Raw genomic sequence first — 144,179 nt, forward strand, 5'->3', positions numbered from 1 at the left:
TCAATGCCTAAATCCTGATTTCCTTGTACTTGCACTCTAGAAGGCAATCCTGAAACACTCCTATACCCTGGATTTGGCACAGCATTGATAGCACTTATAATCAGTAAATTCTTGATACCCATCTCCATACATATTCTTCTGCAATCTGTTTGATGCTGGAGAAACTCTATAAGCTGAAGGTGGCACTTCTCCTGTGGTACCAAATGTCACCTAGCCATAGGTGGGATGTGATTGCTTTTCAGTGTGAGTCAATCCACCTATATTTGAAGTCGACGCTACTTCTTTTCCAACAGGCTTCTCTTGATGCTTTGGAACATTGAAAAGTGTCGATCCACTGAGTGGGCCAACATTTTCTTCAAAGTATTTATCAACCATTGGACCAAAAGTACTGATCATGATTGCCCGAAAGGTATTCAGAAAAGCTGTGTGATGGTTTGTCATGGTTTCTCCCATAGCTTTATAAACCAGGGCTGCCATCTTCTGAGCATCCTCCTCTTCAGTGTAATCAGTTTGATGTGGAAGTAGAACCCTTGGCATTGACTGCTTTTGAAACACTTTATTACTCTTGTTTTTGGAAAAAGACATCAAACACTTCCATTGGTATTGCTCACATGCTTGTAGCACTAAATCCCTGTAATTATCTGGCAATTCTGCCATGCTCACATCCAGAACATGATCATTGTTGATCTCAGACGCCATCTTGAACTAACAGATTGTCCCACCGGGCGTGCCAAAAAGTGTGTTGACACAAAATGTGACACACTGTGCCTCACACACAGCAAGCCAGAAAGCGTGGCTTCAATCGGGTCCCTGGGTGCTTTGTGATCCGAAAACGTGCCAGTCAGTTTGACCTGAAAAAACTAACAAGGGATAAAACAGTTAAATGCCAAACCGGAACATGTCGGGTGAGACCAGACAGTTCCATATATATGGCCCTGAAGCCATTTACAATGACATACAGCTATAGGAAGCTGTCTGCCAATAAGTTTATAAACCATTCAACTAATCGTAAGATGAACACACGTAAAGATCCGATTGCCAAATGCATGTGCTTGGGAAGACATGTTTGAACAAGTGAAATTAATTATGAGTTAATGCATAACCAAGCTCAGCAGTCCAGCCGAGTTGGGGTCCATGAAGAAGGAACGTGCAAATAAACACGATTAAACTAATCTAAAACCTGCATCTGCCGCACGACACCTAGTTTCGTTAAAGCTTAAACATAATTAACATGCATGAACCCACGACATGTGACAATCTAGATTAAAATAATTCAGCCATTATGAGCATGTTATCTATTTGCAAAGGTAATATAAAAAGCAATGACCATTGAAGCGCGAATAAAACCATAAGAGAGGGCCGAACAATATCAATCTAGATTGGGTAGAAGTGTGTTACAAATATATAAAATATTTAAAACATGCAACATAGGATAACTTAATGAATCTATTTAGATTTTGCCGTATCTAATAGAGCCGATAACTGTCTTGCTTTCACTAAGCATATTGAGTAAACGCCTGCCGCACGGTATCTACGCATAAACAAAGCATAAGCAAAGACTTCTTGATTGTCAAGCAAAGATCTGCCGCACGACCATTGAAAACAAACAAGACTACTTGCATCACGTCTAAATCCACCGCATGATACTAAACATGATAACAAGGTTGTCGGAACTTACGGAGGTCGACGGATCGATGACTCCTCTCAAAGAACTCGATGACACGACAAAAGGACTCAAAAGTTGGCACGGGGCCGGTTGTATTGATTTGGTTGTGAACCCCTATTACAATAGTCGAGGGTCAATATTTATACCCTAGACAAAACCCGAGTCCTAAAAGACTATGATTTACAAAGGAATTCTTAAATAAACTTGGAAACTATGATTCCTTGCCCTAAACTCTCAGAGTCCTTTATTATTACAACTTTCATCTTTTCGATCGGCTTTGCCTGCCATCTTCTGCCTTCCCGAATGGAGTCACCACCTTCTGAAGTAACCGATTGCACAAGCATTTAGCCGACCGCTCGTTTTGTTTGCCGAATATCCTTCTTCCCGCATGCGGGTCCACCTGTCATCCTCCAGAGTCGACCAAAATCTAGTGTTAACACATGCCCCCTCAATTTTGGGATAAAAGTTGTTTTATTCTGAAATTGACCACAAGCTCCTTCTTCCTCCTAGGTCAGCACCGTTCAACACCGCAGCCGCTGTCCAAAAATTCAAGCTTTCAGCGCAACCTCGGACCCACTTCGAATCTTCAATGGCGACCCAGGATGAAATTCCAGAGGTAAACTTCACTTATATTCGGCAATTTCCACTTGATCTTCCCGTTCTTCTTTTGGCTTATTCCTCTTTGATTTCAATCACCCTTTAAAGGAATACAAGAATCAGATTTTGATCCCCTATGCTACCAACCCCGATTCCTATTTCCTCGGTCCAATGGGAAATCCTGACCCTTTTGAAATTATCGAGAAGGAAACCCAAAGAATCCCTTTCAAATCTGGGATCACCCTGCCAAACCGATGGCCAAACACATTCAAGAATTGGCCATTTCCCCCAATCGCTGGATGGCGGAATTGGTACAGGAGAATGCTGGAGAAAAGCAGCAGCCACTGGGAAAGTTAAGACATCAGTCATTGTCTGGAATTATCCTTAGCAGAAACACCCAGAAACGATTCCCTTTTGATAGCAGCATCCCATTTTTGGTCTGACACCATTAACGCCTTCATTTTTGGCCATGGTATGATGACCATCACTCTAGCCGACGTGTTCATGATGACTGGCTTGAACGTGTCACTACCAGTATACCCTTATAAGTATAAGAGCAAAAGTAATCAAAGAGCCGTCAGCTCTGGATGTGGATGGGTCAAATACATCCAGAACTACATGAATGCATCTGGCACCATCTCTGACAAAGAGTTGAAAGCCTTCATGAATATGTGGCTATGCAGATTCATCTTCTGTGGAAAATCCAATGAACCAACCCTGAATCACATGGTGATGGCTGAAGACTTAGCTGCAGGCACTCAGATCCCACTAGGCAAATATCTCTTAGGGTCTGTTTATCATATGATGCATCAGATTACTCTTCAGATGTGCCAAGGTGGAGAAATCTCTTGTGTGAATGGTCCCTAGTGGCTAATTCAAATGTGGCTCCAGCTATACATGCATCAGATAACCTTTGTGAGCCTCTTCAATCTAAGTTTTCCTTCAGTTAACTATGCTGAAGGCAGTACAGCAAAGGTTAAGGCTTGTCAGACTTATGGGGAAGCAGCATCATCTATCAGCATTGACATAGACATTGGTCATTTCTTCAAGCTGTTTTTCAAAGGATTTGGCAATGTGCTCTGGTTTCCTTACAGAGAAAATGAAAATTTGACTTTGCCCTACAAATTTAGCTATGAAATTGGTTGTTTAGGTCAAGAATCCATGGAGATCTTCAACTCCTTTATCAAACCTTGCACTCTGCCAGCCGAATTTCATCATGGGAGGTTAGTGCAGTCCACCTATGAATTCTACTATCCAAATATGGTGGCCAGACAATTAGGATGTGGCCAGCTGCCCCCAAGATTCCTCTTCTCAACAATCATAAAGTCAAGGGAAGCAATAACAGAAAGAATGGAAGCCAAGAAAATCTTTGAATTAGGATGGGAATTGCCAACATACAAACCATCTCCATTTGGGCTAATAGATGTTGCTCATCCCTTCTTTGTCTCTTGGTGGCAAGAATGGCATGCTCATATCTTCAATATATCAGTTCATCCTTTATGCAAAAACTTGCAGCCCAATTTTACTTCTGATAGTGAGGTAATTTCATTATGCTCATCATTTCTTGCTCTTGAATTCACTTCTTATTTTAACATCTGGTTATGCACAGGATCTTGAGTCTACTCCCCTAGCCAAAGCAATCCAGTACTATTCGGCTGGTCCCAAGCCTGCTCTGGGGTTTGATGCTCCAAAATTAAAGGAATTCATGAAAACTCCTGCAACTTTGGATTCAGTACCTTTAAAGGCACTCATGAGAACTCCTGCTACTTCAGCTGCTGCATCTTCAAGAGGAAAAAGCAAAAGGAAAACACCTAAAAAATTTCTCTTACCCAAGAAACCAAGGACCAAGAAAGCCAAATTATCTCTTAAGGTATGAACCTTTTATTCTCTATCAGGTTAACAACCCCACTTAGCAGTAAACCTGACCACCTCTACATTCATTACTTCCATTGCAGCCACAAGTCGAAATTCCCAGACTAGGCAATACCTCAGCACCCATAAAACCAACCCCTGAAGTTTCTACCGAAAATGAAGAAATCCATGACAGTGAAGCCTCAGAGACTCATGAAGCTGAAGGTTCAAAGGCTCATAAATCTGATGAGACTATAGGTAACATCGTTCAACCAATTCTCTTTTTTCTCCCCTTTCTTTTTTTTAAATAACATCTATCCCTTATGCTCATTATCATTTACTTTATTGAGAATAGATGAAATCTTAGATGAACTGGTAAGGGAAACTTCTCCTGATCAAGCTCCAAACCCGTCCCTTCTGAACCTTCAGCCAAGTCCTCTAGCAAGCCAGGGTATAACCCATCCTGATGATCAATCAGTTCAGCAGGTAATGCCTTGTCTTACACTATATTTTAGCAAATTCACCCAATCGGCTAACACCTCCTTTCTTCTCTTTCCTTTAGAAGAACATCACTAAACCGACCACCAGCTACTCCTTCTCTATTGAGGACTATATCATTGAGAAAGGTGAAGAGATTACTTCTCAACAAACCTTATCGCTGGAAAATCAGGCTCGGCTAAAAGAGGTGATCATTCTGCTGAACAAGGATACCATTAGTCTGGTTCAGGATGCAGACCAGATAAGAGACCTCCTTGAACTCATTGATCAAGATATCCCTTCTGCTCTCAAGGCCCCCCTAGAATCTGCAACCCATCTTGATGACCACTTTGCCATGGTGAGAAGGGCAACCAAGAACATATCTTCGAGGGCTGCTTTGCAGAAGGATAGATCTTTGAAGAAGCTGGAGATTAAAGATCTTCACTCTCATATCCAGACTACAAGAAATTCCTTGACAACCTTGGAGCCTGAACTGAAAGCCATGGAGGATGAAAAAAGTAGACTAGAAGCTCAACTAGCCGAACTGAATGCCACAATTCAGTCTCACAGGGCCCATATAGCTAATTTGCTGAAGAACATAGAAGCAGCTTCACTAAAGATAACTTCGACCATCAAAGAAGATCAACAAATCAAAACTAAGTTATCCAGCATCCAGAGTTCTGAAGATGAGGATCAGAAAGTGCTAGATAATGTTAGCCGAATCAGGACTGAAGCCATAGAGGCAATCAATCAGCTTCTGAACAAGTAGACATTGGGCTTGTAATAAACTTAAGTGTGATGTCCTCTGTCCCTTGATCAATCAACTTTATGTTTACATATTTTATTCGTTTGAAAAAGCAATCGGCCATTTACACTTTATTACTCTTGTTTTTGGAAAAAGACATCAAACACTTCCATTGGTATTGCTCACATGCTTGTAGCACTAAATCCCTATAATTATCTGGCAATTCTGCCATGCTCACATCCAGAACATGATCATTGTTGATCTCAGACGCCATCTTGAACTAACAGATTGTCCCACCGGGCGTGCCAAAAAGTGTGTTGACACAAAATGTGACACACTGTGCCTCACACACAGCAAGCCGGAAAGCGTGGCTTCAATCGGGTCCCCGGGTGCTTTGTGATCCGAAAACGTGCCAGTCAGTTTGACCTGAAAAAACTAACAAGGGATAAAACAGTTAAATGCCAAACCAGAACATGTCGGGTGAGACCAGACAGTTCCATATATACGGCCCTGAAGCCATTTACAATGACATACAGCTATAGGAAGCTGTCTGCCAACAAGTTTATAAACCATTCAACTAATCGTAAGATGAACACACGTAAAGATCCGATTGCCAAATGCATGTGCTTGGGAAGACATGTTTGAACAAGTGAAATTAATTATGAGTTAATGCATAACCAAGCTCAGCAGTCCAGCCGAGTTGGGGTCCATGAAGAAGGAATGTGCAAATAAACACGATTAAACTAATCTAAAACCTGCATCTGCCGCACGACACCTAGTTTCGTTAAAGCTTAAACGTAATTAACATGCATGAACCCACAACATGTGACAATCTAGATTAAAATAATTCAGCCATTATGAGCATGTTATCTATTTGCAAAGGTAATATGAAAAGCAATGACCATTGAAGCGCGAATAAAACCATAAGAGAGGGCTGAACAATATCAATCTAGATTGGGCAGAAGCATGTTACAAATATATAAAATATTTAAAACATGCAACACAGGATAACTTAATGAATCTATTTAGATTTTGCCGTATCTAATAGAGCCGATAACTGTCTTGCTTTCACTAAGCATATTGAGTAAACGCCTGCCGCACGGTATCTACTCATAAACAAAACATAAGCAAAGACTTCTTGATTGTCAAGCAAAGATCCGCCGCACGACCATTGAAAACAAACAAGACTACTTGCATCACGTCTAAATCCACCGCATGATACTAAACATGATAACAAGGTTGTCGGAACTTACGGAGGTCGACGGATCGATGACTCCTCTCGAAGAACTCGATGACACGACAAAAGGACTCAAAGTTGGCACGGGGCCGGTTGTATTGATTTAGTTGTGAACCCCTATTACAATAGTCGAGGGTCAATATTTATACCCTAGACAAAACCCGAGTCCTAAAAGACTACGATTTACAAAGGAATTCTTAAATAAACTTGGAAACTATGATTCCTTGCCCTAAACTCTCAGAGTCCTTTATTATTACAACTTTCATCTTTTCGATCGGCTTTGCCTGCCATCTTCTGCCTTCCCGAATGGAGTCACCACCTTCTGAAGTAACCGATTGCACAAGCATTTAGCCGACCGCTCGTTTTGTTTACCGAATATCCTTCTTCCCGCATGCGGGTCCACCTGTCATCCTCCAGAGTCGACCAAAATCCAGTGTTAACACATCATCAGAGCTGTCACTTGGGTCACTCTCGACCACATCCTCCTACTGAGCATCAAGCTCCTCCTCCTCCTCTGTCGCTACAATGCCCCTGATGATCTCATCCTACTGGGCTATTGTCTCTGGGATCTTTGGTCAATGGCTCGGCTGGCAAGGTGTCCTCACACTACTATGATGTAGCATCTGAGTCATGTTATATGGAGGAAATTCAGTAGTAGCACCTGTGTACTCTGCCATCATCTCTAGGGACTTCTGTGTAACTATCTTTCTGATTAGGAACATGATCTAGTGAGCATAAGGCAGCTGACGGTGACCTCTGAAGCCCTCTGCTAGTGTGTCCTACATCTCTGAGAGTATCACATCCCAGATATCAAAGACTAACTAAGATACCAAGTGATACACTAGCCACAACTAAATGCGAGTCAAACCCTCACGGTAACCCGTCCTTAAGAGCAGAGTCCTCCTCATAATAGCATCAAGAAGCCGAGCTATATGAGTAAGATCACATGGTGTCCTACTCAACCCCTCACCAAATGGCTCTGTGAAGCAAGGTCTGACAATATCTGTAGGTGGCACAAATCCACCGTGAGGGCATCTCGGAGGCTCTGTTTGACCATAGCAAACCTCGTGAAGGCGAATGGGTGACTCTAGAATCCTGAGAATATCTCTAACCCTCGAGCTCTAGAGCCTGTAGTCACGGCCTCTGAATGCAAAGTGAATGAACCTATGCCTTGGGTCAATCCAAAGAGAGGAGTAGAACTCACAGACCCAAGACAGAACAAAGTGGCTAGTCCATCCAAGAAGATCTATCAAGCCTGGTAGATAGGAAAGGTGAGGATGGATCTGCTCGCCTATAGCTACAACTAGAGACTCTATGAAGTAGACTCTGAGATCTAAAGGCAACTCCACTATTAAGATAAGCATTATAGAAATCCTCATGCAGTACTGTATAGAAGTGCTCTAAAGCACGCTCATCCCACCTCGGTGGAAACCAGTCCTCAAACTACACAAAACGGAGCTGCTACACTTGTCTGGCTATGGCTGACCTCATATCAAGGTGAACCATCGAAGGTGGACCCTATGGTCTGGTAGGTGGACGAGAGCCCCTCCTCTGTGTCTTAGGCCTTGGTGACACCTGAGTACGTGTACGACCAGAGCATCGAAGCTATGGCTGTGCTGCCTGCTATGTCTCCTCAATCTGCTCTGCCTACTAAGTACCCTCTATCTACTCTGCTAGCTATCTCTGCTACTCAGTCTCCCCCTAAGGCTGACTCTCCTCCAAAGAGACACATTGTCCACCAAGCATGACAGTCTTAGGTGGACTACCAAGACTAGCCTCTATCCTCTCGACGATGGCCCTCTAAGCAGGTGACAACTAGTCACCTATGCAAACCCCACTACCAGCTCCACCTCTCTGTACACTCTGTGATGGCTACCACTGCTACTACTCTCTCTGTCTCCACATTAGCAAACTTGCGCTTCTTCTTTGTAATCATCTTTTTCGCCTTTCCTTTTTCCTAAGTAGTCAGGCGAGGCGGATGTAACACCTCGGGTGTTAGCCTTGCATAACATGAGCATGAGCATCAAGCATTCATAAACAAGCATTCACAATTGAAACATTGGATTGAAACATCTGCAACACTTGCTTGTTATCGCATGTTTCCTAGAACATATGCAACTTGTCTCATTATTTCATGTCTCCATGTGTCTATGCATATGATCATGAGTGTATACATGTAGATGGTTTATTTGAGTCACAAAAATATATTGGCAATACTTAGGTTAGCAAATGGAACATGGTTCATGAATGTCATTTCCCCTGATCAAGCCTTAAGTCATGTTTCATGTGATTACACTAAATAGCTCTATGAGTGACTAATACATGAAATGATTGTATGACCTTGCAATTAGCCTAAACATGTTTAGAGTATCATTATGAACAACTTTGATATTCATGGTTAGGGGTAATTAGGTCATTAAGCCATGATTTGAAGTGTATCATCATTTAAATGTGACATGTTTGACCAAGTTTGAACTAGGTGTTAGAGACCTTGCATGGAGGTGGTCACTAAAGCAAAGTTGTAGTATTTGACATAAGGAACAACTTTTATTTTTGGGTCATTGAATGATTCAGCTCCTAACATGGTTGAAATTGGATCACAAGAATCATCAAAACAAACATTTCAGAAATTTTTCTAAGTCCTTGTTCGTTGACAGACTGACAGGCTGACATTGGGGATGACATTACTCAGTGTTGGTTGCGAATTAGAGCATGATCCCTTAACGAAAGTTGTAGCTGGTACATAGGGCTATGATTGTTGTTAAGATAGTTTGTGCTTTGGAGCCACGGTTTGGTAGTTACATCAACATGAAAACCGGCTGTCAGGCGTCCCTTTCAGTTTCTGAATCGACTGAATCAGGCTTGGTGGCCAACCGGCGTCAGTCGTCGCGCGCCGCGTGGTGGCTGGCAGCGGTCGCGCATCACCGGCGCCTCGCCGCGTGTGGCCAGGGTAGGCCAGCGCGCGCCTTAACATCGCTCGCACCTGCCCGCACTGCCAGAGCACACCATTCACCTCGCCTCGGCCTCCTTCCTCGCCGCAGCGGCAGCCGAGCCCATCCCGCATCCGCCGTCACCATAGCCAGCGCAAACTTGCGCCGTGCAGCCCATTCGTCACCACAACAGCACCACTAGCTCCCCAGCAACCCACTGCGTTCACCTGTGCCCGCTGTTGGCACCCGGTAAGCCGCCGTGCCACGTACGACCTCACCGGAGCATCACCGTGAGCCCCATCACCATGGCCGGAGTGCCACCGTCCACCTCTCCATGCATTAGCTAGCGCATTGAGTTCATCTTGGGTAGTATATGCTCGTCCGAGCTTGAGCTTGCTTCACCGTGGCCTCCTCCGATGTGCCACCGTCGTTCCGCCCTGCCGTACCGCCATAGTCGCCGCCGTAGCCGCTAGCTCCAACGAGAAGGCCACCCACGTAGCTCAATCGATGCGCCAGGTCACGTAGGTCATGCCATGATGATGTCACCACTGGCGAGTTCGCCGTCGGTGAGCTTTGGCCGCACCACTATCGCATAGCGTAGCTGCTCTGTTTTTGCGTCGCTGACGTGTGGGTCCAACTGGCGAATGGGGCCCGGCTGTCAGCGACAGTAGGATATAGGATAGGTCATTTGATTCCAGATTTTGCATTGTTTTGTGATTTTTATATCTCCAGTTTGGTAGCTTCACAAATTGTCAAATAAATTGTGTAGTGTTCCTTAGGAAGTGAAGTATTTAAGAAAATAATATTCTTGACATTTACAGTAGAAATTTTGGGAGATTTAAATGGAGATTTGAAATGTGTTTTTGAATGTATGCAAACTTGTTTATTTTATATCTAGAGTTCCTGTGCTCCAAAAATTATGAAATTTTTGTGGTAAGCTATTCTTAACATATATGAGCTCTGGTAAAAATTTAAGGATCAGTGCATGTGTAGATTTGTAGTTATAGATTTTTCTTTTATAAATAGTGAATCCTTGTATGAATTTTTATAAATTATTTATGAATCCATTATTCATGAAATTTGTTGGGGGATATCCTAGTACCATAAGGATGATAAGAAAAATAGGAAATCTATTGCTTGACAGTTTTCACTAGGGTTTTCTATTTATGCTACTTTAAGCCTTTCTATCTTGTCATTTTTGTATAGAATGTTTTACTATATAAAATGGCATGAAACTTTTACAGTAATCTTTTAGTAACCTTAGAAAAGCACTGTAAATTTTTAAGAATTTATGAAGTACATCTGGTATATGTTTATTATTTAACCTATGTATCCGAGTAAAATAATAAAGGCATATAAAGAAATAGTTTGGGCTTCACCATTTTATTTTCTTGGATGTATTTGGTATGCTTAAACTGTTGGTAGGCTTTATGTTGTCAAACTTTGAGTGATTACATGAAGTAGAAGGATTGTTGCTTTAAAATGCAAATTTAAAAGGATTCCGGACCGATTCTATAGTTTGATAAGTTGCATGATAGGGAAGATGTTTGCTGTAAAAATGGTTAATAACAAAGTTGTAGATAATTTGATAAGCTTTCAAGAAACTCAAGGATCACTACATTTGGATTAGCAGAACTCCAGTTATGAGTAAAACAAGTAGCTGCTGTTTTGTGATATAGTAGATGCATTGTGGAAGTAGTTAATTAAATAATCGAGAAGAGATATGCACCTACTCAGTAGAACATGATGCACTTATTAACAAATATGCATTTGCAATATCTTATGCCATATTCATGCATCTAGGATCGTAGAAAGAAATAACATTGCTGGAATTCGACGAGGTAGAGGAAGGGGACCAACCGGAGAATCCTCAAGTCGCAGCTCCCAAAGGCGTGGAGCAGAATCCTGAAGAGCTTCTGGAGTGTCCTAACCACTGCCCTACTTCTTTTCTGAAAGGCAAGCCCTGGAGCATTCTAAGTCTCCCAGTATTTTACAAATGATTACTTAAGTACTTCTGATTGATGCATTAGGTTATAAGAGTTGAATGGAACCACTTGATGCATATACATTCCTTGTCCAGATATTACACCTTTAATCAGTATAGGTCCAGGATCGAATATATTCTTAGCCATGCTTAGACTGGTAGAAGTCAGGTGATGTCCTATCACCTGCGAGATATAGGTGGATACCGGAGCACGGTTGGCTCTATTTGCTATCGTGGAACAGAACCATGGGGTAAAAGAAAATCGAGACCGAGCGGGATGTCGATAGAGAAGCAACAAGACATGGAGGTCTTGGGTGTGGATCTATCCCCATCTGTGTCGATTAAGGATCGTACCATTGTTGGCACTTCTGACAAGATTGAACGCATGCCTCTCACTTAGCTGGCCGGATAACTCATTCCGACCGTGAAGCTGAGTAGCTCAACTCAGGTCGGGACCCGTTCTGTTGTGCGCTCCTTTCGGGGAACGATCAGACTAAGCCCAAGGGCAGGCTAGGCCTGAACATCTTAGCATCTGGTGTTCCCGATTGTGCGGCGCGGTATAGACCCGCGAAATGTGGACCTGAGTTGTACCAAAGGTGACCTAAGGCTGCCTTCGCGTGGTATGCCTAGGTTTGTGTTAGGAATAAATTCCCAGCTGGTTGAAATCGATTCGAATCGCCGTCTCTCCCGGATAGTGAGAAACTTGGCTAGTCCCAACATCGTAGTAATTGTGTTATGGAACATGATGGTTCGGATGAATATGGAATTACAATACCTGCTATGGTTACTATTGTATGCTTTTAAATTGATATACCACATGTTTGGCATAGGATAGTTGCTAATCTAGAAATGGATAGTTATAATTAACTTGATAAAGGAATCCTAATTGTACAATTAAGTCAATTGCCTTTATGCAAAACGTTGTCAAGCTATCTCCACTTATACAGCCTTGCATAATCCTTGGAGTCATTTTATTTTGGGTTTATGACGGGTAAGTCTAGCTGAGTACCTTCTCGTACTCAGGGTTTTATTTTCCCATTGTTGCAGATGGCACTATGTATCATGGTTATTGCAAGAGTTGCTTCTATCCCACCATGGATGAGGAGTAAGCCTTGGGCAGGTGTCTTTATTAATCCCTATCTTTGCTTTTGTGGACCGTGATCCTACTTGGCACTATATCAAACTATGTTGGAAACTTTATTTTCAAACTTAATTGCTTCCGCTTTATCTATCAAACTCGGTTTGTAATAACTTTTATTCATACTCTGATGATGAAATGTATCTGTGAACTTTATGTAATATGTGGCATGTATATTGAATCATGTACGATCTTGGTTGTTGTAATCGTTTATCGAGACCCATCGTGGTACTCGACGGACTACCAGGTTTATATGGGTTCAAGTATGAAAGTGTGACCGCTTGTGGGCTGCCATTGTACTTGTACTCTTATAAATTTGTCGGTTCTGCGACAGCTGGTATCGGAGCAAGATTCAACGTTAATTGTCACATGTGTATTTAAAACAAAAGTTTTTGTTTTCCAAACACCCTTCTCTAGCAACTAATAGTTATATTGATAGGTATTTGAAATCTAAAGTATGCCAATGATCACTTTCCTTATGCCTAAATTAAGGACTATTAGGTGGCTATTTAAGTACTAACATGGGGGTTTTTACTTCGTCGTCCATACGGCGTGCTATTATATGGATGTCATTCCCTTGAGTGGTAATGTATGGATCAAATGCCTCTACGCCAAGGTAAGATGATAAGTGTCTTGACCGCAAGAGGTGAGCGTGCGGTCGGGGAGAGTTAGCTTTGGTACGGCTATGTATGCATGCTTTCATGTGTATATCGTACGTATTTAATTGTGGGTTTAAATTGTATCGGGTAGCTTGATATGGAAGTATATGTATGGGTATACATATATGAAAGTATTTAAATTACGTTCTGCATGTTTCATTATGGGTTTGGGTTGAAATGATATTTTATGCAGGTACACTAACAACAAAATGTGTAGCTCGACTAGTTACGCTATATATGAGAGAACGTATGTATGCCACCGTGTCTACCGTCAGAAACAAATTTTTCCTAAGTTTGTGAGGACATACGGAACAAGCATGCATCATGATAATTACCATTCACATAATTAAATTGTTCCTCCCCTTATAAAATTCTTACTCGGTTATGTAACTCTTATCCATTATGGCCTTGTCTCACCAAGTATACATGTTGATGGTACAGATGGCAGCAACCGTTGGGAGTGAGAATTTCCTGAATGTTTTTGGAACACCTACCCTCTTGTGGAGAGTTCTGCATTTTGTGGGGTACCATGAACTACCCTAGTATCATTGGATTGAAGAGTACGTGGAAGGACAACCATGGTACGAGGTGCGGCTCACTATTCTAGCCCGCACACAACCACCCTTTTGGTAGGAGTGGAAGGCAGAATCAGAAGGGAAGACTCCTTGGGAGGCTACCCAAGTTGTGGCCTTTGAGATTCTCAGGCAAATTTGTTAGCAACATGGAGATGCACTTACTGGCAGTGCAGCAAGTGTGTTTCCTTGGGTGGATCCGTCCACCACAAATTGGGAACAACGTAGCCAAAATGCTTTGATCAGAGATTGGGATGAGCGTGTGAATAGCTTTAGTCCCTCCATGAGTGCAATGTTTGCCGTGATGAAGATGTTTTGTGCACGCTAGGACACTAGGGATTTCTGGCAGGAATCATGTGCCACCTGCATGGACAAACTCATGAGAGCTGAAGCCGCGCAAAACAAGCTCAAGAAGTGTGTGCGCAAGCAAAAGAAAGCCGCAAGTAAAGCCCGAAGGGAATCTGATCAAGCTTATGAAGCTTTGGGCGCTCTTTATGCCCAAATGGAACAAGAGGATCAGTAGAGAGCAGCAGCTCAAGAAGCTAGAGCTAATGATCAAGCTGTACTTGCAGGACTACGGGAGCAGTTGGAAACCGCCCGTACGGAGGTGTCCACAGCTAGATGTCAGCGTGATGCCATAGAAAACCGTGTCGCTAACCTAAGGATAGAGCGAGACAGGCACCACGACATGAGCCACGCACAGGATCATGCTGAAAGGAGCCTACATCAACAACTTGCACAAGCTCAACTGCAAGTAATGAATCTTCAGCATGAAATGCACTATTTGAACAACCAGCTGAACCCTATCCTTGATGGGGAAGAGGATGGTCCAGATATGGAAGAAGATGATGATGAGGAGCCTGAGGAAGGAGATGATCCTATCTCTGACCTCGATAGTGATCATGACCAGGATTAGATCGCGCAGTACTTAGTATAAGTACTTAATGTATCATCATTGGTTATGTAATGGACCTATAGTTTGGATTTAGTGTTGGTGATTTGAACTATCATGTAATATGGTTATTTGCATGACTATCGCATGTTCGGTTAAAACTCTACCTCCAGTTGATCTATCTGAGCTCCTAATTTGGAAATTAACGTGCTATGAGTCCGATGAGCGATCAAATTGGTGATGTCATGTTGCGAGAATGATTTGTTATGCCTCTGTTTTTATTGTGAATTTGAGAATTTTTTCCAGTAATTTTAGTTGGCATGATTATGATTCATCTGCAATCTTGTGGCATCAACCAATAATCGCTTATTGTTGCAACTTCGCAGATGATGCGCACCCATGCTGGAGCTGGTGGCAGCCAGGATGGCAATAATGATGACTTACTGTAACACCTCGGGTGTTAGCCTTGCATAACTTGACTTGCATAACATGAGCATGATCATCAAGCATTCATAAACAAGCATTTACAATTGAAACATTGAATCGAAACATATGCAACGTTGCTTGTTATTGCATGTTTCTTTGTACTTATGCAACTGATCATGAAGGTAAACATGTACTTGGTAGATTTGAGTCACCAAAAATATTTGGCAATGCTTAGGTTCACAAATGGAACATGGATCATGAATGTCATTTTTCATGGTCAAGTCTTTAAGGCATATTTCGTGTGATTACTTTCAATAGCTCTATGAGTGACTACTACATGAAATGCTTGGATGGCCTTGCAAATTGCTTAAACATGCTTAGGATATCATTAGGAACAACTTTGGTATTTAGTGCTAGGGCTAGTTTGGTCATTAAGCCATGCTTTGATGTGTTTCCTCTTTTAAATGTGACATGTTTGACCAATTTGGAACTAGGTGTTAGAGACCTTGCATGGAGGAGTTCACTAAAGCAATGTTGTAGTGTTTGACATAAGGAACAACTTTGATTTTTGGGCCTTTGACTGATTCAGCTCCTAACATGTGTGAAATTGGATTTCAAAAATCATCAAATCACTGATTTCCACACTTAGCAAATTTCACCAAGTCTTTTTCACTGACCGACTGACAGGCTCACTTTGGGGATGATTTTATTCAGTTTACGTTGAGAATTGGAACACGATCATTGAACAACATTTGTAACTGGTACTTAGGTCTGCAAAGTTAGTTTAGTAACCTAGCGCTAATTCGTCACGGATTGGAAGATCAATCATCACCAAAACTCATCGTCAGGCCGGCTTTGCTTAACTGATTAAGCTGAATCGGCCATTCGATTCAGTCATCAGTGGCCAACACCGGTAGGACAGAGCCACCGTGTGTCCACGGCGACGGCCGCGCGTCGCCAACGCCCTGACCGCACAGGCCACGATGCGCCTGGGCGCGCCTTCATCACGCCAGTGCCCGCCCACACTCAGCCGCGCTCCATTTTCGCTTCGCCATGGCCTTTCTTCCTCGCAGCAGCAGCCGCCGAGCTCTCGCAGCTCTGCCGTTGCCATAGCCGCGCACAGCTCGCGCCTAGCCACTCCAGCACCACCGCCATAGCTCCACCATCTCCCCAGCACCCCATTGCTTCTTCCCGTGCCCGCCATTCGAGTTCGGTAAGCGTCAGCGCCGTGCAAATGCTCACCGGAGCTCCGCCGCCGACTCCGTCGTTGTGGCCACGCCGCCACAGTCCTCCTCCCGCTCTGTTAGCTAGTGCGCTAGGTCCCCCAGCATTCATAGATGCTTGTCCGCACCTTAGGTCGAGCCACCATAGCCCACACAGGCGTACCGCCGTGGTCCAGCCCCGCCGTTTCGCCATGGCCGCCGCCGTTAGCTCTAGGGTCGGCAATAGGTCCGGCCAAGTGGCTCAGTAGGTTCGCCAGGTCACGTAGGTCATACCATGATGATGTCACCGCCGGCGGATTCGCCGTCGATGAGCTGTGGCCGCGCGAGCTTGCTCTGCGCCGCCGGCTCTGTTTTGGTCTCGCTGACCGGTGGGTCCAACCGACGCGTGGGTCCCTGCTGTCAGCGACTCTAGGTTTTAAGGATAGTTCAAAAATTCCAGATTCAAGTGTGTTTTGTTATTTTCATATCTTCAGTTTGGTAGCTCCTAAATCTATGAAATAAATATGGTTGTGTTCCTTAGAAAGTGTAGTATTTAGGAAAAATATGTTCTTAGCTTCAAAAGTAGAAATTTCTAGAGATTTAAATAGGGATTTGAAAGGTGCTTTTGAATGCATTTAAATTTGTTTATTTTATATCTAGAGTTCCTGTGCTCCAAAAATTTTGAAATTTCTGTGGTAGGCTAGTCTTAGCATATATGAGCTTTGGTAAAAATTTGAGGACCAGTGCATGGGTAGATTTATAGTTATAGATTTTTCTTTTATGGATAGTCAATCCTTGCATGAATTTTCATAAATTAATTATGAGTCCAAAATTCATGAAATTTGTTGGAGGTAATCCTAGTACCTTATGGATGTTAAGAAAAATAGGAAATCTGTTGCTTGACACTTTTCAATGGGATTTTCCATTTATGCTATTTCAAGCCTTGCTGCCTTATCATTTTTGTACAGAATGTTCTACTTAGTAAATTACATGAAATTTTTATAGTAGTCCGTTGATAGCATTAGTAAGGCACTGTAAATTTTTGGGAATTTATGAAGTACATCTGATATATGTTTATTATTTAACCTAGATATCTAAATAAAATAATAAAGGCAATTAAATAAATAGTTTGGGCTCCACCATTATATTATATTAAATGTAATTAGTATGCTTAAACTGTTGGTAGATTATATGTTGTCAAATTTTGAATGATTACCTGAAGTAGAAGTATTATTACTTTATATTGCATGTTAAATAGTTTCCGGACTGATTCTAGAGTGTGATGAGTTGCATGTTGAAACTGATGTGTACTGTAAAAATGGTTAATAACAAAGTTGTAGAGAATTTGATAAGCTTTCCAGAAAGTCTAGGATCACTGTTTTTGGATTTGTAGAACTCCAGTTATGAGTGAAACAAGTAGCTACTGTTTGTGGCATAGTCGATGCATTGTAGAAGTAGTTAAGTAATAATCGAGAAGAGATATGCACCTACTCAAACAACGTGATGCACTTGTTAACATATATGCATTCGTAATACTTATACCATACTCATGCATCTAGGATCGGAGGAAGAGATCACGTTGCTGGAATTCAAAGAAGCAGAGGAAGGGAACCCGCAGGAGGATCCGCAAGCCGCAGCTCCCGAAGGCGTGGAGCAGAACCCTGAAGAGCTTCCGGAGTGTCCTGACCATCGCCCTACTTCCTTTCTACGAGGCAAGCCCCGGAGCATTATAAGTCTCCCAGTAATTTACAAATGTTTACTTACGTATTTATGATTGATGCATTAGGTTATAAGAGTTGAATGAAACCACTTGATGCATGTACATTCCTTGTCCAGATATTACACCTTTAACCGGTATAGGTCCAGGATCAAATATATATGCTTAGCCATGCTTAGACCGATAGAAGTCGGGTGATGTCCTGTCACCTACGAGATGTAGGTGGATACCAGAGCACGGTTGGCTATATCTGCTATCGTGGAACAGAACCCTGAGGTAAAAGTAAATTGAGACCGGACGAGAAGTCGATAGAGAAGCAACAAGACATGGAGGTCTTGGGTGTGAACTTATCCCCGTCTGTGTCGATTAAGGACCGTACCGTTGTTGGCGCTTCTGACAAGATTGAACGCATGCCTCTCACTTAGCTGGCCGGATAACTCGTTCCGACCACGAAGCCGAGTAATTCAACTCAGGCCAGGAACCGTTCTGTTGTGCGCTCCTTCCAGGGAACGATCAGACTGAGCCCAAGGGCAGGTTTGGCCTGAGCATCCTGGCATCTGGTGTTCCAGATTGTGTGGCGCGGTACGGACCCGTGAAATGTGTACCTGAGTTGTACCAAAGGTGACCTAAGACTATCGTGGCTAGTAGATCTGGGTTTGTGTTAGGAATAAATTCCCAGCTGGTTGAAATCGATTTGAATCGCCGTCTCTCCCGGATAGTGAGAAACTTGGCTAGTCCTAACATCGTAGCAACTATATTATGAAACATGATGGTTCGGATGAATATGGAATTACAATACCTGCTATGGTTACTATTGTATGCTTCTAAATGATATACCACATGTTTGGCATAGGATAGTTGCTAACCTAGAAATGGATAGTCATAATTAACTTGGTAAAGAATTTGTAACTGTACCATGACTCAATTGCTTTTATGCAAAATGTTGGCAAGTTACGTCCACCTATACAGCCTTGCATAATCCTTGGAGTCATTTTATTTCTGGTTCATGACGGGTAAGTTTAGCTGAGTACCTTCTCGTACTCAGGGTTTATTTTCCCATTGTTGCAGATGGCACTGTGTATCATGGTTATTGCAAGAGTTGCTTCTATCCTGCTATGGATGAGGAGTAAGCCTTGGGCAGGCTTCTTTAGTAATTCCTATCTTTGCTTTTGTGGACCGTGATCTGGTCTGGCACTGTATCAAACTATGTTGGAAACTTTATCTTCAAACTTATTTGCTTCCGCTTTATTTACCAAACTCGGTTTGTAATAACTTTTATTCGTACTCTGATGATGAAAAGTATCTGTGAACTTTATGTAACATGTGGCATGTATGTTGAATCCTATACGATCTTGGTTGTTGTAAATCGTTTATCGAGACCCGTCGTGGTATTCGACGGACTACCGGGTTTATATGGGTTCAAGTATGACAGTGCGACCGCTTGCGGATTGCCATTGTACTTGTATTCTTATAAATTGGTCGGTTCTACGACAGTTGGTATCAGAGCAAGATTCAACGTTAATTGTCACAAGTGTATTTAAAACAAAAGTTTTGTTTTCCAAAAACCCTTCTCTGGCAACTAATAGTTATTTAATAGGTATTTGAAATCTAAAGTGTGCTAATGATCACTTTCCTTATGCCCAAATTAAGGACTATTAGGTGGCTATTTAAGTACTAACATGGGGGTTTTTACTTTGTCGTCCATACGGCGTGCTATAGTATGGATGCCATTCACTTGAGTGGTAATGTATGGATCAAATGCCTCTATGCCAAGGTAAGATGAGTATATGACCGCAAGATGTGAGCGTGCGGTCGGGAAGAGTTAGCTTTGGTACGGCTATGTATGCATGCTTGCATGTGTATATGGTACGTATTTAATTGTGGGTTTAAATTCTTGTTGGGTAGATTGATACGGAAGTATATGTATGGGTATACATATATAAAAGTATTTACAATTACATTCTGCATATTTCATTATGGGTTTAGGGCTGAAATGAAATTTTATGCAGGTACACAAACAACGAAACATGTAGCTCGACTAGTTACGCTATTTATGAGAGAACGTATGTATGCCACCGTGTCTACCGTTAGAAACAAATTTTTCCTAAGTTGTGAGGACGTACGGAATGAGCATGCATCATGTTAAATTACCATTCACATAACTACATTGATCCTCCCCTTATAAAATTCTTACTCGGTTATGTAACTCTTATCCATCATGGCATTGTCTCACCAAAGGGTACATGTTGATGGTGCAGATGGTACGCACCAAGCAGACTGCTCGCAAGTCCACCGGAGGCAGAGCTCCTAGCCGTCAGCTTGCTCCACGTACCCGACAACGTCACATGTTCCTTGGAGAGTTTGGGATGCCTACACTCTTATGGAGAGTGCTCAGCTATGTAGGTTATCCTGATGGAATGGAACCCCGCTACTTCTGGGCGAATGAGCGGTTGGGAGAAGGTCTCTTAGTTACTGTGGAGGCCGTTGTTCATCCCCGAGGTGACGATTCTGAGTGGACAGGCTGGTGTTATGAGTCAACTGGTAGGACTGCTGAAGAAGCAGCTGGCAGGGCAGCCTTTGGGATCCTGAGGGATATCATGGATTGTTTTCCTCAGGAGCTGGCAGCCGCTTTGGTTGGAGTCTTTCCAAGAGGTAATCCCTCCACTGACTCATGGCAGCAGGCAAGAGGAGGGTCTTTGGAGATTGGTGCAGCAGAAGGGCAGAACAGTGATAACCCTGCCATGAGCACCATGTTCGCAGTGATGAGAGTGTTAGATGGAGTAGAAGGTAGCCTCAGACGTGTGTCTGGTGCTCTTGGTCATGCCCGCGAGGACCGACGTCAGCTTCAGAGGGAGCATGATGCCGAGATTGAAAGGCTCACTGAAGAAATGACTCGGTTAACTCACCAACGGAATGCAGCCTAGTCTAGGGAAGATGTCCTAAGAGCTCGACAGTTTGAGCTGGGACAGTAGCTGGCTAATGCGGAAGAATACAACGATAATCTGCATGAAGATGTTCATCTACTGAACAATCAGCTCCACCCTTATGTCCCACCTAGAGCCGCAGAAATGGATCTAGAAGGGTACGAGGAAGGAGAAGAAGAAGTGGAGCCTGAAGAAGAAGTAGAACCTGAGGAAGGAGATGATTCTACATCTGACCTCGATAGTGATCATGATGAGGATTAGATCACTTAGCACTTAGTGGAAGGACTAATGTATCACCTTTATTCATGTAATGGACCTATAGTTTGAAGTTGGCATTAGTAACCAGACTATCATGTAATGTTATTGCACATTGGGATGAACATCAGTGCAATTCCAGTCCTTTGTCGGTAATCACGATTTAAATTTGCATGCGTCATGAGCACGATAAGTGGTCAAATTGGTGATGTCATGTTGCGAGAATGAATTGTTATGCCTCTGTTTTTATTGTGCTTTTGAGAACTTTCATCAGTAATTTCAGTTTGGCATGAGTCCTAATTCATCTGCAATCTCTTGGCATCAAACAATAATCGCTTATTGTTGCAACTTCACAGATGACGCGCACCCGTGCTGGAGCTGGTGGCAGCCAGGATGGCAACCAGGATGACTTGCCACCCCCACCATCGCCGTCTGCTCAAGAATTCTTTACCCAGTTCATGGGTAGCCAGAGGACAATGGAAGAAGCTTTGCGCCTTATCGCGCAAAACACTGCTCGTGGCCACCCACAGCAACCAGGGGCCGAGCCAAATCAGCACAGTTCATTCAAGGAGTTTCTGGACACGAAGCCGCCGATCTTCAAGGTGGCTAAGGAACCACTATAGGCCGATGAGTGGCTGAATACCATCGAGCAGAAATTTCATCTGCTAAGGGTCACAGAGCACTTGAAAGCAGAATATGCTTCTCATCAATTGCAAGGACCAGCAGGAATCTGGTGGACGCACTTCCTGTCGTCTCTGCCTGCTAATGTGAGAGTGACCTGGGATCAATTCAAGCTAGCTTTTAGGGGACACCATATTCCCCCGGGCCTGATGTGCATGAAAGCAGCAGATTTATGAGGCTCACTCAGGGAACAAAGTCACTCATAGAATATATGCACGCATTCAACAACTTGTCAAGATATGCTCCAAGTTTCGTGGATACTGAAGAGAAAAAGATTGAGAGTTTCAAGCGAGGTTTGGGCACCAAACTAATGAAGACTATGGCAAATTCTCGATGTGCCACGTACAATGAGTTTATTAGTGATGCCTTGACCCAAGAAAACCATAACAACATGCATGCAGTTGCTAAAGGTCGCAAGAGGGCATATGAGGCCGGTGCATCCAGATCTTTCCAGTCGAAAGCGCCTATCATAGCTAGGCCACAATTCCGTCCACCTGCACCCAAGTTTAGGCCTCCACCACCGAAAGCTCAGAATAATAGGCCACAGAAACCATTCCGTAAGGCATTCACTATTGCCTTACCAAAAGGAAATGGTAATCAGGACAGCTCCACTGGATTCAGAAGTAATCAACCATGTTTCAACTGCAACCAACTGGGTCCTTGGTCCAAGGAGTGCCCCCACCCCAAGAGGAATAGCAACCCAAATCAGAACAATCAGAGGCAGGTGAATGCCAGGGCACATCAGGGACAAGTGCATTATACCGCTGTGGAGGAAGTGCCCGCCGGAGAGGTTGTCACGGCTGGTATGTTTCTCGTCAACAAGCATCCCGCTATTGTTTTATTTGATTCGGGAGCTTCTCATTCATTTATGAGTCAAGCATTTGCATCTAGACATGATCAAGAAATTATAGAAGTAAGTAAAGGGGGTTTTAACATAAGTTCAGTAGGGGGAACTGTTACTACCAAAAAGATAGTCAAAAATGTACTCATCTTGATACAAGGGAGGGAGTACACAACAGATTTGATAATATTGCCGGGGTTGTCAATAAGTGTAATCTTAGGCATGAATTGGATGAAGGATCATGGTGTTCTTATTGACACTAGCACCCGTACCATTATGTTGAGAGAACCCACGGGAGGGAATGCTTTTCTAGTTCCACTCTCCCGCGAATTCAAACCCCAACATTTAGCCTGTGCTATCCAAACCACTACCATATGTGATATCCCCATGGTTTGTGAGTTTCCGGATGTATTTCCAGAGGAATTACTAGGTCTACCACTGGATAGGGATGTGGAATTTAAGATTGAATTAGTGCTAGGTACCGCACCCATATCCAGAAGGCCCTATAGAATGCCACCCAATGAGTTAGCAGAACTTAAGGTTCAATTGCAAGATCTATTGGACAAAGGGCTTATCCAACCTAGCTCATCTCCGTGGGGATGTCCAGCATTGTTTGTGAAAAAGAAGGATAAGTCACTAAGAATGTGTGTAGATTACAGACCACTCAATGCTATGACCATCAAGAACAAGTATCCGTTGCCCCGCATCGACATCTTGTTCGATCAGCTAGCAAAGGCAAAGGTATTCTCCAAAATTGACTTGAGATCAGGTTACCATCAGATAAAGATCAGACCGGAGGATATACCTAAAACTGCTTTCTCTACTAGGTACGGCTTATATGAGTATTTGGTTATGTCTTTCGGACTAACAAATGCTCCAGCCTATTTCATGTACCTGATGAACTCGGTATTCATGCCCGAACTTGATAAGTTCGTGGTCGTGTTTATCGATGACATATTGATTTATTCAGAAAATGAGTCAGATCATGAAGAGCATCTGAGGATTGTCCTATCCAGACTGAGGGAGCATAAGCTATATGCCAAGTTTAGCAAATGTGAATTTTGGATGAGCAAAGTACCTTTCTTAGGTCACATTTTATCAAGAGATGGAATCTCAGTAGACCCATCCAAAGTACAAGAGGTCATGGATTGGAAAGCCCCAACTTCGGTTCATGAAGTTCGGAGTTTTCTCGGGTTAGCAGGATACTATCGTTGATTTATTCTAGATTTCTCAAAGATAGCTAAGCCTATGACCAGACTACTTCAGAAAGATGAGAAATACAAATGGACACCAGAATGTGAAACAGCTTTTCACACCCTTAGAACTTTGTTGACTACCGCACCTATGCTAGCACAACCAGACATTGAAAAGCCTTTTGATGTATTTTGTGATGCATCAGGAATAGGTTTAGGATGTGTACTTATGCAAGAAGGGAGAGTAATCGCATATGCCTCATGGCAATTGAGAAAACATGAAGTCAACTACCCTACACATGATTTGGAACTTGCAGCCGTTGTCCATGCATTAAAGATATGGAGACATTACTTGTTGGGCAATGTATGTCATATCTATACTGACCACAAAAGCCTCAAGTATATCTTTACCTAGCCAGAACTGAACATGAGACAACGTAGATGGTTAGAATTGATTAAGGATTACAATTTGGAAGTGCATTACCATCCGGGTAAAGCAAATGTAGTAGCTGATGCACTTAGTCGGAAGTCCCATTGCAACACTGTGGAAGCACTATTGGAAGATGGATTCAACTTGCTACATCCTGCTGTACTACACAATATCACAATCAGTTGTTCGCTTGAGGGCAAAATCATAGAGCTATAGCAGACAGATGTAGGAATAAGTCACATTAAGAGAAAAATGCAAGAGCAAGAAACCAAACATTTTAGATTGCACGAAAGAGGTGTATTATGGTTTGAGGACCGACTAGTGGTGCCAAAAGACCGTGAGCTAAGGAATCAAATTTTAGAAGAAGCTCACTCTTCCAAATTGTCTATCCATCCAGGTAGTAGTAAAATGTATCAAGATCTAAGAACCCGTTTTTGGTGGACTAAGATGAAGAAAGAGATCGCAGCCTATGTTGCTAGGTGTGATAACTGCAGTAGAGTGAAAGCCGTCCATATGAAAACCGCTGGATTACTTCAGCCACTGCCTATTCCAAGATGGAAATGGGAGGAAATCAGTATGGACTTTATTACAGGCCTTCCAACAACGCCACAAGGTCACGATTCAATCTGGGTCATTGTTGATCATCTTACCAAGTCAGCACACTTTATACCCATGAACACGCGGTATATAGTTGGGAAATATGCTGAGATATATGTTTCCCAGATCATGAGATTACATGGAGTACCCAGGACCATAATCTCAGATAAAGGACCACAGTTCATAGCTCGTTTTTGGGAGCACTTACACCAGGCTTTGGGAACCAAACTAATCAGAAGTTCAGCTTATCATCCGCAAACTTCAAGATAGACAGAGCGAGTGAACAAAATCTTAGAAGATTTACTTAGAGCTTGTGTTATATCTTCAAAAGGTTCATGGGAGAAATGGTTACCTTTAGCTGAATTCTCCTATAACAACAGTTATCAAGCGAGTATCAAAATGGCTCCATTTGAAGCCTTGTATGGCAGAAAGTGCAGAACTCCATTGAATTGGATTGAGCCTGGTGAAAGGAGATACTTTGGTATTGATTTTGTCAATGAAGCCGAAGAACAAGTACGTACCATCCAATAGCACATGAAGGCAGCTCAATCAAGACAGAAGAGTTATGCCGATAGAAGAAGAAGACCACTAACTTTTGAAGTGGGTGACTATGTATACTTGAGAGTATCACCCATGAAGGTGTGAAAAGATTTGGGATGAAAAAAAAGCTTTCACCAAGATATGTAGGGCCATACAAAATTTTGGAGCGAAAAGGAAATGTTGCGTATAAGCTACAACTACCACCAGAGATGAGTGCAATCTTTGATGTGTTCCATGTTTCTCAGCTAAAGAAATGTCTTCGAGTACCGGAAGAAGCTATTGCACCCACCAACGTGCAGCTTCAATCGGATTTGACCTATGAAGAAAAGCCAATTCGAGTATTAGAAGAGATGGAGAGAGTGACAAGGAGTAAGATTATTAAGTTCTATAAGGTGGTGTGGACCAATCATAGTGAACAAGATGCTATGTGGGAAAGAGAAGATTATCTGCGAGAAGTTTATCCCGCCTTTTTCCAAGAATGGTAGGTCTTGCAAATCTCGGGATGAGATTTTTATAAGGGGGAGGGGCTGTAACACCTCGGGTGTTAGCCTTGCATAACTTGACTTGCATAACATGAGCATGATCATCAAGCATTCATAAACAAGCATTTACAATTGAAACATTGAATCGAAACATATGCAACGTTGCTTGTTATTGCATGTTTCTTTGTACTTATGCAATTGATCATGAAGGTAAACATGTACTTGGTAGATTTGAGTCACCAAAAATATTTGGCAATGCTTAGGTTCACAAATGGAACATGGATCATGAATGTCATTTTTCATGGTCAAGTCTTTAAGGCATATTTCATGTGATTACTTTCAATAGCTCTATGAGTGACTACTACATGAAATGCTTGGATGGCCTTGCAAATTGCTTAAACATGCTTAGGATATCATTAGGAACAACTTTGGTATTTAGTGCTAGGGCTAGTTTGGTCATTAAGCCATGCTTTGATGTGTTTCCTCTTTTAAATGTGACATGTTTGACCAATTTGGAACTAGGTGTTAGAGACCTTGCATGGAGGAGTTCACTAAAGCAATGTTGTAGTGTTTGACATAAGGAACAACTTTGATTTCTGGGCCTTTGACTGATTCAGCTCCTAACATGTGTGAAATTGGATTTCAAAAATCATCAAATCACTGATTTCCACACTTAGCAAATTTCACCAAGTCTTTTTCACTGACCGACTGACAGGCTCACTTTGGGGATGATTTTACTCAGTTTACGTTGAGAATTGGAACACGATCATTGAACAACATTTGTAACTGGTACTTAGGTCTGCAAAGTTGGTTTAGTAACCTAGTGCTAATTCATCACGGATTGGAAGATCAATCATCACCAAAACTCGTCGTCAGACCGGCTTCGCTTAACTGATTAAGCTAAATCGGCCATTCGATTCAGTCATCAGTGGCCGACACCAGCAGGACAGAGCCACCGCGTGTCCACGGCGACGGCCGCGCATCGCCAACGCCCTGACTGCGCAGGCCACGACGCGCCTGGGCGTGCCTTCATCACGCCAGCGCCCGCCCGCACTCAGCCGCGCTCCATTTTCGCTTCGCCATGGCCTTTCTTCCTCGCAGCAGCAGCCGCCGAGCTCTCGCAGCTCCGCCGTTGCCATAGCCGCGCACAGCTCACGCCTAGCCACTCCAGCACCACTGCCATAGCTCCACCATCTCCCTAGCACCCCATTGCTTCTTCCCATGCCCACCATTCGAGTTCGGTAAGCGTCAGCACCGTGCAAATGCTCACCAGAGCTCCGCCGCCGACTCCATCGTCGTGGCCACGCCGCCACAGTCCTCCTCCCGCTCCGTTAGCTAGCGTGCTAGGTCCCCCAGCATTCATAGATGCTTGTCCGCACCTTAGGTCGAGCCACCGTAGCCCACACCGGCATACCGCCGTGGTCCAGCCCCGCCGTTTCACCATGGCCACCACCGTCAGCTCTAGGGTCGGCAATAGGTCCGGCCAAGTGGCTCAGTAGGTTCGCCAGGTCACGTAGGTCATACCATGATGACATCACCGCCGGCGGATTCGCCGTCGACGAGCTGTGGCCGCGCGAGCTTGCTCTGCGCCGCCGGCTCTGTTTTGGTCTCGCTGACCGGTGGGTCCAACCGACGTGTGGGTCCCTCCTGTCAGCGACTCTAGGTTTTAAGGATAGTTCAAAAATTCCAGATTCAAGTGTGTTTTGTTATTTTCATATCTTCAGTTTGGTAGCTCCTAAATCTGTGAAATAAATATGGTTGTGTTCCTTAGAAAGTGTAGTATTTAGGAAAAATATGTTCTTAGCTTCAACAGTAGAAATTTCTGGAGATTTAAATAGGGATTTGAAAGGTGCTTTTGAATGCATTTAAATTTGTTTATTTTATATCTAGAGTTCCTGTGCTCCAAAAATTTTGAAATTTCTATGGTAGGCTAGTCTTAGCATATATGAGCTTTGGTAAAAATTTGAGGACCAGTGCATGGGTAGATTTATAGTTATAGATTTTTCTTTTATGGATAGTCAATCCTTGCATGAATTTTCATAAATTAATTATGAGTCCACAATTCATGAAATTTGTTGGTGGTAATCCTAGTACCTTATGGATGTTAAGAAAAATAGGAAATCTGTTGCTTGACACTTTTCAATGGGATTTTCCATTTATGCTATTTCAAGCCTTGCTGCCTTATCATTTTTGTACAGAATGTTCTACTTAGTAAAATGACATGAAATTTTTATAGTAGTCCTTTGATAGCATTAGTAAGGCACTGTAAATTTTTGGGAATTTATGAAGTACATCTGATATATGTTTATTATTTAACCTAGATGTCTAAATAAAATAATAAAGGCAATTAAATAAATAGTTTGGGCTCCACCATTATATTATATTAAATGTAATTAGTATGCTTAAACTGTTGGTAGATTATATGTTGTCAAATTTTGAATGATTACCTGAAGTAGAAGTATTATTACTTTATATTGCATGTTAAATAGTTTCCGGACTGATTCTAGAGTGTGATGAGTTGCATGTTGAAACTGATGTGTACTATAAAAATGGTTAATAACAAAGTTGTAGAGAATTTGATAAGCTTTCCAGAAAGTCCAGGATCACTATTTTTGGATTTGTAGAACTCCAGTTATGAGTGAAACAAGTAGCTACTGTTTGTGGCATAGTCGATGCATTGTAGAAGTAGTTAAGTAATAATCGAGAAGAGATATGCACCTACTCAAACAACGTGATGCACTTGTTAACATATATGCATTCGTAATACTTATACCATACTCATGCATCTAGGATCAGAGGAAGAGATCACGTTGCTGGAATTCAAAGAAGCAGAGGAAGGGAACCCGCAGGAGGATCCGCAAGCCGCAGCTCCCGAAGGCGTGGAGCAGAACCCTGAAGAGCTTCCGAAGTGTCCTGACCATCGCCCTACTTCCTTTCTACGAGGCAAGCCCCGGAGCATTATAAGTCTCCTAGTAATTTACAAATGTTTACTTACATATTTATGATTGATGCATTAGGTTATAAGAGTTGAATGAAACCACTTGATGCATGTACATTCCTTGTCCAGATATTACACCTTTAACCGGTATAGGTCCAGGATCGAATATATATGCTTAGCCATGCTTAGACCAGTAGAAGTCGGGTGATGTCATGTCACCTGCGAGATGTAGGTGGATACCAGAGCACGGTTGGCTATATCTGCTATCGTGGAACAGAACCCTGAGGTAAAAGTAAATTGAGACCGGACGGGAAGTCGATAGAGAAGCAACAAGACATGGAGGTCTTGGGTGTGAACTTATCCCCGTCTGTGTCGATTAAGGACCATACCGTTGTTGGCGCTTCTGACAAGATTGAACGCATGCCTCTCACTTAGCTGGCCGGATAACTCGTTCCGACCGCGAAGCCGAGTAATTCAACTCAGGCCAGGAACCGTTCTGTTGTGCGCTCCTTCCGAGGAACGATCAGACTGAGCCCAAGGGCAGGTTTGGCCTGAGCATCCTGGCATCTGGTGTTCCAGATTGTGCGGCACGGTACAGACCCACGAAATGTGTACCTGAGTTGTACCGAAGGTGACCTAAGACTATCGTGGCTGGTAGATCTGGGTTTGTGTTAGGAATAAATTTCCAGCTGGTTGAAATCGATTCGAATCGCCGTCTCTCCCAGATAGTGAGAAACTTGGCTAGTCCCAACATCGTAGCAACTATATTATGAAACATGATGGTTTGGATGAATATGGAATTACAATACATGCTATGGTTACTATTGTATGCTTCTAAATGATATACCACATGTTTGGCACAAGATAGTTGCTAACCTAGAAATGGATAGTCATAATTAACTTGGTAAAGAATTTGTAACTGTACCATGACTCAATTGCTTTTACGCAAAATGTTGGCAAGTTACGTCCACCTATACAGCCTTGCATAATCCTTGGAGTCATTTTATTTCTGGTTCATGACGAGTAAGTCTAGCTGAGTACCTTCTCGTACTCAGGGTTTATTTTCCCATTGTTGCAGATGGCACTGTGTATCATGGTTATTGCAAGAGTTGCTTCTATCCCGCTATGGATGAGGAGTAAGCCTTGGGCAGGATTCTTTAGTAATTCCTATCTTTGCTTTTGTGGACCGTGATCTGGTCTGGCACTGTATTAAACTATGTTGGAAACTTTATCTTCAAACTTATTTGCTTCCGCTTTATTTACCAAACTCGGTTTGTAATAACTTTTATTCGTACTCTGATGATGAAAAGTATCTATGAACTTTATGTAACATGTGGCATGTATGTTGAATCCTGTATGATCTTGGTTGTTGTAAATCATTTATCGAGACCCGTCGTGGTACTCGACGGACTACCGGGTTTATATGGGTTCAAGTATGACAGTGCGACCGCTTGCGGATTGCCATTGTACTTGTATTCTTATAAATTGGTCGGTTCTATGACACTTACCACCACCGCTACCGCCGCCGTCCGCTCAGGAGTTCTTTACCCAGTTCCTAGGGAGCCAAAGGACAATGGAAGAAGCTCTGCGCCTCATCGCGCAAAACACCGCTCGTGGCCACCCACATCAACCAGGGGCCAAGCCAAATCAGCACAGTATATTCAAGGAATTTCTAGATACGAAGCCTCCAATCTTCAAGGTGGCTGAGGAACCACTGTAGGCTGACGAGTGGCTCAACACCATTGAGTAGAAATTTCGTCTACTGAGGGTCACAGAGCATCTAAAAGCTAAGTATGCTTCTCATCAACTGCAAGGACGAGCAGGGATCTGGTGGACACATTTCTTATCGTCTCTGCCTGCTAATGCGTGAGTAACCTGGGAACAGTTCAAGCTAGCTTTTAGGGGACATCATATTCCCACGGGCCTAATGCGCATGAAAGCGGCTGAATTTATGAGGCTCACTCAAGGAACGAAGACCCTCACAGAATATATGCACGCATTCAACAACCTGTCCAGATATGCTCCAGGTTTTATGGATACTGAGGAGAAAAAGATGGAAAGTTTCAAGCGGGGTCTGGGTACCAAACTGATGAAGACCATGGCCAATTCTAGGTGTGCCACGTACAATGAGTTTATTAGTGATGCCTTGACCCAAGAAAACCACAATAACATGCATGCCGTTGCTAAGGGTCGCAAGAGGGCATATGAGTCAGGTGCCTCCGGATCTTCACAGTCAAAAGCGCCTATCACAGCTAGGCCACAATTCCATCCACCTGCACCCAAGTTTTGGCCTCCACCTAAAGCTCAGAATAACAGGCCACAGAAACCATTCTGTAAGGCATTCACTATTGCCTTACCAAAAGGGACTAGCAGTCAAGGAAGCTCCACAGGACCTAGGAATAATCAGCCATGTTTCAACTGCAACCAAATGGGTCATTGGGCCAAAGAATGCCCCCACCCCAAGAAGAATGGCAACCCAAATCAGAACAATCAGAGGCAGGCGAACGCAAGGGCATGTCCGGGATACGTGCATTATACCGCTGTTGAGGAAGTGCTCACTGGAGAAGTTGTCACGGTTGGTATGTTTCTCGTCAACAAGCATCCCGCTGTTGTTTTATTTGATTCGGGAGCTTCTCATTCATTTATGAGTCAAGCATTTGCATCTAGACATGATCAAGAAATAATTGAAGTAAGCAAAGGGGGTTATAATATAAGTTCAGCAGGGGGTACTATTTCTACCAAAAAGATAGTCAAAGATGTGCTCATCTCTATACAAGGGAGGGAGTACACAACGGATTTGATAATATTGCCCGAGTTATCGATAAGTGTAATCTTAGGCATGAATTGGATGAAGGATCAAGGTGTTCTTATTGACACTAGCACTCATACTATTATGTTGAGAGAACCCACAGGAGGGAATGCTTTTCTAGTACCACTCTCCTACAATTTTGAACTCCAACATTTAGCTTGTGCTATCCAAACCACCACACTTTGTGATATCCCAGTGGTTTGTGAGTTTCCGAATGTATTTCTAGAGGAATTACCAGGTCTACCACCAGATAGGGATGTGGAATTTAAGATTGAGTTAGTGCCAGGTACGGCACCCATATCAAGAAGGCCCTATAGAATGCCATCCAATGAGCTAGCAGAACTTAAAATTCAATTACAAGATCTATTGGACAAGGGTCTTATTCAACCTAGCTCATCTCCGTGGGGATGTCCAGCCTTGTTTGTGAAAAAGAAGGATAAGTCACTGAGAATGTGTGTAGATTACAGACCACTCAATGTTGTGACCATCAAGAACAAATATCCGTTGCCTCGCATCGACATCTTATTCGATCAGCTAGCGAAGGCAAAGGTATTCTCCAAAATTGACTTGAGATCAGGCTACCATCAGATAAAGATCAGACCGGAGGACATACCTAAAACTGCTTTCTCTACTAGGTATGGCTTATATGAGTATTTGGTTATGTCTTTCGGACTAACAAATGCTCCAGCCTACTTCATGTACCTGATGAACTCGGTATTCATGCCCAAACTCGACAAGTTCATGGTCATGTTTATCGATGATATATTGATTTATTTAGAAAATGAGTCAGATCATGAAGAGCATCTAAGGATTGTTTTATCCAGATTGAGGGAGCATAAGCTATATGCAAAATTTAGCAAGTGTGAATTTTGGTTGAGCAAAGTACCTTTCTTAGGTCACATCTTATCAAGAGATGGAATCTCTGTAGACCCATCAAAAGTACAAGAGGTCATGGATTGGAAAGCCCCAACTTTGGATCATGAAGTTCGGAGTTTTCTAGGGTTAGCAGGATATTATCGTCGTTTCATTCCAGATTTCTTAAAGATAGCTAAGCCTATGACTAGACTACTTCAGAAAGATGAGAAGTACAAATGGACACCAGAATGGGAAGTAGCTTTTCACACCCTCAGAACTTTGTTGACTACAGCACCTGTGCTAGCACAACCAGACATTGAAAAGCCTTTCGATGTATTTTGTGATGCATCGGGAATAGGTTTAGGATGTGTGCTTATGTAAGAAGGAAGAGTTATTGCATATGCTTCTCAGCAATTCAGAAAGCATGAAGTCAACTACCCTACGCATGATTTAGAACTTGCAGTAGTTGTTCATGCATTAAAGATATGGAGACATTATTTGTTGGGCAATGTATGTCATATATATACTGACCACAAAAGTCTCAAGTATATCTTTACCCAACCAAAGCTAAACATGAGACAACGAAGATGGTTAGAGCTAATTAAGGACTACAATTTAGAAGTGCATTACCATCCGGGTAAAGCTAATGTAGTAGCAGATGCACTCAGTCGAAAGTCTCATTGCAACACTACAAAAGCATTATTGGAAGATGGATTCAACTTATTACACCCTGCTGTACTACACAATATCACGATCAGTTGTTCACTTGAGAGCAAAATCATAGAGCTACAGCAGACAGATGTAGGAATAAGTCACATCAAGAGAAAAATGCAAGAGCAAGAAACCAAGCATTTTAGATTGGACGAAAGAGGTGTATTATGGTTTGAGGACCGACTTGTGGTACCAAAAGATCGTGAGCTGAGGAATCAAATTTTAGATGAAGCTCACTCGTCCAAATTGTCTATCCATCCAGGTAGTAGTAAGATGTATCAAGATTTGAAAACCCGTTTTTGGTGGACTAAGATGAAGAAAGAGATCGCAGCCTATGTTGCTAGGTGTGATAACTGTAGTAGAGTAAAAGCTATTCATATGAAGTCCACCGGATTACTTCAGCCATTGCCTATTCTAGGTTGGAAATGGGAGGAAATCAGCATGGACTTTATCACAGGCCTTCCAATGACACCACAAGGTCACGATTCAATATGGGTTATTGTTGATCGTCTCACCAAGTCAGCACACTTTATACCTGTGAACACATGGTATATAGCTGGGAAATACGCTGAGATATATGTTTCCTAGATCGTGAGACTGCATGGAGTACCCAGGACTATAATCTCAGATCAAGGACCATAGTTCATAGCTCGTTTCTAGGAGCACTTACACCAGGCTTTAGGAACCAAGCTAATTAGAAGTTCGGCATACCATCCACAAACTTTAGGACAGACGGAGTGAGTGAACCAAATCCTAGAAGATTTGCTTAGAGCTTGTGTTATATCTTCAAAAGGTTCATGGGAGAAATGGTTACCTTTAGCTGAGTTCTCCTATAACAACAGTTATTAAGCGAGTATCAAAATGGCTCCATTTGAAGCATTGTATGGTAGAAAATGTAGAACTCCATTGAATTGGATTAAGCCTGGTGAAAGGAGATACTTTGGTATTGACTTTGTCAATGAAGCCGAAGAGCAAGTACGTATCATCCAACAGCATATGAAGGCAGCTCAATCGAGACAAAAGAGTTATGCCGATAGAAGAAGAAGACCACTGACTTTTGAAGTGGGTGACTATGTATACTTAAAAGTATCACCCATGAAAGGGGTGAAGAGATTTGGGATGAAAAAGAAGCTTTCACCCAGATATGTGGGGCCATACAAGATTTTGGAACGGAAAGGAAATGTTGCGTATAAGTTACAACTTCCACCAGAGATGAGTGCAATATTTGATGTGTTCCATGTTTCTCAGTTGAAGAAATGTCTTCGAGTACCTGAAGAAGCCATTGCACCCACCAATGTGCAGCTTCAATCGGATTTGACCTATGAAGAAAAGCCAATTTTAGTGTTAGAAGAGTTGGAAAGAGTAACGCAGAGTAAGATTATTAAGTTCTATAAGGTGGTGTGGAACAATCATAGTGAATAAGATGCTACATGGGAAAGAGAAGATTATTTACGAGAAGTTTATCCCGCCCTTTTCCAAGAATGGTAGGTCTTGCAAATCTCGGGACAAGATTTCTATAAGGGGGAGGGGCTGTAACACCTCAGGTGTTAGCCTTGCATAACTTGACTTGCATAACATGAGCATGAGTTTCAAGCATTCATAAACAAGCATTCACAATTGAAACATTGGATTGAAACATCTGCAACACTTGCTTGTTATCGCATGTTTCCTAGAACATATGCAACTTGTCTCATTATTTCATGTCTCCATGTGTCTATGCATATGATCATGAGTGTATACATGTAGATGGTTTATTTGAGTCACAAAAATATATTGGCAATACTTAGGTTAGCAAATGGAACATGGTTCATGAATGTCATTTCCCCTGATCAAGCCTTAAATCATGTTTCATGTGATTACACTAAATAGCTCTATGAGTGACTAATACATGAAATGATTGTATGACCTTGCAATTAGCCTAAACATGTTTAGAGTATCATTATGAACAACTTTGATATTCATGGTTAGGGGTAATTAGGTCATTAAGCCATGATTTGAAGTGTATCATCATTTAGATGTGACATGTTTGACCAAGTTTGAACTAGGTGTTAGAGACCTTGCATGGAGGTGGTCACTAAAGCAAAGTTGTAGTATTTTACATAAGGAACAACTTTTATTTTTGGGTCATTGAATGATTCAGCTCCTAACATGGTTGAAATTGGATCACAAGAATCATCAAAACAAACATTTCAACACTTATGAAATTTTTCTAAGTCCTTGTTCGTTGACAGATTGACAGGCTAACATTGGGGATGACATTACTCAGTGTTGGTTGTGAATTAGAGCATGATCCCTTAATGAAAGTTGTAGCTGGTACATAGGGCTATGATTGTTGTTAAGATAGTTTGCGCTTTGGAGCCATGGTTTGGCAGTTACATCAACATGAAAACCGGCTGTTAGGCGTCCCTTTCAGTTTCTGAATCGACTGAATCAGGCTTGGTGGCCGATCGGCATCAGTCGTTGCGCGCCGCGTGGTGGCTGGCAACGGCCGCGCATCACCGGCGCCTCACTGCGTGTGGCCAGGGCAGGCCAGCGCGCGCCTTAACATCACCCGCACCCGCCCGCACTGCCAGAGCACACCATTCACCTCGCCTCGGCCTCCTTCCTCGCCGTAGCGGCAGCTGAGCCCATCCTATGTCCGCCGTCACCATAGCCAGCGCAAACTCGCGCCGTGCAGCCCATTCATCACCACGGCAGCACCACTAGCTCCCCAGCAACCCACTGCGTTCACCTGTGCCCACTGTTAGCGCCCGGTAAGCCGTCGTGCCACGTACGACATCGCCAGAGCATCACCGCGAGCCCCATCACCGTGGCTAGAGCACCACCATCCACCTCTCCATGCGTTAGCTAGCGCGTTGAGTTTGTCTTGGGTAGTATATGCTCGTCCGAGCTTGAGCTTGCTTTGCCGTGGCCTCCTCCAATGTGCCGCCATCGTTCCGCCCCGCCATACCGCCATAGTCGCCGCCGTAGCCGCTAGCTCCGACGAGAAGGCCACCCACGTAGCTCAATCGATGCGCCAGGTCACGTAGGTCATGCCGTGATGATGTCACCGCCGGCGAGTTGACCGTCGGCAAGCTTTGGCCGCACCACTATCGCGCAGCGTAGCTGCTCTGTTTTCGCGTCGTTGATGTGTGGGTCCAACTGGTGAATGGGGCCCGGCTGTCAGCGACAGTAGGAGATAGGATAGGTCATTTGATTCCAGATTTTGCATTGTTTTGTGATTTTTATATCTCTAGTTTGGTAGCTTCACAAATTGTCAAATAAATTGTGTAGTGTTCCTTAGGAAGTGAAGTATTTAAGAAAAATATATTCTTGACATTTACAGTAGAAATTTTGGGAGATTTAAATGGAGATTTGAAATGTGTTTTTGAATGCATGCAAACTTGTTTATTTTATATCTAGAGTTCCTGTGCTCCAAAAATTATGAAATTTTTGTGGTAAGCTATTCTTAACATATTTGAGCTCTGGTAAAAATTTGAGGATCAGTGCATGTGTAGATTTGTAGTTATAGATTTTTCTTTTATAAATTGTGAATCCTTGTATGAATTTTTATAAATTATTTATGAATCCATTATTCATGAAATTTGTTGGGGGATATCCTAGTACCATAAGGATGATAAGAAAAATAGGAAATCTATTGCTTGACACTTTTCACTAGGGTTTTCTATTTATGCTACTTTAAGCCTTTCTATCTTGTCATTTTTGTATAGAATGTATTACTGTATAAAATGGCATGAAACTTTTACAGTAGTCTTTTAGTAACCTTAGTAAAGCACTGTAAATTTTTAAGAATTTATGAAGTACATCTGGTATATGTTTATTATTTAACCTATGTATCCGAGTAAAATAATAAAGGCATATAAAGAAATAGTTTGGGCTTCACCATTTTATTTCCTTGGATGTATTTGGTATGCTTAAACTGTTGGTAGGCTTTATGTTGTCAAACTTTGAGTGATTACATGAAGTAGAAGTATTGTTGCTTTCAAATGCAAATTTAAAAGGATTCCGGACAGATTCTGTAGTTTGATAAGTTGCATGATAGGGATGATGTTTGCTGTAAAAATGGTTAATAACAAAGTTGTAGATAATTTGATAAGCTTTCCAGAAAGTCTAGGATCACTGCATTTCGATTAGTAGAACTCTAGTTATGAGTAAAACAAGTAGCTGCTGTTTTGTGATATAGTAGATGCATTATGGAAGTAGTTAATTAAATAATCGAGAAGAGATGTGCACCTACTCAGTAGAACATGATGCACTTATTAACAAATATGCATTCGCAATATCTTATGCCATATTCATGCATCTAGGATCGGAGAAAGAAATAACATTGCTGGAATTCGATGAGGTAGAGGAAGGGGACCAGCCGGAGAATCCTCAAGTCGCAGCTCCCGAAGGCGTGGAGCAGAATCCTGAAGAGCTTTCGGAGTGTCCTGACCACCGCCCTACTTCTTTTCTGAAAGGCAAGCCCTGGAGCATTCTAAGTCTCCCAATATTTTACAAATGATTACTTAAGTACTTCTGATTGATGCATTAGGTTATAAGAGTTGAATGGAACCACTTGATGCATATACATTTCTTGTCCAGATATTACACCTTTAATCGGTATAGGTCCAGGATCGAATATATGCTTAGCCATGCTTAGACCGGTAGAAGTCGGGTGATGTCCTATCATCTGTGAGATATAGGTGGATACCGGAGCACGGTTGGCTATATTTGCTATCGTGGAACAGAACCACGGGGTAAAAGAAAATTGAGACCGGGCGGGATGTCGATAGAGAAGCAACAAGACATGGAGGTCTTGGGTGTGGATCTATCCCCATCTATGTCGATTAAGGACCGTACCGTTGTTGGCACTTCTGACGAGATTGAACGCATGCCTCTCACTTAGCTGGCCGGATAACTAGTTCCGACCGCGAAGCTGAGTAGCTCAACTCAGGTCGGGACCCGTTCTGTTGTGCGCTCCTTCCGGGGAACGATTAGACTGAGCCCAAGGGCAGGCTAGGCCTGAACATCCTGGCATCTGGTGTTCCAGATTGTGCGGCGTGGTACGGACCCGTGAAATGTGGACCTGAGTTGTACCAAAGGTAACCTAAGGCTACCTTCGCGCGGTATGCCTAGGTTTGTGTTAGGAATAAATTCCCAGCTGGTTGAAATCGATTCGAATCGCCGTCTCTCCCGGATAGTGAGAAACTTGGCTAGTCCCAACATCGTAGTAACTGTGTTATGGAACATGATGGTTCGGATGAATATGGAATTACAATACCTGCTATGGTTACTATTGTATGCTTTTAAATTGATATACCACATGTTTGGCACAGGATAGTTGCTAATCTAGAAATGGATAGTTATAATTAACTTGATAAAGGAATCCTAATTGTACAATTAAGTCAATTGCCTTTATGCAAAACGTTGTCAAGCTATCTCCACTTATACAGCCTTGCATAATCCTTGGAGTCATTTTATTTCTGGTTTATGATGGGTAAGTCTAGCTAAGTACCTTCTCGTACTCAGGGTTTTATTTTCCCATTGTTGTAGATGGCACTGTGTATCATGGTTATTGCAAGAGTTGCTTCTATCCTGCCATGGATGAGGAGTAAGCCTTGGGCAGGCATCTTTATTAATCCCTATCTTTGCTTTTATGGACCGTGATCCTACTTGGCACTGTATCAAACTATGTTGGAAACTTTCTTTTCAAACTTAATTGCTTCCGCTTTATCTATCAAACTCGGTTTGTAATAACTTTTATTCATACTCTGATGATGAAATGTATCTATGAACTTTATGTAATATGTGGCATGTATGTTGAATCATGTACAATCTTGGTTGTTGTAATCGTTTATCGAGAACCGTCGTGGTACTCAACGGACTACCGGTCTTATATGGGTTCAAGTATGACAGTGCGACCGCTTGCGGGCTGCCATTGTACTTGTACTCTTATAAATTGGTCGGTTCTGCGACAGTGGAGGCCTTGGATCCTCATCTCTAGGACCACCTCTGACATTTTTACAATGTGCCATTACTGAATCTAACGAGAATTACTGCCACTAACAAGAATCAACAGCCGACTGACACTTGTGAGGCTTGGCCTCAATCTGTACTCACAGGCTTGGCCCTGAGTTCACTAACAATTGCTAAAACAACCAAAAGAGCACTGACTCACAATATTCATCTAGAGGTGCGAAACCCTAAGAAGCAAGCAGTAGATAAGAAATTGAAGACGATGGCTTGCTACCTGATGAAATCCAACGATCTGGCGACCAATCAGCATAGGAAAGGACCATAGGGCACCACTAGAATCGGCAATGTATGACTAGGGTTAGGGTTCTAGCGCAAAGTGGAGCGGTGGCCGAAGAAACATGGTGGTAGTGTCGGGTTATGAGGATGCTACGCTAGCCAAAAAACAAAAATTTCGACCTCATAAACTAGGATCTACTACTAGTTATAGATCACGGGATTACCACTAGATGCGCAGGTGCAGCAAAAGTGACTCGATGTAGTTGAATGTGTCAAGCAGTGCCGTGCAGTTGTGAGGTCGTCCGTCCGTCCCTTTCGTGCGGTTCGTCCTTGTGCTCTAGATGCAGCACCTCTGAGGTATCCACACGTATAGGGAGGAAGCGTTGCGCCTCTAGACTGCTAGGTCCATGAGGAGGAGCAGGCGCCAGCGTAGGATGGGCGGCAACGGCTACCAAAAGGCATGGATCGCTTAGCCCCATTGCCCACCCCACATATTTATAGGCGTCCCTAATGAGCTCCCGAGTTGGAGGCCCATTAGTAACCCTAAGCCTTGTCTAACTCAGATCCAATCCGAATTAGGCTTCCAGCCCCTTAAGCGTGTGACCCTATGGGTTCACGCACACATAGACATGGCCCGAGTACTCCTACTCGACCATTAGTTGATAGCGGCCTCTAGCAAGGCATGTCAACTCCTATGTGTACGCAAAGATCATATCAGACAAACCACCATAAAACCACATACTTGTTATTCCCTTGCCTCACGATATTTGGTCCAACTCATAGGTTAACACTTAACCCAAGCACGGCCATGCATTTCTTGATCTAATCATTAGAGTGATCTAGTGATATCTCTCATATAGAGAGGGGCAAATTCCATCTTGATTGTCTATGTCTCATAGCATGTTTCCCGACATACCCGAAAACCACCTTTATAACTACCCTGTTACGGAGTAGCATTTGATAGTCCCTGAGTAGGTCATTTCACATCTTGAATACATACAACAATCTTAGGTCTAAGGACATAACGTACATGATGTGAATAGAGATAATAATGACATCTCATGTTGGGTCAGTCCAGCCCCATGTCATACATGTGCCCACATTATTAGTTTGACATCTCCGTGTCTATGACTTGTGAAACATAGTCATCAACTAATAATGTGCTGATCCATTATTCATGTGTGTCCTCACACGAACTCTGACCAGGGACAACATTAGAATAACCATTCAAGTAAAAGAGTTTCACAAACAATTCACATAATTGCTAATCGATATAGGTTGTCTTTAATGGAAATTCAATTAACTCATAATATATCATGGATACAAGGCAATATAATCATCTCTATGATTATCTCTAGGGCATACTCCCAACAGGCAGTGCAATGTAGGCATGCGAGGCAGTGGATGGCGCTGGTGCGCGGCGTGGGGCGCGACTACAGGGGCTACGGCAGCGCGGGCAGGAGGCGTGGGAGCATGCGGCGAGGTTGTGTGGGCGTGGATGCAGCGGCATGATAGCTGAGTCATGGGAGCATGGGCATGGGAGCACGATGGTGGAGATTGCAGGCGTGGGCGTGAGCTCGGCTACGCGGCAGCGTGAAGCAAGGCGCAGACGCGGGTGAGATGACGACGTTATGGTGGGCGACGGCGCGGGCGCGGCTAGGTCAAGGTGGCATAGGGGTTAGGGCATGAGCAGGAGAGGTGTGGCGTACGGCGATGGGGATATATATGGTGACCCCCGTGTTAGATAAGAAAAGGAAAGAAATCTAGATCCACTTGATTTCCACTGAACGGACGCACCAGTGGCAACGACCGGACGCTACCACCCGGAGTCCAGTCAACAATAGAGAGGTCCAAAACCCCTCAAATCGCGACTGGACATGTCCGATTAACCTTGACCGGACGTAGCCAGAGTCCGGTCGATCCTGAGTTCATCTTCTTCATTTGACCGGACGCAGGGTCACCTTCACACTGGACATAGGATGAGCACTGTATCAGCGTCCAGTCACTCCTATGCTGCTTCTGTTCACCTCCTGTGAACTGACCAGACGCTGGAAGTAGCGTCTGGTCGCCTTTTTTCAGTGAATCTTCAAAGTTCCTTCACGCTACCTGTTTCCAATCAAGTCCCAACTTCAATAAGACCCAAATAAACATCAATTGGAACTTATGTGAGTGACCTCTCTTAGACCCTCAAATTTTTCAAAATATTTTACCTTAGGCTATAATTCTTTTTAAGAAAATATGCAATAAAAGGGGTAAGGAGCAACATGTGGTCGCACAATAGGGTTTTATGATCAATGGAAGCTTCAAATGCTCTCCCTATTTGTGGACAACCACAATGGGTGCTCAAAAGATAACCGAAAAGAAATGATAAAGCAACACACATGCATATGCAATGCAATACTTGAAAGTAATTCTAGTTGCTTGTCAAGTTTGATCCAAGGTTAAGCTTCTTCACATACTTTTCGGTGGTTATCTCAACCATGTTAGACAAGCCCTAAGTGCATTACCAAAAATTAAACATGTTGTTTATTATAGTGCAATGCAAGGGACAACACAAGCTCATTTTCTAGTGAAGTTACTAAAATCAAGCACATTGAGCTCATTCCTCAACCGACAAAATGTAGCCTCATCTAGCGGTTTAGTGAAGATATCCGCCAATTGATCATCGGTCCTTACACCTTCTAGTGATATATCATTTTTAGCAACATGATCTCTAAGAAAGTGATGGCGGATATCTATGTGCTTAGTGCGAGAGTGTTGAACTGAATTATTAGCAAGCTTTACTGCTCTCTTATTGTCACACAAAAGAGGTACCTTTTCTAGAACTACACCATAGTCTAGCAAAGTTTGCTTCATGTAAAGAATTTGTGCACAACAAGCACCCGCGGTAATGTATTCCGCTTCGGCGGTGGACAAAGCCACACTATTTTGCTTCTTGGAGGACCAAGACACTAGTGATCTACCCAGCAAATGGCACCCTCTGGATATGCTTTTTCTATCAATTGTGCAACCGGCATAATTCAAATCGGAATAGCCAACTAGTTAGAATCTAGCTCTTTTGGGATACTAAAGACCAATGCTTGTTGTGTGCTTAAGGTACCTAAGGATTCTTTTAACGGTAACCATGTGAGCCTCCTTAGGACTAGCTTGAGATCTCTCACACATACACACACTAAACATGATGTCGAGCCAAGATGCGGTCAAATATAACAAGCTACCAATCATAGAGCGATAGAGAGTTTGATCAACCATTTTATCTCCCTCATCTAGGTTGAGATGTCCATTTGATAGCATTGGTGTCTTGATTGGCTTACACACATCCATTTTGAACCTCTTGAGAAGGTCCTTGGTATACTTCTCTTGAGAGATGAAAATCCCTTCTCTTATTTGCTTAACTTGAAAACTAAGAAAGAATGTAAGCTCTCCAATCATAGACATCTCGAACTCCTTTGACATCAATTCACCAAACTCTTTGCAATAATCTTCATTTGATGAGCCAAATATGATATCATCAACATATACTTGACAAATGAAGATCTCTCCATCAAGCTTCTTAGTGAATAGTGTGGTGTCGACCTTCCTAATGGTGAAGCCCTTCTCAATGAGGAAATCCCAAAGGCGCTCATACCAAGATCTTGGGGCTTGCTTGAGCCCATATAGCGTCTTGGACAACCTATAAACATGATTAGGATATCTAGGGTCTTCAAACCCGGGAGGTTGATCAACATAGACTAGTTCATTTATGAAGCCATTTAAAAATACACTTTTAACATCCATTTGATATAATTTTATTTCATGATGCGATGAATATGCAAGGAGGATACGAATGGCTTCAAGTCTTACAACTGGTGCAAAGGTCTATCCAAAATCTAACCCTTCAACTTAAGAGAACCCCTTTGCAACTAGTCTTGCCTTGTTCCTCACAATAATGCCTTGATCATTTTGCTTGTTACGATACACCCACTTTGTTCCAATGACTCTTGCACCTTGTGGTCGCTCTTCAAGAGTCCAAACTTCATTGTGGGTGAAGTTGTTCAACTCTTCATGCATGGCATTTATCCAATCCAAATCTTGAAGAGCTTCTTCTACATTCTTAGGTTCAACGCAAGAGACAAAAGAGTGATGTTCAATAAATGAAGCAAGTTTTTGAGAGCGAGTCATTACACCCTTTGAAGGACTCCCTATGATGAGATCTTACGGATGTGTGTTTACACCAAAATTTGGTAAGCTTATCCTGAAAAGGAAGAGATCGGCCAACGATGTCAAAAGCGAGAAAGTTTCCTAATTAAGGGATATTTATGAGCCGACCAAGAAATATTATTTAATTAATTTGAGCGAGACATGACGTCCTAGTGCATATTAGGATAAAAGAAACAAGGACACGTATCAAATAAGGAAGCTTCATCAGCAAGGATTCTACATAAGGGAAATTAGAGTCCATGTATCTTGGTATTTCTTTTTGTTATCTAGTCGTGTTCGTTTAGGACTCTTACCAGCCCAGGGTATAAATATAAACCCCCAGCTATTGTATCAAACACAACAATCAATCCAATATACAGGTCATTTACTTTTTCGGCTTTGGCCACCCCTTAGAAATAGGAGTAGAGTAGATCTCGGTGAGTTCTTCAGCAAGTACGGCTGCATCGATTTGGTCCACCTCCACTGCTTGTTGTAAGTACCGTCATGGCTTATACCTCTGTTCGTATGGCTGCATCGATCCGGTCGACCTCCACTGTGACTCTGGTATAAGTTAGTTGTAAGGAAAATGGACCCTTGGCCCATTTACTTTGGATTTTGGTGTTTGATGACCAACACAACCAAATTGGACTAATGAATTTGCAAGTGTTTGTTTTGTAGTTCAAAAGGGTGCAAGACGTAACTTGGACAAAGGCGACGTGGTGATCCGATGATCAACACCTCAAGCAAGACTTTAGGAGCACAAGAGAAGACCCAAGAGATCAAGCAAAGTCCAAGCATGAAGATTGGAACCAAGCCATATGCAAGATCATGAAGAAATGAGCTCACTGTGGTGATCGGATGCAGGACCAGACGCTGGACAAGCAACCAGACACTGCGATCGGACGCTGGGCTAGTGGCTCGGCAGACACTGGACCGGACGCTGGCGGCAACCGACCAAACGCAGGACAGTAGCGTCCGATCAAGTACAGAGAGGTTCCAGAGCAGCAAATCTACGACCGGAGGCATCCGGTGGCAGGCGACCGGACACTGGCCAGCGTCCGATCAGTATATTGCCGGCTCAACGGTCGGGACGACCGAACGTGTCCGGTCAATAGCAGTTTCGTGGGAGTTCGACCCCAACGGCTACTTTCTCAGTGGGGCTTATAAATACAACCCCCAACCGGCTATTTGAGAGAGGTGGAGCTAAGGAAACATACCAAGGGTGTTGATACACCATTTTAGAGATCTCCACATGCATAGTGCTTAGTGTTTTATTAGGTGATTAGCATAAGTGCTTTGCGAAGTGCTTAGGTTGATTAGACCACCGCTTATGTGCTTGCTCTAGGTCTAGGCCTAGTTTTTAGTGAGGTTTGCATACCTCTTGCCACCCCGTGCTTGCGAGCACAAGTGTTGTACATTGAAGGGGCTTGAAGTCTTGCGAGATCACACCAACCATGTTTGTGGTGTGGCCGCCACCGTGTACTAGAGGGAACAAGGCCCGCGGCATTTCGGCCAGAAGCTTGATAGTGAAGACGGCGGGGAGCATCCAGGAGAGGCTTGCCGAGAGGCACATCGGAGACCCACTTGCGCGTGGGGAAGGCCCGAGGCTATCCACGGAGTTACCCGACCGAGAGCTTGGCCCTTGTAAGCGATTCCTTGCGAGGGGCTCCAATGAGGACTAGGGAGAAGCTTGCACGCTTCTCGATACCTCGGTAAAAATACCAGAGTCGTCGACGGGAGTTTGCATATCTCTACCTTGCTCTTTAAGCTTCTGCATTTACATTGCTTACTTTACTATGTTTGCGGTAGAGATAGCAACACACTAGCAAAACCATAGTTGCACATCTAGATAGTTTATCTATTGCATAGTTTTTGCTAGGGTTAGAAAAAGAGGCCATAGTTTAGAGTTAGAATTTTTAAGTTGCCTAATTCACCCCCCCCCCCCCCCTCTTAGGTGTCACGGTCCCTTCAATTGGTATCAGAGCCGATTGGCTCAATTTGGACCTTTGGCTTAACCGCCGTTGAGCTGACACTATTTAGAGTGGTTGAGATGGATACCGCTAGGCCTCCGCACTTTGACGGCACTAACTTCCCATACTATAAAGTTAGAATGGCTTGCCACCTTAAGGCAGTTGATTTGGGTGTATGGAGAGTCACTCGTGATGGGATGAAACCCATCAAGAATCCCGAAAAAAACACAAAGAGTGATGAAAAAAATGCACTTCAATGCTAGAGCTAAAAATTGCTTGTTTGAATCACTTAGTATGGATGTTTTTAACCAAGTATTCACTTTAAATACGTCACATGAAATTTGGTTAAAACTCCAAGAGCTCCATGACGGCACAAGCAATGTCCGTGAGCAAAAACATTGTCTAGCAAAGCAAAACTATGATTCCTTTACTATGAATGATGATGAGCTTGTTTGTGATATGTATTCTCATTTGAATCTAATTATCAATGAGCTCTATTCTATAGGATTATTAAAGCTAGATGATGCGGACATCGTAAGTAAGATCATCGCCGTGCTACCACAAAAGAAATATGCAAGCATCATCACCATCCTTCACAACATGGAGGACTTGAGCAACATGACCCCGGGCATAGTCATTGGCAAGTTAGTGGCATTTGAAATGTCACGTAAGATGGGTCAAGAAGAAGCTACTTCATCAAGCAAAGGCAAAGCTCTCGCTTGTAGCGAGAAAAAGAATATGAAGGGCAAGCAAGTTGAGACAAGCTCAAGCTCAAGTTTCTCAAGTGAAGATGAAGAAGAAGATGAGGACGATGATGATGATGATGATGATTCAAGTGATGATCAATCTTCCTCCTCCACCTCCGATCTTGATGAAGAATCAATCAAAGTGATCAACAAGGTGGAGAAGATGATCCAAAGGCTCAATGTCAAGGGTGTGCCCATCCAAATTCAAGATTTCATTTTCTCAAATCAAAGAAATGAACAAAGAAAGAGAGGATGCTATGGATGCGGCGAGTTGGGGCACTTTGTTGAAGTTTGTCCAAACAAGCCCACATCCAAGACAAAGAAGAAGGCATACAAGAACCAAGCCCTCACATCGATAAGATAATGGGATAATTCTTCAAGTGAAGAAGAACCCCATCACAAGAGGCGAGGCCGCAAGCATTCAGCATCAAGCTCTTCTCGTGTGTGCCTTATGGCACGAGGTAACGAAAGCTCTTCCTCTAGTGAGAGTGATAGTGATGATGATATGCCTTCTTATCATGAACTTGTGCAAGAAAATCTTAAATTTGATAAAGCTTGCACTAGTCAACAAAAGAAGCTCAAAAGCTTAAAAGAAAAGCTAGATAGTTCACAAAAAGCATACAAAACCTTGCCTGAACAATATGAGAACTTTGCTAATCTCAATGTTGAACTATCTACTAAAATTGAGAAACTTGAGGCTAGTACAACATCAAATGCATGCACAATCAACGATGAGCAACTTGAAAAGAAAAATGAAAAATTAAAAGAAAAGTTAGTTAGCTCACAAGAAGCATATAATAGTTTGCTTGCTAAAATGGAAACCATGTGCAAACATTGTGATGAGCTAACTAATAAAGTTGCTAATCTTGAAGCCACTAGCACAACCCCCACCAAGGCATCTAAAAGGAAAAGTTCTACCTTTAACATGTCTAAAAAGGATGCCTCTACTTCTTGCAATAATTTATGTTTAGACTCACCTTTGTGCAACCAAGTTTGTGTTGAGAAAGTTGTTGTAGATACATGCACACAAGAGGTTGCAAAGGAGAATGAGCAACTCAAGCAAGAAGTAGCTCACCTCACCAAGGACTTGACTCAAGTGAAAGGCAAGGCGAAGCAAACCCAACTTCATCAAGATAACACCGTCAAGGGAGTGAAGAAGCTTGATAAAGGACAAACCATGGTTTGTTACGTATGCCACAAGGAAGGTCACAAGTCCTATGAGTGCAAGGTGAAGAATGGGGGAGGAGCAAAGAAGAAGGAGAAAAAGCAAACAAGCAAGCTCTCCAACACCTACACCAACAAGGTGGACAAGAAGGCCTCCACACCTTATCTCTTGAAGAAGAAGAAAAATGACAAGGTGGTGGCCATCAAGGTGAACAAGCAAGCCAACTATGGGGTCAAACGCTTTTGGGTGCCAAAGGAAATTATTTCAAACATGAAGAGCACCAAGAAGGTTTGGATCCCGAAAGGGAAGTGAGAAGTCCGTCGGACTTCGGGGAATTTGGAGACTTGGCAAAGTTTGGGTGCATTTCATGGGGTGCAACATGATGGACAAAATCATTGCCAAGTGGGTTAGTGAATACTGTGGACCCAAATTCCCCTTCCCATGTTAGGTAACTAGATGGCATTACTTCATTTAGTATTCATTTCAATTGGCTTTGTTTTTCAATTGATCTACTCTTAAAGCATCTAGTTATCTTTAATGCCTATGTTTGCATTTACTTGCTTAAATCTTTTGTCATGCATTCAATAGGTATATCATATGGTAGGCTTGCTCAGTTTCATTATCAACCCTTGAGCAAACCTACATAGTTTAAAATTGTTTAGAAGCACGGCACATAGCTTGTTTTACAATTATTTATCTAATATGTGCCAAAGTCCAAATTGTAGATAAACTCTCCCAAATATCATCTTTCAAGTGGTATTTTGATACTTAAATCAATGTGCACAAATTTTACAAGTATTCAACACTTGTGTGCACAAATTTAGGGGGAGCTTAATCTACAAGTTGGATGCTTTGAGACTAACACTTTTTCAAATGGTATCAATTTTTTTAAAAAACCTATCACATGTGTAGTAGTCTCATTGTAAGGAAATTGGAGTCCCCGGAGTTAAGCATCATTCTTCAATTGGCATCATCATGTTGATTTCATTTCATATTTATATGCTTTCTCCATGCATTATATAGATTAAACTCTCTTGTACAATAAATTGCTAATTATGCATATGCTTTGCTTTCTACCATATGTATGCATATATTTAGGGGGAGCTTAGTCTATATAATGTGAGAGTCAAATCTTGTGATCCATTTCACTCTATACACAAAGGATCATGAAATTTGACCCTCCCTTGTGCTACTAATGTCTTCCTTTTCAGTGTTTGATGCAAAGGGGGAGAATTTGAAGGACCAAAGACAAGCATTTAGTTACAAGTAGTAATGGTCCAAGAAAGGGAGGGAAGTAAATCATGGGTTAGTCTAAGTAATGGGAGAATGTTTTTTAGAAAGCTAGGCTTTAATCCATAATATCACATTGGGACATTTGCAAGGGCAAGACAAGCTTTTAAGTAAAGTTTTAATTGGTATCTGTCAATTAGTATCATATAACCTTGCCCTTTGCATTGCATCCGAGCAAGTACTTTGGTCGTGTTGGCATCAATCACCAAAAAGGGGGAGATTGTAAGGAAAATGGACCCTTGGCCCATTTACTTTAGATTTTGGTGTTTGATGACCAACACAACCAAATTGGACTAATGAATTTGCAAGTGTTTGTTTTGTAGTTCAAAAGGGTGCAAGACGTAACTTGGACAAAGGCAACATGGTGATTCGATGATCAACACCTCAAGCAAGACTTTAGGAGCACAAGAGAAGACCCAAGAGATCAAGCAAAGTCTAAGCATGAAGATTGGAACCAAGTCGTATGCAAGATCGCGAAGAAATGAGCTCACTGTGGTGACCGGATGTAGGACCGGACGCTGGACAAGCAACCGGACGCTGTGATCGGACGCTGGGTTAGTGGCTCGGCAGACAGGCGACCGGACACTAGACCAGACACTGGCAGCAACCGACCGGACACAGGACAGTAGCGTCCGATCAAGTATAGAGAGGTTCCAGAGCGGCAAATCTGCGACCAGACGCGTCTGGTGGTAGGTGACCAGACGCGTCTGGTGGTAGGCGACCAGACGCTGGCCAGCGTCCGATCAGTATATTGTTGGCTCAACGGTCGGGACGACCGGACGTGTCCGGTCAGTAGCAGTTTCGTGGGAGTTCGACCCCAACGGCTACTTTCTCAGTGGGGCTTATAAATACAACCCCCAACTGGCCATTTGAGGGAGGTGGAGCTGAGGAAACATACCAAGGGTGTTGTTACACCATTTTAGTGATCTCCACATGCATAGTGCTTAGTGTTTTATTAGGTGATTAGCATAAGTGCTTTGTGAAGTGCTTAGGTTGATTAGACCACTGCTTATGTGCTTGCTCTAGGTCTAGGCCTAGTGTTTAGTGAGGTTTGCATACCTCTTGCCACCCCGTGCTTGCGAGCACAAGTGTTGTACATCAGAGGGGCTTGAAGTCTTGCGAGATCACACCAACCGTGTTTGTGGTGTGGCTGCCACCGTGTACCGGAGGGAACAAGGCCCACGGCATTTCGGCCGAAAGCTTGATAGTGAAGACGGCGGGGAGCATCCGGGAGAGGCTCGCCGAGAGGCACATCGGAGACCCACTTGCATGTGGGGAAGGCCCAAGACTATCCACGGAGTTACCCGACTGGGAGCTTGGCCCTTGTAAGGGATTCCTTGCGAGGGGCTCCAACGAGGACTAGGGGGAAGCTTGCGTGCTTCTCGATACCTCGATAAAAATACCGGAGTCGTCGACGGGAGTTTGCATATCTCTACCTTGCTCTTTAAGCTTCCGCGTTTACATTGCTTACTTTACTACGTTTACGGTAGAGATAGCAATACACTAGCAAAACCATAGTTGCACATCTAGATAGTTTATCTATTGCATAGGTTTTGCTAGGGCTAGAAAAAGAGGCCATAGTTTAGAGTTAGAATTTTTAAGTTGCCTAATTCACACCCCCCCCCTCTTAGGCGTCATGGTCCCTTCATTAGTTATCGATTCTTGCCTAGTTTAAGTATGACTGCATCGATCCGGTCGACCCCCACTGCATGAACTAGATCAAGGTCAAGTTATCTGCTCTACCTTAGAATGGCAGTCTTTGCTAGATTCATTAAGTTACTGATATTGCTTATTGCTTTTATTATTTATCTAAATTATAGCAATATCACTCTGCCCGATTGGGATTGATCTAGATTGGCCTTATATACTATTTAGCCCATCGTTTGTTAATCTAAAACTAATATAATATGTGGATTAAATGATGAGTTACGTTTTATCGACTGTTTTACATCAATCTTGATCATGCATAGCATGCGGTTAGAGCATATTGCGTCTTGAGTAGATTTATTGGCTAGCGAAAACCGTTCCATGGCCCGTTATCATGGCCTGTGTGATTCTACCTCACACCCTACTGTTAGCACCGTGGAGTGGAGATCGTTATTTGGTAGATCTATTCCTAATAAGGCATGACTTTAACTGTGCGCTATGCCTGAATCGGTTGTTTTAGCCGATATCGAGTGCTTTCATGAACAATTCGCATCACGAGACCGTTGAAGTCGAGATAGGTTCAAAGATGTGTTAGCCCCATGATCTTATTATTGTATTATGGCCTGCATGATTCTGCCTCATGCCCCACTGATATTAGTAATGAGTTAGGGTCGTTGAGTCTATTGTTATTTCTACGGCCTGCACGATTCTGCCTCATGCCCCACTGGTCATAGCGATAGATGAGATCTAACATGTTTATTAGATTTATCTTTATTAAATGGTTAAATGGTGTTGAATTGTTTCTTTATATAAAAAGGGGTTCGATTGCTTATAATCATTGGCTCAGCATAAACCAATCATTGTTGACATCTTATTGCCATTGATTAATATCTGCTCAAATAACGACATTTATCTTAAATGCCATATCAAGCCAAAATGAAGTTTTCTTGGACACATTCCACAACGCTATGAAAGAAGCGATTCATGGGTGTCTAGTTGGTTAAGTTGGGCTGGCTTATTACAACATTCTAGATCCATCGACCCAATGGACTAATCAAGTCGGTACCAGCCATCAAGAAGCAGCATAGGCTGGTAATGGTGATGTCTAGGTAGTTTAGGGTTCATCAGAACAGACTCAAGGAACTACTACAAATTAGATACAGTACAATCATGGACCGTCAGTACAGCATGTGCAATAGCCGGTGGGGAAAGGTCAGAACCAGGTGATCAATTTTGGCACATCAGGCCACATACCATCGTCGGCTCAAAAAATAGCACCATCAATGCAAAGGATCCATAGAGATATAGATCCTTATGTCTATAATCAGAGACTTCAAGCAGCAAGCCAGCAAAGAACCCAGCAGATGGAGATTCCACAAGGATATCACTATGGATCAGACTATAATACCTTTCACATGATTCCAAATCTAGGGTATCAAGGCACACGAGATTTCAATCCACAGATGGGTTAGCAAGTACAGAGAAATCCAAATTCAAATGTTGATGAGTTGCTGCTAAAAGTGACCGAGATGATGAAAAAATAGTTCGGTCTAAGGCCAAAAGGGCTAACCTTTTCGTACAAATGTCCATATCCAGAATGGTATGATTTGGTCACTCTTCCCACAAATTATAGGCTCCCAGAATTCGCTAAGTTCACTAGCCAAGACAGTACAAGCACGATAGAACATGTCTGTCAGTATCTTACACAATTGGGCAAAGCATTAGTTGAGGATGCCCATCGAGTCCGTTTCTTCTCCTTATCCCTATCGGGGCTAGCCTTCACTTGGTTTTCATCACTATCAGTCAATTCCATTGCTAATTGGTCTGACCTAGAGAAGAAGTTTCATACATATTTTTATACTGGGACTAGAGAAAAGAATATTACTGATCTAACAACTATAAGACAGAAGACTAATGAATCGGACACTGAGTTTCTTCGGAGGTTCTGAGAGACTAGGAACTTGTGCTTCTCCTTAAACTTGGCTGATGATCAACTAGCTGCTTTAGCTGTTCAAGGAATGCTGCCAATGTGGAAAGAAAAGCTATTAGGACAAGAATTTGACAACTTAGGTCAATTGACTCAACGAGTGGTAGTGCTCAATAGCCAATTCCAGAGTATGCGTAGAGATACCCGATTTCAGAAAAGTACCACAGTGGCCGAGGCTTACAATCCATACTCAGTTGATGACGTCTATAAAGATGAAGAAGAAGAGGTTGCTGTGGTAGAATGGAATTGGGGCAAGAAAATAGTAATGGTGTCAAATCTTGGGGGAAGAGGAGTCGAGGAGAGCTATGACTTTGATGTCACCAAATCAGACAAGCTCTTCAATTTCTTGCTTGAGAAGGGGCAAATCAAACTGCCCGATGGTTATGTTATGTTACCCCATGATCAGTTGAAGAATAAGAAGTTCTGCAAGTTCCATAATGCTACTTCTTATTCCACTAATGAATGCAGAATCTTCCGGCAGCATATATAGAGGGCTATTCAGCAAGGGAGGCTCAAATTTGATACGCCTTGGAAAATGAAAGTTGATGGTAATCCTTTCCTAGGAAATCAAAACATGGTTGATGCTGGGCTACTCAAAGGAAAGACTAAGGTCCTAACATCAACCAAATCAAAAGAAGCTAGAACAGTCGATCCCAAGATGCAAATATCGGTCGACGAATACAGGGAAATTAAGAGACGTCACGATGAGCAAAAGAGCCGACATGAGCAGGGAGGAACGTCAAAAGCAGGGACGACAAAGCCATGAGTTACATCTTAAATTCTGTTGAATAAGTGGTAGCGACAGAAGGAAAATGATTATCAGCGTTGGTTAAAGAATCAAGAATACCAGCGTCAACTGGAAAGAGAAAGGTATGAAATGAAACAAGCCGAATCACATTGGAATTGTCCTTTCTTCAGATATTGCTGGAATGAAGGTTTGAAGTTGCCTACCAGACATGACTGTCCAGAATGCAGCAATCAGTATTGGAAGTTTAGGCAATCTCAACCCAACCACCGGTCTATCCATACTCAAGATGCATATCATCATAATAACATGGATCGGTGCTTAAAAAATGGAAGTGTTCATGATCGGCTTGGAAAGCGAATTGTTGACCAAAACTAGGTTGATCATGGAGAAGAAGGCAATGAAGGAAAATATGTTTGACAGGAAGGCCAATGGGGTCCAGGAGGTTTGACAAGGGGCCAGAAGAGAAGGGTGCAATGCTTAAGGAACAAAGAGTTGGAACATGCTCAGACATCCGGTAAACCTCAAGTATGACGTACTAAGCAAACAGCCAATAGAATGCAACCATCGGCTAATATCCAAATGGCTTTTCTGTTGCCATCAGAATTCAGAGCTTCGGTAGATCAAGAAGTTTATTCAAATTTCAATGAATCAGAGTATGAGGAGATAGTTGCCAAGTTGATGATTGTACAACAAGCAATATTTGATAAACCAGTCAAGCATTAGCACTTAAAGGTTTATATATGAAAGGTTTTGTTGATGGGAAGCCGATGAACAAGATGTTGGTGGACGGAGGTGCTTCTGTTAATCTAATGTCTTACACCACTTTTTGTAAACTTGGCAAAGGACTAGGAGGTCTGATGGAGACTGACATGATGCTTAAGGACTTTGGAGGTAATGTGTCTAAGACCCAGGGGGCAATAAACGTTGAACTAATAATCGGGAGTAAGACTTTGCTAACCATGTTCTTTGTCATCAATGGAAAAGGGTCATATAGTTTACTCCTTGGTCGTGATTGGATGCATGCAAACTATTGTGTACCATCGACCATACATCAGTGTTTGATTCAGTGGCATGGAAATGATGTCAAACTGGTTCGTGCTCATGAGTTTGTAAGTATCGCAACAGCCGATCTAGTCTTTTGGGAGCTAGGAGACTTCGAATGCTTTTCTGGCAAGTTATGGGAAGGAGGCTTTATTAAAATCAGCAATGAAAGCCAATAGCTGATGCAAGCGATTAGCTCTGAGAGTTTGCTTTAGTAAATAGTCATGGCTCCACATTGGCCATTGGATTAAGGAAGAATAAACACTGGTCTAGGAGATGGGCTTAGGCCGACGTATGTGAACACTAAATGGAATCCTAAGTGCGAGTAAGAATTGATAGATTTCTTAAATGAAGTTTTGTTGCACTTGATGAGGTGCTTGCTCTGAATCGATCGATCGTTTAACCTTTGGTTTGAAGAGTTCTGGTGCAACCTATCAATAGCAATCGACAAAACAAATTTGAAGGAATATTACCCTAACATTTGATCAACACTTGATAGTCGATTCGTTTAGTCATCGGCTCTAATAGTCGGTACCAGAAGGGTATCGCCTCTAGTTCAAAAAATAAGCCTAAAGATGTGAAAAAGCCGATATGATACGTATCGCCTATAGAGCAAAAACAAAAATGAAGACAGTCATGACAACAACAAGGGCGTCTGCACTACCATGATGTACCTACAACACGCTCAGCGGCCAACGTAGAAAGCCTCTTGGCCAGCCCTGACCTTTGTTGCAGTTTGTGGCTTCAACAAGCAAATTTTTCACAGTGCTCTTTCTGTGTTCTCAACTTGATCTGATTGTGGGACTTCTAAAATTGACAATCGCCTTATTAAAAGTCAGAAGCAATAAATGAAAGATTGCTCGCAATTGGCTCAGGATTGGAAGATCAAGACATCAAGCCGATAGAGCCCTTTATGTAGTGCATGCAAGTCAGATTTCCATGCATATATATACACGATGTATGTGGGCACAAAAAGGATGAGTCAGATCTTGGAAGTACGTGCGGTCATGCCATATCATATGTTTGATTGAGAACATAGAGATCATAAGGCCAATGAAGTCTAGCTAATATGTACATACTAGGAGAAAGTTCGAGCAAAGGCATTCAGTGGTTCAAAGCAGAGGTACACATTCTTTATTTCATGCTTTTCCTATCACTTGTGAACAATCTATCATAGGGAAAACATGCTATCTAAGTAGTTGATGAATGAGATATGGTATGATGAAAGAAATGTAACACCTCGGGTGTTAGCCTTGCATAACTTGACTTGCATAACATGAGCATGAGCATCAAGTATTCATAAATCATCATTTACAATTGAAACATCTGATCGAAACATATGAAACATTGCTTGTTATTTCGTGTTTCTTGTAACATATGCATATGATCTTGTGCAAATAAATGCTAGTGTATAATGTGGGTCACTACAACACCTTAGCTACACTTAGGTTAACAAAAGGAACCTTGTTCATGAAGGCCACATTTCTTGATCAAGCATTTAAGTGTTATTTCATGTGTTGACCTGGATAGCTATATGAGTGACTACTACATGAAAAGCTTAAATAACCTTGCAAATTGTTTTAACATGCTTAGAGTATCATCATGAACAACTTTGGTATTAAGTGCTAAGGCTAGTATGGTCATTTAGCCATGGTTTGTGTATGTATCATGATTTCAAAGTGACATGTTTGACTAAAGTTGAACTAGGTGTTAGAGACCTTGCATGGAGGAGTTCACTAAAGCAAAGTTGTAGTGTTTGACATAAGGAACAACTTTTATTTTTGGGTCATGAACTGATTTAGCTTCTAACATGCTTGAATGGGTCCCACAAAAACCAGCAAAACCAAGCTTTCATTACTTAACAAATTTTTCTAAGTCCTTTTTGCAATGGCAGTTGACAGGCTCAACTTAGGATCGATTTTTCTCCCTATCTGTTGCGAATTGGAGGAAGGTTTCTTAAGTGATTTTGTAAATGGTACATAGGTCTACAAAATATATTCTGGATGTTTGCACAAAGGAGCCACCGATTAGCCGATAAATCATTTCGAAAACGCGCTGTCAGGCACTGATCGGGCGACTGACGAACTGAATCGTCCGTTCTTCAGTGGCCGACCGGGGCAGAGTCCACGCGCCGCGTGGACGTTGCGGCTGGCCGCGCGTCGCCGGTGCTCTGTCCAGCGCGGCCAAGGTAGGCAGGCACGCGCCTTCAAGTCCCCAGCACCCGCCCGCACTCAGCCACGCTCCCTTTTCACTTCGCCTCGGTCTCCTTCGCCGTTCGCAGCGCCCGCAAGCACCGCAGCAGCGCCGCCGTCGCCGTTGACGGCACCAACCCACGCCTAGCCACTCAATCGCCACCGCAACCTCTTCACCATCATCTCAGCGACTCACTGCACCCGCCTGTGCTCGCTAGCCACGCCGGTAAGGCCTCTGCACCACGCACGAGCCTCGCCGGAGCATCCCCGCCGCGCCCGTCACCGTGGCTGGGGCACCTCCCTCCACCGTAGCCCGTGTAACCTTGCGCGATAGGTTCGTCTGAGCCTAGGGGATCTCGTCCGCGCCTTGTTGTGTCTCGCCGTAGCTTCCACCGGCGTAACGCTGTCGTCCCGCGCCTCCGCCCCGCCATGGCCGCCGCCGCCGTTGCTAGCATCGACGAGCAGACCCACCAAGTAGATCCTTGTGTGCGCAATGTCGAGTAGAACGTCTAGTAATGACCTCACCGCCGGCAACCTCGCCGTCGACGAGCCGTGGCCGCGCGAGCTTGCTCAGCGCCGCCGGCTCTGTTTCGGTTTCACTGACAGGCGGGTCCTGCTGACCAGCGGGTCCCACCGGTCAGCGACAGCAGTAGTATAGGCTAACTCATTTTGAATCCAGTTTTTGATTTGTATTGTTATTTTTGTATCTTTAGTTTGGTAGCTCCTAAAATGTTGAAATAAATATGGTTGTGTTCCTTAGGAAGTGTAGTATTTAGGAAAAATATGTTCTTGGCTTCAACAGTAGAAATTTCTGGGGATTTAAATAGGGTTTTCAAATGTGCTTTTGAATGCATTCAAATTTGTTTAATTTATATCTAGAGTTCCTTTGCTCCAAAAATTATGAAATTTTTGTGGTAGGCTATTCTTGTTATACATGAGCTTGGATAAAAATTTGAGAACCAGTGCATATGTAGATCTATAGTTATAGATTTTTCTTTTATAAATAGTTAATCCTTGCATGAATTTTTATAAATTAATTATAAGTCCAAAATTCATGAGATTTATTGGAGATGATACTAGTACCATATGTATGTTAGGAAAAATAAGAAATCTGTTGCTTGACACTTTTCAATAGGATTTTCCATTTATGCTATTTCAAGCCTTGCTTCCTTATCATTTTTGTATAGGATGTTCTACTTAGTAAAATGACATGAAATTTTTATAGTAGTCCTTTGATAGCATTAGTAAGGCTCTGTAAATTTTTGAGAATTTATTAAGCACATCTGATAAATATTTATTATTTAACCTAGATATCTAAATAAAATAATAAAGGCAATTTAATAAATAGTTTGGGCTTTGCCATTATATTATCTTAACTATGTTTGGTATGCTTAAACTGTTGGTAGGTTCTAGGTTGTCAATTTGTGGATGAGTACATAAAGTAGAGGTGCTATTACTTTATATTGCATGTTAAATCATTTCCGGACTGATTCTAGAGTATGAGGAGTTACATGTTGAAACTGATGTAGACTGTAAAAATGGTTAATAACAAAGTTGTAGAAAATTTGATAAGCTTTCCAGAAAGTCTAGGATCACTAGATTTGGAATTGTAGAACTCCAGTTATGAGTGAAACAAGTAGATACTGTTTATGGCATAGACGATGCTTTGTAGAAGTAGTTAAGTAGTAAGCGAGAAGAGATATGCACCTACTCAAACAACGCGATGTACTTGTTAACATTATGCATTCGTAATACTCATACCATACTCATGCATCTAGGATCGGAGGAAGAGATCACGTTGCTGGAATTCGAAGAAGCAGAGGAAGGGAACCCGCAGGAGGATCCGCAAGCCGCAGCTCCCGAAGGCGTGGAGCAGAACCCTGAAGAGCTGCCGGAGTGCCCTGACCATCACCCTACTTCCTTTCTGCGAGGCAAGCCCCGGAGCATTATAAGTCTCCCAGTAATTTACAAATGTTTACTTACGTATTTATGATTGATGCATTAGGTTATAAGAGTTGAATGAAACCACTTGATGCATGTACATTCCTTGTCCAGATATTACACCTTTAACCGGTATAGGTCCAGGATCGAATATATATATGCTTAGCCATGCTTAGACCGGTAGAAGTCGGGTGATGTCCTGTCACCTGCGAGATATAGGTGGATACCGGAGCACGGTTGGCTATATCTGCTATCGTGGAACAGAACCATGAGGTAAAAGTAAATTGAGACCGGACGGGAGGTCGATAGGGAAGCAACAAGGCATGGAGGTCTTGGGTGTGGACTTATCCCCGTCTGTGTCGATTAAGGACCGTACCGTTGTTGGCGCTTCTGACAAGATTGAACGCATGCCTCTCACTTAGCTGGCCGGATAACTCGTTCCGACCGCGAAGCCGAGTAATTCAACTCAGGCCGGGAATCATTCTGTTGTGCGCTCCTTCCGGGGAACGATCAGACTGAGCCCAAGGGCAGGTTTGGCCTGAGCATCCTAGCATCTGGTGTTCCAGATTATGCGGCGCGGTACGAACCCGCGAAATGTGTACCTGAGTTGTACCAAAGGTGACCTAAGACTATCGTGGCTGGTAGATCTGGGTTTGTGTTAGGAAGAAATTCCCAGCTGGTTGAAATCGATTCTAATCGCCGTCTCTCCCGGATAGTGAGAAACTTGGCTAGTCCCAACATCGTAGCAGCTATATTATGAAACATGGTGGTTCGGATGAATATGGAATTACAATACCTGCTATGGTTACTATTGTATGATTCTAAATAATATACCACATGTTTGGCACAGGGTAGTTGCAAATCTAGAAATGGATAGTTATAATTAACTTGATAAAGGAATCCCCAGTGTACAAGGATTAATTGCCTTTTTCGCAAAATGTTGTCAAGTTACGTCCACTTATACAGCCTTGCATGATCCTTGGAGTCATTTTATTTCTGGTTCATGACGGGTAAGTCTAGCTGAGTACCTTCTCGTACTCAGGGTTTATTTTTCCCATTGTTGCAGATGGCACTGTGTATCATGGTTATTGCAAGAGTTGCTTCTATCCCGCTGTGGATGAGGAGTAAGCCTTGGGCAGGCTTCCTTAGTAATTCCTATCTTTGCTTTTGTGGATCATGATCTGGCATGGCACTGTATCAAACTACGTTGGAAACTTATCTTTGAACTTATTTGCTTCCGCTTTAATTATCAAACTTGGTTTGTAATAACTTTCTATTCGTACTCTGATGATGAAAAGTATCTGTGAACTTTATGTAATATGTGGCATGTATGTTGAATCCTGTACGATCTTGGTTGTTGTAAATCGTTTATCGAGACCCGTCGTGGTACTCGACGGACTACCGGGTTTATATGGGTTCAAGTATGACAGCGCGACCGCTTGCGGATTGCCATTATACTTGTATTCTTATAAATTGGTCGGTTCTGCGACAGCTGGTATCAGAGCAAGATTCAACGTTAAGTGTCACAAGTGTATTTAAAACAAAAGTTTTTGTTTTCCAAAAACCCTTCTCTAGCAACTAATAGTCAAATAATAGGTATTTGAAATCTAAAGTGTGCCATTGATCACTTTCCTTATGCCCAAATTAAGGACTATTAGGTGGCTATTTAAGTACTAACATGGGGGTTTTTACTTCGTCGTCCATACGGCGTGCTATAGTATGGATGCCATTCACTTGAGTGGTAATGTATGGATCAAATGCCTCTACGCCAAGGTAAGATGAGTGTATGACCGCAAGAGGTGAGCGTGCGGTCGGGAAGAGTTAGCTTTGGTACGGCTATGTATGCATGCTTGCATGTGTATATGGTACGTATTTAATTGTGGGTTTAAATTCTTGTCGGGTAGATTGATATGGAAGTATATGTATGGGTATACATATATGGAAGTATTTACAATTACATTCTGCATATTCATTATGGGTTTAGGGCTGAAATGAAGTTTTATGCAGGTACACTAACAACGAAACGTGTAGCTCGACTAGTTACGATATATATGAGAGAACGTATGTATGCCACCGTGTCTACCGTTAGAAACAAATTTTTCCTAAGTTTGTGAGGACGTACGGCACGAGCATGCATCATGTTAAAATACCATTCACATAACTACATTGTTCCTCCCCTTATAAAATTCTTACTCGTTTATGTAACTCTTATCCATTATGGCATTGTCTCACCAAGGATACATGTTAATGGTACAGATGGCACGCACCAAGCAGACTGCTCGCAAGTCCACCGGAGGAAGAGCTCCTAGCCGTCAGCTTGCTCCACGTACCCGTCAACGTCACACGTTCCTTGGAGAGTTTGGGATGCCTACACTTTTGTGGAGAGTGCTCAGCTATGTAGGTTATCCTGATGGAATGGAACCCCGCTACTTCTGGGCGAATGAGCGGTTGGGAGAAGGTCTCTTAGTTACTGTGGAGGCCATTGTTCATCCCCGAGGTGACGATTCAGAGTGGACAGGCTGGTGTTATGAGTCGACTGGCAGGACTGCTGAAGAAGCAGCTAGCAGGGCAGCCTTTGGGATCTTGAGGGATATCATGGATCGTTTTCCTCAGGAGCTGGCAGCCGCTTTGGTTGGAGTTTTCCCGAGGGGCAATCCCTCCACTGACTCATGGCAGCAGGTTAGAGGCAGACCCTTGGAAATTGGTGCCGCAGAAGGGCAGAACAGCGATAACCCTGCAATGAGCGCCATGTTCGCAATGATGAGAGTGTTAGATGGAGTTGAGGGTAGCCTCAGACGTGTGTCTGGTGCTCTTGGTCATGCCCGTGAAGACCGACGTCAGCTTCAGAGGGAGCACGACATCGAGGTTGAAAGGCTCACCGAAGAGATGACTCGGTTAACTCACCAAAGGAATGCAGCCTGGTCCAGGGAAGATGTCCTGAGAGCTCGACAATTTGAGCTGGAACAGCAGCTGGCCAATGCGGAAGAATACAATGATAATCTGCATGAAGAGGTTCATCTACTGCACAATCAGCTCCACCCTTATGTACCACCTGGAGCCGCAGAAATGGATCTAGAGGGGTACGAGGAAGAAGAAGAAGTGGCACCTGAAGAAGAAGTAGAACCGGGGGAAGGAGATGATTCTGCGTCTGACCTCGATAGTGATCATGATGAGGATTAGATCGCTTTGCATTTAGTGGAAGGACTAATGTATCACCTCTATTTATGTAATGGACATGTAGTTGAAGTTGGCATTAGTAACCAGACTATCATGTAATGTTAATCGCATGTTTGGACGAACGTCAATGCAATTTCCGTTCTTTGTCGGTAATCACGCTCTAAAATTTCTTGCGTTATGAGCACGATAAGTGGTCAAATTGGTGATGTCATGTTGCGAGAAAGAATTATTATGCCTCTGTTTTTATTGTGATTTTGAGAATTTTCTCCAAGTAATTTCAGTTTGGCATGAGTATCTAATTCATCTGCAATCTCTGGGCATCAACCAATAATCACTTATTGTTGCAACTTCGCAGATGACGCGCACCCGTGCAGGAGCTAGTAGCAGCCAGGATGGCAACCATGATGACTTGCCACCCCCACCCCCGCCGTCTGCTCAGGAATTCTTTGCCCAGTTCTTGGGTAGCCAGAGGACAATGGAAGAAGCCTTGCGCCTCATCGCGCAAAACACTGCTCGTGGCCACCTACAGCAACCAGGGGCCGAGCCAAATCAGCACAGTTCATTCAAGGAATTTCTGGACACGAAGCCGCCCATCTTCAAGGTGGCTGAGGAACCACTGCAGGCCGATGAGTGGCTGAATACCATCGAGCAGAAATTTCGTCTGCTAAGAGTCACAGAGCACCTGAAAGCAGAATATGCTTCTCATCAATTGCAAGGACCAGCAGGAATCTGGTGGACGCACTTTCTGTCGTCTCTGCCTGCTAATGCGAGAGTGACCTGGGATCAATTCAAGTTGGCTTTTAGGGGACACCATATTCCCCCGGGCCTAATGCGCATGAAAGCAGCGGAATTTATGAGGCTCACTCAGGGAACCAAGTCACTCACAGAATATATGCACGCATTCAACAACTTGTCAAGGTATGCTCCAAGTTTCGTGGATACTGAAGAGAAAAAGATTGAGAGTTTCAAGCGAGGTCTGGGTACCAAATTAATGAAGACTATGGCAAACTCCCGATGTGCCACGTACAATGAATTCATTAGTGATGCCTTGACCCAAGAAAATCACAACAACATGCATGCAGTTGCTAAAGGTCGCAAGAGGGCATATGAGGCCGGTGCATCCGGATCTTTCTAGTCAAAAGCGCCTGTCACAGCTAGGCCACAATTCCGTCCACCTGCACCCAAGTTCAGGCCTCCACCACCGAAAGCTCAGAATAACAGGCCACAGAAACCATTTCGTAAGGCGTTCACTATTGCCTTACCAAAAGGGAATGGTAATCAGGACAGCTCCACAGGATTTAGAAGTAATCAACCCTGTTTCAACTGCAACCAACTGGGTCATTGGTCCAAGGAGTGCCCCCACCCCAAGAGGAATGGCAACCCCACGTAGAACAATCAGAGGCAGGTGAATGCCAGGGCACGTCAAGGACAAGTGCACTATACCACTGTGGAGGAAGTGCCCGCCGGAGAAGTTGTCACGGCTGGTATGTTTCTTGTCAAGAAGCACCCCGCTGTTGTTTTATTTGATTCCGGAGCTTCTCATTCATTTATGAGTCAAGCATTTGCATCTAGACATGATCAAGAAATAATAGAAGTAAGTAAAGGGGGTTTTAACATAAGTTCAGCAGGGGGTACTGTTACTACCAAAAAGATAGTCAAAAATGTACTCATTTTGATACAAGAGAGGGAGTACACAACAGATTTGATAATATTGCCAGGATTGTCGATAAGTGTAATCTTAGGCATGAATTGGATGAAGGATCATGGTGTTCTTATCGACACTAGCACCCGTACTATCATGTTGAGAGAACCCATGGGAGGGAATGCTTTTCTAGTTCCACTCTCCCGCAAATTCGAACCCCAACATCTAGCCTGTGCTATCCAAGCCACCACCATATGTGATATTCCCGTGGTTTGTGAGTTTCCGGATGTATTTCCAGAGGAATTACCAGGTCTACCACCGGATAGGGACGTGGAATTTAAGATTGAATTAGTGCCAGGTACCGCACCCATATCCAGAAGGCCATATAGAATGCCACCCAATGAGTTAGCAGAACTTAAGGTTCAATTGCAAGATCTATTGGACAAAGGTCTTATCCAACCTAGCTCATCTTCGTGGGGATGTCCAGCACTGTTTGTGAAAAAGAAGGATAAGTCACTGAGGATGTGTGTAGATTATAGACCACTCAATGCTGTAACCATCAAGAACAAATATCCGTTACCCCGCATCGACATCTTGTTCGATCAGCTAGCGAAGGCAAAGGTATTCTCCAAAATTGACTTGAGGTCAGGTTACCATCAGATAAAGATTAGACCGGAGGATATACCTAAGACTGCTTTCTCTACTAGGTACGGCTTATACGAGTATTTGGTTATGTCTTTCGGACTAACAAATGCTCCAGCCTACTTTATGTACCTAATGAACTCGGTATTCATGCCCGAACTTGATAAGTTCGTAGTCGTGTTTATCGATGACATATTGATTTATTCAGAAAATGAGTCAGATCATGAAGAGCATCTGAGGATTGTCCTATCCAGACTGAGGGAACATAAGCTATATGCTAAGTTTAGCAAATGTGAATTTTGGATGAGCAAAGTACCTTTCTTAGGTCACATTTTATCCAGGGATGGAATCTCAGTAGACCCATCAAAAGTACAAGAGGTCATGGATTGGAAAGCCCCAACTTTGGTGCATGAAGTTCAGAGTTTCCTAGGGTTAGCAGGATACTATCGTCGGTTTATTCCAGATTTCTCAAAAATAGCTAAGCCTATGACCAGACTACTTCAGAAAGATGAGAAGTACAAGTGGACATCAGAATGTGAAACAGCTTTTCACACCCTCAGAACTTTGTTGACTACAGCACCTGTGCTAGCACAACCAGACATTGAAAAGCCTTTTGATGTATTTTGTGATGCATCAGGAGTAGGTTTGGGATGTGTACTTATGCAAGAAGGGAGAGTAATTGCATATGCCTCTCGACAACTGAGAAAACATGAAGTCAACTACCCTACACATGATTTGGAACTTGCAGCCGTTGTCCATGCATTGAAGATATGGAGACATTACTTATTGGGCAATGTATGTCATGTCTATACTGACCATAAAAGCCTCAAGTATATCTTTACCCAGCCAGAACTGAACATGAGACAACGTAGATGGTTGGAATTGATTAAGGACTATAATTTGGAAGTGCATTACCATCCGGGTAAAGCTAATGTAGTAGCCGATGCACTTAGTCGAAAGTCCCATTGCAACACAGTGGAAGCGCTATTGGAAGATGGATTCAACTTGCTACATCCTGCTGTGCTACACAATATCACAATCAGTTGTTCGCTTGAAGGCAGAATCATAGAGCTACAGCAGACGGATGTAGGAATAAGTCACCTCAAGAGAAAAATGCAAGAGCAAGAGACCAAACATTTTAGATTGGACGAAAGAGGTGTATTATGGTTTGAGGACCGACTAGTGGTGCCGAAAGACCGTGAGCTAAGGAATCAAATTTTAGAAGAAGCTCACTCCTCCAAATTGTCTATCCACCCAGGTAGTAGTAAGATGTATCAAGATTTGAAAACCCGTTTTTGGTGGACTAAGATGAAGAAAGAGATCGCAGCCTATGTTGCTAGGTGTGATAACTGCAGCAGAGTGAAAGCCGTCCATATGAAAACCGCTGGATTACTTCAGCCACTGCCTATTCTAGGATGGAAATGGGAGGAAATCAGCATGGACTTTATCACAGGCCTTCCAACAACACCACAAGGTCACGATTCAATCTGGGTCATTGTTGATCGTCTCACCAAGTCAGCACACTTCATACCCGTGAACACGCGGTATATAGTTGGGAAATACGCTGAAATATATGTTGCCCAGATCGTGAAATTGCATGGAGTACCCAGGACCATAATCTCAGATAGAGGACCACAGTTCATAGCTCGTTTCTGGGAGCACTTACACCAAGCTTTGGGAACCAAGCTAATCAGAAGTTCAGCTTATCATCCGCAAACTTCAGGACAGACAGAGCGAGTGAACCAAATCCTAGAAGATTTACTTAGGGCTTGTGTTATATCTTCAAAAGGTTCATGGGAGAAATGGCTACCTTTAGCTGAATTCTCCTATAACAACAGTTATCAAGCGAGTATCAAAATGGCTCCATTTGAAGCCTTGTATGGCAGAAAGTGCAGAACTCCATTGAATTGGATTGAGCCCGGTGAAAGGAGATATTTCGGTATTGATTTTGTCAATGAAGCCGAAGAACAAGTACGTATCATCCAACAACACATGAAGGCAGCTCAATCAAGACAGAAGAGTTATGCCGATCGAAGAAGAAGACCACTAACTTTTGAAGTAGATGACTATGTGTACTTAAGAGTATCACCCATGAAAGGTGTGAAGAGATTTGGGATGAAAAAGAAGCTTTCACCAAGATATGTAGGGCCATACAAAATTTTGGAACGAAAAGGAAATGTTGCGTACAAGCTACAACTACCACCAGAGATGAGTGCAATCTTTGATGTGTTCCATGTTTCGCAGCTAAAGAAATGTCTTCGAGTACCGGAAGAAGCTATTGCACCCACCAACGTGCAACTTCAATCGGATTTGACCTATGAAGAAAAGCCAATTCGAGTATTAGAAGAGATGGATAGAGTAACAAGGAGTAAGATCATTAAGTTCTATAAGGTGGTGTGGAACAATCATAGTGAACAAGATGCTACATGGGAAAGAGAAGATTATCTGCAAGAAGTTTATCCCGCCTTTTTCCAAGAATGGTAGGTCTTGCAAATCTCGGGACGAGATTTTTATAAGGGGGAGGGGCTGTAACACCTCGGGTGTTAGCCTTGCATAACTTGACTTGCATAACATGAGCATGAGCATCAAGTATTCATAAATCATCATTTACAATTGAAACATCTGATCGAAACATATGAAACATTGCTTGTTATTTCGTGTTTCTTGTAACATATGCATATGATCTTGTGCAAATAAATGCTAGTGTATAATGTGGGTCACTACAACACCTTAGCTACACTTAGGTTAACAAAAGGAACCTTGTTCATGAAGGCCACATTTCTTGATCAAGCATTTAAGTGTTATTTCATGTGTTGACCTAGATAGCTATATGAGTGACTACTACATGAAAAGCTTAAATAACCTTGCAAATTGTTTTAACATGCTTAGAGTATCATCATGAACAACTTTGGTATTAAGTGCTAAGGCTAGTATGGTCATTTAGCCATGGTTTGTGTATGTATCATGATTTCAAAGTGACATGTTTGACTAAAGTTGAACTAGGTGTTAGGGACCTTGCATGGAGGAGTTCACTAAAGCAAAGTTGTAGTGTTTGACATAAGGAACAACTTTTATTTTTGGGTCATGAACTGATTTAGCTTCTAACATGCTTGAATGGGTCCCACAAAAACCAGCAAAACCAAGCTTTCATTACTTAACAAATTTTTCTAAGTCCTTTTTGCAATGGCAGTTGACAGGCTCAACTTAGGATCGATTTTTCTCCCTATCTGTTGCGAATTGGAGGAAGGTTTCTTAAGTGATTTTGTAAATGGTACATAGGTCTACAAAATATATTCTGGATGTTTGCACAAAGGAGCCACCGATTAGCCGATAAATCGTTTCGAAAACGCGCTGTCAGGCACTGATCGGGCGACTGACGAACTGAATCGTCCGTTCTTCAGTGGCCGACCGGGGCAGAGTCCGCGCGCCGCGTGAACGTCGCGGCTGGCCGCGCGTCGCCGGTGCTCTGTCCAGCGCGGCCAAGGCAGGCAGGCGCGCGCCTTCAAGTCCCCAGCACCCGCCCGCACTCAGCCACGCTCCCTTTTCACTTCGCCTCGGTCTCCTTCGCCGTTCGCAGCGCCCGCAAGCACCGCAGCAGCGCCGCCGTCGCCGTTGGCGGCACCAACCCACGCCTAGCCACTCAATCGCCACCGCAACCTCTTCACCATCATCTCAGCGACTCACTGCACCCGCCTGTGCTCGCTAGCCACGCCGGTAAGGCCTCTGCACCACGCGCGAGCCTCGCCGGAGCATCCCCGCCGCGCCCGTCACCGTGGCTGGGGCACCTCCCTCCACCGTAGCCCGTGTAACCTTGCGCGATAGGTTCGTCTGAGCCCAGGGGATCTCGTCCGCGCCTTGTTGTGTCTCGCCGTAGCTTCCACCGGTGTAACGCCGTCGTCCCGCGCCTCCGCCCCGCCATGGCCGCCGCCGCCGTTGCTAGCATCGACGAGCAGACCCACCAAGTAGATCCTTGTGTGCGCAATGTCGAGTAGAACGTCTAGTAATGACCTCACCGCCGGCAACCTCGCCGTCGACGAGCCGTGGCCGCGCGAGCTTGCTCAGCGCCGCCGGCTCTGTTTCGGTTTCACTGACAGGCGGGTCCTGCTGACCAGCGGGTCCCACCGGTCAGCGACAGCAGTAGTATAGGCTAACTCATTTTGAATCCAGTTTTTGATTTGTTTTGTTATTTTTGTATCTTTAGTTTGGTAGCTCCTAAAATGTTGAAATAAATATGGTTGTGTTCCTTAGGAAGTGTAGTATTTAGGAAAAATATGTTCTTGGCTTCAACAGTAGAAATTTCTGGGGATTTAAATAGGGTTTTCAAATGTGCTTTTGAATGCATTCAAATTTGTTTAATTTATATCTAGAGTTCCTGTGCTCCAAAAATTATGAAATTTTTGTGGTAGGCTATTCTTGTTATACATGAGCTTGGATAAAAATTTGAGAACCAGTGCATGTGTAGATCTATAGTTATAGATTTTTCTTTTATAAATAGTTAATCCTTGCATGAATTTTTATAAATTAATTATAAGTCCAAAATTCATGAGATTTATTGGAGATGATACTAGTACCATATGTATGTTAGGAAAAATAAGAAATCTGTTGCTTGACACTATTCAATAGGATTTTCCATTTATGCTATTTCAAGCCTTGCTTCCTTATCATTTTTGTATAGGATGTTCTACTTAGTAAAATGACATGAAATTTTTATAGTAGTCCTTTGATAGCATTAGTAAGGCTCTGTAAATTTTTGAGAATTTATTAAGCACATCTGATAAATATTTATTATTTAACCTAGATATCTAAATAAAATAATAAAGGCAATTTAATAAATAGTTTGGGCTTTGCCATTATATTATCTTAACTATGTTTGGTATGCTTAAACTGTTGGTAGGTTCTAGGTTGTCAATTTGTGGATGAGTACATAAAGTAGAGGTGCTATTACTTTATATTGCATGTTAAATCATTTCCGGACTGATTCTAGAGTATGAGGAGTTACATGTTGAAACTGATGTAGACTGTAAAAATGGTTAATAACAAAGTTGTAGAAATTTTGATAAGCTTTCCAGAAAGTCCAGGATCACTAGATTTGGAATTGTAGAACTCCAGTTATGAGTGAAACAAGTAGATACTGTTTATGGCATAGACGATGCTTTGTAGAAGTAGTTAAGTAGTAAGCGAGAAGAGATATGCACCTACTCAAACAACGCGATGTACTTGTTAACATTATGCATTCGTAATACTCATACCATACTCATGCATCTAGGATCGGAGGAAGAGATCACGTTGCTGGAATTCGAAGAAGCAGAGGAAGGGAACCCGCAGGAGGATCCGCAAGCCGCAGCTCCCGAAGGCGTGGAGCAGAACCCTGAAGAGCTGCCGGAGTGCCCTGACCATCGCCCTACTTCCTTTCTGCGAGGCAAGCCCCAGAGCATTATAAGTCTCCCAGTAATTTACAAATGTTTACTTACGTATTTATGATTGATGCATTAGGTTATAAGAGTTGAATGAAACCACTTGATGCATGTACATTCCTTGTCTAGATATTACACCTTTAACCGGTATAGGTCCAGGATCGAATATATATATGCTTAGCCATGCTTAGACCGGTAGAAGTCGGGTGATGTCCTGTCACCTGCGAGATATAGGTGGATACCGGAGCACGGTTGGCTATATCTGCTATCGTGGAACAGAACCATGAGGTAAAAGTAAATTGAGACCGGACGGGAGGTCGATAGGGAAGCAACAAGGCATGGAGGTCTTGGGTGTGGACTTATCCCCGTCTGTGTCGATTAAGGACCGTACCGTTGTTGGCGCTTCTGACAAGATTGAACGCATGCCTCTCACTTAGCTGGCCGGATAACTCGTTCCGACCGCGAAGCCGAGTAATTCAACTCAGGCCGGGAATCGTTCTGTTGTGCGCTCCTTCCGGGGAACGATCAGACTGAGCCCAAGGGCAGGTTTGGCCTGAGCATCCTGGCATCTGGTGTTCCAGATTGTGCGGCGCGGTACGAACCCGCGAAATGTGTACCTGAGTTGTACCAAAGGTGACCTAAGACTATCGTGGCTGATAGATCTGGGTTTGTGTTAGGAAGAAATTCCCAGCTGGTTGAAATCGATTCGAATCGCCGTCTCTCCCGGATAGTGAGAAACTTGGCTAGTCCCAACATCGTAGCAGCTATATTATGAAACATGGTGGTTCGGATGAATATGGAATTACAATACCTGCTATGGTTACTATTGTATGATTCTAAATAATATACCACATGTTTGGCACAGGGTAGTTGCAAATCTAGAAATGGATAGTTATAATTAACTTGATAAAGGAATCCCCAGTGTACAAGGATTAATTGCCTTTTTTGCAAAATGTTGTCAAGTTACGTCCACTTATACAGCCTTGCATGATCCTTGGAGTCATTTTATTTCTGGTTCATGACGGGTAAGTCTAGCTGAGTACCTTCTCGTACTCAGGGTTTATTTTTCCCATTGTTGCAGATGGCACTGTGTATCATGGTTATTGCAAGAGTTGCTTCTATCCCGCTGTGGATGAGGAGTAAGCCTTGGGCAGGCTTCCTTAGTAATTCCTATCTTTGCTTTTGTGGATCGTGATCTGGCATGGCACTGTATCAAACTACGTTGGAAACTTATCTTCGAACTTATTTGCTTCCGCTTTAATTATCAAACTTGGTTTGTAATAACTTTCTATTCGTACTCTGATGATGAAAAGTATCTGTGAACTTTATGTAATATATGGCATGTATGTTGAATCCTGTACGATCTTGGTTGTTGTAAATCGTTTATCGAGACCCGTCGTGGTACTCGACGGACTACCGGGTTTATATGGGTTCAAGTATGACAGCGCGACCGCTTGCGGATTGCCATTATACTTGTATTCTTATAAATTGGTCGGTTCTGCGACAAGAAACCTTGCTTCTTTTTGCAAAGTACTTGAGAAATTTTCTTACAAAAATTCAAAATCAATAGCTTGTCTCCTCAATGATGTTGAATTTCCTACCAGAGCCATATATTGGTCTCATTAAAAACCTTTCACATAAGTTGCTTGCTCTGTGTTGAGTTTTGTCAAGTTTTGTTGACCCTTGTTGAGAGATTTATCATGTTCCCAAGATCAAGATCACGTACACGCCACATATATGTGTTGCTTCTATACTAGAAGTACACAAAAACATGTTCTTCATCCACCTCAAAATGTTCTATGCGCTATGCCTGATAAGGCATGACTTTAACTATGCGCTATGCCTTTAACTGAGTGGGGATCGTTATTCGGTAGATCTATTCCTAATAAGGCATGACTTTAACTATGCGCTATGCCTGAATCAGCTATTTTAGCCGATATCGAGTGCTTTCATGAATAGTTCATATCACGAGACCATTGAAGTCGAGATAGGTTGAAAGATGTGTTAGCCCTATGATCTTATTATTGTATTACAGCCTGTATGATTCTGTCGCATGTCCCACTGATATTAGTAATGAGTTAGGGTCATTGAGTCTATTGTTATTTCTATGGCCTGCATGATTCTACCTCATGCCCCACTGGTCATAGCGATAGATGAGATCTAACATGTTTATTAGATTTATCTTTATTAAATGGTTAAATGGTGTTGTTTCTTTATATAAAAAGGGGTTCGGTTACTTATAATCATTGGCTCAATATAAACCAATCATTGTTGACATCTTATTGCCATTGATTAATATCTGCTTAAATAACGACATTTATCTTGAATGATAACCGATTCTTCTTATACAACCCAATGAGCTTTAACTGATTTATTCTCATGAATATGTTGGAATCGACTATTTAGTCGATCTCCTTTCATATCGGCTCTAAGAGCCACACATTCGGGACTGTCTGGCAACACTGGCAAGTTCTGCCCTTAATTACTGATAAACTTTCCCTCCTTGTCAATTACAGGGTCAAATTGACTGGCACATCTCGGGAGGAGTGCGCAGGATCGACCATCCCTACGCTGAAGCTAGGTGCATCTACTGCTCTATCGAGCAGACCCTTCCAGCTTGCTGCTTGTGTCCTCGGCACAGGACGAAAATTCTATGTCGACAATGTGCTTGTAGTAGAGGTGAATTTCTTCTATCAACCACTTGAGGGTGAGGTTGTGCAGCATCAACATCTTGAGCTTGTGCAACCATTTGATCTTGAGAGACATGAGTATCTTTATTTTCTACTCTCCCATCTTTATCACCATCTTCTGGCACATTTGATGAACAAGGTGGATCAATCACTTGTGCATCATTTTCATCATCTTTGGGCTTGATGTCTCCAACCATAATGTTCTTCATAGCCTCCCTCAATGGTTCATTACCTACATCATCAAGATTCTTATGTGCTCCTTGAGAGCCATTAGATTCATCAAATTCCATATCATATGTTTCTTCAACCAAACTGGTGGCTTGATTAAATACTCGATATGCTTTGGAATTTGATGAGTAACCAACAAGAAAGCCAATATCACAATGTCTTTGAAACTTCCCTAGGTGTTACTGCTTCTTGTAGATGTAGCATTTGGAACCAAACACCTAGAAAAAAGATACGTCTAGCTTCTTCCCATTGAGCAACTCATAAGGTGTCTTGCCAAAAAACTTTTAAGAAATTGGCGGTTGGATGTATAACATGTGGTGTTGATAGCTTCTGCTCATAGAGTCATAGAGCTTCAGGTGTGTTGTACTCATCAAGCATTGTTCTTGCAAGTGTGATAAGTGTCTGGTTCTTTCCCTCTACTACACCATTTTGTTGAGGAGTATATGTTACGGAGACCTCATGCTTGATTCCAACTTCATCACAATATGCTTCAATGTTTGAGTTGTCAAATTCTTTTCCATTGTCACTTCTTATCTTCTTGAGCTTCACTTCAAATTCATTTTGTGCTCTCTTAGCAAACTTCTTGAAACATGATGTAACTTCGGTCTTGTCATGAAGGAAGAACACCCAAGTATATCTAGAATAATCATCAATAATCATAAGACAATAGAGATTTTCTCCCAAACTCTTGTAAGTTGTTGGTCCAAATAGGTCCATGTAAAGGAGCTCTAGCACTCTTGTAGACATGTAAGCTTTTGTAGGATGAGTTCTTGTAGCTTGCTTGCTGGCTTGACATGCACTGCAAAGCTTGTCCTTCTCAAATTTCACATCCTTCAAACCTTTCATCAATTCATTCTTCATTAGCTTCTTGACTGAGCTTATCCCAACATGTGCAAGTCTTCTATGCCATAGCCACCCAAGTGATGTTGTGGTGAATAGGCATGTCTTCAAGTTGGCATATTTAGAGGTGAAATCCACTAGATATAGGTTGTTGTATCTAAAATCCTTGAATATCACTTGATCATCATCTTTCTTAGACACAACCACTTTCTTCTCGGTGAACAAGCATTGAAAGCCAAGATCACACAATTGACCAACGGATAACAAGTTGAAGCTCAATGAAGCAACATATAGGACATTTGATATTGAATGATCATTTGATATTGCCACTTTGCCCAATCCTTGAATCTTGCCCTTTGAATTATCACCAAATGTTATCCTTTCTTGATTATCTACTTCTTCATCTAGTGAGATGAACATATGAGGATCACCAGTTATATGTTGAGTGCAACCACTATCAATTACCTAATGACTTCCACCGGTCTTGTAGTTCACCTACACATAAGAGATCAAGCTTGCTTAGGGACCCAAACTTGATGAGGGCCCTTGACTTTCTCAACAAGTGACTTTGCAACCCAAATTTCCTTAGGTCTATTCTTATTGGGAGGACCTAAGAACATTACTTTCATTTTTCTACTAGAATCCTTTCTAAGAATGTAATGAGCATTGAAAACAAAGGGTCTAGCATGATTGGGCAAGGGTTGTGGAGGTGGAGTTTGACACTCATGGACAAAGTGACCTTTTGTCCACATTCAACACATCTCTTTGGCTTAGACTTTGACTTGTGTTGTTGTTGATGTTGAGCTTGAGCTTTCTTCTCTTGATGTGCCAGGTACCCAATGCCACTTCTATCTATCTTCATTACGGTGTTCATGAGTAGCTCACTTTGGAGATATTGGCCTCTTGTGAATTTGCTCAACCCGGTCTTGAGATGTTATTTGTCCAACTTGAGCTTCTTGTTTTCTTCTCTAAGTTGATCATGATTTTTCTTCATCTTGAGTCTCTTGTTCTCTTCTTTGAGCTTCTCATTCTTAAGAGCTATATCACAATCATGATCAAGGTTCTCTACCACAATTGTGTTGTTGGTTGATAGCTTTTTAAGATCTTTCTTGAGCTTCCCATTCTCATTCTTGATCTTGACATACTCATCATAGTTGTTGGTCTCAACCACTTTCTTGCCTTTGCTACTAGATCCTTGCTCAATGCTCTCAACAATTAAGTCATCACATGATATAGCTATATCAATCTTAAGAACATGGTTAGTAGCATCATGTGGCTCATTAGATAATAACTCATGAGAGACAACAAGATTATCATGATTAACCTTGAGATTTGTGTACTCTTCTTTTAGCATATTGTAGCTAGTGGTGAGCTCATTATGTATCCCCTCAAGTTTATCATGTTTTTCTTTAAGCTCATTTTTAGAGGATTTGAGCTCCTTGAGTTTGGATGATATAATTTTATTTTCTTCTCTAAGCTCAACACTAGCTTTTTTGGCTGTCACATTTTGCTAAGAGTGATTCCTTCTCAAGTCCTAGCTTTTCATTTTTAGCTCTTGTCTTTCTAATGATTTTTAGTATATTAATTGAGCAACTTGACAAGATCATCATAAGAAGGTGATTCAAATTCATCATCACTATCACTATCATCATTGCTAGCATGATCATCACCACTACTATCATCATCATTTTGTACCTTTCGTTCACCCTTGGCCGTAAGGCATATGTGTGTAGAGGATGACAGCGGTGGTGTCGGTGAAGATAGTGAAGAATCAATTACAATAGCGGCCACCTTCTCGTTCTCACTTTCATCATCAGATGAGCAACTTGATGAATCAATATCTATGAGCCAATCACCAACGATGTATGCCTTGCCATTCTTCTTGTGGAAATCCTTCTTCTTGACATCCTTCTTTTTGTATGGCTTGTTTTTCTTTTTCTCGTCATCATCTTCATCACTTGAGTCATCTTTCTTGCCCTTGTGCTTCTTTTTGTACTTGTCTTTCTTGGGCTTGGGGCATTGATGAGCTAGATGATCAAGTTCTCCACAATTATAGCAATCCATCTCAGAGATTGGCTTCCTTCTATTACTAGTGAAGAATTTCTTCTTCTTGCCATCAAACTTGACACCGTTCTTGTTGAGCTTCTTAAGCATCTTGGTGGTTCTTCTCACCATGAGAGCAAGACTTACATCATCAATTTCATCATCACTTGAGCTCTCATGTTCAACTCTTGCTTTGCCCTTCTTCTCTTGGCTTGCCTTGAATGCTAAGTCTTTCTTCTTGGTGGAAGAAGAGTCATCTTATGGTGTAATGTGCATATACATCTCATGTGCATTGATCTTTCCCAATATTTGAGTTGGTGTAGCAGTGAAAAGATCACCTTAATGAAGCACGATCACAATATGCCGATATTTATCAATGGGGAGGACACTCAAGATTTTTCTTACAACATCGGAGGGTTGCATTTGTGTAAGTCCTAGCCCATTGACTTCCTCTACAAGAACATTCAGGCATGAGTACATCTCATTAGCACTTTCTCTAGGAAGTATCTCAAATGAATTAAGCTTTTTCATAACAAGGTGGTAGCGTTCCTCACGCTCACTCTTTGTTCCCTTATAGATCGCACAAATATCTGACCATAGTGCATGGGCGTCCTTGTGGTTCCGCACATGGTTAAAACATCTTTGCAAAGGCCTCTAAAGATGGTGTTTCTAGCCTTTGCATTCCATTTCTCGTAATTAACTTCATCGCCTTGAAGGTGTGTGGGATCCTTAGGTTTTAGGAAGGCTTGTGAGGCAGCTCTAAGAATTCCAACATCTAAAGCTTCTAAATAAGCCAACATGTGGATTTTCTAATAAAAAAATCATCTCCCTCAAAGATAGGAGGAGGTCCATCCCCGTGGGACATCTTTCTCAAGGCGGTTAAGCCTAATTTAACAAGCACGAGGCTCTGATACCAATTGAAAGGATTAAGATGCCTAAGAGAGGGGTGAATTAGGCTAATTCTAAATTCTTTGCAATAATTAAGCCCTACACTTAACCCACTTCACCCCTTCTGCCTAGAATGTGATTCTATTATTCCACCGCACAAAAGTTTTACACCCTAAGTTCTAATCCTACTCTAGCATGGCAATTCTAGGAATGTAAAGACATCAAATGAATTGCTCAAAAGTAAATGCTTAAAGTAAAGAGAGGTAATGGAATGTGGCAATGTTTTGCCGAGGTATCGAAGAGTCATCACTCCCCACTAGTCCTCGTTGGAGCTCCCATGCAAGGGTGTAGCTCCCCCTTGATCCACGCAAGGATCAAGTGCTCTCTACGGGCTAATTCTTTGACACTACATCACGATGAATCGCACACAACCGCTCACAACTTGAGTTGGGTCATCCACAAGCTCTGTCGGATGATCACCAAACTCCCAATCACCACCGAGCCATCTAGGTGATGGCGATCACCAAGAGTAACAAGCACAAACTCTCACTTGACCATGACAAGCCTAATGAGAAGGGTGGATGCACACTTGCTACTCTCCTTGCACTAATGAGGACCTTAATCTTGGATTCTTAAATCTCAATCACCTCACTAGGCTCTTGCTCTCCTTTGCACTCTCAAGGGTGTTTCTCAGCTGAACAAATGGGCAAGAGACCTCCCTTGGATTAGTGGATTAAGTATTTATACCCGCTCCTTAAAACAAACCGTTGGGACGCTAAGTCAGCACTCTGTGGGGTGATCGAACGCTCTGGTCAGGGTGACTGGATGCTCCGATCAGTTATCCCCAGCACTGTGTCAGAAAGAGTCGTTAAGTTCTGACCAGACTTTAACCTACGTCCGGTCAGCACTGACCGGATGCGTCCGGTCAAAAAATTCTCTCTGGAACCTTACTGATGTTGACCGAACGCTGGCACCCAGAGTCCGATCACTTCACTGTTCAGCGTCCGGTCAGTTACCGGACCCTGACCAGCGTCCAGTCAGCACTAACCTAACGCGTCCGGTCAAGAAATTCCCTCTCTAAAACCTCTCTGGAGTTGATCGGACGTTGTCACCCAGCGTTCGGTCCACTTTTACTCAGTGTTTGATCAGTACCAGATGACTTCAATTGATCAAATGAATTGACCGGACTCACCCTCCAGCGTCCGGACACAACCAGACCAGCGTCCGGTCAATCATTTGACCCTCCATTCATTTCCAACTCAAAATCCTATGTGAATGAAGTTTACTCCAATTGATCTTAGGACTACTCCTGAGCTACCTAGTGCTAGATTTGATAAGTGTGCACCACACCTAACCCACTAGACTCACCTAGGTCAAGCTACTAGTCCATACCCCCTTAATAGTAAGACCAAAGAAAAAAACAAGATCCTAAACTACTCTAAGTGTCTCTTCAACACCAAACAACACTTAGAACTAGTTCGTCCTTAACCTTGTTGTCCATCCTTTGAAAATTAAAATGATTTCCATTGATAGGGGCATGACAACCATGATTGCCAATCAATTGCCATTACCATAACCTAACTCAAATTGTCTCTGCAAAACACACATTAGTTATGGTAATCTCGTGTCGTCATTAATCACCGAAACCCAACTAGGGGCCTAGATGCTTTTATAGTGATCATAGTAACTAGAATTATTGGATAGGTGGCTTACAACCCTTGTAGAGCTAGAGCAAGTTTGCATTTCGCTATTTGTTATACTAATCAAATTGCTCTAGTTGATTTGTAGATTTTTAAATAAGCTATTCACCCTCTCTAGCCATATTAGGACCTTTCAAAAAGGCAGTTCCACACAAGTCCCCAGAGACTGATAGAGTGGAACGGTGCTACTATTGAGTTTCCATAGTATGACATGAGCCAGATGCTACGTCACAGTCGTGCGAGAACACCTCTCCAACCAAGCCATCGCCCAGAGGTACCAGAGATAGCAGCTCAGCAAGATGAGATCATCAGGGGCATTGCAGAGACAGAGGAGGAGGAGCTAGATGCCCAGTAGAAAGATGTGGTCGAGAAAGACCCTACTGACAGCTCAGATGATGACTATCAGCCGATTCCGTAGATGGCTCCTCGACCACACAACAGAGGCTAGTGGCTCTAGCTCAGCTCCACCACAGCCGTTGTAGATTGACCCAGCACTTCTAGATGTAGTTGAGCGGATAAGACAGGACCAGACATGCCAGGTATAGGAGACCGCAGCTAAACTTGCTCAGGTTCAGGCATGACAGGATGAGTTTCAGCGGCAGCAGCAGGCCATGCAGCAGTAGCAGCTTATGATTCAGTAGCAGTTACTTGGCTTCATGCAGCTTGTATTCACTGCTATTGGGGTTGCTCCTTAGCAGTCTACACTTCATATAGGCCAGCCTGCCATCACCACTCTAGTGACTCCAGCTATATAGCCCAATGGGCTTCTGAATCAGAGACAGCCAGCTCCTCAGTTTGCCTCACCTACAGAGCAGGTGTCTTAGTGGTTTGCTTCACCAGGGATAGCTTAGGGTCCGCACTTTACTCCTATTGTTATGGGCTTCACTCTAACTCAAACTTCTTCAGCATTAGTGATGGACACCCTAGTCTCTAAGAGTCTCGGCGCTACCTTCAGTGAGCTTATAGGGCAGCCTACACCTCTAGTGTTTCGAGTCTCTATCCCTACCATAGCTGCTCTAGTTACCGGGACTACCGAGATGATTCCATCATCTGTTGCATCATCTGAGCCACCTCAGATAGTCACTCCTACACTTGAGGATTCAGCGATAGCGACAGCGGCAGATGTGGCTCCACTTCCTATAGTGACACCTCCAGAGTCATAGGCCGCGCCAGTTACTGAGCAAACCCAGACCGCTTCATCTTCACTTCTAGCGACAAAGGGTCAAACCGCTTAGAGCTCAGGGTTAGAGGGTGATGCAGCTCAGTTCCAGATCTCATCGCACCTCAACGCCCGACTTAACTGCTCATGTCCCATCGTTTGACTCTTAGGTTTTGGTGGTTGTCGCCAAAGGGGGAGAGGGAGCGAGTATGTTAGATCTAGGGGGGGCGTGTGAGATGGTCTCGATTCATTTCTTTTCGTCTTTTGTGTGTGATACTTCGTGCATTCACGTTTACTTTCATGCATTGTATTATATACATGTGATTGTGAGACTTATGTGACATGTGTGCTCTCTACATTGATATATATATATATATATATATATATATATATATATATATATATATATATATATATATATATATATATATATATATATATCATGTCACTTGGTTATGCTCATTTGTTGTGCTTCTGTGTTTTACTCTGTTTCAAATGAGCTTTACTTCATGTACTCATGCTAATTAATATTTTTTTAGTACACCATGTTGGCTTGGGTCATACAAGCATGCCTAACTCCTTTGTTCTTATTGTCAAATGCTTATATGAACCAAGCATGTTGAAAACCTCACTCGTCTCTATTGCATACTCGAGGTTGTGTTGTCATCAATTACCAAAAATAAGAGATTGAAAACATCTAGGCCCCTAGTTCGGTTTTGATGAATAATGACGACATGAGATTACTATAACTAACGTGTGTTTTGCAGAGGCAATTTGAGTTAGGTCATGGTAATGAAAATTGATTGGACAATCATGGTTGTCATGCCCCTGTCGATGGAAATCATTTTGGTTTTCAAAGGATGGACGACACGGTTAAGGACGGACTAGTTCTAAGTGTCGTTTGGTGTTAGAGAGACACTTAGAGTAATTTAGAACTTTATTTTTTCTTTGGCCGTACTATTAAGGGGGGTATGGACTAGTAGCTTGACCTAGATGAGTCTAATGGATTAGGTGTGGTACACACATGTCAAACTTAGCACTAGGTAGCTCAGGAATAGCCCTAAGATCGATAGAAGTCAACTTCATTCTCGAAGGATTTTGAATTTGAAGTGAATGAAGGGTCAAATGACTGACCGGATGCTGGTTTGGTTGTGACCGGACGTAGCGTGAAGAGTTCGGTCAGTTCATTTGATCAGCAGCTACAGTCATGGGACGCTAAACAGTACATAACCGAACGCTAGGGTGCCTGCGTCCGATCAACATCAGAGAGCATCCATAGGGTCATTTTGTCAATCGGACGTGTCCGGTGTGTGATGACCGGACGTAGGTCAGAGTCTAGTCAGAGCTAAGGGCTCTATGTGACACAGTGACGTGTACTACTGACCAGAGCATCCGGTCATCCCAAAATTTGCTGAGTTGGCCTCCAACCGTTATGTTTAGAATGAGGGGGTATAAATACTTATCCCACTCGCTCATGGGAGGTCTCTTGCCCAATTGTTCAGCTGTGAAACGACTTTGAAGTGTAAGGGAGAGCAAGAGCCTAGAGTGGTGATTGAGAGTTGATAATCCAAGATTAAGGACCTCACTAGTGCATATGGAGTAGCAAGTGTGCATTCACCTTTCTTATGAGGCTTGTCTTGGTTAAGTGAGAGTTTATGCTTGATACTCTTTGTGATCGCCATCACCTAGATGGTTCGGTGGTGGTTGGGAGCTCGGTGATCATCCGACGAAGCTTATGGATGACTCAAGTCATGTTGTGAGCGGTTGTGGGTGATTCAACGTGACGGGGTGTCAAAGAATCAGTCCGTAGAGAGCATTTGATCCTTATGTGGATCAAGAGAGAGCTACACCCTTACGTGGGTGCTCCAACGAGGACTAGTGGGGAGTGGCGACTCTCCGATACCTCAGAAAAACATCGTCGCGTTCTTTTCCCTCTCTTTATTTTGAGCATTTACATTTGAACAATTCATTTTATGCCTTTACATTCCTAGAATTGTCATGCTAAAGTAGGATTAGAACCTAGGATGCAAAACTTTTGTACAGAAGAACAATAGAAACACATTCTAGACACAATTGGTGAAATAGGCTAAATATATGGCTTAATTATTGCAAAAAAATTAGAATTAATCCAATTCACCACATCTTGAGCATCTTGATCCTTTCAAAGGCTTTGTTTAGATGCATATGTATCCACTCAATCCATATATGTTGAAATAAAATAAAATAAAATTTAATTTAATTCCACTCTAATCCACCTACATGTGCCAAAACCTAAAATGGCAGCTGACCAGCGCGTGGATCCGTATCCAGTCACGAAAAAAAAAAGGCCCGTGGGCTGAATTCAAAAAATGTACTGAAGCAAAGCGGAGCAAATGGATTTTCAGAAAGTGTAACGACACATAAAACGTTTCGCCTTTAATTTCTTTCTCGAGGACGAGGACGAAACTAGAAATGTGATTTAGCACGCAAGAGGAAATGCCAAGTACAAAAAAGAGACGGTCTTGTGAAAAGGATTCTCTGTGGAAGCGTGTCAACGTGGTACCCCGTACAAGTACTGTGAGGCTGAGAAATTTCATCAACTAGATGGCACCCCGCGCTTCGCTGCGAGCAGGCCGAACTATAATTTATAACTTTTGTATTGAATAAGCCACATATATGGAAGATGTATATGTCTGCATTCCCTGCATTTACAGTAGAGTTGCACAAGGCAAAAGGCCAAATTTTGCCTTGTTAATATTTATACACTCGTTGCAAGCGGCTGATATTTACATGATAGGTGTATGGGTATATATGCAGGTAAGTGGAAATTTTGTAGTGACCAATAGTTGCCCTGGAAGTAATATGAGAGAAAGATGTTAAGAGTTGAAAGAAAATTGAGAGGAAACAGGACCTATTTTTTCGACTCAGAGATTATTGCATGTTACCTTTTCCCTATTGGAATTGTCATATGCATCGATGAGTTTATGAGGATAACAGGTTATGAATGTGAACCGCACACTGTCAGTAGCAGAGGTGACCATACGAAACGAAAAGTAAACTGCATAGAACATGCTAGTTTATAGAGGCTTCCCTATTGGACCTATCACATGTATTGATGAGTTTATCAGGATAACAGAGTATGAAAATGCAATTTCCTGCACTAAAATAAACCGTTAAGAGAACATGAAACAAAAATTGAAGAACAGGGAGTAATTCTTTGGAATCAGTAGAAGAACTCTTTTGAGACGAACGACACTGAACATAGATGTAGCAGGAGATAGCGTGTCTAAAAACAACAAATACACCAAATCAGGATAATTGAAGGTGAGTTTTTTTTAGAAAGAGGTTAGAGCATAGGCAGATCACCTTATGAGCAAGGCAAACTGAATCTCCTGTGTAACGACAGGGATACTACGGAATGTAGTGCAGATATTAATCCTTCGAGACCAGTAGAAGTCCTTTGAGATTTATTTACCAGACTGGTCACAAACTTAGAAGGACCTACTGAGAAAGGAAGCACAAACGCATCAAATTAGTAGAACTGAAGGTAGAAAAAAAATCTGTAGTGGAACAAAAACTGCAGGGAGGAAGTAAAAGCAGTTATATGTCCAAACATAAGGATGCAAACAGAATCTAAGACATAAATATGCATCAGAGGTAAGGTAGGAGCACGCTTTAGGGGGTGTTTGGTTGCCCTCCCTAAATTTTAGTCGCTGTCTCATCGAATATTTGGACACATGTATGGAGTATTAAATATAGACTAATTACGAAACTAATTACATAGTTTGCGACTAATTTGCGAGACGAATCTTTTGAGCCTAATTAGTCTATGATTTGACAATGTTTTGCTACAGTAAACATATGCTAATGATGGATTAATTAGGCTTAAAAATTCGTTTCGTAGAGTACTGGCGGATTATGTAATTTATTTTTTTATTAATATCCAAACACCCCATGCAACATCTTCTCAACACGTCTCCTAAATTTTAGTAGCTGGATCAAACACCCCTTTATACTGTCAGCATCAATGCTCAGAACTAACATAGGGCCACGCAGTTAAATCATCGCTTTGTCACAAATTCAGTAAGCAACGGTTGCATCAGCACGAGGTTACCCTAACAGGCACAATATGCACCATCAGAAGAAGCAGAAAGCAATAGCAAAGTTATGCACCGATAATTGTAAAAAAACAGCAGCTGATCCTGTGAAACCAACAGAAGCAACCCAAACGTAGAGACCGCGAACCTGGAAATATAGCATATGAATACACAACACTTGTTAAAAGAGAACTGAGGCTGCGTAACGACAACATAAAATAGAACCGCAATTACTGAATACAAACAATGCAACTCAAACCATAATGCATCAAATAAGTTAATTGATATGGCTGCATGTTTGGATAGTTCTGCATGGAAAATTACACAGAATAAAGATGGACTTTGAAACATAGTTGTACAGATCTGCCCCTGCAGTGTACTGATGAGCACGTAAAACAGTATCAAAAGGACTTACCTCACGAAGTTCCTGTAGCCTGTTTAAACAACCGGGCCCGTCGATGCGTTTTTTTTTTTTTTGCCTTGACGGGCCTTTTTCTGCCTTACGGGCCCGGTGGAGAGGAAGAGGCACAGGGGCATGCGTGGTCGGGTCTGAGGGGAGACGTTTCTGGTGGGAGACTGGCGTGGACGGCTGGTATTTCTGGTGGCACACAGACACGGATGGCGGTGATGGGATGTCTGTGGATGAACAGTGGAACAGTGATCTCCCTGGCTGGGAAACTTACTAGAATACCCCCGGCGAGCGCGGGGTAAAACGACTTACAGCATTCGTCTTTCTAAATCTCACTCTTTAAATCAAGAGTCATTTATATAAAAATTAATTTTTATATCTTTTTATTTTTCAACAGCTTTTCTATATTCCATAAGCACTCTAAAGAGCTGTTTTCATCTTCTATTTTTAGCTAACAAAAAATCTAGAATAGAAGATAACTATATTTAAATGATCATTTAGAAAAGCTACTAGAGAATAGTTTTTTTACTAAAATCTCTATTCCTAATATTTAGAAAGAATATGAAAAATCTTTTAGGATGCTCTTATATAATAATATATAGCATTGAATAAGATCATTATGTAATAAGTATATTATATTTGTAGCTAGAGCACCTGAAGGGAAAGTGACGCTTTGAACAGGGTAAAGTTTTTTTTTGTGTTTACCGTATCTAGTATTGACATGGTACCGAGAGATCAATAGAACTGTACGAAGCAAAGGTAAAATTTTGCATAGCTAATATTTACATGATTAATTAATAACAAAAATGATGAGACATCTCTTTGGAACGTTGACTATTACTATTATTCATCTAATTTTTACATGTCATTAGATGTATCGTGATATGAAAGGACAGGCCTGGTCCATTGACCAGTAGCGAGAGCTGTCTTACTGAGTCACCAGATCACGGGTTCAAAGCAGCCTCTTCGCAGATTTTACGGGGGGGAAAGCTTGCTTCGGTTTTTTCCTTCCTCAGACCCTACTCGTGTGGGAGCCTCCGGCACTGGGTCTGCCCCTTTTAGATGTATCATGATATGGAGTAAGGCAGGGAGTGCCTTTCTTGCTGGAGTAGAAGTATTTCTTTGTAGCTTGGGTAGCTAAATGCCGGCATCGACTAACATGCTCCCTTGTGGACCACAAAAAATTGAGATGCAAGTCCAAAATTTGATATCTGCACTATGTAAGGTAGGCAGAGACTACACATTGTGATAAATAGGATATCATACATAGATATTAATTGTACAAAGTTAGTAAGGAAAATAAAGAGCCTATGTAGCAAACTGTCAATGTCATAGCAAAGAGAAGCAAAGGTGGAAAAAAGTTTTCATGATTTCAATAAGAAACATGAACATGATGGGTTTCATAACACATCCATTAGGGCTAGTGGTTTGCAATCATGAGGCATGAAACAGAGCAGGGAAAACACAAGGGGAGAGATGAAAGGAAACGTTAAAATAGGTATGCAATAATAGCAGCAGGTTGAGCAGGTAGGAGGAATAGGGGCGTCATACATCATTTTTCAGAAAAATGCTCCATGTATAACAAACAACATAGAACTGAATTAAACTAAAGAGAACATGTGGCATGTCTGACAGTGACCTGGAAACCTTCGTTTGTAAAAAAAATGGTTTGGAAGGGAGGCGATGGTGGAAGCATATGATAAGAAACGTTGATAGAGAAAAAAAAAGGATAAAAGGCCAAAAATAGCTGCAGGCCATCCTTCAAATCTATAGGCCAGTATGGCATTGGTATCTGAGTCATCTGCAGATTAACTGAAGTGGCATGCTGTTGCTGGCCTGTAGAAAGAACAGTTTATTGCGTTGACCATGTAGGATTACGATAGGCATGAAATTGGGCAGCAGGTAGTGTGTGGTATGAAAAGGAGACATTTTGATGGTGCAGCGGTGCCTTATAATTCTACCCAGAGTACTTTTAGAAAGCAGTAAAATATGAAACTTCATTGCAACAACTACATGTCTGCAACAAAGATACTTATACCATTCTGGCTTATGAAGCACAGATACTTATACCAATAATAAAGCACGTGAACCACAGTGACTCAAAATCGATTCAGACATATAGGAAACCTGATAGACCCGCGACGGACAAAATGTAGAAAATGCAGAGGTAGCATTCTTTAACATGTAAGGACAATTTTTTCGGGCATCATGACTGTCAGTGCGGGACTCACAGGATACCCCGCAAGAAAGAGAGAAGATCTAGTCTAACTAGGATTTTTTCCCTGTAATCTTAATAGTAGTATTATTCTGTAATCCTACTAAGAAATCTCATTGTAAATTGACTAGGATTCTGACCTTCTGACTATATAAAGGAGGCAGGGTTCCTAGGGACGGGCGACTTTTAGGCAACACAACACTTTACAATCAATCCAACGCAAAGGCTAATGCTGACTGGACGTAGGGCTATTACTCGATCATGATCGAGGGTCCGAACCAGGATAAATCGACTGTCTTTTACGTTTACCGTTGAGTTCTGCATACGCTGAAGCCCGAACATACTGTCCCGGGTACCCCCGTGGCAGGCTATCGGTGGTGAAACATCGACAGCTGGCGCACCAGGTAGGGGCTTTCAGTGAATTTGCACCCGAGAGCTCGACGGACCTCGCCAACATGATCTTCTCGGCGGGATCAACCTTCATCTTCGGTTCATGGATTTGCGAGGCAGACGACGATGGCAAGCTCTAAGGCCGTCTCCTCGAAGATTCAGATCATCATCAAGACCTTTCCATTTCGGCGACAACGACAAATCAACTTGCTGGAAAATTCGCAAAGCTCGCGATGTCCGATCCAACTCAGATTTCGCGGCTTCACGCATCCGATTCAAACTCAGGATCCTCTTCCGAGATGGAGTCCTATCCGAGTTCTTTCGAAAAACCAAGTTCTTTTCCAATAAGGCTCCGGAACGCGACATCAACCTATCAAGAATACAACTCGGAGCAGACTCAGAGCACTCTAAAGAAGACGGATCCTTTTCCGTTCGGTCTCGGCAACATGGCAACGTCTTATCGGGCACAGCTCGAAAGATCTCTTAATCCAGTGCTTGGAACACCACTGACAGGAGCTCTGAAAGATCTCGTACTAACCGTAACATCTCAAAACTGCATCATCCACTGGTCAGGTTCTGTTCCTGAGGATAGCAGTACCCGGCTAGTTGACACAACAACAACAACAGCTCTACCCTACCAAGAAGGAGACTTGATCTGCGACCCTGAAGCCTCTACTGAAGTTATCAACAACTCTGACAGTACAAAAACCAACGCTGATTACAGAACAACTCACGCTCGAGAAGTATTCATGATTCGCCGTCCTCGATAACCATTGGTTCCCCCTAAAGTGCCCGACGTCAGGTCTTCAGATGAATTCGAATTCAACATATCACCATTTACCCAGGGGCACGATGGTGAGACTGAGAGTCAGAGGCAAGCCAGAGAGAGAAAGAACAAATTAAAACAAGGACGTCAACGCCGTGCTAAGCAGCGCAAGGAAGCTTGGATCAAATATGAGTCAGACCTAGCCGAGTACAATAGAAGAAAATCAGAGCGAGAGGTCGAAGAAGGACGAGCAGCGAATACACCCTACGATAAGATCCGAGAAACACTAGAAGAACTCAGGGCGACTTCACATCCCAATGAAAAACAAGAACAGCTCCGGGACTTTCTCCGATCGACAGTCCTAAGGACGCACGACGGAAGGGCTCGCTCAAGACTACCTGACAAATCAACATCTCATGAGCAGGAAGATCAAAATCAAAGGAAGTCCGCTTTCAAGAGACTTGGACCAAGTGGAAGTCACAACAGAGAAAGTAGAAGAAATCATAGTCAAAACGATCGAGTCGAACAACCAAGAAAGGCCAGAAGCAAAGCACCTACTGAGACAGCCACACAGAACTACTCTCACCAAGACAACAGTTGGCAAGACGGAGGCGCAGAATCAGAATACACAGAAGCCAGAACGCATGATAAATTCCCCTGTTTTGCAAACAGACTTGCTTCAATACGACTGCCTCACAAGTTCAAGCCGTCCAACCACTCCAAGTATGACAGCAAGACCGAACCAAGGCAGTGGCTCAGGATTTACTCGCAATCAATTGAATTGGCCGGAGGAGACAATGACATCAAGACCTTGTTCTTTCCCATGGCCCTAGAAACCATGCTCATTAAATGGTTTGACAAATTGAATCCAGGATCAATTAAAATTGAGAGGACTTGCAAAGAGTTTTCTGTGAAAATTTCGCGGATATCATTACACAACCAATCACCCACGCAAAGTTAAAAGGACTCAAGCAGAAATAAGGTGAAAGTCTCAGAAATTACTATCGACGGTTTGGCGAACTACGAGCTCAAGTACATGACATCACCTAACGAGAAGTAATCGAAGTTTTCTCTCACAGAATCATGGCTAGGTGGCAGTTTCAAGACTTCTGCAAATAAAACCCAAGAAACAATGAAAAATTTAGACGAACAGTGGAAAAGATGATTACCGTAGAGAAAAAGATACGAGAAAGATTCCCGGATAAAAACAACCAAGACAACCCGAACAAACAAAATCCTCGAAACAACAAACATCAGGAAAGAAAACGTGGACCAGACAACACCATAGCAGTGACTGACAAATCAAGGAAGTTTTCCAAACCCAAGAGGTATGATGACATTGAAAACATGCGTTGCATCTTGCACCCTAAAGGAAATCACACCATCGGAGATTGCTACACCTTCAAAGATCGATACACAAGGAAAGATAGTAAAGAGAATACCAAAGAAGTCAATCAAAAAAAAGAAAAAGACAACCACGAAGACAAGGGATTCCAAAAATCCAAGGGGACAGTAGCAGTAATCTTTACCAGGGTTCTAGATTCCAGAAACAAACATCAAGAAAAGCTAGCGTTACGAACCATCATGGCAGCAGAACCTACTACACCAAGATATCTTAATTAGTCACAGTATCCAATCCAATTTTCAAAAGAAGATCAATGGACTAGCGTAGGAAATGCAGGCCATTACCTACTCGTTCTAGATTCAACTATTGTTGGTATGACTGTCATAAAAGTACTAATCGACGAGGGAGCCAGACTCAACATCATTTTCTCAGAAACTCTAAAGAAGATGGGACTACAACTTGCCGAGATGATTACTCCAACAAGCACGCCTTTTATGGCATAGTACCCGGCAAGGCTGCAATGCCACTTGGACAAATCACTCTATCAGTTACTTTTGGGACTCCCTCGAACTACCGTACAGAGTTCATCAAGTTTGAAGTTGTGGACTTCGATTCATATCACGCAATCCTCGGACGCCCAGCACTAGCAAAATTCATGGCAATACCGCATTATCCGTACCTATTGCTTAAGATGCCAGGGTCTAACGGTGTCCTTTCTCTTCGGAGTGATTTAAAGCGTGCTTTTGACTACGATGTTCAGGTGATCCAAATTGCAGAAAAAGCACAGGCCGCCGATGGAAGAAAAGAAATAGCCACTGTTGCAGCAGAAATGAGCCTAGAAGAGCTAGTGATACCGGCTAAAAAATCCAACATCCTAGCACCACCAAAAGAAGACGACGTCAAGCAAATCGACCTAGGCACCGGTGATCCCTCCAAAATGGCAACCATCAATGTCCACCTCTCGGCAAAATAGGAACTCGCGCTCACCAATTTTCTTCGGGACAACAAAAATATCTTCGCTTGAAAGCTGGCCGACATGCCAGGTGTGCCAAGAGAGTTGGCTGAGCACAAAATTGATATCAATGAAGGCTCCAAGCCAGTGAAGCAACGACTACGACGATTCTCACCCGACAAGAAGGCAGCAATTAAAAAAGAAATTATAAAACTAATGGCAGCCGGATTCATCAGAGAAATCCTACATCCAGATTGGCTAGCAAACTCAGTTCTGGTACAGAAAAAGAATACGGACGAGTGACGCATGTGTGTCGACTACACATATCTCAACAAACACTGCCCGAAAGATCCGTTCGGGCTACCACGCATTGATCAGATAGTTGATTCAATAGCAGGATCTGCCCTATTATCCTTTCTTGATTGCTATTTAGGATATCACCAGATTGCATTAAAGGAACAAGACTAGAGCAAAACATCTTTCATCACCCCATTCGGTGCTTACTACTACAAAATCATATCATTTGGACTCAAGAATGCTGGTGCCACTTACCAAAGAGCTATCCAAACATGCCTCGGTGATCAGATCGACGAAAACGTAGAAGCATACGTAGATGACGTAGAAGTAAAGACAAAGAACCCGGATACACTAATTGAAGACTTAAAGCAAACCTTCGAAAACATGAAAAGATGGAGGTGAAAATTAAACCCAAACAAGTGTGTATTCGAAGTTACTTCAGGACAACTACTCGGATTCTTGGTCAGTCATCGTGGAATCGAAGCAAGCGCCAAGCAGATTCGAGCCATAACAGAGATGGGCCCTCCTCAAAGTGTCAAAGATGTGCATAAACTAACAGTCTACATGGCGGCCCTCAATCATTTCATATCAAGACTGGACGAAAAAGGGTTACATTTCTTTAAATTACTAAAGAAGACAGACAAGTTCGACTGGATAGAAGAAGCCAACAAAGCTTTCAAGAAGCTCAAGGCATACCTCACCTCCTCACCGGTTCTCACACCTCCGAAGAAATACGAAGACATGATGTTGTACATCGCGGCAACTTCTACAATGATCAGCACAGCAATTGTCGTAGAAAGAGAAGAAAAAGGGCGTGTATATAAAGTACAACGCCCCGTATAATACATCAGCGAAGTACTGTCAGAATCAAAAATTCGGTACCCGCATGTGCAAAAATTACTCTACGCCCTCCAGATCACTTCACGCAAGCTTTGCCACTATTTTGAAGGCCACAAGATTACCGTGGTGCTAGATTTCCCACTCGGAGACATCCTGCACAACAGAGACGCAACAGGACGCATATCTAAGTGGGCAGTTAAACTTGGTGCTCTCAATATCGATTTCACCCCACGAAAGGTAATTAAGTCTCAGGCCCTGGCCGATTTTGTTGCCGAGTGGACAGAAATTCAACCTATGTCAAGTACAATCCTTGATCATTGGAAGATGTACTTTGATGGATCACTCAAGCTAGGCGGAGCCGGTGCAGGCGTCCTTCTCATTTCTCTAGACGGAAAACAACTCAAGTACGTCCTTCAGATATTATGGCAAGCTACAAACAATGAAGCAGAATACAAAGCCCTCATCCATGGGCTACGAGTGGCAATTATCCTCGGAATCAAGCGTTTACTCATATACGGCGATTCAGCAGTAGTCATCAATCAAGTCAACAAAGATTGAGACTGCACCAAAGAAAACATGGGCGCCTACTGTGCTGAAATACGAAAGCTCGAAAAATATTTTCAAGGATTAGAAATTCTACACATCCTACGCGATTCTAATATTGCGGGAGACGTCCTCACCAAGCTTGGATCAGACAGGGCGAAGGTCCCACCCGGTGTATTCACAGAGGAGTTATCAGCTCCCTCTATCAAACAACCCAGTGAGATAACCCCTAAAATCTCAGCTAATGACACCTAGATTTTGGTAATCACCACTTCATGGATCTAGATTTTTATTGATTACATCAAAGAGAATAAGTTACCAGCAAAAAAAGAGGAAGCTACCCAAGTTATTCACAGAAGCAAGAATTACGTCCTAGTAGGAGACAAACTCTTCAGAAGAGCCGCATCATCAGGAGTACTCCTAAAATGTGTCTCATTTGAAGAGGGCAAAGAGATCCTAGACGAAATACGCTCAGGTTGCTGTGAAAATCACGCCGCTTCAAGAACACTAGTCGGCAAAGCATTCCGCACCAGTTTCTACTGGCCAACCGCTTTAAAAAACGCAGAAGAACTCGTCAGAAGATGCAAATGTTGTCAAATGTTCGCAAGACAAGCTCATGTGTCAACTCACAACCTCATCTACATCCCACCCGCTTGGCCTTTCTCCTGCTGGGGGCTGGATCAAGTAGAACCTCTCAAGAAAGCAAAAGACAGTTTCGAGTACATCTTTGTAGCAATTAATAAGTTCACCAAGTGGATTGAATACAAATTACTCGCAAAATACAGCGCAGCCAAAGCAGTCGAGTTCATCCAAGATATTATGCACCACTTCGGCATGCCCAATCGAATTATCACAGATTTGGGTTCTCCCTTTACAGCCGTAGAATTCCAAAGTTGGGCACAGGACTGCGGCTTCAGAATACATTACGCATCAGTCGCACATCCAGAGGCCAACGGACAGGTGGAAAGGGCTAATGGACTCATACTAGCCGGATTAAAACCAAGATTGTATGAAGAACTAGTGGACTATAGATCAAAATGAATTGAAGAATTACCCAAAGTCGTATGGGGGCTACGGACTCAAATAAGCAGAGCCACCAGATACTCACCTTTTTTCCTGGTTTACGGATCAGAAGCCATACTACCTGCCGACTTGATCTGGACGTCACCAAGGATAGAACAATATGACGAATGAGAAGCAGAACACACCTTAAGATTAGAACTCGACAGTACAGAAGAAGTCAGAGTAAACGCTACCCTTCAATCAGCAAGATACCTCCAAGGATTAAGACGCCACTACAACAAGAATACCCAGCATCGATCACTACAAGTCGGCGACCTAGCACTAAAAAGAATACAAAAAACTGACGGACGCTATAAACTACTCAGTCTATGGGAATGTCCTTTTATCGTCACAGAAGTCACCAGACCAGGCACATACAAGTTGATAACCGAAGGCGAAAAAGAAGTCAACAATACATGACACATCAGCCAGCTAAGAAGATTCTACGCATAAAAACAACTCAAGGAAAAATATATATACAAGCCACAAGAGATCAATGTTCATGATCAATAAAGATGATGCTCATCGACAACATATGTACTATTATGACTTATCAATGTTCATGATCAATAAAGATGGTTCTTTCTAGACAACATATGTCTTATTATGGCTTTCCCCGAGTTGTTTCCAATGAGCTAAACCAAAAAGCAAAATGGCTGAAAAAAACACCTGAGCATACCGATAGAGAGAAAAAAGCTAAAAACATGTTTGAGCCCACCGATGAGGGTAGCTAATAAGCTAACACCCGAACCAAAAAGCAAAATGGATGAAAAGACGTCTGAGCATACCGGCCAAGAGCAAAAGAGCTGAAAAAATGCTTGAGCCCGTCGATAAGGGTAGCTAACAAGCTAACACCCGAACCAAAAAAATAAAATAGTTGAAAATACGCCTGAGCATACCGATCGAGAGCAAAAGAGCCAAAAAGATACTTGAGCCCACCGATGAGGGTAGCTAATAAGCTAACACCCGAACCAAAAAGCAAAATGACTTAAACTAAGCCTGAGCATAAATCAGAGCAATTCCAAGACAAGGCCCTCCAGCTCCTTATTCCTAATGGCAAGAGGCTCGAGGGCTACACTCAGAAGATCCCAAGAAGCGCTACACGGTTTCGCTCAAGAAAGCACTCGAACGACGCTTGTTTCTGCTCAACAAGACTTGAAGGAACAAGACGAGGCTTCCAGAACTCAACCATGAAGTACTCGAAAGCTTGTCAATCCTATGATGTTTTTGCAACCACAGATAGGACCAAATGCTGACCACACTCCAAGTTAAGCCGAAAAGAAACAGCTAGAGATGTCCTAAGTCTTTTCAATACTAACAAGAATAAAAAGTTTATCAAGACAACGATCTATACTGAGTTGTTTACAAGTCACATACGAAAGCCAGACAAGCACTCAACAAATCAAGGAAGTCTACCAAAACATCAATCTACATATACCGAATTGTTTACAAGGCACAAACTAAAGCCAGAGAAGCACTCAACAGATCAAGAAAGTTTGTCAAGACAATAATTTACCTAAGCCGGGTTGTTTACGAGACAAAGAAATACAGACAAAGAAGACATCAACAAAAAATAAAGAATCTCCATTCAGTCTTCAAGTATAGTGTTTTATTACAGAAGCTAGAATACAAAGGTCGACTACATCAAGCATTGTCAGCAGGAGAAGAAACATCAAAGTTAAGATTATCTACAATCTTCCTAGCTAAATCATCGACCTCGGGCTCCAACTTCTCAACAGCATCCAGATACTCTTGGCTCTCGGCTTCATCAGCAACATTGGACAAAGAAAAGTCTGGAGAAAGAACTGAGACCTAGGCAAAAACATTCCTAGTACATAGATGGGCACACCGCTTCACAAACTCCTGGAAACGGGTCGGCACTTAGGGAATGAACTGAGCCCAAGAATGACCATCATTTACTGAAGTCCGAAGAAGGTCGGCTACTGATCGAAAAGACTTCCACAAAGCTTTCTAGTTTTCAGTAGCCGTTGCCAACTTGCCAGTCAAGTCCTCAACTATTTTTTAGGCCTGCACAAGATCTCTGTCAGCTTCACGCCTAATCAATTTAGCAAGCGCGAGTTCTTCAGCTTGAGTAATTACCTCCTCAGCCTTATTGTGGCTAGTACGAACAAGTGTCTTCATCTTCTCGATACCCTCCGAGAGCTTCTGCTTTTTAACTCGGAGAGCTAAACCAAGCAAGAAAAAATAAGTCAGTAAAAAGGCAAATTTGAATACAAAGGGAAGCGAAAAAGAACTCGCGATACCATAACACTCTCTTCATGGCCTCCACATTTGTTTTCCCAAACTGAAAATACAGATATCATTTGCATCTACAAGAAAAGGTACATCTGAATGTAGCCGTCGAAGCAGTATCCAAGTTTATGATGTGAAGGAAAACAGAAGTGAATCACGTGATTGGAGTAAATAGCTCAGGCTGAGACAATAAGAGATGGGAGCCAAAACTTTAATCGGATCAAATATGCTTCTACACATAACTAAATATGCTGGAGGAATACATTCACATCTATTCGTAGTAGGAACAAATGCAGGTACCTCTTATTTTTCTTTTTCTTTCTTCACCTGTCATCGTCACTCTTCTGGTCCTCTTCATCTCCTTCCACTTCTTCTTTGCCGTCATCCACTCTGAAGTCGTCCTTCTCAAATTCATCGTGAGCCGTAGGAGAAATCATATTCTGACACTAACCAAAAAAGGTGGAAATAAAAAAAACAGCAAAAACAAAGCATTAAAAACTAATGAAAAAATAATAAGGAAGGAAAACTGCTCCCTTAATTGGGAGAAAAGTGCACACCCCACAAGCAGCCCAAGCCAGAGTGAAGACAACGCAGAAATTGCGAGGAAAACCAGGCCGTCATCATCGTCGCCGTGATCGTCATGCTGGCCATATCATCCCTGTCCTTCCGTGTCGTTGGCTTCGATCTCATCTTGTAGGGTTCCAAAGGCACCAATTTGCATCAGCAAATGCACACAAATCTGCACGAAAAAGGCGAAACGCCCCAAACCGCAGGAGAAAATTGGCTATTTGCCATTGCAAACAATGGGCTTCACAAAATTGCCATTCAAAAAATTGACTTCGTAAAATTGCCAGTCTAAACATTTACACTTTGTTTTTGTTGCCATAATCCCTATTTAGCTTCTTTGTTTCTGTTTTTTGGGATTGTCCTCCACGCGAAAAGACATTGCTGCCCTTGGCTGTTGGGGGACGTCGGGCGGATCATCGTTTGCACGTTGGCTACGTCAGACGTCAGAAAGATCAGCGTCATGTTTCTGGAAGGGAACGAGAATACGGAGCAATATATTGTATAATGTAATTGTACTACAGGAACGCAAAAAATTCTCAAAACCGTTCTAGCTTATCTCTGCCCGTGTCACAGGTATCCACCGCGATGTCCATTGATCGATCATTTGGTGCAGCCACATGTGCACTCTCCTCATCTCTAAGCCCTAAAAGCACAGATATTTGATTTTCATTCAAAAGTTCAATTCTTCCTTCATCATCGTGTTTCTCTACTATCTGCAAGTTGTCCCAGTCAACTTGTGGTATAGGATCATCAACCTCCATATCAAACCTAAACCAAATATCGTTTGCAGTTTACGGTTTACACAAAAAAAATTTGAAAAAAAAGAAACAAAAAAGCGAAAAGGCTACATCACCACACCTCGGAGGCAGTGCACGTTGCACCATGTCAGGCAGCGTCGAGGGCGCAGAGTCTCCGTCGAGCGCAGGTGCCAGCGAAGCCGCGTCAACGCCGGTCAGCGAGGGCGCGTCCACCACGAGGGACGGACTAGGATCCGGCAGGGCGCATGACGACGTTGGGGCTGCATCTAGCCTGCCGAGCGCGTCGGCCGCTTGCAGCAAGCTGAGTGCGCTTGCTGTCGGGGCCACGACGAGGGGCGGCGAGGTCACTCCGACTTCCACCGTGGTCGTGCCGACGGCTGCCGAGGTCGCCGCGAGTTCCTCCATGGTCGTGCCGACGGCTGCCGAGGTCGCCGCGAGTTCCTCCATGGTCGTGCCGACGGCTGCCGAGGTCGCTGCGAGTTCCTCCATGGTCATGCCGACGGCCATCGTGGTCGCTGCAAGCGCGGGTGACGACGTGGCGGCGCTGAGCACGGGTGGTTGTGTGGCGGCGGCGAGCGCGTCCGCCGGCGGTGCCGCATCACGGCCGCCCTGCATCATGGACGTCTAGGGCACGCGAGCGTTGTTCGTGTGCGAGTGGACACGGATGTGAACTATATCTATCTGACATCTGATGCAGCCAATCTCGTGCAAACGGACGTCTCCCAGCAACATCCAATCTTGTGCAAACGGAACGGACGTCTCCCAGCAGCAGTCAATCTCGTGCAAACGGACGTCTCCCAGCAGCCAAGGACAGCAATGTCTTTTCGCGTGGAGAACAATCCCCAAAAAACAGAAACAAAGAAGCTAAATAGAAATTATGGCAACAAAAACAAAGTGTACATGTTTAGACTGGCAATTTTACGAAGTCAATTTTTTTAATGGCAATTTTGCGAAGCCCATTGTTTGCAATGGCAAATAGCCAATTTTCTCAAACCGCAGAAAGCAGCGAGAAAAAAATATTTTTCATCGGAAGCCACCGTTCGCCCCACTGTCGTCGAGGTATTTCAATTTTCAACCTAACCGAACCCAAGGAAGGGTGAATCGGTTTAAGATCGAGGCAGGGTCAGATCCAGTAAAAGGCATGGCTGTAACTGGATCAGATAAGATCCGAACACAGATAGGTAGGGTTTGGGTACTCGATTTAAGATCAAACTACAGATAGCTAGGGTTTGGGTACTCGATTTCGGACAGCAGGAACGGAAGAGAAGGGATGCACGTACCTGTTTGGTGCTCGTCCCCGGCGAAAGTTCCGAAGATGAGGCCTGGGCACCTAGCGTCGGGCGGAGAAGCGGAGGCCTACGCACGGACTGCGCATCTGCGCGCCGCCACCGGCTAGCATCTGCACGACGCAGACGTTGGGGGAGAGGAAAAGGCGGCGAAGCACGTGCCGAGTGCGCTGGCGCCGCCGGCCCACGCACCGAGGGCGCTACCGCGGCCGCAAGCACCGCTGTCGTCCGCGTGGAGCAGCACGAGGGCGGCGAGCCTCCGCGAGGAGGGAGATCCGGGAGGGAGAGGGTGCGGAGGAGACGATGTGGCGGTGGGGCGAGCGGCGGCGGCGATGCGGCGGCGGGGCGAGCATCCAGAAGCTTCCGGGGAGGACGGCCGATGTGGCCGGGTAATAAAGTGAACGAACGGACGGCTGGCTGCTAAGGCTATCTGCACTCGTTTACCTCTATTTTTATTTTAAAAAAAATATTTTATTCTAATTATTAAGATTTTCTACTTCATACTTATTTCTCCTGCACCCGTGTTATCTCTATTCCATACTTTATACTCATTATTTCATATTTTATTCCTCTCTCCCTCTTTCTCTCTCCCACCGACCCTCTCTCTCGCAGCTACAGTGTTGCTACAGTGTACCGGCTGCTTTACAGGTGACCAGTGCGGGAGCGCGGCACGCTACTGCTGGTGTACCGGCTCCTTTGCAAGTCAGCAGTGCGGTCAGTCTAAGGCCGGTGGTGGAACAGACGGACCGGATGACACTGGAACAGCGATGAACAGTGGAACAGTGATCTGGTCTGAGAAACTAAGGCTGTCCGCACTGCTATCCCTCTAAATCCCACCTCTAAAGGAATATTCCCGTTCTAGTCACCCACTTACAGTATCATCTCCGGCACCCATATTCTCTCTATATCAAACTCTATCACATTTTCTCTAATTTTTTAATCCTCCTCTCTCTCTCCCCTCCCTCCCACCGAGCACATGCATGGGCCCACCTCGCCTTTACCGTTTTGTCGTACGCTCTCTGTATTTGGCGTTCCTCTCTCCTCCCCTTATTTCCCAGTGCAGGATACAGGCCTGCGCTGCGGCAATTTCTTCTGCTATGCGGACCTGCAGGGCGGCATACAGGTGCTCGGTGTGGACAGCCTAAGGATCTGTATGATGATGATGATACGACGACGATGATGATGATATGATATGACGTGGGGAACTGAGAGGATCGATCGAACTGAGCTCTCGAAACTTTTTTTTAAAAAAAAAAACTACTGAGAGGATGTATCCAGCCGATTGATGAACTAAGGCATGCTTGGTAGAACTCTTTTCATTTAAAATTCTTAATAAGAATGGATTTTTTTATTGAAGTGAATATGCAGTTAAAAGTGATTGTAAATGTTTCTCTAGAATAAATTTTATGTATATAACGTGATTTTTTGCGTTCAGTAAATCAAGAGAACTACTTTTTCAACTTTTAACCACCTATTTATTTTAAAACACTTAGTAGGAGAATTAATGTAAATCAATTTTAGCAAAGCGGCCTGAGAGCTGAAGCTCACAACTAACAAATATTAGGCCCTAGATCCGAAAAAGAGAAAACATTTTCAAAACCGGGACCACATGCCTTACAGGATCAGGCAAAGCTGTTTTCCTCAAAGCAGCCGCAGCTGATCGGTCTAGAAATATCCTGAGCTTGTCTACTTGTCTCATCTACTGTCCTCACTTACACACACACGGAACTTATGTGATTCTTAGTTAAATATTTTATCTTTAACTATTAATTTTAAAAAATTTGTATAGTTAATAACACGAGATTTATGTTCTCAGGAATATTTTTATGATTTATAGTTCATATATTATGAAACTATACAGATTTTTACAATTAAAAATATATGATTTAGATAAATCTAATGTGACGTGTAAAATAACTAAGGGAGTAGTTGTAATCTCCGGCTGCAATCATCCCAAAAAAAAACTTTATCCACAAGTATCATGCCTTAATTAGTTGGGAAATTACTGGAAGGTCACTGCCGTCCTCATAAATCCTTCCAGGCTCATTTGTCTGTTGGGTCCCACCAGGCGGCAAATTGCTACACGCGTCCTACGATAAACCCACGAAGTCCTCCTGTCTGCATAAATTACTTTGCCTTATTTTTACAATCATATTTGTATAGGTATGTCTCCACAACAGGTGACCGGTGATTTGCTTAACCATCAGCCATCTTCAACCTCCAGACAGGCTGCTTGTTCATGCCTTGCGAGATGAGTGCTCGAGCAGGAGCGCTGCGGGGAGGTAGGGCCCGGGGGGCGTTGGCGGCTATCTCGCCCTCCTGCCTGGTGTCATCCTCCGTAGCGTGCATGGAGCGGCCGCGAGAGCTCGCGGAGGCCGGCCTCGTGTAGATCTCGTCGGTCATGGTGGCGGCGACGAATGGGATGGGTGCAACATGATGAGTCTAAGGGAAGAGAGGTTTGGGCTGGCTGCTTGCTTAGGTCGGCAGTCTTGCCATTGGGTCGGATCGGGAGGAAGAGAGTTGGGTTGGTCTGTGCTGGGCCAGGTGCTGCGCTGGTTAGGCTGAGCTGATCTGGGTGACTGATGGAATTGCAAAATTTCAGGCGACTGTAAATAAGTAATTCTGATTTGTATAAAATGTAGTTGGTATTAGTTTTTGAATAATAGTGTAATGTATTAACACAGACATTCATGCATGTACTTACACTAACCCTTATAAACGTACACACTTCTCCCTTTTAAAGTTTGACCATATATATACAAAAATCTACTAATATTTTGATGTATAATAAGCATCATTCGATTGAACACAGAATATAATTTTATAATAAATTTATTTATAAATACAAATATTGATACTATTCTCTATATTTCTAATCAAACTTAGAAAATTGGCTTCTCAAGAAGCGAGGTGCACTTACTTTGAAACAGGAAGAGTACACCGTTAGTAGTTGTAGCCGCAACCAATAAGCACGGTAAGTTGACTAAGTTCATAACAACACTGCGGTAAGTATGCCAAATAGGAATGTCATTGTAGATTATTCAGAAAAGATAATTCTTGATGTAGCTTTTCTTTTTTATATAAAATATATCATTATAATTTTCGCTACAACTAAACAAGATGTTACGATAGGTAGTGCTTCCGTTTCAGAGTTCTGTGATTCTGTCACGCACGATGACACAAAAGAGGTAAGTTGGTTGTTTGCAGTGCACCTATCGATAATGGAAGATGGTCAGTTGAATCCAAGGGTAGAAAGGTGGTGTACCTCATGGAAAGGAAGAGCTGAATGCAACTGGGTGAACCATAGGTGATACTAGGTCGCCTACGTGTGCCATTTTCTATCCTTGTGCGGTGCCATTCATTTGCGTTTAATTATTCACATAGTTTTTTTTATACATACCTGCACAAGCAAAGCTTAAAGTACGCTTAATAAAATATTAGCTAATATAATAGATTTGGTGGTATTAAGCAATAATATTTGCACAGATACAGCCCTATGGATACATAAAAACTAAATATTCTTACCTCCTAGCTCTACTAAAAACACGAGATACTCAAGACCAGGGCCGTCTCTACTAAAGTATGGAGATAACTACTTCTACATGCAACACAATGCAAGCAACAAAAAATAATGTTATGAGACACATCTTGATTATGTATGACAACTAAAACCCAAGACCAAGGCCATCTCTCAATAATTTCAAGGGCCTTTGGACAAAGAAATAGCAAGAGCGTAGCAATCTAATTTTTTTATGGACTGTTTGGCATGGCTCTGACTCTAACAGCAGCTTCTGCGGAGGAATCGAAGAAGCCATACCAAACACTTTAGGAGGAGCCAATTTCTAGTAAATAGTAGAGGAGTCGGAGCCATTTTAAAGATTGAAGGAGGAACTACAATTTGTGGCTCAGAGCACTTGATGAGGAGCTATGCCAACAAGCCCTTAATGGCCCCGTTCAGCTTGCTGAAACTTGTCTGAATTAACTGAAAAATATTGTTCTGGCTGAATTGTTGTGAGAGAAAAACATTGTTTCGGCTGAAAAAACAAGCTGAATAGTGCGGATTATAAGGTAAGCCGAACGGGACCAATATGGTGGTTGAAGTATATAGTACTACTAATAAGAGTTAACTTGTAGCATATGTTGGAAGTGGTCGAGAATAGCCGAATATCAAAATAGGAAGCGATGACAAGCTAATTCCTAAATGGCCTTTAAATTTTCATTTCAATGGACCACATAAATATACCAAGTACTATGTACATACATATACTCATGTGCCCCCTCGTGGCATGGCCCCCCGGTTGTCGCCCTTTTTGCCCTACCCTCTTAAGACGGCCCTGCCCAAGACCTATATTCATGTTGACTTAGATTATACTACATAAGATCCTATACATAAACAATCACAGACACAATATAGGAGTAGACATGTCCACTTGGGTTTAAGTATAAATGTCTAATTCACCAAGAAAAGGAGAAGATAAACTGAGTTTGCCCATTAATCATCACACATACATGATTCATGTTGGTTAATCTATACTATACTACCACCTCTGTCCAAAAAAATGTAATCCTAAGTTTAGAGCAAGCCAAACTTTCTTAAATTTAATTACTTTATAACAAATAATACCTTTATTTGTATCTTTAAATGGATTTATTATGAAAAATATATTTCACAATTACTCTAATAATATTTATTACACGTTTCCTATAGTCCAGATTCCTGGATGGTTAGATTAAGATCTAACTAGAAAAAGCGGCGTGGCTTTGCCGCGCCCAGTTTGGAGTATGCCAGTGGATCAATAACGTTCTGGTAGGCTAGTATACCTCAAATTTACGGGTCATAATAGTACGACTTGCATTATATCGACCAGAAACTCGCAATTGTAAACCAAGATTATTTTTTTGCATATTGCCTCTTGGTAGAAGTGCAGCACTTGTGCCTTTTGAAAATAAATAAAGGGAAATTATTATCTGATTAAGGGACTAATTTTTCTTTTTCATCAAAAGTCTTTTGTATCTTGTGAAAATTCAAGGACCTTATAGCTATGGATCTTTATCCAGTACATTTTTTGCTGAAAAAACAATTATTCCAATCTATAATTTGAGTAAGCACAAAATGAAGGATATACAAATTATAATGTGTGTAAATCATGATGAATATACCAAATGCGTGCAAAAATACGCATAATGGATGTTATCGTTCATCTGATATATATAAGGGGCAACACTATTGGATATGAACATAAATCTAAACAGATCAGTTCAACTAATATATTGATCTTGTAAGGCACTTGAACAGCACATTCCATAAGAGGTTGGCGATGAACTTTTATCCATGGTTAGTTCCCTTGTGCAACGGATGAAGCTCGTAATCTTGGAGCTTAGAGAAAATGGAAAACATGTCAATGAAGGCAGTGTCACAACGATCTTGTTGAAACCTATGTTCAACACTCTGAAATTACGTAAGAAAGAAAATAGCAGATAATGGTGTGCCAGTATGAGCTATTTCTTCACCTCAATCTTTTAGTCCAATTCTTACCATTTTTTAGTATAGGTCCGGGTAGCTCTGGAACTTGCTTTTTGTATCTTTTGGGATCATGCCCCCAAGAGATATTTGGTAGTTACAAAAGGAGCTTTTTGTATCTTTTGGGATCATGCCTCAAGAGATATTTGGTAGTTACAAAAGGAGCTGGGCTTCTGCAAACTAAAGAGGTGATTGAGTTTAATATCTGTGTTAAATATTTTACTGATATAGAGGGCACGGTATCAAACTTGGAGGCGGGTAAATAAGATCATCAAACATAGAAAAGAGATGAAAAGATTCTAAAGTGCAAAATCGCCATGATGCTGGTGGAGCTATGTGGAAAGCATCAGAAGCCCAGAGGAGCTATGGCTATCTTTCGGGATTTCTCAGTCTCTCCCTCATCAAGAATCAATCTGTGGAAATAGTATGCAACAGTCTGGCAAGGGGGAAGAACAAAATGACACTATTAAAATGTACACAGATGAAACGATAATTGTGCACTGATGAGTGATGATATGAAATGGAAATTGTGATATGAAAATCATAGATTTATGAATCGCTGGTGCCTGATGAGTGATAATAAGACTGAGAAAGACACATGTTTCCAGCATTTGATCATCATGCAAGCTAATCATAATTTTACTGCTAATGCTACATTTCGTTTACCAATTGCAGTCCAAGTTACATAGCAACCCCCTCGAGGATGATTAGTGGCTCAAACTGAGCCCCAAACATTTGTGTAGTTAAGTAGTATATTGTCAAGTAATTATGTAGGCCACCTGAGTTATTGTCTTAGTTAAAATAGATTATGAATTCTTTTGCTTAAAGCAACCAGCTGTGTATTAAGCTTGCGGGCATGTTATGTACTTGCTACTATTGAATGGACTGCATAAAGTGGCATGGATTAATTTAGCTAGATTGCAGATCTGGTGTACCAAGTAGAAAATTTGAGGTTTGAATGAAAATAGTTTGAGTATATATCGTGATGTGAAAAATCCATGTTTTGGATCATATACCTTCTCTTTTCAGAGGTTAGGGTCATAAGCGGTGGACACTGCCTTTGGTATGACCTGTTGCTTACTTTCCCAGGTATTGTTGCCTTTTCTTATATAACTACTCGCGTTAGGTTAAACAACTTAATCTGACATGTAAATAAAGAGAAAAGGACCATTGACGTTTAGATTGACCTCAATATGACACAAGCAAACAAATACCATTGCTATTCCAAAGCGAGTAAGAGTGAACACAAATCGTTGTTTAGGAAACATGCAAGAGTCTAAGAGCATTAATAGATTTGGCACTCCTTAGAAGGATTTTAGTGAAGAACGATATATATTCCACACAGGCTGCATGCCTCTGCATATAAAATTTTAGGCAAAAAAAAGCTTCGGGAGAATTTCAACAAATGGCATACAACTTACAGAGACGACTTGCAGCAGCAACAACGTTGCTTCAGTCAACAGCTTGACTTTGAGGCATTACGTCGAGTAGCTGCTGGACACTGTACATCTTGTCGGTTGTTCAAGGCTTCAAGTTGTTGTAGCGCTCGTTGGCTCGGTCCAGATTCAAAGAGGCAAGAAATGGTAGTCGTGGCTAGGAAACGTGCACAGAGATTTTCAAATTAGAGATTCCATGAAAATTTCAATGAGGCTGCAGGCTATATTTTGTCAGCAAGGGAGCTTGACAAGCTGAATTTTCTGACAAGTTCGACGGGAGTGGAATAGGGTACGGACCCGAGGGGCAGCAGCAGTGCGCCGCCCATCTTGCTCTAGTTCGTTCCCCTTCCGTTGGTCCTCTTCTGTGCAGCAGCACAGAGGGCACTGAGCAGGAAGTACGGATGAGATCATATCAAGGTCAAGTGATCACGTACCTTGTTCTTGTAGCCTGCTTGCTTTGTTTCTCTTCCTCTGGGACGTAGATACGTACAAGGCAAAGCACACGGATGGTGGAGCCCGGCAGGCGAGGTCACCATGTCTCGCGTCGCCCTTCCGCCGGCGCCGGCGCCGGTGCCACTGCTCCAAGCTCCACTCTTTTCGCCCGTGCCCCACTCGATTCGCCCGCACCAATTGCTGCCGACGTTGCCTGCTCCGCCCGTGCCTCAGTGCCTGCAGGGAAGAAGGGATGAGTTGCAGAGGATGATGGAGCAGTGGGAGGAGGGAGACGCGCCGCGAAGGGGACGGGTCGTATGCCGAGCGGGTTCGCGAATAATCGCGACCGAGAGAAAGAGAGAGAGAGAGGAAGGGGAGGGCGAGACGGAGGTGAGAGGTAGGCGAGGGAGAGCAGCGGTGGTGGAGGAGGAGGTGCAGGAGGAGGAGGGCGGCCGATGCCGCCGCACCCCGGTCGCGCCGTCGCCGTGGTCGCGTCGGGACAGAGAGGGTCCGGCGATATACAGCTCTATTTTTTTTTTAAGTTCGAAGGATTTTTTTAAAAAAAAAACTGAGAGAAGTTCTGGACTAAGTTGATTCAACTAAAGTTCGTGATTTTTTTTTATAAAATAACAGGGCTCGCACGATCTGGGATCCAATGGCCAGAAAAAAGGAACGTCGTGGCCACGCTGTCTAGCCCTTAGTAGCAGGATTAGTAGGATGGATACTGTTCATTGCGTGAAAGAACTTAAATTTTAGGAAATAGCAGCCCCCTATTTATTATGTATTATAAATATATTAAGTGTTTATATATATATTAAATATTCCTCGGTTTGCGTCGTTGTATGTATTTATACAACTCATTGATAAAGAATGGGACCCCTAAATTTTGTATAGAAGTTTATGCATCCCGATTACTCCGCAAGTTTGTTTTTAGTACTAGCAGACTAGCAGTAGTATCTTACGGGGGTGTTTGGTTCCTTAGACCGGATTTTAGTCCCTATCCCATTGAATGTTTGGACACATACATAGAGTATTAAATATAGACAAAAAAAATTAATTACACAGATTGCGACTAATTTACGAGACGAATTTTTTAAGCCTAATTAGTCCATGATTTGACAATGTAGTGCTACAGTAAATATGCGCTAATAACGGGTTAATTAGGCTTAATAAATTCGACTCGTAAATTAGTCTCCATCTGTGTAATTAGTTTTGTAATTAACTTATGTTTAGTCCTCCTAATTAGCATCCGAACATCCGATGTGACACGGACTAAACTTTAGTCATTGGATCCAAACACCCCTATGTAGAAGAAGACAGTTGCATTTAGTTTTTTTTTTGTTCGGGACTCCACACGTTTTAGAGCATTATTATAGGTTCGCTTAGTTTGGCTGAAATTTGACAAATGCTACTACTTATACTGATTTATTATGAGAAGAAAATATTATCGCTAAAAAAAACTGTTAAAGTAGTGCTGAAGTACATGGCAAAAATCTTTTTTCAGAAGTTCTCGGTAAATTACCATCTTCCTAAAAGAGACCCTGACAATTTATTTCAAACCCTGCAGCCGATGTACACCAATATCTATTCATATATCGACTCTCCGGTCTCCGCTCCGCGCCTCCGCCTCATCCTGCCGCGACTTCCGACGTCCGTGGCCGGTGCACGGCTGCTTTCCGCCTCCACCGAACACCGGTAAAACGAGAGCTGGGTCGGCAGACGGGCAGGAGCAGCAGGGGCAGACGGGCAGGCGCCAGACCCACGGGGATCTCACGCATCCCGAACGCGGCCACGCCGGCGCGGCGCGCTCTGCTCCCCCTGTCTGCCTGCACGCACGCGCACACTCGCGCTCGGCCCTGCCCGCGCCCTCATCGTCTCCTCCCCTCAAAGCCTACCACACCACCGCTGCCCCCACGCCACCCACCCCACCCCCACCGCGCGGCGCCCGAGGCCCTGACCCCTCTCCCTCTCCCTCTCCTCACCTTCCTTCCCATTGCAATCGCAAGCCCCCCGGCTCCGGCGCTCGGCCAGGTTCGAGAGTTTATTACTTCGTCGCGGCGAGGAGGGAGGGGGTTTGCCGTGACCGTGCGGCATTTGGATGAGAAGGGCGGCGGCGGCGGAAGAGGAGGATGCGGAAGGCGTACAGGGACTCCATCAAGGTGCTCGAAGCTGACATCCAGCACGCCAACACCCTGTAAGCCCAGCTCTTGCCCGCCTCCCTCTACCCTCCCCCGTCCTGATTCCGGCGCCGCCTCACATCCCCTGTCGATTCTGCTTCAGTTCACTAGTACGGGCCGGTGTCCTTCTCGTTTCTCTGTTTGGCCTCCGTGATCGAGCGGGTGTTTGGGGGTTTCGGCGGGGGGCTGGGCCGCCGACTCCTCGGCCTGCTGCTGGGGTTGCGCAATGCGGCGGCCAGGGAGGGTGATGGGTTGATCAATCGAGCGTCCGGTTCGCCCTCCCTCCGTTGGGATCCGTTGTGGTGGTTGGTGGTGCCTGTTGTTGATTGCGCTATCCGTGCGCGCACGAGCGGCGAAGCGGCAGTAGATCAGGAGGGAATCGCATGTGTTTAGGAAGTTAAAAAAAAAAAAGCTCTGCTTCCCCATGTGTTTCAGAGTTCTAAATATATCCTTTTCTTCTGCTTATATAAGAGGAAAAGGGGACGAGATGACTGCACTAGCGTGGTCTTTAGGTGAGGGTTGCCTCATCTCTGAGTGCATGTGATCTGCCAAGTGATGCTAGTTCCCTTGTTTATCTGGATGAGCAGGGCCTCCGAGTTTCCCCGGGACTATGATGGTGCGTGCCTGCAGATGCGGCTGTCGTACAGTCCCGCAGCTCATATATTCCTCTTCCTGGTGCAGTGGACGGACTGCAGCCTCGCCGGGGCGCTTGGTCTGCTGAGAATCCTCGTATACAAGGTCTGTGGCATGCTCTGCTGCAGGTTTGTTGGTTCAGTGCTCACATTGTCGATGTGCCCTCCTGAATTTTTGTGGATGGCACGACAACGATGTCGACTCATGAGAGGAAAGCCAGTATCAAAGAATTCTATGGTAAGAGTGTGTGATGTTCTTACATCTTTGCCTAACCATGTTATCTTTTGTGCTGCATTGCTGATCAGAGTTGTTATATGTTTGGCATGAGCAGCTGTGATATTTCCTTCTTTGCTGCAACTGCAAAGGGGGATCACTGATGTGGAGGACAAGAAGCAGAAGGCCGTGTGCATGGAGAGGTACAGAAAGAAAGATGAGGACGAACGGGGCTCCTTATCTGATATTGATGTTGAGAGGGAAGAGAAGTGTGGGATTTGCATGGAGATGAACAGCAAAGTTGTGTTGCCCAACTGCACCCATGCTATGTGCCTCAGATGTTACCAGGACTGGTATGCGCACGATTCAGTTTCTGCCCATGTGTTATCTGTGACCGCATTGAGTGTTATATTGATATATTCTCAAATTTCAATCGCCCTACTTTTACTGCTATGCAAGTGCAAACTTCTTGGGTGGGCTGTTGTTATCATTATCGATTACAAGCCTTCTAGCTAGATGATTCATCTATATCATTCCTCAACGTATCTGTATCATGGTAAGGTAGATCCTGCTAAACATGAACTGCTGAGGCCTGAGAACAATGTAAACTTATCTTAGTTGTTCTTTCCAGCAACTCATATGCTTGTGCTTGTAAACAAGATGGAACCCCTCCACGCATATGGGCTTATATTTCTTCTAATGAAACCTTTTGGTATGAATGGCCAATAGCTCAACAGAACATAGTGCTCTGTGAAACAGATCTGTATTCATTTATATGCTTTCCCATTGTCTACTTCATTCTGAAAATGAAGTGATCATTGGAAGGTGGCATTGTGATATTCATGTGAACTACAGTAAGTAGGCTTATTGTGGTGATTAGCCACCTGATTTTTTAAACTATGTTCTGCCATTCTTAGTGCAAAGAGGAACCTGAGTGTGGTGCCCTATCAAGTATTGATTTTTATTTTTGGTTCAGTCCACGAACATAATCATTCATCTTCTGTGCAGACTGTGCACTCTGTTTACAGCCCATTGGTTCTAGGCTACGAAGACACAGTACTCATTTGTTCACTTCAGCTAACAATTTAGCTCATTAAACTACTTGTGGTCCTGCTGATCATAGTAGCTTCAATGTTAGCAAACCCTGATGGTGGGTGTCTGTGATTTATTGTTCCTGTGTACTAGGTGTTCCTATGATATTTGTGGTTTGTCTGTTTCTTTTGGCCAATGTAACTTGTTCCTGTGTACTAGGTGTTCCTATGATATTTGTGGTTTGATTCTTTTGGCCAATGTAATTTTTTCAATCAGCATAACTTGGATTGAATCTCTGAATGTGCTGTTTCAATGTTCATTGTATTATATCACCATTAAGATTGAGTGTCGTTTATGTTCCAGATACCATAGTTTGACAATAACATTGCCTTTTTACAGGAGTTCAAGATCGCAGTCCTGCCCATTCTGCCGTGACAACCTGAAGAAGACCTGACCTGGTGACTTGTGGATCTATGTCGAGGACCAAGATGTGGTTGACATGGAGACAGTGTCAAGCGAGAACCTCAGACGGCTGTTCATGTACATAAGCAAGCTGCCTCTGATTGTCCCAGACATCATCTTCAGTGTTTATGATTCCCACATAAAATGACTGCGACGCCTCCTCCCTGAAGACCTTCAGCCAGTGCTCAGTGCCCAGTTCCAGTTAATCTTATGCCCCCCATGTTCTCCATTTTCATGCTTTACTCAAGCTTTTGGAAGTGCCTGAACTGATTTGGAACCGCAAGCCTTCCCGTTGGTGCTTTAGAAACTTATTTAGTGCCTGCATGCATCCTTGATCATATGCAGCCACTCTGTACATATCTGACTTGGCTCAGTTAATAGAGAACTCTGTGCTTGCCCCAAATGGAGGCAGGGCTGTTTGTGTCTATCTCATGTTTCCATTAGTGATTACTGAAGCAACGCAAAGTTCTGGGCATTGGAAGGTTTCTGCTGCAAAGTTAGGATGCTAATTGGTAACTAGTTTAAGTAATAAATCTAGCCTAGTACTTTATACTTAATTAGTAAGGATCTATTAGTAATAAAGTATAAAAGGATCAGAGTTATCCAGAAATGTCCAACAAGCTAAACTACTTGACTTCTCCTTATTTTGTTATTAAGCTTGTCCTTGCAGGAGAAATTGTACCAGTCAAACTTAGAACTGTATTAACACATAAAGCATCAAACCTAGAACTGAATTAATGACACATAAAGCATCTAAGCAATTTAATTAAGCTAATAAACATCCGGTAGGCAAGCTGCCCGAGTCGTCGTGTTGGAAAGGGCGCGAGGTACATTTTGGCCCGTTCGGCTTGCTGAAACTGGCTGAAAAGCACTGTTCTGGCTAAATTGTTGTGAGAGAAAAACACTGTTCCGACTGAAAAAAGAAGCCAAACAAGTCGATTTCTGGGTAAGCCGAACGGGGCCTTTGTCGTCTGTGCCCCGCTCTTGTTTCTTTTTTATTGAGCATCTAAGCAGTGATGAGATGAAATCTTCGATAAGTTTTGGACTACCTGCCACTGAGGGTATGGACATACTTGTACTTGTCTTGTTGTCCACGCTAGCCATATCATAAATTTTTTATTATTATGTATTTCTCATCTCCAATCTTATCCATATATATACACATTGGATAATGATTAACCTAACGGAAGAGCTGCGCTTTGAGCTAAACTATTCTATTAGTTTCTATTACTATTTCGTTCATATAGGTGTGCTACTCTACATACATGGCGTGGTCTCCTCGCATTGCACAGGCGAGGGTAAGGCTCGCCACTGACATCATTCCCCAGACCCCGCACAGAGCGGGAGCTCTCTGCACTGGGTACGCTCTTTTTTTATTAAAGTTTATTGGAGATGACTTAGTATGACAATAGCCTACTCTATGTATCGGGGACCAATATTAGGGTACTCGAAGAGGAGAAGCTAATGACCATCAACATTGATTCATCCGCGCGGCCAAGAGCGCGGCTACACCGCTTGCCGAGCTCCGCCTCGCCCGACGTCTGAGGGCAGACTCCATCTCGCCCGACCCCCGAGGGCTGGCTCCACCTTGTCCGACGTCTGAGGGCAGACTCCGTCTCGCCTGACCCCCGAGGGCTAGCTCCGCCTCGCCCGACGCCTATGACGACATTACCACGATACCGACCCAGGAATCAAGCGGAGCAGATAAGGCAAGACGCTCAAGTCAATCGCAATACCGAGGACCGTACCCTGCACGCCTGCAGGAAAGTACCGTTAGGATATGATAAGAAGGGCGCTTTGCGACCTTCTAGGCATGTCAGAGCCAAAAACAGTGTTGTAGGCGTCGACATTTGCCTCACAGTGTTGTGGGCGCCGCCATTTGCCCTCGGGCACGGATCCTAACGGAAGCTCACGACAACCACTACGGTCCAGGAGGAAACCCGCATCACCTATAGTAACGGACATGCGGTCACTGCGTCGTCTGCTCCCTGTATGGCCGCGGATCAGCACGTTGGTCCGCCGCGCCACCCGCCGGGCGGGATGGGACGTGACAACTCGCTGACAATGCCAGGACATGGCATCATCAGCGAGTAGACACTCAGCGTGGCCTTGTCAGGGTCAGCAGACATGCCCCTAGTGTGGGGCTGTCCCCATCACCGCCTGTCATGTCAGGGGGCCCGCACAAAGGAAAAGGAAGACCCGCATCCTTGAAGGACTTCCTTTGCCTCTCGTTTTCCTCTTTTCTCCCATCTGTAGTCCATACTCTCCCTTGGCCTATAAAAGGAAGAGCGTAGCACCTAAAAGCTCTAGTTTTGTTTTGGTTAATTGATAAAACCCTAAGTGCTAACCTAGTTTATCAAAGTGATTATGAGATAGATAGCACTATTCTAAGTGGTGAAGCAAATGAAGATCATGACATGATGATGATGATTCCATGGTGATGATCAAGTGCTTGGACTTGAAAAGAAGAAAGAGAAAAATAAAAGGCTCAAGGCAAAGGTATAAATTGTAGGAGTCGTTTTGTTTTGATGATCAAGACACTTAGCGAGTGTGATCACATTTAGGATCGATAGCCATACTATTAAGAGGGGTGAAACTTGTATCGAAATATGGTTATCAAAAGTGCCACTAGATGCTCTAACTCATTGCATATGCATTTAGGATCTAGTGGAGTGCTAACACCCTTGAAAATATTTTTGTGAAAATATGCTAACACATGTGCACAAGGTGATACACTTGGTGGTTGATATATTTGAGCAAGGTTTAGAAACTTCATCGGCGGAGTATTCGCCCGTAGAGTGCGGACAGTCCGACGGTGCCACTGGTGCCCTATACAGAAAAGATAGGGGTTCACAGAGTGACCGGACGCTGGTGGCACAGGGACCGGACGTTGGGGTCCTGCGTCCGGTCAGTGGCGCAGTGAAGTCCGCCCTCAGTCTCTTGACCGGACGATGGCGCGAGAATTGATCGGACGCTCAGGGCCTGAGTCCGGTCAGTATGATGTATGATGACATATGTGGCGCACAGGAGGGACGTTGAGTGACCGGACACTGGGTGAGTCCTGTAGGGCATGACCGGACGCGTCTGGTCGTGATTTTTCGCTTCTAGATGCTTACTGAAAACGACCGGACGCTGAGGTCCTATGTTCGGTCACTTCGAAGCAGCACGTCCGATCACAACTTAAATGTACTGATGACCGTTGAGATCAGGCGATCGACGTTTGAAGCAGGGGACACGTGGCACACATCGCACGACCGGACGCTGGGGTCCAGCGTCCGGTCGATCTGACCTGCATGTCCGGTCGTCCTATTTTTCAGTGGACTAAAGAGCCAACGGCTTTATTTCATAGGGGCTTCTATTTAAGCCCCATGGTCGGCTCAAGCTCACTCTCTTGGCCATTTGCATTGACATAGCAATCTTGTGAGCTTAGTCAAAGCCCTCCCACTCATCTCCATCATTGATTCATCATCTTTGTGAGATTGGGAAAGAATTCAAGTGCATTGCTTGAGTGATTGCATCTAGATGCACTTGGTGTTCGTGTTTTGCTGTGAGATTCGCTTGTTGCTCTTGGTGGTTGCCACCACCAAGACGCCTTGGTGCAGCGAAGGAGGTTTAGCACGAGTTGGTGATTGTTCGTGGTCATCTCCAGTGATTGTGAGAGGATTTGTATCTTCCCCAGTGAAGCGCCGAAAGGTAACTCTAGTGGATTGCTCGTGTCATTAAGTTACCTCACTTGTGGGTAGGTTCTTGCGGTGTTCAATTATGTGGACGAAGTTTGTGCAACACCTCTTAGCCGTCGAACCACCGAGTGTTGGTCGACACAACAGAGACGTAGCGTGTTGGCAAGCACGTGAACCTCGAGAGAAAATTAGTTGTCTCTTGCCCTTTGGTATTCTCCCGGTGATTGATTTAATATTCATCTTGTGATTGGTTCACTCCTCTACACGGCGGTATAATCATCTTATTCAATCATTTATATTTTTGCAAACTAGTTATGGTAAGCTCTTTAGTGTAATTAGAATTAAGAGCTTGCTTTGTTGTTTTAAGTTCATCTAGTGGAGCTCTTTAGTGTAGCAAGTGTGAGAGCTCTTAGTAAATAGTAACATAGCAAATTGTGTCTAGTGATCATAGAAATTTAAATTATTGGATAGGTGGCTTGCAACCCTTGTAGAGCTAGAGCAAATTTGTTTTTAACTATTTGTCATACTAATCAAATTGCTCTAGTTGGTTTGTAGATTTTTAAATAGGCTATTCACCCCCATCTAGCCATATTACGACCTTTCAACACCCCACTAAGAGGATCTATTCAACACATCACGCATCACATCACACATAGCTGAGCAGCAACCAAGCTTTCAGTACCCATTCGACCTTTTCATCAGAGACTTGGGACATGTTCCTCTCTCGTCCATTTGTAACCCCTACTACGAACTTTTTCAGTACTAATAACACGAGCAGCAGCCACGAACTGGACGTAGGGACATTCTGCCCGAACCAGTATAAATCTTGTGTCTTTTTAGCACATCATCCAAGCCAGACGCGCATAACACAAATTTACTCATTGGTGTTTACTCGAAACACCGACACTATGCAAAGTAGTGTGGCTAGATTTACATGTAGGCACCTCAAAAGCTGGGGCCTAAAAACTTCGTATTCACACATTAGAGTTTTAGCAAAATTGATTGAAATTAGTTAGAGGTGACTTGTTATAACATGTGACTAATTCGTGCAGATTAGAGTGGCTAGATGTATATGGGCTCATATCAGAAGTTAGGATTTAGGATTAAAAATCTCGTGTTCATATCATAGCGAAATTAACTAAATGTGTTGTAGAGATGATTCAATATGGAAGTCGATACGTTGTGCAGATTAGTGTAGTCAGAGCAATAGTGAGTCCCACATTAGAAACTTGAAGCTAAAATGGAATTTAGTTAGGCCCACATTAGAAACTTGAAGCTAAAATGGACTTTAGGTTATCTAGATCTACGTATTTCTAGTAATATGTGTGAAGTGAGCTAAAGATTCACCCATGGATAATCCACTCCCGTATTCTATTCTACCCTATTCATTTCTAATGGATTAAAAAAAATCTATACCCCATCTACATGAGGCGGATAAGAGTCCTTTCAAAAAAAAAGATGGATAAGAGTTTGAATATGGCCACTGGGTAATGGGTACCACCACCAACTGTATCTGTAGACTGTAGTCATCCAACACTCTGATTTTCTTTAACTAGTGCAACAAAAGCCAATGGTGGATGGTATTTCTTCTTTCTTAGCCAACTCCGCTTGTTTCAGCTTATTCTCTCTCACAGAATACTATTGAATCATCCGAAACAATCCAAAATTTACTGTTCAGCCTGCCAGCCGAACGAGGTGAAAGCCTCCTTCCGGTGAGCTAACCCAACCCTAGCCCTTTTTGAATCCTCGGGCCGGATCCTAGAATGCAATCGGAGGGCTCTCACAAGCAAGCACATGGACAGTAAATGCAATGAGTGATGAGTACAAGGCCCTGATCAACCAAGTCACGAGCACGGCCACCATCACTGATATGTTGATTTAATTTTAGAAAATGAGAAATAATTAAAAAAATAACATGTAGCCGGATCCATGTTTCTCCATCCATCTGTTACATCTGTCCGTGCAAATTGACTTAATTCAAGAAAATAAGAAATAATGTCATGCAAATGTGTATTGTCCTTCTCTGAGTGACATAAGTTACAGTGCCATTGTAAGACTGCCAGCTGCATCTTGCAGAACTACCAGTTTCCTTTCAAAACAATTTTATCCTTGTAACCTGCAACACTGAAAATCTTAGAGTTAAATGCATCGTTGATCCATTAACTTTTATCCATGTTTCACTTAGGTCCATCAACTACGAAAATAGCTTTTTAGGTCTATAAACTTTTGAAGTGATGCATCTCTAATCCATACCCCTTTGTTTATCTTTTTAATCTAACGCGACAGTCCACGGTGTCGAGTCCACGGTCAGCACAGGCAGCGGCGCAGCGGATGGGGGAGAAAGGCGGCGACGTCCCGCGCGAGACCCAGTTCCTGCTCGTCGAGTCCAAGGGCGCCGCCGGCGACGAGGCCTCGGCGGCGTACGCGTGTTCCTGCCCCTCGTGGAGGGCGCGTTCCGTGCCAGCCTCCAAGGCGGCGCCGGCGACGCGCTGGAGCTCTGCGTCGAGAGCGGGGACGCCGACACGCGCGCCGCGTCCTTCGAGCGCGCGCTCTTCGTGGGCGCTGCGGAGTCCGACCCCTTTGCGGCCATCTCCGGCGCCGTCGCCGCCGCCAAGTCCGCGCTCAGGATGTTCCGGGTCCGCGCCGAGAAGAAGCTCCTGGGCATCATCGACTACTTCGGCTGGTGCACCTGGGATGCCTTCTACCAGGAGGGCGTCGAGACCGGGCTCCGTAGCCTCATCGCCGGTGGCGCGCCACCCAAGTTCATCATCATCGACGACGGCTGGCAGTCTGTCGGTACCGACCAGTCCACCACCGACACCGACGATCCTGCCGGAGAGGACAAGCCGCCCCTCTTGTCTCGTCTCCCCGGCATCAAGGAGAAGGCATCAAGACGGTGGTGCGCGCGGCGAAGGAGGAGTACGGGCTCAACTACGTCTACGTCTGGCACGCGATCACCGGCTACTGGGGCGGCGTCCGTCTCGGCGAGACCGGGACGGAGCACTACCGCTCCAGCATGCAGTTCCCCAAGGTCTCGCCGGGCGTCATGGAGAATGAGCCCGGCATGAAGACCGACGTGCTCACCGTGCAGGGGCTCGGCCTCGTGCACCCGCGCGCCGTTTACCGCTTCTACAACGAGCGGGCAGAGCGTGCGAGCGATCGAGACGGCGACGGGGGATGTTGTTGTGGCTGGTTCGACAGCTCCGTGTCGGAGGCGGACGTCCACCGCTTTGATGATGACATGGCCGCGCGATGCGATGGCCAAGCCAGCTAGCGGTCGAGAGCGAGGCCGGCCGGCGTCCGAGGCGAACGAGTCATCTGCGTGAACCCCACTTTGGAACCTTGTATCTCTCCAACCAGACCGAATTAGACTTTGGCACTTTAAGCAAAGTTGGAGATCTCGCGTAGCTCTACAACATTTATTACTACCGCTTGTGCCAAAACTAAACGGATTCGGATTTAAGAGGGGACAAAGATTGATGTTTTCGTGTATTTTTGCGGTAGTATTGGTTACTTCCTTCAGGATTGAGAAACGAATGGCGTCGTGGCCGACCACAAGTAGGAGAGCGACGCCGCGTGGCTCCTCTGTGCTGCCCTCGCTTGCCACCTCGCCTCCATGTGCATGAATACAGAGACCGGCACCCTCCTCACTCACGCTAGCTTCCTCTGGCCTCCCTCGCTCTCCCAGCCCTACTGCCGCGCAGCCACTCACCATGGCCGGCCGTAGCCGAGCTCCGTGCAGACATGGGCGCCGAGCAGTGTTTCCCCAGCCTTCACCAGCAGCTCTATGACCCTCTCCTCTCCCTCGCGCGCACCCTTGTCCGAGCAGGCGCTCGCGCTGTTCCGGCTCATGCTCCGGCGCGGCGTCCCTCGCCCGAACGCCTTCACGGCGAGCTCCGTGGTCAGGCCGAGACCTGCTGTGGCCAAGCGCAGGCCATACATGGGCGCGAGGTTGCCGTGGTCGTCGAGCCGGAGAGCAGCCACGGGAGTCTCGAACGGTGGCGTGGACCAAATGGTGGTGCCGTTGGGGTCCTCGATGGAGATGTCGTTGGCCGTGAGCTGCAGCGGAGCGGCGTGGTCGGTGATGGGCGTGGCGCGGTTGGCGACCCAGACATAGGTCTTGGACGGCGTGTGGAGCACGGACGGCTGTGGGCGTGGGCGAGCTGCTGCCGCGGCCACACAGGTGTCGCTCAACCTCAGCGGGAACGCGTTCGCAGGGGAGTTCCTGGCCGTGGCGGTGTTCCAGCTCCGGATGCATGCACATGCATGCGTGTGTGCGTTGTCCCCGACGTGTCACGTCGGTTAAAAAATTGAAACAAATGGGGCATGGGCTAGGAATACGCCACTAACAAAGATGATGAACCCAAAAAACCACTTTCAGAGTTGATGGACCTAAGTGAAACTAGAGCGCAAGTTGATGGACCATCCATGCATTTAACTCAAAATCTTATTTCAAAATCTAAAATGCAAGAAACATGTAAAGCATGAACAGAAGTACTCATACCTATCTTTGTACCGACACCACCCAGCATCAATTCTGTAAACTTGTCAATGTATATGCAGTGATGTACCACTGACACCACTCAGAATCTAAGGACCACTCAGCAGCTGAAGTATTCACTGGTCACTGGATGACTAATCAATCAATACAATCAAGCAGTAAAACAAACATCAGACTGACATAGTTCTAATACCTACTGCAGTAACAGTCAAGGATGAAGCAAAGAGAAGCAAACAGTCATGGATGAACAGTAACAGTATCTTCCTACATATATGGCTACCACCAGTTTTAGTAACAGGTGAACAGTGCAGTTCATGTTACAAAGGAGGCTGCAGTAATATCCGTGGGAACAAAAGTTAGTGACCTTGACTTAAACATCAGAGACCAATGTGATCAAGTATTGGCCCTTTGAGTAAGAGCCCAGCTGTATGACTATTTAGGAAGCAGGATGAGATGTAGCAGCTTAGCAGTTCAGCTTGTGAACAAAATTTTACCATTTTGGATGACATGTTTTCACCTGAGAAAGGTATAGGAATATATAATTATTTAACCCTCTGATGGAACCTGATTCATCAAGACTAACTACAAACTAATTAACGCTGGGTGTTCTCCAAGACTCCAACCGTCCAACGCATCGGCCTTCCGTTGGGCCAGCCACTAGGGGGAATTGGTGAGTTTTAAGTTTTGCCAATTGCCATCACTGAGGCCATATCGGCCAGTTGGGCACTAGCTGAGCAACAAAGAGGTAGTGCATATGAGTTTATTTTATGATTTTGGTATAGTGACTATTCTATGCTTACACTGATTATATATTTGATTATAAGGGATGAGAGTCTGATGGATTTACCTATTATATTCTACAAATCAAGCAAAGTTAGAAGTGAGAAGATAAGTTGATCACTCCATGTCTCAAACAAACATCCATTTGATTACTTATAATGGTCGCATATCAACAGGTGCCCATTTACACTGTTGGTTTGCTCTCTTGTATTGTAAATCAGCTTTGCCTAAGGGGTACTTGAATGTTGAATCAAATTGGTCTTTCGCTTTTCTACGTGTGTCAGTGAGACTAGCCAGCTACTATTCAGTAAACATCTCTTATATATAGTTATAAAGAAGGTCAAAATTATCCACGAATTTCTTGCTGAGTTATATTGACCTTGGAGTAGAAACTGATATGGCAGCATCTCTGAACTGAATTGTCATACAGACTGGGCGATATCCACAGTTGTAATTGCTGAAACCAAATGCTCATTTAATATGGCAGTAGTTTCAGAATCCTGCGGGAATTAACATGATCCTTACTACAGTTTGGAATCATCGACAAAAACTCTCACAGAAGCAGAGTGCGTCAAGAGAAATTATCAATTTTGAGAAGCATTAATGGCTCCACGCTAATGGAGTACTGGCCGATCAAGCACTGGTTCTCGTCCTCGACCATTCTACAGATCCAAGTACATCCGGTAGGCGTCCCTGTGCGGTGCGTAGTAGCCCTCGACGGTAGTGTCGACCTGGAACCCGGCCTTCCGATACAGCGCCACAGCCGCCGTCCTCGTCGGGTCGACATGGAGGGAGAGCCGCTGGATCTTCCTCCGCCGGCACCGCTCCACTGCGGCCGCCAGTAGCGCCTCGCCGTGGCCCTGCCGCCTGCAACTCTCCTTCACTGCAACCAAAAGTTTGCAGTTTTGGGCACACGATTCAGACATTCCGGTCAACCTTAACCCAGGGAGAGAGACCAGGGACAGGGAGACAGGGATCGCAACGTGTTCTCACCGGCGAGCTTGGTGATGGTGGCGCAGAGGGAGGTGTTGCAGGTGTACATAGCATACCCGATCACCTCCTCGCCGTCGGCGCCGGACGTCGTGTAGATCAGGCCGGAGTTCCGCCGCTTGAGCTCGTCGTGCAGGGACCGCGCCAGCGACTCGTGCTTCGGGAAGATCCTCCGCTCCAGCCGCACGATGTCCTCCATAACGCGGCCGGCTCGATCGTGCGACGGGTCCAGCTCGAGTATCGGCGGCGCCACCGCCGCCGCCACCGCCGCCATAACAGACGAGGGTCTCGTCTTTGTCAGTTGATCTCCGCCCCAATGGCCTATTGAGCCCGTGTCTTTGCTCCCTGATCGGGGGAGCTCAACTTTAATATGGTTGATGAGTCCCTATCGCACAACACATATAAAAGGTAAGGCGGGGATCAGGGCTTGGGTAACCGAGGTTGTCTGGAGCCGCTGCAATCCCACTCACAGAAACCTAGTTCGATCTAAAGGCTCTGCTGCTAGCAACGGGATGCCGCACCGCCGTAACCTCACCGTCGCCACTGCAGCGCCACTGGACTTCATCTTCATCGCGCAGGACGCCTACTACACCGCGGCACCGGCGTCCACGTCGCTGCGGTGAAGCTCCGAAGGGCAAAGGAGCCTTACTACGGATCTACAGTTACACAGAAAGGTACACTATGACACTAACAATGGTACCAGAGCCAGGTTACCAGTGTGTAACCCTAACCCTTATCGGGTAAAAGAAACGGAAAAGGGACCGGGGGTGACGGACGTCACTGGAACCCCGGTCACCACCGCCACCGCGCGGGGAAAAGTGCCGGTGCGGCAAGAAAAGAAAAGAGTTCTTTACGGATCTGAACAGAGAAGGGGTTCACTAACCCTAAACCCGTAAAAGCCTTCAACAGAAAGAGAAACAGTAGAAAGAAGAAGAAGAGTGGGTTCGGATTTGACCGAACCCTAAAACCTAACCCTATTTTAACCCCATCCCAAATCGGGTTGATCCCAAAAGAAGAAGGGAAAGGGGGAAGAAGGTGAAGGAATCAGTCTCGGGGAAGAACAGTGAACCCTAGCATCTCGATCTCGAATCAAAACAAATCGGGTTCAACTGAACCCAAACCCTAACTCGCATTGAGAAAGGGAAAAGGGGAAAGCCATTCGGATGAACTCCGAAAAGAAAAAGAAATCAAAAGAAAATGAAACCTACCCTAATCGGTTGAATCCGTAGAAAGAAGCAGATTCAAAAAGAAAAGAAAGAAGATTCAAATGCAAATCAGAGAAGGGGAAGGTCAGATTCCGAACCCTAACCCTAGAACAAACCCTAATCCTCATCACCGGTTCGGATAAGAGAAAAGAAATCCAAATCAGAGAAGGGGAAAAGAGGAACGGACCTACCTCGTCGTGCGTCGGGATGGCCCTTCGCCGGCGTGGGAGAAGAAGAGACGAGCTAGGGGCAGCTGCTCGCCAGGCTCGCCCAAGGGGGCGCCGCGGCCAGGCCGCTCGACGGCGACGTGCTCACCCATTGGGGAGCACGCGCGTCGGCGAGGGGGCCGGCGACGGCGCCATGGTCGCTCCACCGCCGTAGTTGCTCGGTCGCCGCTCGGTGCTCGTTGCGCTGAGAGAGGAGAGAGCAGCGAAGACAGAGCGAAGAGAGAGAAATAGACGAAGCGAATGACCGCTAGGGTTTTCCAGGCGCCGCTGCGGTCGGCGTTTTGATCACGCGACACTCGCGGACGGCCGTCGGATCGGCCCGGACGACCGAGATTGATCGAGCCGTCGCTGGCCTAGGTGGGCGTGTGCGGCCGCGGCACTTTGTCGGCCCAGGCCCACGTTGCGGCCTGGGTGCGCCCGAGAGCCGCGCAGAGCAGTGGGCCGAGCCAGTTTTGACCGGTTTGGGCCGACACAGGAAGAGCAAGAGCCCGATTTCGTATTTTCTTTTTTTCTAGAAAATTGAAAATGCAAATTGGCTCAAAAGAAAAAAAAATAGAAAAGTAATTTTTCCCTGTGGGTAAAATTCAAGAAATGAGTAGGAGTTTTTTCGCTACCAAAGAAATTGTTTATCCTCCAGTTAATTTGTACCAACGTGATATTTAATTGGAGAAAAAGAAAGTTTTTCCGTTGCTAAAGAAAATGTTTATTCTCCAGTTATTTAAACCAATGTGATATTTAATTGGAGAAAAAGAGATTTGACATGATTATGTTGTTGTTATTTTCTTACCAACGTTGTTAATAACAATATCGTAATTTTAATGATTTATACATTAATTCTATTTCTGCCCAACGGTAATGTAGAATTAGTGTGTAAAAACAGTTGTAAATTTTAATGATTTATGCATTAATTCTATTTCTGCCCTATGGTGATGTAGAATTAGTGTGTAAGAAAGTTGTGAAAGTTAATGTTTTATGCATTAATTCTATTTCTGTCCAACGGTGATGTAGAATTAATGTATAAGAATAATTATATGTTTTGATTTTGACCAACGTTAGAATTAAGGCATGCAAATGGTGTTATTTATATGTTAAGAAAATGTTTGACCTGGTTTTCATCTTGGCTAAGATAGACTGGGTAGTCACCTCACCGTGTCCCACTGATTCTGTGGCACCGGTGAGGGAGACAAAAGAGAATAATGCCGATTAGGAAACTAAAGAAAGGGATTTTGAATCCCAAAATATGTCCTTTGACTTTGAGCATAAGAAGTGGGTCACTGCCAACAAAAAATATTTGGCTATGATAAAGAACCGATTAAGCCTGCAATTGTGGGTTCAATCCTAGAGTGTGACACAGTCACCGAATACCTCAATAGAATAAAGAGTCAATTCACTAGCTCTTCAAAGACATATGCTACCCAGCTGATAAAGAAGCTGATGACAGAGAGTCACTCTAGAAATGGTGGTATAAGAGAGCTCATAATACGTCATCGAAATTATAGCACTGTTGTTTAGGCCATATTTCGAGGGAGAGAATAGAAAGACTAGTTAAGAATGATATATTCTTCCTCCATTAGAGCTCTCAGATTTAGAACAATGCACAGAATGGATAAAAGGAAAGTATGTAAAGAAAGATGACAAACAAAGCGTATGAATTTTATAGATTATTCATACAGACATCTGTGGTCATTTCCCTGTAAAGAGTGTGGATGGTTATGATTCATTCATAATATTCACAAATGATTACTCCCATTATAGCTACATTTATTCAATCAAAGAAAGAACAGAAGCATTGGATAAATTTAAGATATTAAAGATTAAGATAGTCAGGTCTAACCGTGGGGGAGTACTACGATCGGTATACCCTAAAAGAATGGCATAGTAGCCCAGTATTCTATACCAGGCGAACCTCAGCAGAATAGAGTAGCTAAAAGAATCAATCATACCCTGATGGATATGGTGGACAGTATGATAAGTTACTCCACCTTACAGTTGAGCATGTGAATGGAGGCGTTAAAAACCGACATTTATATTCTCAATAGAGTACAAAGTAAGTCGGTATCTAAAACACCGTATGAGTTGTGGACAGGAAAAGTACCCTCACTAAACACTTAAGTGTGTGGGGGAGCCCTGCTGAGGCTAAAGTATTTAACCCAAACATTAGGAAGTTAGATCCCAAAACAGTAAGTTGCCATTGGTTTGGCTACCCAGAAAAGTCAAAAGTTTTTCATTTTCTACTGTCCAAAGAGACATACAAAGCTTGTGGAAACAAGACACGCTGTCTTCCTAGAGGATGAATTGATGAGGGTGAGCATGGTAGCTCGAGAAATTGACCTTGAAGTGAAGCGGATGTATGCGCCCACTCTAATGATTCGAGCTATTTTTCTCACTACCTGCTGTCGCTGCACCGATAGTGCTAGATACTATGGTGCCAGCATCTGTTGTTATCCCACCTGTGGCAACAATGAATGACGATGAGGAACCTGTTCTTTAGGATCATATAGAACCTATTGCCACACATGAGGGGGAGCAATAGTAGCCTCAAACAGAAGATGTGCCAAATGTGAAGGCCCCTAGAAGGTCTCAAAGAGTTAGAAAATCAGCTATTCCTGCTGATTATGAAGTGTACAACACTAAGGAATTTCAAATGGAGGATGATCCCACCTCGTTTAAAGAAGCCATGAGTAGTGATCATTCATCAAAGATGAAATGAAATCAATGAATGTCAATAAAGTTTAGAATTTAGATATAATTCCTAAAGGAGCCAAAATAGTAGACTATAAATGGGTCTACAAAACAAAACTTGACTCTCAAGGAAATATAGAGAGATATAAAGCGCGACTTGTGGCAAAAGGCTTTAAGCAAAGAGAAATGATTGATTACAATGAGACCTTTTCTCCAGTCTCATATAAAGTTTCCTTTAGAATCATAATGACATTAAAGACACATTACGATTTAGAATTACATCAGATGAATGTAAAGACAACATTTCTCAACAAAAACTTAGAAAAAAATGTTTACATGGCACAACCGAAAGGTTTTGTCATGGAAGGAAAAGAACGAATGAGATGCCACCTAAAGAAATCCATTTATGGATTAAAACAAGCTTCAAGACAGTGGTACTTAAAGTTTGATCAGACAATAAAGAATTTTGGGTTTTAAAGAGAATGTAGAGGACAATTGTGTCTATGCAAAGTTTAAGAATAGGAAGTTTATCTTTCTTGTCCTGTATGTGGATGATATCTTATTTGCTAGTAGTGATGTCAGTCTACTACAGGAGACAAAGAAGTTTTTGTCCTCAAAACTTGATATGAAAGATCTTGGTGAAGTCTCGTTCGTTCTAGGTATCGAGATTCACCGAGATAGAAGAAAAGGGGTATTAGGACTATCATAAAAGGCATACATAGAAAGAATCTTAAAAAAATTCAGTATGCACAAATGTAGTCTCTCACCTGCTTCTATAGTCAAGGGCGATAGATATGGGGATTTTCAATGCCCTAGGAACCAATATGAGCTCAATCAAATGAAAGTGGTTCCATATGCTTCAGCTGTCGGAAGCTTGCAACATGCTTAAGTATGTACGCGCCCTGACTTGGTATTTGTTACCGGGTTACTTTGTAACACCTCGGGTGTTAGCCTTGCATAACTTGACTTGCATAGCATGAGCATGATCATAAAGCATTCATATATAAGCTTTGACATTTGAAACATTCGATTGAAACATATGCAACATTCTTATTATTTTATGTTCCCATGAGTATGTGCATATGATCATGAGTGTAAACATGTAGATGATTGTGTGACCTTGCAAATAGCTTAAACATGTTTAGAATATCATCATGAACAACTTTGGTATTTATGGCTAGGGCTAATTAGGTCATTATGTCATAGTTTAAGTATGTACCATCTTTTGAATGTAGCTTGTTTGACCAAGTTTGAACTAGGTGTTAGAAACCTTGCATGGAGGAGATCACTAAAGCAAAGTTGTAGTATTTGATATAAGGAACAACTTTTATTTTTGGGTCACTAACTGATTCAGCTCCTAGCATGTGTGAAATTGGATCACAAAAATCAGAAAAATCAACATTTGCAACACTTAGCAAATTTTTGCTAAGTCATGAACCTTGACTGACTGATAGCCGATGTTTGGGATGATTTTACTCCATTTCTGTTGCGAATTAGAACGAGCTCTTTGAACAAGATTTGTAGCTGGTACTTATGTCTACGAAAGTTGTTTAGATCAGTTACGAATTGGAGCCACGGATTAGCTGTTACATCAACGCGAAAACTCGTCGTCAGGCTCGACATTTCGTTACTGAATGAACTGAATCGATGGATTCAGTGGCTGACCGGTTCAGACCGTGGCCGCCGCGTGGCGCGAGAACTAGCCACGCGTCGCCGGCGTTCTGCCCAGCGCGGCAGTGATGAGCCAGAGCGTGGCCTTAACACCGCCAGCGCTCGCCCGACCCATCCCGCGCTCCATTTTGCATTTCCTCTGCTCCTCCTTTGTCCTTGCGCGCAGCCGCCGAGCTCCCGTAGCACCGAGCAGCTCCGCCGTCGCCATAGCTAACGCTAGCTCGCCCTCGTCGCTTCTCCTTCACTACAACACCTCCACCCAAGCTCCCGTGACTCACCGCCTCGGCCCGCGCTCGCTGACCGCACTTGGTAAGCAACAGAGCCGTGCGCTAGCTCGCCGGAGCATCCCCGCCGCACCCGTCACCGTGGCTGGGGCACCTCCCTCCACCGTAGACCGTGCAACCTTGTGCGATAGGTTCGCCTGAGCCCATGGAAGCTCATCCACGCCTTTTAGTGCTTCGCCGTGGTCTTCGTCGGCGTAGCGCCATTGTTCGGCTCCGCCGTGCCGCCATGAATGCCGCCACCATACTTAGCTCCGACAATAGGCTCGGTCAAGTAGGTCACTAGGTCCGGGAGATAGTGGGGGTCATGTCGTGAAGACGTCACCGCCGGTGGACTCGCCGTCGACGAGCTCTAGCCGCACAGCGTCGAGCGGCACCGTCGTGCTCTGTTTTGTCTCGCTGACCGGTGGGGTCAACTGACCAGTGGGTCCCGCGTGTCAGCGACTCCATGTTTTAAAGCTAGTTCATTTTGAATGCAGATTTCATATGTTTTGTGAATTTTTGTATCTTCAGTTTGGTAGCTTTAAAAATTGTGAAATAAATTTGTTAGTGTTCCTTAGGAAGTGTAGTATTTAGGAAAAATATGTTCTTGACATTTACAGTGGAAATTTTTGGAGATTTAAATAGAGATTTGAAATGTGCTTTTGAATGCATTCAAATTTGTTTATTTTATATCTAGAGTTCCTATGTTCCAAAAATTATGAAATTTTTGTGGTAAGCTAGTCTTAGCATATATGAGCTCTGGTAAAAATTTGAAGATGAGTGCATGTGTAGATTTGTAGTTATAGATTTTTCATTTATAATTAGGAGATCCTTGTGTAAATTTTTATAAATTGTTTAGGAATCCAATACTCATGAAATTTGTTGGAGGTTATCCTAGTAGTATATGGATGCTAAGAAAAATAGGAAATCTGTTGCTTGACACTTTTCAATAGGGTTTTCCATTTATGCTATTTCAAGCCTTGCTGCCTTGACATTTTTGTATAGGATGTTCTACTTGGCAAAATGGCATGAAACTTTTACAGTAGTCCTTTGATAGCCTTAGAAGGACACTGTAAATTTTTAAGAATTTTTGATGCACATTGGATATATATTTATTATTTAACCTATGTATCCAAATAAAATAATAAAGTCATATAAAGAAATAGTTTAGGCTTCACCATTATGTTATCTTAAATGTATTTGGTATGCTTCAACTATTGGTAGATTTTATGTTGTCAAATTTTGACTGATTTCATGAAGTAGAAGTATTGTTACTTTGTATTGCAAATTGAATAGTTTCTGGACAGATTCTGGAGTTTGATGAGTTGCATATTAAAAATGATATGTACTGTAAAAATGGTTAATAACAAAGTTGTAGAGAATTTGATAAGCTTTCCAGAAAGTCCAAGATCACTGCATTTGGATTAGTAGAACTCCGGTTATGAGTGAAACAAATAGCTGCTGTTTTGTGATATAGTAGATGCATTGTGGAAGTAGTAATTAAATAATCGAGAAGAGATATGCACCTACTCAATAAACATGATGCACTTGTTAACATATATGCATTCGTAATGCTTATGCCATATTCATGCATCTAGGATCGGAGGAAGAGATAACGTTGTTAGAATTCGAAGAAGCAGAGGAAGGGAACCAGCAGGAGAATCCACAAGCCGCAGCTCCCGAAGGCGTGGAGCAGAATCCTGAAGAGCTTCCGGAGTGTCCTGACCACCGCCCTACTTCCTTTCTACGAGGCAAGCCCTAGAGCATTCTAAGTCTCTTAGTAATTTACAAATATTTACTTAAGTACTTATGATTGATGCATTAGGTTATAAGAGTTGAATAGAACCACTTGATGCATATACATTCCTTGTCCAGATATCACACCTTTAACTGGTATAGGTCCAGGATCGAAGATATGCTTAGCTATGCTTAGACCGGTAGAAGTCGGGTGATGTCCTGTCACCTACGAGATGTAGGTGGATACCGGAGCACGATTGGTTATATCTACTATTGTGGAATAGAACCATGGGGTAAAAGTAAATTGAGACCGGGCGGGAGATCGATAGAGAAGCAACAAAGCATGGAGGTCTTGGGTGTGGATCTATCTCCGTCTATGTCGGTTAAGGACCGTACCGTTGTTGGAACTTCTGACAAGATTGAACGCATGCCTCTCACTTAGCTGGTCGGATAACTTGTTCCGACCACGAAGCCGAGTAATTCAACTCAGGCCGAGACCCGTTCTATTGTGCGCTCCTTCCGGGGAACAATCAGACTAAGCCCAAGGGCAGGCTGGGCCTGAACATCCTGGCATCTGGTGTTCTAGATTGTGCGGCACGGTACGGACCCGTGAAATGTGTACCTGAGTGTAACACCTCGGGTGTTTAAATATTAAAATCTGACATGTCATCATATGCATTGCAAAGCATTTGGCATTTGGTGAAAACTTTGAGATGCATACACTAAAACAAGTTTATATTCATGTGGTATGTGTGAATTGTATTGTTTGGCTCAAGTTCAAAGTTTGTTTGGATTTTGAAATTTTCGAGAAAACCCCGATTTTCAGCATTTAAATCCTACCCTGAAAATCCATTTCAAAATCTAAGCATATTTTGGGGTTGATCCCAAAAGCAAAAGTGTAGAGCTTGGCAAGTTAAGCAAAGTTTATTTTTGGAGTTTTTCAAGTTGTTTAGAAAAATTTTGAGTAATTCAAAAAGGCGTAATTCGTTAAATATCCCCTATTTGAATTTAAAAGATCATTTCAAAATCTAGACCGAATTAGAAGATGGTTATAAAAGCAAAGTTGTAGAACTTTTGATTTTGAACAACTTTTGTTTTTGGAGATTTTTGAGTTGTTATGAAAATTTGAGAGTAAATTGTGAATTTTGGCGAATGGCAATTCTGTAATTTGGATGAACAGTGTCCACCGCCGAAGCTACATTGCCGGCGTTTCCTTCTTCGGCGTTCCAGGCGCGGTCGTGGCCGTTTTGGCGTCGCGCTGGCGCGGTGAAGGCCACAGCGCAGCTTCCTTGAGTTTCCTTGGCTGCCCTATAAAGCTCTGGAGTCGTCGCCGTTCTTCTTTTCCTTTGCTCTGTTTTCTTCCCGTCACCTTGCTCATCTCCGGCGAGCCCGTGCCGTCGCTGTCGTGCTCCGCCATCGCTGATAAGCTAGCTCCAGCTCCGCCTACTCCTTGCGCGTCCAGCTAACCCCTCAATTTAGTCTGATTTCGCCGGGAAACGCCGCGCAACGTACTTCTTCTTCGCGGCCAGCAACAGCTTCGGTGATCCCGTTTCACCGTGGTCAGGGCCCTCCGATGAGCTGTTGCTTCTGATTAGCGTAGCTCCAGCTTCGTCTCGATGCTGTGATGCTTAATCCGTTGTTGCTTGCTCATTTTGATCACCACAGTCACCGGCACACCATCACCGACGATCCTTGCTCCGCCGCCGTTGCTGTGTACGTCGACCCGCGTCTACGCTGCTTCTCCAGCCTTGCTCTCCGCTCCGTCGTGTTCGTGGTGAGCTACTGGTGCTTCCTGTACCGTTTATTTAATCGCTACCGAGCTCCTGTCGCCGGCGTAGTGCCGCCGAGCCGCCGCATCCGCCATGGCCGATGCCAAGCTCGTAGCTCGTAGTAATTCGTCTAGCTAGTGCCTTCAATCGATGCGCCGTGATGATGTGGTCATTTTGGTACCTTGACCGTCGCCTTTGGATTCACCGTCGGCGAGTTTGCGCCGGTCAGCGCCGTCGTCGTCGTAGTCAACGCGCGAAGGTTGAAGATGACATGTGGGGTCCGATGTCAGTGACTCAGCGTTCAAATGAGTTTTCTGTTTTTCAGATTTATATGAATAGTGCTGGAATTTGTTATTTTTGTGTAAATTTATTTAGAGCTCCAAAAATTATAAAAATTTTTGTGTGACTTCTTTGTGATGTATATTATGTGACAAAAATTTGAAATATTGATTTCAAGTATTTTTGGGGTGTGATAAAAATTGCTCAATTAATTAATAAATGACTTTCCATGATTTTTCTAGGCTTAATTAATTATCCAAAAATTATGAAAATTGTTTTGCCACTTAGTTATCATGTAATGAACATTTACAAAAATTTTGAGCCCAATTGGAATAAGTTGATTTATTTCATAATTCTTAATTAAATAATTAATTCATAAAAGCAAATAGTAACCTTTAATGATTTAGATTTTGATTGAATTTTTGATTGGGTGATGTCCTTGGGTCATTAGTGGATAATGATCTTTGGCAATTGATGTATGTATTACGAAATAGGTTTAGTTAGTTTGACTTGTAACTGTACCGCGAAGGAAAGTTGTATTCAAGTTGTTTAATTTTGTATCCATCATCGAGCATCGTGTTTTGTATTCCGCATCATGTTAAACATGGCATTGTTACTACGTGTAGTGAACGAAGGTGAACCTGTAGTGCTTAATCAAGCGGTTGAGGAGGTTAATCCGTCGGTTGAGGTTGGGTTGGATAACTGTGGACCGACTCCTGAATCGGACTTTTCCGTCAACGAAGGCAAGCCCCGGATGCATACAACCCTACCTTGTGTTTTACAAATTAATTTTGCTTTTGCTTTTCGTTACTGCATTAAGTGATTAGGAGTTAAGTAAGAGCCTAATTGGTGCATTACCATCCTTGTTATTCCATATTTACCATATTACCAGTTTTTAAACTCGTATATGCCTAGTTTTGCTTAGCTATGCGTAGAACGATAAAAGTCGGGTGATTACCTGTCACCTGCAAGTTTTAAATGGAACATTGGTTAATTATGTTAACATGTGATATGGGAATGTGGAGTAATAAATCTAGACCGGGCGGACTCGGTGAGTGTGAGCCACAAGACATGGAGGTCTTGTGAGCGGGTTCTTTCCGCCTGTGTCGATTAAGGCCCGTACCGTTGTTGAATTGCATGAGGTGAGAATTTGTAGTACTAACCACATACTCTGGTAAGCCTTAACTTGGCGATTCTATTACGAGAATGGCTACTCGCGCACTGGGAGTGGAGAGATGGCGGGAATAGCGTGTACCCTCGTGGCTGGAATGTGGCCGGATTTGAGGTGTGCTGTATTCTCGGGTGGCGCGGACCCGTTCTTATTTTAGAGGATCCGAGGGTAGGTTGATATATGTGAGTCGAGGACCTGCATATGTCGTGTGGTCTGGAATTCCCAGCTGGGTTTTTAATCGGTTCGAATCGTCGTTGCTCCTCGGTTATGGAGACTCAACTCACTGTTCATCATCGTAGAATTAATAACTGGAACTTGAGAATGGTTGATGAAGGTGTTGGATATGAAGTTTCATGATCTCATTACGGATCGTGTCATCTTTGTATATGATTTTATGAAGTTTAAATTGTTGAAATAAAGAATTTTGTTAAAGAGCTTTTACGCAAAATAACTTTGATTATTGCTAAAACCATACCTTGAATCCCTGAGCCTGCATTCCTGAGTTCTATCAATTTTTATTTCGGTTAAGTCTTGTTGAGTACTTTTGTACTCAGGGTTCGTTGACCCTTGTTGCAGGTGAGCCTCATGAGCAGATCTGTTTTGGATCGTGCTGCATGACTATCGTTCGTTCTGACGATGAGAAGTAAATGTGTGATCCTTGGGCAGGATGTTTATTTTGTGTGATATGTCTATATTAATTATGCCACTCCACTACTACTATGGTTTGTAATAACTATCAAACTTAGTTTGTAAGGTTTGAAACTACTGTTTTGTAAATTATATTATTGTAAGACTTCCGCTGTTTTTACTCTGATGCATATATTTGAATAAATGTTGTAATACTACAATGACCCTGTAACGTGATCCTGCTCGAAAATCGTGGATGATTCGGGGTTCCCCAAGGACACCCGACAGTCTTTTTAAGTTAATGGAAACATATGCATAAATGTCAAAGGTCGTCGGACAGTGACAGGTGTATGTGGGCCCTATAACTTAGGAGGTTCTGCCACACTGAGTTATACCAAAGGTGACCTAAGGCTATCGTGGCTGGTAGACCTGAGTTTGTATTAGGAATAAATTCCCAGCTGGTTGAAATCGATTCGAATCGCCGTCTCTTCCGGATAGTGAGAAACTTGACTAGCTCCAACATCGTAGTAACTGTGTTATGAAACGAGATGGTTCGGATGAATATGGAATTTCAATACCTGCTATGGTTACCATTGTATGCTTCTAAATGATATACCACATGTTTGGCACAGGATAGTTGCTAATCTAGAAATGAATAGTTATAATTAACTTGATAAAGGAATCGTAATTGTACAATGGGTCAATTGCTTTTATGCAAAATGTTGTCGAGTTACGTCCACTTATACAGCCTTGCATAATCCTTGGAGTCATTTATTTCTGGTTCATGACGGGTAAGTCTAGCTGAGTACCTTCTCGTACTCAGGGTTTATTTTCCCATTGTTGTAGATGGCACTGTGTATCATGGTTATTGCAAGAGTTGCTTCTATCCTGCCATGGATGAGGAGTAAGCCTTGGGCAGGCTTCTTTATTAATCCCTATCTTTGCTTTTGTGGACCATGATCGCACTGTATCAAACTATGTTGGAAACTTTATTTTCGAACTTAATTGCTTCCGCTTTATCTATCAAACTCGGTTTGTAATAACTTTTATTCGTACTCTGATGATGAAATGTATCTGCAAACTTTATGTAATATGTGGCATGTATGTTGAATCCTGTACGATCTTGGTTATTGTAATCGTTTATCGAGACCCGTCGTGGTACTCGATGGACTACCGGATTTATATGGGTTCAAGTATGATAGTGCGACCGCTTGCGGGCTGCCATTGTACTTGTACTCTTATAAATTGATCGGTTCTGCGACATACTTGGTAGATTCCAGAGCAATTCTGGAACAGAACAATGAAATTAGTAAAGAAAGTCTTGCATTATTTGCAAGGAACGAAAGGCCTCATGATGACGTATAGAAGATCTGATTCACTCCATATAGTGAGATATTTAGATTCTGATTATGCGGGAGATGATAGAAAATCCACGTCGGGATATGTATTCACTCTCGCAAAGGGAAGCTATTTCATGAAAAAGCTCAAAGCAAACCGTCACTACATCGTCCACAATGTATGACAGTTTGTAGCATGTTATGAGGCAACGGGGCAGGTGAACTGGCTAAAGAAGTTCATACCCGGTTTGAAGGTGGTTGACGACATCTATAGACCACTTAAGTTATACTGTGATTATAATCTGGCAGTACAGTATGCTCACAACATAAGTCAAGTGGTGCTGCCAAACACATTGACATAGAGTATTATGTTGTGATAGATAAAGTTCGAGATCAAGTCATAAGCCTTGAGTATATAAGTACAGAAAAGATGTTCGTGGATCTGCTTACAAAAGGCTTACCACCCAACGTGTTCAGAGAACATGGTGTTCAGAGAATATGTAGCTAGCATGGGTTTAAGAAAAAACCTAAAATTCCTGGACAAAAGAAGGCACAAAGATAAGTATCTATTTCAGAACAGAGTAGTGTGTTGTAGCTGTTAAATCTATCGGCAATGGATCGTGACGATGAGACATGCTCTATGCGCTAATCTGTAATGGAATGAACAAAAGTAAATAAAATTGAAAGATGGTAGTGAGATAAGGGGGAGAATGTTAGTTGATCTCCACCAATAGGCCCAATGGGCCCTTGTCTCTGCTCCCTGATCGGGGAAACCCAACCCTAATATGGTTGGTGGGCCCCTGTCGCACATCACATATAAATAGAGGAGTGGGGAACTAAGCTCGGCAACCGAGGTTGTCCGGAGCCGCCGCAATCCCACTCACAGAAACCTAGTCTGATCTAAAGGCTGTGCTGCCAGCGACGGGATGCCTCACCGCACCGCCGTGACCTCTGCCTCGCCTCTGCAGGTCACGAAATCACCACTGGACCTCGCCACCGAGCCGGAGCTGCCTCGACACCGGCGTCCGCGAGGTTACAGCGCAACCAGAGCGAAATAGATGAACCCTACAGAGGTCTACTCCGATCTACGGTTACTCAAAGGTACACCCACGATTCTTACAGTCTTTTGTACCGGAAGACATCTATAACAAAGGAGAAAAAAATAGAATTTTGCCATCCTCAGAATTTGCCTTTATCAAACACAGCCAAAACGCTCCTATCGACCCATTTTGATACTGGTGTACACTTTCTATTTCACATTTGCCCTTGCCCCTTCATTCTAAAGGGATCAGCTCTTCGTTCTAAAACAGATCGGCTGTGTCGTTGAGGGGAATACGAACGGAGCGACCTGGGCGGGGAATGAAAGATCAGCCAAGCTCCCAGCCTTACCCCATCGATGCCTCCCCAGTCCCTTCATCCTAATTTTTTTTTGCGATTTTCATTGTGAAAGTCTGCTATTTCATTCTCTACATAAAATCAGCAGCATAATTGATAAAAAAAATTAGACAGCATATTTGATAAAAAAAGCTAGACAGCACATATCAAGCCGGTCAGCATAAAATCAGGCATACATCACGTAGAAGTTCATAAAAGGTTATGATAAGTAGTCATACAACTCAGTTCACAATGACATAGGTTTGACAATGACTAAAGTTCATACATACGCACGTTTAGACAGACAATGATACAAGTTCACAACTTTAGTTGGTCTTCATTTTCCTTGAGATCAACTTCCTTGCAATTCTCTTCTTTCTTGTTGTTGCATGAGCCTTGGTGGGCTGGGCACTTGTTCCTTCTCCCATGAGGAATGCAAGACGGCTGAAACTCATGTAAAAAAAAAATAGGCAGGAAGGAGGTAGCTAACATCATTCTCTGTAATAATATTGTAATATTTACCTTCTTGTCAACCTAATTGGGCTCTCCTGTAGCCAATCTAAACTCAATCATGGAACTATTCTACGTTCAGGCTCCAATCTCCAATTGGTCCCAATCAACACCGTTTCCATTGCCACCGGTAGCACCAGCATCGCTAGTTTCTCCTACAGGAAATATTCTACGCTCAGGCTTCACATCGAGCCTAGATAAAACCAAGAATGGATGAACAAGTTAGAATACTACTCGTAGGGCTAGGTCTATTGGCTTCCCAAACGAAGTTTGATGCCTATGACATTGGAAGAAAGGGAGTACATACCGAGGAATAAGATCACCTCAACTGCAATCCATGGGGTTTGATTTGAACCATAGCGGCTGCAATCCATGTGGCGAGTCCGGATGTGGAAGAAGTGGGGCAGGATGAGCGCGCTAGCGGCACCGGCTCTGCGCGGCGGCGGGGGCCGGCGGGAGGCAACAACGGTGAGGGGGCGCGGCGTGTGGGAGGCGGCACTGGCGAGCCCTGGCGGCGACGACGCCCAGGATTGGCGAGGCCTGGCGGCGGCGGCACTCAGGAGGAGCACGTCGCTCGCTCAGCTCGATCCGTTTCTTGTCTGTCTCCATTCCGTCGGTCCCAGTTGGGCATAGACAGGGGTAATTGTGGAATAGAAAGTGTACATCAACATCAAATGGGTCAATAGGGCATTCTAGCGTGTTGGCTGTGTTTCATAATAGCCAAACAACAAATCCCATTTGAGCGATGGTAAAGTAGCGAAGTCCAGTTCCAAAAATGACGAAATTCCCATTTTCTCATAACAAATGGCTTCGCATATTTGGCATTTTAAAACGTTTGGTTCACAACATGACTCTCACAATATATTTGCTTGATTTTATTTTTCTTTTTATATAATAATATTTTTTCTTTTTTATATATTCAGCATATGAAATGACACAAAATAGAAAATACCCTTGGCTTCTCTCTTCACTGTACTTCTTCTCTTTACTTCTTTTCTCTTTCACACGTCGCCGTCCGGCTAGGAAAGCAGCGGAAAAATTATATATTTAACTGTTAAAACAACTGAAAAATTAATGAACATAAAGGCCATCTAGTTTCTAGGTTGAAAGTATGCTTAGGATGAAACCCATCCATCACACTTATCAACATAATGAAATGCATTGAAACATCCACTGAGACTGATTTGTTTCATTTTCACGCTGTCTCAACGATATTCTGTGCAAATAAGCAAAGAACTATATGCAATTGCAAAGCTATATATTCTATATGCCACATTTGTTCATAGCACCGTATAACAATTAAATGATATGGTTAGCTATAAAACTGTGCACCGAGATGGATTATTTAGTGCAAACCCTCTACTCGGCAACTGAGATGGATTATTCTATATGCCACATTCTATTTGTCCTTGGTAACTGTGCATTAAAACTGGTATAAGTTCTCAGAAAAATATTTAGTGCAAACCCTCTACGGTGGAATCATGAAAATCCTTTAGGAAAATATACTTAGGTGTCATTTTTTTTTGAAAACTATGCACATCCATAGATGTACATCGTAGCAAAAAATTGAGATTCATTGTAAAAAAATCATATGAAAATAACAAATATGCATATGCAAAGGATATAATTTACTAGGAATTTCTTCTAGTGCATATGTATCTGAAATTTGTTATTTTCATATAATTTTTTGGGATTAAGTGTGAGTATCAAATTTTTGCTATAATGTAAAATATAGATGCGCTATGGATGTATTGCTGATATGTATGGTTTTTTAAAGAAAAATTAAACTCCCAAGTATGTTTTTCTAAAGGTTTTTTACAATTTATCGGACAGAGGGTTTATACGGAATATTTCGCGTTAAGTTCCAACAACAACAACGAGTGATACAATATAGTATCCCAATATAGTACAATATTAACATTTGACAATAAGTTTCATCCGCGGGGTCTGAAACGCAAAAAGGAGGAAACCCCTAGCCCGGTAACTCCTAATCACCCGCTCCTTCCCCTCTCCTGCTGGGGTTGGGGTTGCGGCGGCGCCGACGAGCCACCACCGAGCGCGATGGCGAGCTCGGCGCTGAGGCGGTCTCTCCCGCGGCGTACCGCGCTCCGCCACTCCTTTCCTCCCCACCTGCCGCCCGCAGCTGCCGGCGCCTTCCGTCGTTCGTTCCAGTCTGGTGAGCACCGAGCACCCACACACCCTCCGATCCCCGCGTCTCCCTGGCCTCCCATGAGCGGTATCGCACGCGTCCTCTGCGGTGTGGTGGTCGTAATTCTAGCACTCGCGTACGGCGTACCTTCCCCCAAAGTCGCCTGTCACAGTAAACTGAATCGAGTGGCCTTGGAGATCTAGTTCTGACGCGAATCCATAGCTTTCTCGTGACAAAAACCATCATTTCCTTACACTTGTGGTGTAATGTTTTAAGAATGAAGAATTCACGCTAGAATGGTCTCAACCAGGTTGATGTTGATATGCTTCTCTTGTTTCACTGTTGCTGTGCAGGGGATGGCGAGACCTTGGAGGAATTCGATGAACGGCTGTTTGGGAGCAAGGGCACAGAGGAAGGGTCTCTCTATGAGAGGCTTGACAGGGCTGAGAACGCCAGTAGGAGATACGGCATGGGCTCTGGGATAGGTGGTTTCGCTGGGTTTGGTGATAGGAGGAGCTCTGGGTCATCCATGGGTGGTTTCCCTGGGTTCAGTGACAGGAGCAGCTCTGGGTCAGCCATGGGTGGTTTAGGTGTGTTTAGCGACAAGAGCAGCTCTGGGTCCATGGGTTTTTTTGATTCTTCGAATGATAGCATAAATGAGATGCTGAGTAATGCGGCACGCAACTTCCAAATGTATGACGACGACGACGATGATGATGAGTGGGAAGAGGATGATTTTGAGTTCAGGCCTGATGTGACGTATAGGCGAGGATCGACTTATTCTGTTCGGGTAAGCAGGAGCTTGGTTTGTCAATGTGTAGCCATAATTATTGGATTCATCTAATGTCTTTTGCGACCTTGATGTTTTTGTTATCCTGTGTAAGTGTTCAGGAACTACTGAGTAAGTGTGTGGGTTAGAAATGTCTGTGCTATCCTGAAATCACAATAAGATCGTTTACTTTACTAGCTGATGGTTGTTAACAAAATGAGAATTTCATTTCTGATATGCGGAACTCCTCTTTATAATACCATGTGTAGTTTACAACTTTCTTTCTTCAATTATTAGTTTATTCAGTGATCTGCCCTTGTGTGGTTGCTATTCTAATGCCCTGTTTCATTCAATTGTAATACGTGTAGGACCTTGACCTTAGAAGACCTGCAGCCGCAAAGAATCCTCCTAGACCACAGTTTGAAACAACTACAGCGGAGGTTTTGAGGAAGGCTGATTTTAGGGTGAGTATTTCTGCCTGACAACACAAGGAAATTGCCTATAGTTTCTATTTTTTACTGAAATGTATCATGTCCTCTGCCACTTTGTAAATTCTAGGACTGCTAGGTAACACAAAGTTCAGGAACACAAGGAGTATATGCTGATCTCAAAATGCTTCCTCTTTCCTGTTTCAAATAGAGGAAGTCATAGCCTTTATAGTGTTAACATGCAATGTATTGCCACCTGAAAATCCGTTATTTGTTTGTTGTGTTAATATGAGTTTTCCCACATATGTATCTGTAGAACATGACTAACAATGACTATTAGCAGTAAATTTATCTTACTCTGGCATTTTGTTCTGATTTTGCTACTTGGTTTATTTGATTTTAGCAAATATAAGATAGTTCTTTTCAGTGAAATACATGTTAATCACTATGATACTAGTTTAATTACTAGTGCACACAAGAAGCTTATATACATATTGGGATGGTTTTGGTTGCAAATACTTCACTGTGACAAGTATCAAAGCACATATTTGAATACGAGCCATGTGTTTCATGTTCCAAATTCCAAAGTGTATGAAATGCATATATTTTGATTGATCAGATCTACCTGCAAAGAAAGTCAGTTGTGTATAAAACTGTATCAATGAATATTTACTGTTAGTTGCCTCTTTGCAATGAAGAGACATGTAACATTTCTCCCAAGATTATATCTTTGATCTGATTGATGAATTCCTATGGTTTGGCTACAAGTACTTTCCAGTTTCATTTTTTAAACATATTTGGAACTGCTCCTTGCAGAACGTTAGATTCCTCTCCCACTTTCTTACGGAAGCTGGAATTATCATCAAGAGAAGCCAGGTAATCACTACTCCTCAAGTACTCAACTAATTATTATATATGATGACGAACTTTTTGGGAAGATATTCTTGCTTTTTAGTTGAGGTATCAGATCCTTTTGTGTTAGATAGTTGCTTATCATGCATATTGGGAGCAGCTGTCCTCACTCCTCAATGCATTACCCCATCCTGGTATGCTTTTATCCTTTTGGAAAGACATCCTGATGGCACTGTTGTGCCAGGATCATCTTGCTGGATGTTGATCTTTTCAGTGACTTGATTCTAAACATGATTCATGTAATTGAAAAAGAAGAGCCACACATACATCATATATTCACATACGCATATCCCACTGCCAATGCTCTTTTTTCATGTGCTTCCTTTTTAGCTTTTACCTTACTACCTTAGAAACAACCTTACTTTTGCACTTGTAATTCAGTATCAATACACATGTTTGCCATGGTTTTTACCTACTCATTTTCTTCACAGACCCGTATAAGTGCAAAAGCTCAGCGTAAGATTGCAAGAGAGATCAAAACCGCGCGTGCATTTGGGCTAATGCCTTTTACAACAATGGGTAGAAGACCATTCATATTTGGCAGAAGTGCGGAGGAGCACTATTCAGAAGAGGAATATTTCGGCTTTGGGAGGCAGAGGGATGGTGAGCCTGCTGAGGATAATGGGGACGAGCAGCCAAATGTGGAGACTGCATAACATTCTGGAGTATCCTTTTCCATGTGCTCGTGTTCTTCTGCCGGCCGCATTCAACATAATGCTCTCGTTTTGCGTCTTCAGAGCATACCGTAGCTCAGCTTAAATAAAACTGTAACATCGCACGTATTTTGTACACTTATGTCTTACTCACCTATTGGATTCGACATGTTCAACAATTGAATGCAGTAGAAATGCGTATGTTATGATGGATTTACGGTCACATAAGAATAGACCGAGTTTGGAACGATGATATACGTGATCGTTTAGAGGTTGCACTAATTGAAGAAAAGTTTGTTTAACATCAGTTGAGGTGGTTTGACCATGTCCAAAGGAGACCTTCAGAGACATCAGTGCATTGTGGAGTCCTAAGTCAAGCTAATAATATGAGGAGAGAGGTAGATGAAGATCGAAATTGACATGGGGAGAAGCAATAAAAACAGATTTGAAAGCTTGGGATATACTTAGAGATTTATGTTTGAATAGGAGTATTTAGAAATCAGCTATTAAAGAGAAAATTGCTATTACAGGATGTGAAACAATGGGTTTCGCTATTATAGGACTTCAATCGTCGACTTCGCTAAAACGACATTTGAAATGTTGGCACTTTGTTTTACATGATATTTGGTCTTTTTAATCACTTTTTTCATTTCAAATAAATGTATTTTGCCATAGGATGACCGTATTGCCTTTCAGTCATAGTCACGGAAGAGTGGGCAGGTAGGTGCGTGGGCTGGCAGGCTTGTCGCCGTCGCCGTCGCCGTCGGGGTATGTCACACATTATTAAAATTCACTAAAATACAGTAAAAATTCCTAGAAAATTAGAGTATAATTCTTGGCATGTAACACAATATTAAGTACACATAAATTCATCTCACATCATAATATTGTTCTAAACAAGATTCAAGTCATATCAAATAAATTATGAGTTTACATCTCATCACAGCTAAAATAATTCATCTAATATGTAGCTTTCTCTTCGGAGTCATTTTTTTTGTGCTGTCGCTGTAGGTATCCTCACGGGACAAGTGTTGTCGGTTTGTGAAGATGTGTCCTCTGCTAATAACATCGTAAGCTTGCTGCACATAAATACGATACCACAATTAGATGTATGGAAAGAATTAGTGTACGATAAATGTGTTAATATTCCTTACCTTCTTGTGACCCTTTCTGGACTATCCCGTATGATTTCTTCTCTAGTCGGCCTCCGTGGAGTGTTAGGTTCTGCTGGCGCAGCTTTTGTAACATTCTTCCTAGGTTGTCTACGCTTCCTACAAGTAATTAAATAAATTAATATTAACATTTACATTCAAGTTTCTAGATAAAGAAAATCAGTTCATACCTCTTTTTTGCGGTCCCATTGAGTGAGCACTTGGGACTAGCTTGCCTATGACCTTTTTCTCCGTATTTTTTGCAAGTCATAGGTTCTCTGATTATTTTCTTTCCCTTTCCATTTGTTGGAGCTGCATCGTTGTCACATCCCTTCTCACCTTCACCATCGTTGGTAAATTCACCATCATTGGAACCTTTCTTTCTGTGTCCACCTTCCATCCATCCCTTCATTCTTAGTTTCCTTTGTCGTCCAACAGGTAGTTTAGCAAGAGGTGCACCAACTAAAAATGGTAGGTCAACTTGTGGCCATTGTGTTTTATCTGTCATCGGCTCAATCTCTCTTCCATAAGTAGCCCTTAATCTATTGACCGAGTAGTAGTCATGCACAAACTATTCTAGGTCAACTCCCCGATGGCAGGTTACATAGGCCAATACATGTTGACATGGCTTACCAGTGTGCTGCCATTCAAGACAAGTGCAGGTCCTTTGGTGTAACTTGATAATATGCCTCTCAGCTCGGCTGCTATGGTCCCACACCTCTGCACTCCAATTAGAACATTGTACAATTTTCAAGTGTCCCAAACCTCTAGTATTTGCCTTTAGCTGAACCATAATAGCTGGAAGTATCCTGCCTTCAGGTAGCCTGTATGCAATATTTCTTCTCTTGTTCCAAAGTACCATGATCATTTCTCTGATTTTATCAACAAGGTTAGCAACATGTAAGTCTTTATGGTCTCTAATCCAGTTATTAAATGACTCAGCAATATTACTAGTTATGTAGTCACACTTAATTTCTGGATTGAAATCACACCTATACTATAATAACTTATGATTGGTCTGTAACCATTTCACTGCTTGTGTTGATTCACTTACCATTTTTGCTATATTGTCATAGAATATGTCCTCTCTGTAAGCCCTTGCCGCATGATATATCTGGCCAACCCCTCTAAATCTCTTCTTGAAATTTCTGACAAGATGATAAAAGCATTCTCTTTGCTCTGTATTTGGGAATACATTCTTCACTGCATTCTCCAAGCCCTTGCAAGCATCAGAACAAACAGCAAGCAGTGGAGGATCACCTATTGCCTTCTTTAATTGTTCCATAAACCAAGTCCAGTTGTCTGTGTTTTCAGAAGCTATGAAGCCATAAGCGTGTGGATACATCCAATTGTGACCATCAACTGCTACAGCTGCAGCCAAGTGACCATTCCACCTTCCATTAAGTGCTATAGCATCTATGCTCAAATGAGGCCTACAACCTTCTAAAAAACCATCAATGCATGGTTTAAGAGCACAGAAAAAACAGTGGAAATATATTTGACCATCCACCTCAAGTACCTCAATCTCAACGACACTCCCGGGGCACCGCTTCATTACCTCGGCCTTCCACCTAAATAACAGCTCAAAACTCTCTTTCTATTTGCCATAAACCTCTTCAAGAGCTCTTTGTTTACCCCGCCATACAGTGTCATATGCAATTTGACACTTGTGATCTGTCTCCCAACTTCTTTTGTAATTCCTTAGCATCAATATTTGGATCAGCTCTAAGGATACTCACAGCCTTGCTAGTTACCCACTTGCAACTTAAAGTTGTAGTTATCAGCCTCATGCTGGACACACACTCGTGCTTATCGACTAAGGCGGTTACCTGCGAAACAAAAAATCAATGAGATTGATATTAATTTACATAACAAGTAGAATTAATGAAATAATAAAAACATTATTCACCTCCACAGTGGCTTGGCCTTTTTATTTAGTGCCATTTATCCTCCAAGGGCAAGGGCAATCTTCATCACCGGACTTGCAAAAAAGCCCTATATCTCGTCTTACATGACTTCTCTACTCCTAAATCGAACTCCTTATTGATGGCAAATTGCCGCACTGCCAGCTTGAACTCCTCCATTGTTGGGTACAGTGTTCCTACCTCCATTCATGGATTGTTCTTATCATATGAAATGACCATCTCACTTGGTACGGCATCACCAGTAAGAATGGCAGCACCATCAGTATCTTGCCCAATCTCATTATCATTCCCCTCTTCATCCATTCGGCAATCAAAGCCTTGTGCAGGTATATTTGTTGTGCCCTCCTCTGTCAAGCCTAAAAGCTCACAAATCTGCGACTCACTCATAAGTGCAATACGATCGTCATCATGTGTCTCCACTATTTATATCATATCCTAATCAACTCTTTTCATATTTTCCATATGATCTACTTGGGACCTAAACAAGTGAAATCAACTTTAACTAATATGTACTACTATCGTGGTAAAAAAACAAACAGAAAGCATACAAGCATATATACCATTGCACTTCAAGAACAGGAAGGTTGCACTCTACTGCCGGAAGAGGAGCAGTTGGAAGCAGCGATCTTGCTAGGGCTAGAGCAGTGGACATGCCTTCTACCGGCTCGTCCAGACCTTTTGCTAGACCTTCTGCTGCCGCGTCCATGCCTACAAAATAAATTTTGAAGCAGCCTTCTCAAGATTGTAGTGATGATTTCTGAAGGAACGCCTTTCAGCTTTGTCAGGATTGTAAAAGGCTCATCAATCGACCTGAGAATAAAATTTAAACCAGCTAGATTAACTTCTATGTAAAATATGATGGAACTACCTACACCCAACACTGGAATATACTAAGAATGAAACAGAATAAAATATGATGGAACTCCCTAAAAGGCTGAAACACAGAAAAAGTTCAAAGTACAGACACATTTTTGGAACTGATTTTCAGCAAGAGTTCAAAGCACCATCATAGAAAGATATGAACTGTAGGATGTATCGGTACTACAGAAGTACATATAACACATTTTTGGAACTGATTTCAGCAAGAACAATTAAACAATTGGGTGAAAGACAAACCAAATATGTGTATATGTCTGAACTGAAATTATTTTCTCAAATAATCAGTCATAGCTTCATATGCCTAGATGGACTATCTCAGCCAAGTTTCCAGAATTCAGTAACAACAACATATTCTCAAATAATCAGGCATAACATATTTTCTAATATCAAACTGGTGGAATGATTAGGTCTACAATATTTTATTTTGAAAATCCTCAACAACAGTCCATCTTATTGGTTATTGCACTGTTGCCAATTCATTGAAGATCCTATGGCATCTCTCAATATACAATATTCAGAACAAAAAAATTTGACTGCCTATTTCAAATCCTTTTTATCACTCTAAAACAGTAGAAGAAACTCAATGCATGTCATCTTCTACATCCACTATAATTTTCAGGCAGAGAACTATTTAGGAATAGTTGTATGTGAAACTGAAAATGCTCAAGTTCACCTGTATATGCACAATAAAGAAGCAGCCGAACAAGTTTCCAAAATTCAACGACAATACATGGAAAGTAAATGTTTGGGAGATAGAGAGTACAAGATATGGAGTTCTACTCAGTTCTCAGTATCATATAAACTAGATCATGATTCATTCTCTCAGATTCCAGTCAATGCAAAATCACAGACTCTTACTACTCCCAACCAAGATCTACAAGAAATATTTTTTCACATTAAGGTGCCCAATAGCAAATCACAGACTACTCCCATCCAAGATTCCAATCACGAGAGGAAGGGGTCAAGTGAGCGTACCTGCAGGGGGACTCGACGGCGACCGGGGACGAGCCACGTGGCGCACCGCAAGGAGGAAGGAGCCGCAAAGCAAGGCGCGCTGCAGGGAGGGAGGAGCCATGCCGCGTGGCTTCCACAACTGACGGCGGCGGCTGCCCACTCTTACGTGAATATGACTGAAGGGCAATATGGTCATCCCATGACAAAATACATGTATTTGAAATGAGAACGGTGACTAAAAGGATCAAATGTCATGTAAAACAAAGTGCCAACGTTTCAAATGTCGTTTTAGTGAAGTCGACGATTGAAGTCCTATAATAGCGAAGCCCATTGTTTCGCGTCCTATAATAGCAATTTTCTCGCTATTAAAGTGTCTGAACCGTGACTTGGTGCTCTTGATGGGTTTCAATTCTAGTCTACTATAACTTGCTTGGGACTGAAATGCTATGTAGTTATTGTTGTATGTCTTACTCACCTGTGCCATTATAGCGAAATATCCCCAGCTTGATATCCTCCTGGTTGGAGACCATAGGCAATATGAAATGGAACATGGGATCAGCGCTTTCCTGTGCGCTGGGAAACTTGAGGTAGTACTGATTTCAATTTTCTGTTGGATATTGATTGTTTGGCTTATGCCACCGACAGATCATGAATTCATGTGCTGGTTGTTGACGGCTTCATTTTTCTATTGCTTTCGGAGGATTTTGTCTGGCTATCTCTGAAAGAATGTATAGGGCTCGGTTAAGAACTCAAGATATCCTCTAGCATCTTTGTGGCCTAAAAAAAGGATTATGCTCTGGAGATGCTTATGGGCTCATGAGTCTAGTTTCTGTGGTCTGATGTTGACAGCCACATTGTTTTTTTAGAAAAAAAAACTAACTGCCATTTATGAAATATAAATTAGGAAATGCATCACGTTATCGCCCGGTTCGTTTGGAGGAATTTAGAGAAATCTAAATCAATCTGAAAGAATTTGTGA

The 144,179-nt window shown here is 43.1% G+C and overlaps 2 protein-coding genes, 3 long non-coding RNA genes and 1 pseudogene across 10 annotated transcripts; 2 read left to right on the forward strand and 4 right to left on the reverse strand.

The window, feature by feature from the left end:
- Window positions 1-43,723: 43,723 nt before the first annotated feature.
- Window positions 43,724-97,071, reverse strand: LOC136485822 (uncharacterized). 3 transcript variants are annotated; one of them, XR_010766568.1, is made up of 4 exons: window positions 96,666-97,071; window positions 94,618-94,750; window positions 94,361-94,506; window positions 43,724-43,817 (listed from the first exon to the last, which is right to left on the reverse strand). It is a non-coding gene; the product is annotated as an uncharacterized lncRNA (long non-coding RNA). The 3 variants fall into 3 exon arrangements; XR_010766565.1 differs by lacking the exon at window positions 96,666-97,071 and having other exon boundaries at window positions 94,618-94,823; XR_010766567.1 differs by lacking the exons at window positions 43,724-43,817; window positions 96,666-97,071 and having other exon boundaries at window positions 94,258-94,506; window positions 94,618-94,823.
- A 4,509-nt stretch (window positions 97,072-101,580) lies between these two features.
- LOC136485837 (uncharacterized) lies at window positions 101,581-104,590 on the reverse strand. 4 transcript variants are annotated; one of them, XR_010766572.1, is made up of 5 exons: window positions 104,063-104,590; window positions 103,926-103,990; window positions 103,614-103,785; window positions 102,208-102,372; window positions 101,588-102,048 (listed from the first exon to the last, which is right to left on the reverse strand). It is a non-coding gene; the product is annotated as an uncharacterized lncRNA (long non-coding RNA). The 4 variants fall into 4 exon arrangements; XR_010766577.1 differs by having other exon boundaries at window positions 101,581-102,048; window positions 102,208-102,365; window positions 103,926-104,590; XR_010766569.1 differs by having other exon boundaries at window positions 101,587-102,048; window positions 103,926-104,590.
- A 1,145-nt stretch (window positions 104,591-105,735) lies between these two features.
- On the forward strand, window positions 105,736-109,002 carry LOC136485850 (E3 ubiquitin-protein ligase AIRP2-like; annotated as a pseudogene).
- An 8,942-nt stretch (window positions 109,003-117,944) lies between these two features.
- Window positions 117,945-118,849, reverse strand: LOC136485858 (uncharacterized). Its single transcript, XM_066482681.1, has 2 exons — window positions 118,532-118,849; window positions 117,945-118,421 (listed from the first exon to the last, which is right to left on the reverse strand). The coding sequence occupies exons 1-2, from the start codon at window positions 118,800-118,802 to the stop codon at window positions 118,201-118,203; spliced, it is 492 nt and encodes a 163-aa protein (XP_066338778.1). The 5' UTR covers window positions 118,803-118,849; the 3' UTR covers window positions 117,945-118,200.
- Window positions 118,850-133,079: 14,230 nt separating this feature from the next.
- Window positions 133,080-133,825, reverse strand: LOC136485867 (uncharacterized). Its single transcript, XR_010766598.1, has 3 exons — window positions 133,688-133,825; window positions 133,393-133,573; window positions 133,080-133,314 (listed from the first exon to the last, which is right to left on the reverse strand). It is a non-coding gene; the product is annotated as an uncharacterized lncRNA (long non-coding RNA).
- A 1,510-nt stretch (window positions 133,826-135,335) lies between these two features.
- Window positions 135,336-138,497, forward strand: LOC136485873 (uncharacterized). Its single transcript, XM_066482690.1, has 5 exons — window positions 135,336-135,556; window positions 135,883-136,319; window positions 136,667-136,762; window positions 137,543-137,602; window positions 138,070-138,497. The coding sequence occupies exons 1-5, from the start codon at window positions 135,442-135,444 to the stop codon at window positions 138,292-138,294; spliced, it is 933 nt and encodes a 310-aa protein (XP_066338787.1). The 5' UTR covers window positions 135,336-135,441; the 3' UTR covers window positions 138,295-138,497.
- The last annotated feature ends 5,682 nt before the right edge of the window (window positions 138,498-144,179 follow it).

Source organism: Miscanthus floridulus, chromosome 1 (assembly GCF_019320115.1).
Source record: "Miscanthus floridulus cultivar M001 chromosome 1, ASM1932011v1, whole genome shotgun sequence".
NCBI lineage: Eukaryota > Viridiplantae > Streptophyta > Magnoliopsida > Poales > Poaceae > Miscanthus > Miscanthus floridulus.

Excerpts from the sequence above, each read along its gene's own strand:
- LOC136485858 (XM_066482681.1), bottom strand. The coding sequence starts at position 118,802 with ATGGCGGCGGTGGCGGCGGCGGTGGCGCCGCCGATACTCGAGCTGGAC. Across the intron at positions 118,422-118,531 it reads CACCATCACCAAGCTCGCCG|TGAAGGAGAGTTGCAGGCGG; the intron begins GTGAGAACACGT and ends TTTTGGTTGCAG.
- LOC136485873 (XM_066482690.1), top strand. The coding sequence starts at position 135,442 with ATGGCGAGCTCGGCGCTGAGGCGGTCTCTCCCGCGGCGTACCGCGCTC. Across the intron at positions 135,557-135,882 it reads CCGTCGTTCGTTCCAGTCTG|GGGATGGCGAGACCTTGGAG; the intron begins GTGAGCACCGAG and ends GTTGCTGTGCAG. Across the intron at positions 136,763-137,542 it reads TGAGGAAGGCTGATTTTAGG|AACGTTAGATTCCTCTCCCA; the intron begins GTGAGTATTTCT and ends TGCTCCTTGCAG.